Source organism: Phyllobates terribilis, unplaced genomic scaffold (genome assembly GCF_046119375.1).
Source record: "Phyllobates terribilis strain yellow unplaced genomic scaffold, ASM4611937v1 Scaffold_85__1_contigs__length_6476398, whole genome shotgun sequence".
Lineage (NCBI taxonomy): Eukaryota > Metazoa > Chordata > Amphibia > Anura > Dendrobatidae > Phyllobates > Phyllobates terribilis.
Genome location: NW_027362845.1, coordinates 5,604,062 through 5,727,507, shown reverse-complemented (window position 1 = coordinate 5,727,507; position 123,446 = coordinate 5,604,062). Strand labels below are relative to the sequence as shown.

Sequence of the window (123,446 nt, the reverse complement as noted above, 5' to 3'; positions counted from 1 at the left end):
AGAGCCGCGTGTGTACGAGGTGTACCGAGCAGAGCCGCGTGTGTACGAGGTGTACCGAGCAGAGCCGCGTGTGTACGAGGTGTACCGAGCAGAGCCGCGTGTGTACGAGGTGTACCGAGCAGAGCCGCGTGTGTACGAGGTGTACAGAGCGGAGCCGCGTGTGTACGAGGTGTACAGAGCGGAGCCGCGTGTGTACGAGGTGTACAGAGCGGAGCCGCGTGTGTACGAGGCGTACGGAGCAGAGCCGCGCGTGTACGAGGCGTACGGAGCAGAGCCGCGTGTGTACGAGGTGTAAGGAGCAGAGCCGTGTGTACGAGGTGTGCAGAGCGGAGCCGCGCATGTACGAGGTGTACGGAGCAGAGCCGCTTGTGTACGAGGTGTACGGAGCAGAGCCGCATGTGTACGAGGTGTACGGAGCGGAGCCGTGCGTGTACGAGGTGTACGGAGCAGAGCCGCGCGTGTACGAGGTGTACGAAGCGGAGCCGAGCCTGTACGAGGTGTACGGAGCGGAGCCGAGCGTGTACGAGGTGTACGGACCGGAGCCGCGCGTGTACGAGGTGTAGGGAGCGGAGCCGCGTGTGTACGAGGTGTACGGAGAGGAGCCGCGTGTGTACGAGGTGTACGGAGCGGAGCCGCGTGTGTACGAGGTGTAGGGAGCGGAGCCGCACGTGTACGAGATGTAGGGAGCGGAGCCGCGCGTGTACGAGGTGTTCGGAGCCGCGCGTGTACGAGGTGTACAGAGTGGAGCCGCGTGTGTACGAGGTGTAGGGAGCGGAGCCGCGCGTGTACGAGGTGTAGGGAGCGGAGCCGTGTGTGTACGAGGTGTACAGAGCAGAGCCACACGTGTGCGAGGTGTACGGAGAGGAGCCGCGTGTGTACGAGGTGTACGGAGCGGAGCCGCGTGTGTACGAGGTGTGCAGAGCGGAGCCGCGTGTGTAAGAGGTGTGCAGAGCGGAGCCGCGCGTGTACGAGGTGTACGGAGCGGAGTCGCTGTGTACGAGGTGTACGGAGCAGAGCCGCATTTGTACGAGGTGTACGGAGCAGAGCCGCATGTGTACGAGGTGTACGGAGCAGAGCCGCATGTGTACGAGGTGTACGGAGCAGAGTCGCACGTTTACGAGGTGTACGGAGCGGAGCCGCGCGTGTACGAGGTGTACGAAGCGGAGCCGAGCGTGTACGAGGTGTACGGAGCGGAGCCGTGTGTGTACGAGGTGTACGGAGTGGAGCCGCGTGTGTACTAGGTGTACGGAGCGGAGCCGCGTGTGTACGAGGTGTAGGGAGCGGAGCCGCACGTGTACGAGGTGTAGGGAGCGGAGCCGCGCGTGTACGAGGTATACGGAGCCGCGCGTGTACGAGGTGTACGGAGTGGAGCCGCGCGTGTACGAAGTGTAGGGAGCGGAGCCGTGTGTGTACGAGGTGTACAGAGCAGAGCCACGCGTGTGCGAGGTCTACGGAGTGGAGCCACACGTGTACGAGGTGTACGGAGTGGAGCCACGCGTGTACGAGGTGTAGGGAGCGGAGCCATGTGTGTACGAGGTGTACAGAGCAGAGCCACACGTGTGCGAGGTGTACGGAGTGGAGCCACACGTGTACGAGGTGAACGGAGCGGAGCCGCGTGTGTACGAGGTGTACGGAGCGGAGCCGCGCGTGTACGAGGTGTACGAAGCGGAGCCGAGCGTGTACGAGGTGTACGGAGCTGAGCCGTGCGTGTACGAGGTGTAGGGAGCGGAGCCGTGTGTACGAGGTGTACGGAGCGGAGCCGCGTGTGTACGAGGTGTACGGAACGGAGCTGCGTGTGTACGAGGTGTAGGGAGTGGAGCCGCGCGTGTACGAGGTGTAGGGAGCGGAGCCGCGCGTGTACGGAGTGGAGCCGCGCGTGTACGAGGAGTAGGGAGCGGAGCCGTGTGTGTACGAGGTGTACAGAGCAGAGCCACACGTGTGCGAGGTGTACGGAGTGGAGCCACACGTGTACGAGGTGTACGGAGTGGAGCTGCGCGTGTACGAGGTGTAGGGAGCGGAGCCGCGCGTGTATGAGGTGTAGGGAGCGGAGCCGTGTGTGTACGAGGTGTACGGAGCAGAGCCACACGTGTGCGAGGTGTACGGAGTGGAGCCACACGTGTACGAGGTGTGCGGAGTGGAGCCGCATGTGTACGAGGTGTACTTTCATTTCAGCTCCCAATGCACATTTCGGCTTGGCTTTGATGAGAGAAAATTAAAATGACAATTATTTTGTTGTGTATTTAATATACAGTGGGTACGGAAAGTATTCAGACCCCTTTCAATTTTTCACTCTTTGTTTAATTGCAGCCATTTGGTAAATTCTAAAAAGTTAATTTTTTTTCTCATTAAAGTCCACTCTGCACCCCATCTTGACTGAAAAAAAACAGAAATGTAGAAATTTTTGCAAATTTATTAAAAAAGAAAAACTGAAATGTCACATGGTCACAAGTATTCAGACCTTTCGCTCAGTATTGAGTAGAAGCACCCTTTTGAGCAAGTACAGCCTTGAGTCTTCTTGGGAATGATGCAACAAGTTTTTCACACCTGCATTTTGGGATCCTCAACCATTCTTCCTTACAGATCCTCTCCAGTTCCGTTAGGTTGGATGGTGAACGTTGGTGGACAGCCATTTTCAGGTCTCTCCAGAGATGCTCAAATGGGTTTAGGTCAGGGCTCTGGCTGGGCACATCAAGAATGGTCACAGAGTTGTTCTGAAGCCACTTCTTTGTTATTTTAGCTGTGTCCTTAGGGTCATTGTCTTGTTGGAAGATGAAGCTTAGGGCCAAGTCTGAGGTCCAGAGCACTCTGCAAGAGGTTTTCATCCAGGATATCTCTGTACTTGGCCGCATTCATGTTTCCTTCAATTGCAACCAGTCATCCTGTCCCCGCATAAACACCCCCATAGCATGATGCTGCCACCACCATGTTACACTGTTGGGATTGTATTGGGCAGGTGATGAGCAGTGCCTGGTTTTCTCCACACATACCTCTTATCAAGACTTATCACCAAAAGTTCTATCTACGTCTCATCAGACCAGAGAATCTTATTTCTTATAGTCTGGGAGTACTTCATGTGTTTTTGAGCAAACTCTATGCGGACTTTCATATGTCTTGCACTGATGAGAAATGGAGTATGTAGCGCCAACCCTGTTCGTGGTATCCATCTTTTCAGCTGCCAAGTGACCATGAACACTGCCCCCAATACATTGTGTCTGTAAACTATTCCAGCAAGATCTGCATTCCTAATAGCTAAATGTTGCTCCTTCCTTTTTTAACCTGCCATGTGCCCAGACAGTAATGTACAACCGTATATAGGGTAGTGTCGGATTTAAGAGAAGTTGGAAAATAATTTGTAAGGTCCATTTGTTTCCTATTATCCTTTGTGAAGAATTACAAAGTTATCACCATATAAAGTGACACACGTCAGATTTGAAAAATGATTAGGAACAAAAAACTGGCTGCGGGAAGAGGTTAAATCAGAGGATTTTGAGCGTTAACTACTGTAGTCAAAAACTGTGAGTATAGACAATAACACATCTACTGAAATGATCAAACTCAACAGTCTCCATCAGTAAGTAGTGAGTAACTAGTGGTGAAACCTCTCTGGGGTAATTGGAGTATGGGGCTCGGTGGCTCTTGGCAATCTAAACTATCGTAAGGGCCAATATTTTCTGTCAGAAATATTAGACATTCAAAGAGAACTTTTTACAATAGTGCAGTCCCGACCAGAAGAGTAGAGAAAGTATTAGTGCCCCCATTTCAGGAGAGATTGTGCAGTAATCTGAATTCCTTAGGATTGAAAACATAATGGAATTTATGACGTGGAGTGAATCCATGAAACCAGGGCTGGAGCCAACACATCTCCTGCAGGCGTGAATAAATGTATATTACAGCCATCAGCCACGCACAGCTTAGAGATATATCATGGCACAGGTGTAATGTTTTCTGTATAGTTTATCACAATCCTGTTTGAAGTTAGTTGGTTTTAAAATAAAGTGTAAAGTCAGGATAAAGGGAAACTCTGTTGTTATTGTACAGAAATTCACACTTGGCCCTCACTGCACATTTAATGTTGTCGATCATAAAAGTGAAGTTTGGCCAGAAAGACTGGACCTGGTCTTGTAGGGACCATATGAGGATATTCAGCCGCACAGAAGGGAGAGAAGGTAGATTCATCCAATAAGATATCAGGGATCTAGGAAGCCAACAGCATAATTTTTTTAAATCAAATGTTTTTTATTCATTTTTATAACATTTTCAGAGGAAGGCAGTCCTCTACCCCTCAACAGTAACAAACATTTCACATGTAGTGTTTATGTTTCTTGGTTCTGCAAAATAAGGATATTCTTTTCCAGGTGTAGATAGCAGTATGCTGGGTCACAATAACATTTTAGCTTTTTATAGTTTATGAAAATAATATGAAAATACTTGTTTATTCGTCACATAAAACGTGGAGTCAAACAGACCTATGCGGAATCTCTGCAATTCCGTAGACCCCAAAAACGGAGCCATCAATCCATAACTTATCTAATTTAGAGATAGAGTCTCTTTTTAGGTATATACCTTTTTCCATATTTACTATCCTATTAACTTTGTCTATAAATTCTGATGTCATAGGTTCCTGATCTGTTATCCATTTTTGGCCTGTTAACTTCCTCGCCATATACAACCCCTGGCAAAAATGATGGATCACCGGCCTCGGAGGATGTTCATTCAGTTGTTTAATTTTGTTGAAAAAAAGCAGATCACAGACATGGCACAAAACTAAAGTAATTTCAAATGGCAACTTTAGGGCTTTAAGAAACACTAAAAAAAAAATCAAGATTAAAAATGTGGTACTCAGTAAGGGTAATTTTTTTCAGACCAAGCAGAGGGAAAAAATTATGGAATCACTCAATTCTGAGGAAAAAAATTATGGAATCACCCTGTAAATTTTCATTTCCAAAACTAACACCTGCATCAAATTAGATCTGCTCGTTAGTCTGCATCTAAAAAGCAGTAATCACACCTTGGAGAGCTGTTGCACCAAGTGGACTGACATGAATCATGGCTCCAACATGAGAGATGTCAATTGAAACAAAGGAGAGGATTATCAAACTCTTAAAAGAAGGTAAATCATCATGCAATGTTGCAAAAGATGTTGGTTGTTCACAGTCAGCTGTCTCTAAAATCTGGACCAAATACAAACAACATGGGAAGATTGTTAAAGGCAAACATACTGGTAGACCAAGGAAGACATCAAAGCGTCAAGACGAGGAAACTTAAAGCAATATGTCTTCAAAACAGGAAATGCACAACAAAACAAATGAGGAACAAATGGGAGGAGACTGGAGTCAATGTCTGTGAATGAAATGTAAGAAACCGCCTAAAGGAAATGGGATTTACATACAGAAAAGCTAAACATAAGCCATCATTAACACCTAAACAGAAAAAAAACAAGGTTACAATAGGCTAAGGAAAAACAATCGTGGACTGTGGATGACTGGATGAAAGTCATATTCAGTGAAGAATCGCGAATCTGCATTGGGCAAGGTGATGATGCTGGAACTTTTGTTTGGTGCCGTTCCAATGAGATTTATAAATATGACTGTATGAAGAGAACATGAAAATTTCCACAGTCATTGATGATATGGGGCTGCATGTCAGGTAAAAGCATTTACATCTTCAATAAATGCCCAAGTTTACATTGATATTTTGGACAGTTTTCTTATCCCCTCAATTGAAAGTATGTTTGGGGATGATGACATAATTTTTCAAGATAATAATGCATCCTGCCATAGAGCAAAATCTGTGAAAACATTACTTGAAAGAAGACACATAAGGTCATTGTCATGGCCTGCAAATAATCCGAATCTCAATCCAATTGAAAATCTTTGGTGGAAGTTGAAGAAAATGGTCCATGACAAGGCTCCAACCTGCAAAGCTGATCTGGCAACAGCAATCAGAGAAAGTTGGAGCCAGATTAATGAACAGTACTGTGTGTCACTCATTAACTCCATGCCTCAGAGTCTGCAAGCTGTTATTAAAGCCAGAGGTGGTGCAAGAAAATACTAGTGATGTATTGGAGTGTTCTTTTGTGTTTGTTTTTCATGATTCCATAATTTTTTCCTCAGAATTGAGTGATTCCATAATATTTTCCCTCTGCTTGGTCTGAAAAAAATTACCCTTACTGAGCACCACATTTTTAATCTTGATTTCTTTTAGTGTTTCTTAAAGCCCTAAAGTTGCCATTTCAAATTACTTTAGTTTTGTGCCATGTCTGTGATCTGCTTTTTTTCATCAACATTAAATAACTGAATAAATATCCTCCAAGCCTGGTGATTCCATAATTTTTGCCAGGGGTTGTATAACATACGTGCCACCGCTATTTTGTCGTGCTCATCAATAGTCAGATCTTCAACATATCGTAGTATACATACTAATGGTGAAAGTTCTACATTAATTGAATAAACCCTGTTAATCATTGCTACAACTCCTTTCCAAAAGGACATTAGGTTAGGACAATTCCACATTATATGAAACAACATGTCTGCTGAGTGAATTTTGCACCTAGGACAAGAATGATATAAGAATTGAGGCGTCCTATATACCTGGTGTATCACATATATATGTGACAGTCTGTGGGATTCGCTTAAAGATAATTGTGTTGCTCTTTCCAATATATCTAACCAATGGTTTTCTTCTATAGGGCGCATCACACTCTCCCATTTTTCCACTGAACGTATAGGATGATTTGTCAATATCTTTTCCAGGACAATGTTATAAATTATTGAGATCAGTCCCTGAGAGCTATGTAAATTAGCTATTCTCTGTTTTATTATATTTTGAGGAACCCCTCAAATCTAAATTAATGCCCTCCATCTCATATGCGTGCCGAAATTGTAATATTTATAGAATTCAGAATGTAATAGCCAACATTAATTTTGCAATTGTGAGAATTCCTTAATTAAATCACCTATTAACACCTGATTAAATCTATTTAAACCCCTCGAAGTCCAGGATTTGAATCCCACCAGTTGGTATAAATTGGGGAGCCACAGAGTGTTCCATAATGAAGTGAATTGTGAAACTCCTTCTGTATCCTGTAGTTTTTTCACCGTCCCCCAAAGCTTGTGAATTAGTAGTATTCTTGGCATTCTACCCCCTAGTGTCATAAATTTATTTGCCTCCAGCGCCTCATAGAGTTTGTCCGATTGGAGATAATGTTGCAGCAGCAAACGTTGAGCTCCCCCTCCCCCAGGATCGTCCATCCCCAAATATGCTGAAACTGAGATGACACATAATAAACCCATGGATTGGGGACTTCAATCCCTCCCATTGTTTTGTTTCTTTGCAGTATTTCCAGTTTAATTCTCGGAGTCTGTTTGTCCCGTATTCATTTTCTAAACTCCTGACTGACTTTAACCCCTTAATAACATCTGACGTACTAATACGCGTCTGTGCCCTGGGACTTAAGAGCCAGACCCGTATTAGTACGTCATGGCGATCGCGCGCGCACACAGGCTGTGCGGGCGCGATCGCCGCCGGGTATCAGCTGATTGTCACAGCTGACACCCGTACTATGTGCAGGGAGCGGTCCTGCACCGCTCCCATCACATTAACCCCCGCGATGCTGCGATCGAAGTCGATCGCGGCATTGCAGGGGCAAGGGGAGGTGATCGGCGATACTCACCTCCTCTTCCGGCTTCCAGCGCAGTCTGCAAAGGCTTCCCGGGTGTTGCCATGACGACCCGATGTCGTCATGACAACATCCGGGTCACCAGAGAGCAGGAAGATTGCTTGGGCATGCGCAGTGCATCTCCAAGCAATCTTCACACTGTGCACTTCTGACAGCCTTCATGGCATAGGGATGGTGCTTCATTCCTGTGCCATGCAGGCGATCAGAAAAAAAAAAGTGAAAGTCCCAGAGTGGGACAAAGTAATAAAGTGTATAAACTGTGTGAAAGTGGAAAAAAAAAAAAAAAATGTGCAAAAATATTATAAAAAAAAAAATAATAATAATACACCAAAAATAAAAATATAATGTACCCATCAATAAATATTATTATAAAAAAAAATTAAAAAAAACCAATAAAAGTACACATATTTGGTATCGCCGCGTCCGGAACAACCTGACCTATAAAACTGTCCCACTAGTTAACCCCTTCAGTGAACACGGTAAAAAAAAAGAAAAAAAAAAGAAGCAAAAAACAATGCTTTATCACCATACCGCCAAACAAAAAGTGGAATAACACGTGATCAAAAAGACGCATATAAATAAAAATGATACCGCTGAAAACGTCATCTCGTCCCGCAAAAAACAAGCCGCCATACAGCTCCATCAGCTGAAAAATAAAAAAGTTATAGCTCTCAGAATAAAGCAATGCTAAAAAATATTTTTTTCTATAAAATAGCTTTTATTGTGTATAAGCACCAAAACATAGAAAAATGATACAAATGTGGTACCGCTGTAAACGTACTGACCCGAAGAATAAAGCTACCTCATCAATTTTACCACACGCGGAACAGAATAAAAAAAAAAAAAAAAAAAAACAATTCCTGAATTGTTGGTTTTTGTTTATTCTGCCTCCCAAAAATCGGACTAGAAAGCGATCAAAAAATGTCACGTGCCTGAAAATGGCACCAATAACAACGTCAAGTCATCCCGCAAAAAACGAGCCGTCACATGACTGTCTGCCAAAATCTGGAACAATTATAGCTCTCAAAATATGGCGATGCAAAAACTAGATTTTACAAAAAATGCGTCTTTTAGTGTGTGACAGCTGTCAGTCATAAAAACCCCATATGATTCTGGCATTGCTGTAATCACACCGACCCGAAGAATAAAGTCATCTAATCACTTATACCGCACAAGGAACGGCGTCAAAAATAAACTCTTGGGTTAGGATTGGGCTAGGGTTAGGGCTGGGTTTGGGGCTAGGGTTGTGCTGGGGCTAGGGTTGTGCTGGGGCTAGGGTTGTGCTGGGGCTAGGGTTGTGCTGGGGCTAGGGTTGTGCTGGGGCTAGGGTTGTGCTGGGGCTAGGGTTGTGCTGGGGCTAGGGTTGTGCTGGGGCTAGGGTTGTGCTAGGGCTAGGGTTGTGCTAGGGTTAGGGTTGTGCTAGGGTTAGGGCTGGGGTTGGGATTTTTTTCAAAAGTAAGAAAAAAAGATGACGATATGGCGACTAGTGTTGAGAGCAAGTGCTCGCTACTTGAGTTTGCATCGGGTGCTCTGGTATGCATTGAGTATCGTGGGTATATGAGTGACATGCTCGAGTCTCTGCCCCATATGCTTCGCGGCCAAAAAATTTTACGGGGATTGCCTGCCATGCACGAGCGATCCCCGCATGTTTTTTTTTGGGTGTCTAATAACCGTGAAACATGCGGAGCAGGGACTCGAGCATGTCACTCGAGCACACGCTGTACATGGTGCATACCTGAGTACGGCTCAATTTGTTAGCGGATATCATGTTGCATTTGGAGAGTCCCTGTGTGCCCAAACATTGGAGCTCCCCCACAAGTGACCCCATTTTGGAAACTAGACCCCCCAAGGCACCTATCTAGATGCATAGTGAGCACTTGGAACCCCAGGTGTTTCACAAATTGATTCATAAAAATGAAAAAGTGTTTTTTTTTTCACTTTTTCATTTTTACGAATCAATTTGTGAAGCACCTGGGGGTTCCAAGTGCTCACTATGCATCTAGAAAGGTGCCTTGGGGGGTCTAATTTCCAAAATGGGGTCACTTGTGGGGGAGCTCCAAAGTTTGGGCACACAGGGGCTCTCCAAACACAACATGGCGTCCGCTAATTATTCAAGCAAATTTTACAATCAAAAAGTCAAATGGCGCTCCTTCCCTTCCGAGCCCTGCCGTGCGCCCAAACAGTGTTTTTTTCCCCAAATATTGGGTATCTGCGTGCCCAGGGGAAATTGCACAACAAATTTTGGGGTCCATTTTTTCTTGTTACCCCTGTGAAAATAAAAAAAATTGGGTCTAAAGTAACATTTTTGTGAAAAAAGTTAAATGTTCATTTTTTTCTTCCACATTTAAAAAATTCCTGTGAAGCACCTGAAGGGTTAATAAAGTTCTTGAATGTGGTTTTGAGCACCTTGAGGGGTGCAGTTTTTAGAATGGTGTCACTTTTGGGTATTTTCTGTCATAATGACCTCTCCAAGTGACTTCAAATGTGATGTGGTCCCTAAAAAAATGGTTTTGTAAATTTTGTTGGAAAAATGAGAAATCGCTGGTCAACTTTTAATCCTTATAGCTCCCTAACAAAAAAAAAATTTGGTTCCAAAATTGTGCTGATGTAAAGTAGACATGTGGGAAATGTTATTTATTAACTCTTTTGTGTGACATATCGCTCTGATTTCAGGGCTTAAAAATTCAAATTTTGAAAATTGCAAAATGTTCAAAATTTTCGCCAAATTTCCGTTTTTTTCACAAATAAACGCAAGTGATATCGAAGAAATTTTTCCACAATCATGAAGTACAATATGTCACGAAAAAACAATCTCAGAATCAGGGGGATCCGTTGAAGCGTTCCAGAGTAATTACCTCATAAAGTGACAGTGGTCAGAATTGTAAAAATTGGCCCGGACATTAACGTGCAAACCACCCGCGGGGCTTAAGGGGTTAAAGAAATACCTCTGATTTATCCATATTGGAGGTTGTGTAGAACATACAGCAACTGCAGCATCCGAATCATTTTGATCAGATTAGCACGACCCACAACCGCCAAAGGTAACATGGACCAAGCCCCTAATTTACTTCTAAACTTTGTTAATATTGGGTCAAGGTTCAGCTTCTCATAATCATCTATTTTAGCCGTTATATTAAAGCCTAAGTACTTAAACTCCGATACTACCTGGAGGCCCCAGTTAGTGTAGTGGGAATCATTCTCATTTGTATTATCTAACGGAAGTATAACTGATTTGCTCCAATTTATCCCTAGACTCGAATTTTTTCCAAATGTTTCAATCGTTTTCATTGCTATAGGAAGGGACTCAGAAGCTTTAGCCAAGAACAGCAAAGTGTCATCGGCATAGAGAGCAACCTTCTCATTTCTACTCCCCCTATGGAACCCAATTATAACTGGATGCTCCCTAATAATCGCTGCCAGGGGCTCAATGGCCAATGCAATGAGCAGGGGAGATGGGGAGCATCCGTGCCATGTGCCCCTACTTAACCTAAAGGTCGAGGTGAGATGTCCAGTCACTCGTATTCTGGCCACAGGCCTACCATATAGTAATTTAACCCATGATATGAAGCCAGACCCTATACCAAATGTTTCCATTCCTGCAGAAAGATATTCCCATTCAATAGAGTCAAACACCTCAGCGGCATCTAGTGAGCATACAGCCCTATCCCTATCACCATCCACCAGCAATTGAAGGTTAAGAAATAGTTGTTGAATATTGACAGCTGTGGATCTAGCAGGCATGAAGCCTGACTGGTCAGTATGGATTACTGTAGATATTACTGTATTTAATCTAGAGGCCAGAACCTTCATTATGATCTTGGTATCTGTTGACAGCAAAGATATTGGCTTGTATGAATCGGGAAGTAAAGGATCTTTACCTGGCTTAGGTATGACTATAATCACCGCCTTCTGCATTGAATGAGGCAAAGCTCCTTCCTTAATTGCATCCTGAAAGGTAGTCAGTAAGTGAGGAAGTAGGATGTTTCCAAATTTCTTATATACACTGCTCAAAAAAATAAAGGGAACACTCAAATAACACATCCTAGATCTGAATGAATGAAATATTCTCATTGAATTCTTTGTTCTGTTCAAAGTTAAATGTGCTGACAACAAAATCACAAAAATCATCAATGGAAATCAAAATTTATTAACCAATGGAGGCCTGGATTTGGAGTCACCCCCAAAATTAAAGTGTAAAAACACACTACAGGCTGATCTTGTCCTTAAAACAAGTCAAAATGAGGCTCAGTATTGTGTGTGGTCTCCACGTGCCTGTATGACCTCCCTACAACGCCTGGGCATGCTCCTGATGAAGTTGCGGATGGTCTCCTGTGGGATCTCCTCCCAGACCTGGACTAAAGCATCCGCCAACTCCTGGACAGTCTGTGGTGCAACGTGACGTTGGTGGATGGAGGGAGACATGATGTCCCAGATGTGCTCAATCGGATTCAGGTTCGGGGAACGGGCGGGCCAGTCCATAGCTTCAATGCCTTCATATTGCAGGAACTGCTGACACACTCCAGCAACATGAGGTCTGGCATTGTCCTGCATTAGGAGGAACCCAGGGCCAACCGCACCAGCATATGGTCTCACAAGGGGTCTGAGGATCTCATCTCGGTACCTAATGGCAGTCTGGCTACCTCTGGCGAGCACATGGAAGGCTGTGCGGCCCTCCAAAGAAATGCCACCCCACACCATTACTGACCCAAACCAAACTGGTCATGCTGAAGGATGTTGCAGGCAGCAGATCGCTCTCCACGACATCTCCAGACTCTGTCACATCTGTCACATGTGCTCAGTGTGAACCTGCTTTCATCTGTGAAGAGCACAGGGCGCCAGTGGCGACTTTGCCAATCCTGGTGTTCTGTGGCAAATGCCAAGTGTCCTGCACGGTGTTGGGCTGTGAGCACAACCCCCAACTGTGGATGTCGGGCCCTCATACCACTCTCATGGAGTTGGTTTCTAACCGTTTGTGCAGACACATGCACATTTGTGGCCTGCTGGAGGTTATTTTGAAGGGCTCTGGTAGTGCTCCTCCTGTTCCTCTTTGCACAAAGGCGGAGGTAGCGGTCCTGCTGCTGGGTTGTTGCACTCCTACGGCCCCCTCCACATCTCCTGGTGTACTGGCCTGTCTCCTGGTAGCTCCTCCAGCCTCTGGGCACTACGCTGACAGACACAGCCAACCTTCTTGCCATAGCTCGCATTGATGTGCCATCCTGGATGAGATGCACTACCTGAGCAACTTCTGTGGGTTGTAAAGTCTGTCCCATACTACCACGAGTGTGAAAGCACAACCAACATTCAAAAGTGACTAAAACATCAGCCAGAACGCATTGGTACTGAGATGTGGTCTGTAGAACCACTCCTTTATTGAGGGTGTCTTGATAATTGCCAATAATTTCCATCTATTGTCTATTCCATTTGCACAACAGCATGTGAAATTGATTGTCAATCGTGTTGCTTCCTAAGTGGACAGTTTGATTTCACAGAAGTTTGATTTACTTGGAGTTATATTCTGTTGTTTAAGTGTTCCCTTTATTTTTTTGAACAGTGTATTTCAGTAGGGAGCCCATCCATCCCTGGCGACTTATTATTTGCCATAGAAGCTACTGCCATTTGTAATTCCTCCAGCTGTAGAGGACTATTCAGATATTATCGATCCTTAACAGAAAATGTCAGCAGGTTAATCTCCTTCAGATAGGGTGAAATTTGTTCTCTTTTGAATTGCAATTTAGATTTGTATAGGTCTTTATAGAATTCTAATAAAGTATTTGAAATCTGGTCAGTCTGGTTTACTACCACGCCCTCCTTGGTTTTTTTAAAAAAAAAACTCCCCGTCTGGGCCCTTGTTATCACGGCCATTAAATGCTTCGCTTTTTCCCCCTCCTCAAAGAATTGTGTCTGGTAGAACATGCGTTTATTTTTAGCTTCTTCGTTGAAATGTCAGGGAAGCGCTTCCTGCGCCTCCCCCCAAATCATCAGATCCTCGCTTGTACCAGTTAATACAAATTTCTCTTCTGTAGATCTAACTCTATCCTGTAAAAACTCTCCAAATTGTTTGGTCTTAGTTCTAGATCTATTAATGGACTGTATTGAGACTCCTCTTAAACACGCCTTCATAGCGTTCCATAGTGAGTTTTGTGACATCAGTTTAATATCTATACTTTGAAGCCAGAAGGGATTCATTGCCCACAGTCAGAGATGTCTGCGGCCTGGGCAAGAGTCAGATGGTGGTCAGCAAGGGTGGGTGGTCTTATAGCACTCTGGGCAAATATTCCACCGTCTTCAGCAAGGGAGAAATATGTTCTGTACCCAAGACTAAACCAATGCATGACAATGTATTATGCGTGTTTGAATAACAAGAGAACTGTCTAGTGTTAGGGTGTTTGAGACACCACATGTATACTAATGACAATTCTGACAGTACTTCACAAAATTTAAATTTAGCTATGGGGCAGTTTTTGTAGCAGTGCCGGATTTGTATCTATCCCAATATGGATGAACAATATTGGTGAAGTCTCCCATGCATTAAGTCTGGAACTCCCGATACCTTATTCGTAAGTGAAGCAATGTTTTTCACAATGGCATTGTTATAGAGAGGAGGAACGTAAACTGCCATAAGTAGAATTTCTTTTGTAAATATTTTACAATGAATACCTAAAAATCTCCCTTCCCCATCTATCTTGGAATAAATCAGTTCAAAAGGGATAGTCCTATGTACTAGGATGCTAACCCCTCTAGGGTATGTATAAAAAGTGGAATGGAAGTTGTGGCTAATCCATTAATATTTCATGCCTGCATCACTGTTTTTCCCAAAGTGCGTTTCCTGCAGACACACCACTGCAGACAGGTGGTCCCGGATATGTTCCATGACCGCCGCTCTCTATAAGGAGTCACCCAGACCTCTAACATTCCATGAAGGGAATTTTACTTTATCAGCCATTATATCTAATCATTTAGGGGATGATTTGAAAATGATTTGTAGAGTATCACGCCCACAGCTTCCCTTTTCAAAGCAGCTTTGTAATATTTCCACTTAATCAATATGACTACTGTTAGTTGCAGAACCGAGTGGCTTATTATAGGAACAGAAACCCCACAAACACACTCAACAAATAAACATAAATCCATCCATGTAAGCTGGAGGGAGGAAGGCACCAGTCCATCCTGTAGCCGTGTACGAGGCAAGCAAACAACCTAAAATAAGAAAGGTAAACATTTCTTAGAGGCTTGCAATAGTAGAATGTAGTACAGGATTAGTGTGTCCACTGGGCGGTGGGTTAGATAGTAAAGGATATGACCTCAACAGTCAATCGGGTGGCTACCGATGGCATAAATCTTAAAATTATTCAAGTTCAACGTTGCTGACTTTGACGGATCCTCTGCTCATTTAGGTCAATCGAGTAGAGTGCATCTTTCGGATGTTCAAAGAAAAAGGTCTCTCACAGAGTCGCCACCCTAAGTTTCACAGGGTAAAGCATGGAGTATGGTGTTTGCAAAGTACACAATCGGCGTTTTACATCTAGAAACTGTGCCCTGCGTTTTGAAACTTCAATGGAGTAATCTGGAGAAAATGAAATTCTTTTGCCATTGATGGAAATGCCTGCTTTATCACGGGAAGCTTTAAGGATGGTGTCCCTTTCTTTACAATGCAGCAGCTTCATTAAAACTGGACGTGGAGAGACCCTTGGTGGCAGTGGCCAGGATGGCACTCTATGCGCCCTCTCAACAGCAAAGAGACGGGCGGTCAGTCCCAAACAGAGAGTCCAGAGATTTCTCAAAATACTCAGTAGGGTTATTGCCCTGAGTTTTTTCAGGGACACCGACCACTCTTATGTTAGTTTGCCTGAGTCTGTTCTCTAAAACAACTGTCTTAGATAATAAGGCCAAAATCTGTTGATCATGTCTATGAGTGTACCGGATAATTTGAGGTTGTTTATCCTCCAGATCAGAGGTCCCCAACCGCCGGTCCGCGGACCAGGACCGGGCCGTTGGGGTTTTTCAGCCGGTCCGCGGGGAGAGGGGGCCCCTCCAGCCTCCAGCAGGGCCGCCATCAGGGCATGACTGCCCTGACTCCAGTATGGGGCCCGGCCGGTAGGAGCCCCCTCGGAGCCCCCCTCTTGTGCGTCTCTCTCCTCATGGGGCCCCCGGCCGCATGCTAAGCGCCGGGTCCGGAACATCTTAGCGCTGCGCTGCTGCGGCAGCACCTTCATGATTCCCCTGACTTCCGGTCATGTGACGGCGCCGTCACATGGCCGGAAGTCAGGAGAACCTGGTGTCAGCGATTTGGACGAGCGCCAGGATTCTGCAGGGATCGCATGGGGGTAAGTATAACAAGTTTTATTTTTTTTTAAATACAATTAACTAGGAGTGGGGGGAATGGGAGATGCACATGGGGGGAGGGGAGAGATGAGAGATGCACATGGGGGAGGGGAGAGATGAGAGATCCACATGGGGGGGAGGGGAGAGATGAGAGATGCACATGGGGGAGGGGAGAGATGAGAGATCCACATGGGGGGGAGGGGAGAGATGAGAGATCCACATGGGGGGGAGGGGAGAGATGAGAGATGCACATGGGGGGAGGGGAGAGATGAGAGATGCACATGGGGGGGAGGGGAGAGATGAGAGATGCACATGGGGGGAGGGGAGAGATGAGAGATGCACATGGGAGGGAGGGGAGAGATGAGAGATGCACGGGGGGGTGAGAGATGCACGGGGGGGGGTGAGAGATGCACGGAGGGGGATGAGAGATGCACAGAGGGGGATGAGAGATGCACGGAGGGGGATGAGAGATGCACGGGGGTGAGCTGCACATGGGGGGGTGAGAGATGCACATGGGGGGGTTATGTTTACATAACTTTGTTGCCTTATGAAGGGCGGGGGGGGGGGCCCCAAAAATTTCTTGCACAGGGGCCCACTACAGTCTGTGTCCGCCCCTGGGATGAAGTAAATGCAGCTGAACAGCAGCTGTTAGGACAGCTGCCCTGTCCTGCTGCAGGGCGTGATGGGGCCTCAGTGATGCGGCTCCTGGCACAGCACATTATGTGGGGCTCCTGGCATAGCTCCTGGCGGGGACCTGGTCTACACTATATGATAAGTATGCACTAAACTCCAAATCCCTCCATTACCCCGCCCCCATATGACCAAAGCCCCGCCCACCCCACCCCCTCCTTGCTGGGCCATGGAAAAATGATCTTGCTTCAAGCCGGTCCCTGGTGCAAAAAAGGTTGGGGACCACTGCTCCAGATCACCAATTCTGCTGCTGTGGTGCGGTCATTAACTTTTTGTAGCCTTTGCCTCATATAGGTAAATTTCTCTTTGATCTCCCCCATCTGGCTGCTGAGTGAAGATAGCGCAGATCCATTCTGTGTTACAGCCATAAAAACATCTTTTATCATAGGCCCAGTTATGTGCTAATCTGTGTCCTGATGGAGAGTAGTGAGTTCTGACTGAGGCTGCAGGGCGCAGGAACTTTCAGAGTCATTTTCAGCAGTATTATAAAATTCCTCTGAGCGCGCAGAGAAGCGGTTAGATACCTCAGTAATTTGTATATGTGCCTCATTGCCGGTCTACGCTTCCGAGTCTGGAACTAGAGCAAAGCCAGCCTAAGTGCTGCGCCTGCAGCCACCGACTTTTCCACTCTTGTACCTGCTGAAGAAGCGCCAGCACTGTCTTGGAAGACTCCATCCACTACTTATCCCCAGAATTCTTCTGCCGCACATCCGCTCACATGTCCGGCCAAGCCATGCCCCTGAGCCACAGGGAAATTAAACCCCTTTTGGATGCGAGTCATAGACTTTTAAGGGAAAATTGAAGGGTAAATAGAGAATCTTGTGATTAAAAAAAAATACAACTTCTATTTTATATGTATGGGAAGCCATGAAGGCCAACCTTAGAGGAATATTTCCAAAATAAATCTCAGCAGCTGAATCCCGGACTAAGCAGCAGGATCAATTGGTGTTTCAGGAGTTGGGAGATGCAGAGAATGCGATAATCAGAGATCCAATGCCGGCTGCACAAAACAGGCTGAAAGCAGCTCCGGACCTGCTGAATCAGGTAACATTGCAGCTGCAGGAAGGAAGAAGCGGTTTCTAAAGCTTCCGGTCCTTTCCTTAGACTCTCAGAATTTATTAGATGAATCACTTGATATACAAGATCTAGATTGGGCACTGAGCTCAATGTCCAACGATAAAGCACTGGGAACAGATGGTCTTCCAGTGGAAGTATATAAGAGATATAAGGAAGTATTACTACCACTGCTATTCGAGATATACAATTCATGTTTTGAGGGGATCATTGCCCATGTCCATGCAGAAAGCCATAATTACGGTATGACCTAAACAAGGCTGTTCTTTTTTACAGTAGCGACCAAAATAATTAAGGCCAACTAATAGGCCGAAACGTCTTGTATTGTCGCCATCCACGATTAGTTTGATACTTTTATTTCTTAATTTCTTATGTTAATAATGAATTTTTGCATCTTCACCTCCCGAGTGTGCGATGAATCATATTTGAACTATTGCAGCCCATGCCCATTACATCAGCACCTCAGCTGTGACAGAGTGCACGCCATCATCTCCTCTCTATTATTCCATCCATAGACCATACTAAGGACTAAGGGGCACTTATTACAGGTGGAAAAATGGCCATTTCGGCAAACAGGAAAGGGTTCTTTACAGTTAGAGCAGTCAGACTGTGGAACACTCTACCATAAGAGGTAGTAATGGTAAACACTACGAAATTTAAAAAAAAGGGCTGGATGACTTCCTCAGTACATATAACATTGTGGGTTATAGATAATTTAGAGACAAAAATTTATAATTGGTGGAAAAAGGGTGAACTTGATGGACCTAGGTTTTTTTTCAACCCATGTAACATCCCCATGTTTCTATATGGCGACCTCCACCCCAGGACATTCAGAACATATCTTAGAAAATTCACCAAAATGGGGATGAAAACCAGAATAACATAAAAACCTTCCCTGGATCCATCTTAAACCCATCAGCCAATAAAATGAAACCCATGAATGAAATTTCCTGAACAGAAAAAACACATTTCATAAGTTTAGCAAAAATTTTATGAAAAATATATATCATTGTATCGTGTTAGCCAGTAGATAGAAAAATATTAAGATTTGAGAGTACTCAGTGGTTGATACCTTTTAATGGCTAACTGAAAAGATGGTAACAAATTGCAAGCTTTCAAGACTACTCAGGTATCTTCATCAGGCATACTTTAACACAATCTGAAGAGCCACATATTCATACACAGCAGGGCACAGGAATAATGCAATAGATAAGACAAGTGACATGAAGCAGAACTATCAGTATTGAAGAGGGAGAAGCAGTTGTGGCCGTAAATATTACCACAGTTCATAGATAAGGATTGTGAAAGTTTAATTGTCCTGTGATTGAGGTCTGGTCCATGATTGTGATGGTCCCAAAATGTTCTGAGGAGCACATTCCTTAGTTGATGTAGAAAGACATAAATCCATGCGATATACATACATTTATTGCTGCTCTGAGTGTGTCACGCCAGATGTGGGAAAGACTAAGTGAACACAGAGGGAAGAAGGAAAAGGAGCCCAGATACTAGGGAAAGGGGAAAGTGGAGACCTCCTAGTCTGGTCTAGGGTCACCCTGTCTCAACTACCGTCACTATATTCAACAATTGAGCTACTATATTGGCTCCTCGCCAATCACCGCACGTGTGCCTCACCCTGGCTTTCCCTGGCGTATGGCAAAGGCTAGGGAAGGGAGGAGATGAGCACTAGTCGATCTCACTAAACTCTATAGAAAACAAGGGTAGACAAACATGGGGGAGATTGCTTAGCTTTAGACGAACTCCAGACAAATGGGCACTCAGCCTCAAGCTCCAGAGATGATGCAGTACTGCTCTTGCTAAGCCTTCACAAGTAGAAATGAATATAGCCGGCACCTCCCTCTCAGACACACCAGATATTTATACACCCAGGCCAGAGAGCTAATTAGCCAGAGGGAGGTAGCCGCTAGGTCCTAGAGACAGCCTCTCCTCTAAGAAGAGGTCTGTAATGCCAAACATAGAGATCTCCTGCAACCAACTGCAGGGCGACTATCTGTCACCTCTGATACACCCGTGACAGTGTGTCAAAGATTGTCATAAGATTGTACTCCCAAATTTTTTTTGTCTCTCTGAGATTTGAAGTTACATTTTAATACAAGTAATTTCATGTCCACGATGCTGTGATCAGGGATAAAAAAATGTTTGGCCACAGGTAGATCTATTCTTTTTTCTTTTATTGTGTGGCGATGAGAATTCATCCTTGTTCTAAGTTTTTGCCCTGTCTTCCCTACACACAGACACCCAGTTGAACATTTGGTACATATAATTAAGTACACGATATTAGATGTAATGCAGCTGAAATTACCTGGGATCTTGTGGTCCTGATGCTGGTTGGGAATCTTTATCTTGTCAGTGGTCATTATAAATAGACATGTTTTACATTTTTTTCTGGCTGCAGAGAAAAGTTCCTGTAGCTGTTGGAGAGGACTGCCTAAATCACAGAAGTGGGGGGTCTGGAAATATAGATTGTAATCGGGCATCTTTTTGTAATAATGGTTGTAATTTCCATGAAGCTCCCATTAGCACCTCCAGATTTGGATTTTAGGTGACTATGAGAGGCACCCGGTTGCTTTCTTGTTTAGTTTTGAAATGTAGATGATTCCTTGATATTCTGGTGGCTCTTGCAATCTGGTTTTCAATTGTTGTTTGGTGGTAGCCCTGGTTCAAAAAGGTGTTTCTGAGGCCACCAAGGTGTTTGCCTCTGTCCATAGGGTTGGAACATATCCAACTGTATCGGATGGCCTGGCTGTAGCCAATAGAGGTTATGTGTTTTGTATGGAAACTGACCCATTTAGGGGATGTTGGACGGTCAATTGGCTTCTGGTACATGGACGTCTCTATTTCATTGTTATGTAACTTAATGATGGTGTACAAAAAGTTAATTTCAGTACAGAAGTAGTTGAGTGTTAAGTTGATGGTGGGATGAAATTGATTAAAGTGTTCAAGGAACTTCTTTAGATGTTGCTCAGAATATGTCCAGATGATTAAACTATAGTCAATTAGTAGTAGGTAGTAGGCCAGAGGCCTGATGTGACATGAGGACAAGAAGTCACATTCAAGCTTGGTCATGAAAATTTGCATACTGTTAAGCCATTACACTTCCTATTTCTGTACCAGTCTCCTGTAGATATATGTGGTTATCAAATTCAAAGTAATTGTGGGTGAGGATGAATTTTGTAAGTTTCACCAAAAAGCTGAAACTATCCTCTCCATCTGTTTGCTTTCCCTTCCAGCAGCTTTTTCCACAGTTAGGTTTCTGGGAGGTCATACTTGTTCCTTTTATTTTTGATTCTCCTTGGCTTGACTTCTTTGCCCTATATGAATGTGTTTTAGTTTCTCACCCACAGTTTTTATATCTTACTTCACACTTTCCTTTCCACTTGTTGACAGTGTGTTGCGGCCTCCCCTCTGGTTCCTCAGGAGGTACAAGAAAACCCTCAATGGCCTACTACGGAGTTAGATCTGAGGTGGTGTTTTAAGTTGTGCAGCTAGGGTCTTTTTAGTCTATACAGAAACCAGTTGGGTGTAGTTGCGGCATTTTCCTGTGTGGGTTCTCCGGTGGCTATAAAGATGGGCTTTCTGGTTAAAACATTTTCCACATTCTGAACAGGAAAAAGGCTTCTCCCCTGTGTGAGTTCTCTGATGTTTGACAAGATTTGATTTCATTGCAAAACATTTCCCACATTCTGAACATGAAAAAGGCTTATCACTTATGTGAGTTTTCTGATGTGCGACAAGACTTGATTTCTTTGCAAAATATTTCCCACATTCTGAACATGAAAATGGCTTCTCCCCTGTGTGGGTTCTTTGGTGTATTACAACATCTGATTCATGGATAAAACATTTTCCACATTCTGAACATGAAAAAGGCTTCTCCCCTGTGTGAGTTCTCTGATGTTTGATAAGATGTGATCTCTCTGTAAAACATTTCCCACATTCTGAACATGAAAATGGCTTCTCCCCTGTGTGAGTTCTCTGATGTGCAATAAGAGTTGATTTAATTGCAAAACATTTCCCACATTCTGAACATGAAAATGGCTTCTCCCCTGTGTGAGTTCTCTGATGTTTGATAAGATTTGCCTTCTTTGCAAAACATTTCCCACATTCTAAACATGAAAATGGTTTCTCTCCTGTGTGAGTTCTCTGATGTTTGTTCAGATCTGATTTCCCTGTAAAACATTTTCCACATTCTGAACAGGAAAAAGGCTTCTCCCCTGTGTGGGTTCTCTGATGTACGATAATATTTGATTTCCTTGTAAAACATTTTCCACATTCTGAACAGGAAAAAGGCTTCTCCCCTGTGTGAGTTCTCAGATGTTTGGCTAGCCTTGATTTCTCTGTAAAACATTTCCGACATTCTGAACATGAAAATAGCTTCTCCCCTGTGTGACTTCTCTGGTGACTATCAAGATCTGATTTATGGTTAAAACATTTCCCCTGCTTGAAACAAAAAAATCTATTCTCTGCTGTGTACGTTTTTTGATGTTTAAGAAAAGACTTTTTGAGAAGACTATTTCCATATTCTGAATGTAAAAATGGCTTTGTTGCTTTAGGTGCAGTTTGTTTCTTAATGCCTCTTTTGTGACTATGATTTTCCTTAGTAGTCGGTAATGAATCAGAAGACAGGACCTGTTTTAAAGAATCAGATGACAGATCTTCGCTGTGAAGGGATGATGGGATACCTGGAGTAATGGCATTCACTTCATTTGTATCCTGCGGGATCTCAAGATCATCAGATTTAAAAATTGAAGATGTCAGCTTTCCTTCTGATCTCCTGGTACAGTCATCTGCCAAGGATAAAACAAATTATTATTTTTGAATAAAATATCCTTGAGTTTTATATTTTTGAGCATTTCTACTTAAAGTGTCTGTAGAAATGGCAAGTTATGTAAAAACATTGAATGATTTACCAAGACAATGACAGTTCACAGCCCAATATAAAACCTCATAGGATGAACCAGTAGAGCGAGGTGTTCAAATGTTTGTTCATTCTGGATCCCAAATATGGAATCAAAAGCCACCAAACAATGTTATGTAGGGGAAAATAATACCAAGAAAAACTTCTACTCATCTCACAAAAAACAAGTCCCCACTCAGGCCCATCATCTGTCAGTGGAAAAACAGAAGTTTCCACATTATTAGGGTCTCAAAGGCTCTTGAAAAGCAACATGGCTTCCATAAACCAATCCAGCAATATCAGCTCTCCCAAAGTCAGATCTCCCCCTCACTTCAGAGCCTTGCAGTGTGCCCAAACCACATTTAGCATCCATGTATTCGGCATTACTATAGGGAGAAGAACCCACTTAATTTAAGGTGTGTGTCTCCTGGAGCACAATCTGGGCACTATGTGTTGGGAAATAAAATAGTATATTTGCAATTTTCACGCTCCAACATGCACTGCGTGTTAATTTCCGGAAAGTGGTTGTGCAGTCAAAATAGTCACTACTCCTATACATTAATTCACTGAGGGTTATAATATTCAAAATGGAGTCACTTTATGAGAATTTCTACTGCTCTGGTTTTCTGCCATTTTGTCATATTAGGGCTTCTGCAAATGGTGTGACCCATCTCCTCTGAGATCTGCTGCTGTGACGTCTGCTTCTTTCACCATACCTGTCCTCATTCATTCTGCAGAGAATCTGACTTTATGGTGTAGGTAATCAAATGCCCATGTTGTCTACTATTCGTAGGGGAAACTACTCAACACATCAGGGACCATATTGCCAGCCATAAATCCACGATTTGTTGTGGCAAAACCTTGTTACCACTACCCCATCATTTCTCAAGCGCCAAGTATGCAGTATCACAACTCAGGTTCCAGGTGATCGAACAAGTACCCAGACGAGGTGGTAACCATATTAAACTCCTTAAACAACGGGAGTGGTTCTGGATACACACCCTCCAGACACTGACAGAGGGTCTCAACCATGAAATAGATTGGCTAACTTGATTATCTTTTTTTCAGACACACTAGATCAGCTCTACAACCTCTCCTATTCCTCCTCTCCAGGCGAGTTCCAGAAACCCCCTTCCCCTCTCCCCTGGCTTCCCCCTCCTATCTCCCTCTCCACCCCTTCCCCTCTCCCTTCTCCTCACCCTCTTACACACAGCTCCCATATATCATTCTAGCAAACCTAATTACATACAAGGGGCATGGCCTCACACTATTTAGTTTCATACAGGACTCCATATATTCCTTACACCACCCCCCTCCATTATTCCTTTCATCCACAGCACCAATTGACCCAACCAGCACAATTTTATTCCCCCACCCAGATCAACCTCACTTTTGCCCCTCATCGATACACCATGATGACAACATAACAGAACTGAGTATGTATAATAATTCACTAGCGCAGGAATAAGGCTGGAGATATACTAATAAATTTGTATATTTTATCGGTTTAAAATGGATTACACCACGAACGTGCCATAATAAGGACTTTTCTCTCCAAGTCACCCCTGGACTCTTTCCTGAGGTAATTGATTTAATTAAAAGTTACAATTCCTAATAAAATTATATGTTCTTTATTCTAACCTATTTTACCTTACCTATATTGTTTCTTTGATTCTAAAAGTCACCGGACCAAAAAGACCACTTGGACAATAGTAACTCGCTTCTTAAAAAGCTATCTACCAACATCCTCTTTTTCTTCCCGGTAGGTGTGGTACCACCAAACCCTTACCTGTAGACATAATTTTGAAATTAACTAATTTTCAATATTTTAGCTTTCTCTACCACCGAGAAAATACACCAACACAGAGGACCACTAACCATCCTTCCTTCCTCACCAGCGGGTAAGATCGGTTACTCCTGCTATCTGCACACCACATTCTAAACCATTTGTCTTCTAACTAGGAAAGAAACTACTACCAGGACCTTAACCTCAACCTCAACCGGACAAATTATCTGAAATACAGGAGGAAAATTACTATCCCACCACTCTACCCTCCACATTTGACCGTATCTCCAACAGGCTATATTTTATCCTCTTTACACCCCGGATTTTACTTTTGTAATGTATTTTAAACCAATACTAATAAATTTGTATATTTTATCTCATTAGTATATCTCCAGCCTTATTCCAGCGCTAGTGAATCATTATGCATACTTTGTACATTCACTTTCCCTGACAGTGTGAGGATACTGTCCCACTTGCTGCAGGAATAATAAGCCTACCTGCCAGCGTTAATCCTCTCTAAAAAAATTACCATAACAGAACTATCGCATATAGCCTAACGCGCATGCGCAGTCTTCACCAGACGCCATGGATATGCTACACATGTGACACAGCCATACGGGAGGACAGGCCCGCCCCAACAGACCCACTCTCCCTGCCACATCACCTGCCTGTGACGCAACTTCCAGGGAGGGGGGGGGGGGGGGGAGAGTTTGAGCGCACGCACTTACGGTCTGGCGGTAATCACGGAAACATACATAAACCCTCCAACCGCAACAAGAGACAGATGCACAAGATGAAGGTGCGGGAGCGCCTATTCACAGCTCCATTAAAGGTACCCACCCAGCACATTTTGAGCCGTCAGGCAAGCCACCTGGCCACATGCCTCTATACTGATCTGTTTGGGGACCTGTACTCCCTATATGTCTCTGCCCTGTTACTTATTAAGCTTTATTACTTATCTGAGTGGGGACCTATATTCCTCATATGTCTCTACCCCATACCTAACATAACTTTATATGCATCTATTTGGTGACCCATTTTCCTTATGTCTCTGCCCTGATACCCAACTTCTTTACCACCTAAGCTCTATCATTCTTCTCCTTGGCCCTCCTCCGGCTCCTTTGCTCCTCCACTTAATCATTAATCTTTTTGCTTCCATTGTCCCATCTTTTTACCAATGACTTACCATGTGGCCAGAATATCAGCAATACTTACCTGCAGGACGGATGTCCTAGAAGCCGCTGAAGATTGTCGCACAATTACAAGTACATTCATGATGAGCATATGAAAGGCTCATGTATATAATTTCTGTATACATGTAAATATGTATATGTGTCTTCACATTTATGTATTGTTTCTCTTTTTTCACAGCGACATTACGAATAAGACTGACAGGGTCGAAACGTTAAAATTGATTATGTGTCGCATATCCCTGCACCTTTTTAGGTCAGCGCTTATGTCTAAATCACCATATGTGAAATAAACTGTTCGCATACCAAAAGGATGGTGTGGTGAATCACTACCTACAGATATTCATTCTGCAGACGGCGCTGGTGATGGAGGAGACGTCAGAACCAGAAGCTCTGGGCGGCGCAGGCTCTGTCCAGCCACTAAGATTAGGGTTGCTTGGACCTGTAGTACCCTCCAGTCTGGCAGTATGGGTGTGTGTGCTGTCCAGCTGGAGTAATCTGCTCCCTGCTTCAGCCAACTGGAAAGCACCGCGCCACTGGCCATTCAGTCATCTTATCCAGATCGTTCTGCAATATCATAATGTCAAGATCAGATTTTAATATTCTACATAGTTTGATGTCGTCAGCAAAAACTGACACTTTACTCTCAATCCCATCCCCAAGGTCATTAATAAAGAGGTTAAAAAGAATCGGTCCTAGTACAGATCACTGCAGCACCCCACTGCTGACTATATCCTAAAATGTAGTATATCCCTCCATGTTTGTCACACAGTCATGGCTTTCATCCAGCTAGGTTTCCGTAATACCCACAACATTGTATTCTGTGACCAATATAAGAGTCTCCAGTTCATTCATTTTGTTTGCGAGACTTCTTGCATTTGCCGGCAGACATTTAATATTATTAGCACATTTATTACTCCTACTCAGCTCCCTACTTTCCTTGCATATCCCAGCCCCTCCTAGATCCTCATTGACCCCTACTACCTCACTCCCATCTTGTCCGTGTGCCACAATACACGCTGCCGACCAATCAGAGGCCATCAGATGAAGTCAGCGTACACGCGACTAGAGGCGCATGGAAGTGACATCATGCGCTCCAGTCGCTTGCACGCTGAAGTCAGCAGCCAGCTCCATAAAAATATGCAGCGCGACAGAGTGAAGGTGAGTATAATGTGTTTTTTTTTTTTAAATCAGTGAGTACATGGTACCCTAGGCCATAGTACTACATGTACGACTGTGGGCTGTGCATTACGCTACATGCACGACTGTGGGCTGTGCATTACGCTACATGCACGACTGTGGGCTGTGCATTACGCTACATGCACGACTGTGGCCTGTGCATTACGCTACATGGAGGACTCTGGGCTGTGCATTACGCTACATGCACGACTCTGGGCTGTGCATTACGCTACATGCACGACTCTGGGCTGTGCATTACGCTACATGCACGACTCTGGGCTGTGCATTACGCTACATGCACGACTCTGGGCTGTGCATTACGCTACATGCACGACTCTGGGCTGTGCATTACGCTACATGCACGACTCTGGGCTGTGCATTACGCTACATGCACGACTCTGGGCTGTGCATTACGCTACATGCACGACTCTGGGCTGTGCATTACGCTACATGCACGACTCTGGGCTGTGCATTACGCTACATGCACGACTCTGGGCTGTGCATTACGCTACATGCACGACTCTGGGCTGTGCATTACGCTACATGCACGACTCTGGGCTGTGCATTACGCTACATGCACGACTCTGGGCTGTGCATTACGCTACATGCACGACTCTGGGCTGTGCATTACGCTACATGCACGACTCTGGGCTGTGCATTACGCTACATGCACGACTCTGGGCTGTGCATTACGCTACATGCACGACTCTGGGCTGTGCATTACGCTACATGCACGACTCTGGGCTGTGCATTACGCTACATGCACGACTCTGGGCTGTGCATTACGCTACATGCACGACTCTGGGCTGTGCATTACGCTACATGCACGACTCTGGGCTGTGCATTACGCCACATGCACGACTCTGGGCTGTGCATTACGCCACATGCACGACTCTGGGCTGTGCATTACGCCACATGCACGACTCTGGGCTGTGCATTACGCCACATGCACGACTCTGGGCTGTGCATTACGCCACATGCACGACTCTGGGCTGTGCATTACGCCACATGCACGACTCTGGGCTGTGCATTACGCCACATGCACGACTCTGGGCTGTGCATTACGCTACATGCACGACTCTGGGCTGTGCATTACGCTACATGCACGACTCTGGGCTGTGCATTACGCTACATGCACGACTCTGGGCTGTGCATTACGCTACATGCACGACTCTGGGCTGTGCATTACGCTACATGCACGACTCTGGGCTGTGCATTACGCTACATGCACGACTCTGGGCTGTGCATTACGCTACATGCACGACTCTGGGCTGTGCATTACGCTACATGCACGACTCTGGGCTGTGCATTACGCTACATGCACGACTCTGGGCTGTGCACTACGCTACATGCACGACTGTGGCCTGTGCACTACGCTACATGCACGACTGTGGCCTGTGCATTACGCTACATGCACGACTGTGGCCTGTGCATTACGCTACATGCACGACTGTGGCCTGTGCATTACGCTACATGCACGACTGTGGCCTGTGCATTACGCTACATGCACGACTGTGGCCTGTGCATTACGCTACATGCACGACTGTGGCCTGTGCATTACGCTACATGCACGACTGTGGCCTGTGCATTACGCTACATGCACGACTGTGGCCTGTGCATTACGCTACATGCACGACTGTGGCCTGTGCATTACGCTACATGCACGACTGTGGCCTGTGCATTACGCTACATGCACGACTGTGGCCTGTGCATTACGCTACATGCACGACTGTGGCCTGTGCATTACGCTACATGCACGACTGTGGCCTGTGCATTACGCTACATGCACGACTGTGGCCTGTGCATTGCGCTACATGCACGACTGTTTTCTGTGCATTGCGCTACATGCACGACTGTGGGCTGTGCATTGCGCTACATGCACGACTGTGGGCTGTGCATTGCGCTACATGCACGACTGTGGGCTGTGCATTACGCTACATGCACGACTGTGGGCTGTGCATTACGCTACATGCACGACTATGGGCTGTGCATTACACTATATGGAGGACTATGGGCTGTGCATTATACTATATGGAGGACAATGGGCTGTGCATTATACTATATGGAGGACAATGGGCTGAACATTATACTATATGGAGGACTATGGGCTGTGCATTATACTATATGGAGGACTATGGGCTGTGCATTATACTATATGGAGGACTATGGGCTGTGCATTATACTATATGGAAGACTATGGGCTGTGCATTATACTATATGGAGGACTATGGGCTGTGCATTATACTATATGGAGGACTATGGGCTGTGCATTATACTATATGGAGGACTATGGGCTGTGCATTATACTATATGGAGGACTATGGGCTGTGCATTATACTATATGGAGGACTATGGGCTGTGCATTATACTATATGGAGGACTATGGGCTGTGCATTATACTATATGGAAGACTATGGGCTGTGCATTATACTATATGGAAGACTATGGGCTGTGCATTATACTATATGGAAGACTATGGGCTGTGCATTATACTTCCGCTATGGGGTCCCATGACTTCTAAGTTCGTACCTGGTAAGTATAAGGCTATGTGCCCAAGATGCAGAAATGCTGCATATTTTTTCCGCTTCTCCCGGGCAGGAAAAAGGCATGCGGTTTTTACATGCATTTTTCCCGCCAGGTAGAAGAGTTTGTCAAGCGTTCTTCACATGCATTTCTGCATGCAGGTTATCAAGCGCTTTTCCAAGCGATTTTAGCATCACTTGGAAAAGTGCTTGACAACTTGTTCACACTATATAAATCCATGCAACCGGCATGGATAGTAGTGTGACCAAGTTAGTTAAAAAAAAAAAAAGAATAATAATGGTAAAAAATAAAAAAAAATAAAAAAAAGATTATATTTTCCTTCCGATGTACTCCGGTGTTTCGTCTGCTCCGTCCGGTGACTTGGGCGGCTCACGGTGGTGAGTAGGACCTGCGATGACGTCATTGAGTGACAGGTCACATGACTCAATAACGTCATGGCAGGTCCTTCACAACAACGCGACCCATACAGCAGACCAGACAGAGGGGAGAAAACACCGGGAGGACATCGGAAGGTAAGTAGAATCTTTTTTTTTTTTTTTTTTTAATTCCTTTTTTTTTTAACAGGTTCTATGGTTCTATGGTCTCCTCTCCTCCAGACCTGGGTACCATCCGCACATTGAACCGTGTGATATCCGCATGTGCAGATGGAGTGATGCGGATGTCACGCGGTCCAATGCAAGTCAATAGCGGCGATTACGGCACATAGCCTTATAGAACATTTTTTTACTATACATTAAACGGGGGATAGAAATACCAAGATAGGGGACATATCAGGATGAAGGGGGAAGGGATGGTCAGTCGAAATCTTTGCACCGGGGCCCATCAGACCCTAGTTACACCACTGATTATACTGTGTGGGGGGGATTATGGCACTGTGGGAACATTATACTGTGTGAGGGCATCATACATACTCCATAAGGGGCATAATGGGGGCATTACACTGTGTGGGGGCATCATACATCCTGCATAAGGGGCATAATGGGGACATTACACTTTGTGGGGGCATCATACATCCTGCATAAGGGGCATAATGGGGGCATTACACTGTGTGGGGGCATCATACATACTGCATAAGGGGCATAATAGGGACATTACACTGTGTGGGGGCATCATACATACTGCATAAGGGGCATAATGGGGACATTACACTGTGGGGGGGCATCATACATACCGCATAAGGGGCATAATGGGGGCATTACACTGTGTGGGGGCATCATACATACTGCATAAGGGGCATAATGGGGGCATTACACTGTGTGGGGGCATCATACATCATGCATAAGGAGCATAATGGGGGCATTACACTGTGTGGGGGCATCATACATACTGCATAAGGGGCATAATGGGGGCATTACACTGTGGGGCCAGTAAAGGGGTCCTGTACTATGAGAACAATATGTTTCCCCCCTTCCTGTCTCCATAGTTGGGTCGTATGTATCTATTACAGGAAACAGAACAAAAACCTTTTGATTCTTATAAAGGGGCAACACAAGACCCCAAAAGAGTCTCCGTGCTGAAGGGGTTAATGCCCCTTGCGCCCAGTAATGGGGTCTCCACATACCTCCACCTGCAGAGCCGCCACCACATATATGGCTGCTCTGTGCGCACAGGAGCTGTGATGAGGTCACAGGAGGGGAGGAGTCAGGGGTCACATGATCAGGGGCCTCAGTGGATGCAGGACTCTGCTGTGCTGGTTGTCATGGTGCTGGATGAGCTGAAGTTTATGTGTGGGGTCAGGAGGGGTTTACAGTGTGGATGTAGCAGAGCCGCGTGTGTACGAGGTGTACGGAGCAGAGCCGTGTGTGTACGAGGTGTACGGAGCAGAGCCGCGTGTGTACGAGGTGTACGGAGCAGAGCCGCGTGTGTACGAGGTGTACGGAGCGGAGCCGCGAGTGTACGAGGCGTACGGAGCAGAGCCGCGTGTGTACGAGGCGTACGGAGCGGAGTCGTGTGTGTACGAGGCGTACGGAGCGGAGCCGTGTGTGTACGAGGCGTACGGAGCGGAGCCGTGTGTGTACGAGGCGTACGGAGCGGAGCCGCGTGTGTACGAGGCGTACGGAGCGGAGCCGCGTGTGTACGAGGTGTACGGAACGGAGCTGTGTGTGTACGAGGTGTACGGAGCGGAGCCGTCTGTGTACCAGGTGTACGGAGCAGAGCCGCGTGTGTACGAGGTGTACGGAGCGGAGCCGCGTGTGTACGAGGTGTACGGAGCAGAGCCGCGTGTGTACGAGGTGTACGGAGCAGAGCCGCGTGTGTACGAGGTGTACGGAGCAGAGCCGCGTGTGTACGAGGTGTACGGAGCAGAGCCGCGTGTGTACGAGGTGTACGGAGCAGAGCCGCGTGTGTACGAGGTGTACGGAGCAGAGCCGCGTGTGTACGAGGTGTACGGAGCAGAGCCGCACGTGTACGAGGTGTACGGAGCAGAACCGTGTGTACGAGGCGTACGGAGCAGAGCCGCACGTGTACGAGGCGTACGGAGCAGAGCCGTGTGTACGAGGTGTACGGAGCAGAGCCGCGTGTGTACGAGGTGTACGGAGCAGAGCCGCGTGTGTACGAGGTGTACGGAGCAGAGCCGCGTGTGTACGAGGTGTACGGAGCAGAGCCGCATGTGTACGAGGTGTACGGAGCGGAGCCGCCTGTGTACGAGGTGTACGGAGCAGAGCCACGCGTGTACGAGGTGTACGGAGCAGAGCCACGCGTGTACGAGGTGTACGGAGCAGAGCCACGCGTGTACGAGGTGTACGGAGCAGAGCCACGCGTGTACGAGGTGTACGGAGCAGAGCCACGCGTGTACGAGGTGTACGGAGCAGAGCCACGCGTGTACGAGGTGTACGGAGCAGAGCCACGCGTGTACGAGGTGTACGGTGCAGAGCCACGGAGCAGAGCCGTGTGTGTACGAGGTGTACGTAGCGGAGCCGTGTGTGTACGAGGTGTACGGAGCGGAGCCCCGAGTGTACGAGGTGTACGGAGCAGAGCTGTGTGTGTACGAGGTGTACGGAGCGGAGCCGCGTGTGTACGAGGTGTACGGAGCAGAGCCGCGTGTGTACAAGGTGTACGGAGCAGAGCCACGCGTGTACGAGGCGTACGGAGCGGAGCCGCGCGTATACGAGGCGTACGGAGCGGAGCCGCGCGTGTACGAGGCGTACGGAGCGGAGCCGCGCGTGTACGAGGCGTACGGAGCGGAGCCGCTCGTGTACGAGGCGTACGGAGCGGAGCCGCGCGTGTACGAGGCGTACGGAGCGGAGCCGCGCGTGTACGAGGCGTACGGAGCGGAGCCGAGCCGCGCGTGTACGAGGCGTACGGAGCGGAGCCGCGCGTGTACGAAGTGTACGGAGCGGAGCCGCGCGTGTACGAAGTGTACGGAGCGGAGCCACGTGTACGAGGCGTGCGGAGCCGGGCGTGAATGAGGCGTGCGGAGCCGGGCGTATACGAGGCATACGGAGCAGATGCTGCCCCTCTCCAGGAGCGATCACAGCAGCACGGCATGAGACATTCTTGTACTACACTGACTGTCCTGACAGAACACAGCTCGTCAGGACATAGCCCCAACCTCCAGCGACAGCCAGACAGTCCCATTGGATCGGGGACGGTTGGTGGGTTTCTGTATATAAGTTGTGTGTGATAATTGTAGAATTATTAATATCTTAGCATAAAAGGATGTGCCTGAGTGTTTGTGCCGGGGTCCACATGCATGGAGGGGGTTGAGGCGGTGCTGGCTGTATTATGCAGACGGCATCTGCCTGTAACAGTAGTAACCGGAAACTACTAGAAACTCTGCACCAAAATGAAGCAAATCCTTATTCTGGGAGCTTCGCCTTGTGCGTAACACCCCCGGATCCGGTACAAGCCGGGCAGATGTTCTCATTCATGTCATTTTCTGCTTAAGGTTCTGCAGTTTTCTGGCCAACTATAAAAAAGAAAAAGCGTAAAACAATATTTGTTACTGCTGCATTGACATAAGTACAATCTTTCATTATATATAACTATATTACACGTCGGGTCAATGCTGTAAAGGACAGTAAAGTGCCAGGGTTGTGGTTGTGGTTTTTGGGTCTCTCTACTTCCCTCCAAAAAATGCAATCAGAAACTTGCAACTACTGATCTCTCCACAAGAAAAAGCCGACAACTCCATTAATGGGATAATTTTATAAAATTAGGTCTTCGCAAGATGAAAATGGTCTCACAAACCACATTTTTTTTAAATGTTCATAAAAAAAACCCAAACAAAAATAATAACCTTACTTTGATTTTTTTCCCCCATTTTTCAATACTTTATGTGCTAAATTGAATGTTGTCATTCCAAACAACAACTAGTCCCACAAAACACCAGCCCTCCGTCTATGTTATTGAAAAAGGGGAGGAAAAAAACAAAAAATTGGTCTTGTGAGAATAATATAATTGCTATATATATTTTTTTTAAATTGATAATTTTACCCCAAAATTGTGATCTCTTATAATATTATGATTCTTCATGTGAGATTAATCATTAGTCTGTAGATAAATCCAAATATCTGGAAGATGTAGAACAATATATCTGTGATCCTCTTCTGCCAGGATAAGCGCCTCCTTTCTGTCCTTTCTGTGATTGAGAAAACGCTTGAAAGATTCAGAAAGTCCGATGAGTTTTTGGAGCTTATTGTAAAGGGCCTTAATGACGACCTGGGAAAGAAACCACCAGAAACAAAGGATCCAACCAAGTAAGTTCTAATTATCCCATCTGATAAAATGATCAGCTTTATTTCCATGGGATTGTTCTGTAGAAGAGATGGGACCTGCAGCATTTTGATCCTGAACTTCACTATGTATAGATGTAGCAAAGCTTAATGTGACAATTCACACACCGCAGTGATAAATTGTCTCAGAGGGTTAGCTCTCATAAGAGAATTAACATCACTTATAGTGGAACTAAACTTACAATTTTTTTTCAGAATTGTGAAAATTATGGCACTTTGCAAAGCACTTCATTAGTTTCTTTGGTGTCATATCCGTAAAATGATCATATTAAAGTGTCCTCCAGACCCTGCTTTTCCCCAGTGCAGGAGCGTTGCTGGGGTCCTAAGAGATCAGGGACCCCAGCCCCGAAGTACATGTTTCCCCATATAACCTCCCTGCCACTTAAAAGAGGATTTATACATATATAATTACAGTATACCACTGCTGCTAATCTAAAATACACTATACAAAGACCAATATTCCCAAAATTACTACTATACAAGGCCAAAATGATCCTGCTACACAATGTCCTCTACCATCACCACCACACAGTGAGTCCATATATGAAAGAAAACCCCGCAGGGTAAAAGACCATCAAAGGAGTCCAGGGAGTATAAAATCTATCATATTTATTCAGCAATAGAAAAATAGGATGATAGGGGAAGGGACACAGCACATATGTGATTGTTAGACATGTAAGCGAAAAAAAAAGCAAGGCACGCAAGGAAGAGGCCATTCCAGGTATAATGGCTGTCTATAGTATCATCATGGGTATACTAAAATATCCCAAAATAGACACCGCATATATTCCACTGGGGGCAACAGTCATCATATGCAGGTGAATCTCACTAAATTAGAATATCCTCAAAAAGTTAATTTATTTGAGTTCTTCAATACAAAAAGTGAAATTCATATATTATATAGAGTCATTACAAACAGAGAGATCTATTTCAAGTGTTTATTTCTGTTAATGTTGACGATTATGGCTTACAGCCAATGAAAACACTAAAGTCATTATCACAGTAAATTAGAATAATTAACAAAAAACACCTGCAACGGCCTCCTAAGTGTTTAAAAATGTCCCATAGTCTGTTTCAGTAGGCTCCACAATCATGGGGAAGACTGCTGACTTGACAAATGCCAAGAAGGCAGTCATTGACACCATCCACAAGGTCCCAGAGTTCCAATTTTCCTTTGGAAATCAAGGTCCCAGAGTCTGGAGGAAGAGTGGAGAGGCCACAATCCAAGCTGCTGGAGGTCTAGTGTGAAATCTCCACAATCAGTGATGGTTTGGGGAGCCATGTCATCAGCTGGTGTAGGTCCACTGTGTTTTATCAACACCAAAGTCAGCGCAGCCGTCTACCAGGACATTTTACAGCACTTCATGCTTCCCTCTGCCGACAAGCTTTTTGGAGATGGAAATTTCATTCTCCAGCAGGACTTGGCTCCTGTCCACACTGCCAAAAGTACCAATACCTGGTTTAAAGACAACAGTATAACTGTGCTTGATTGGCAGCAAACTCACATGACCTTAACCCCATAGAGAATCTATTATAGAGAATCTATGGGGTATTGTCAAGTGGAAGATAAGAGACACCAAACCCAACAAAGCAGACGAGCTGAAGGCTGCTATCAAAGCCACCTGTGCTTCCATAACACCTCAGCAGTGCCACAGGCTGATCGCCTCCATGCCACGCCACATTGATGCAGTAATTGATGCAAAAGGAGCCCTGACCAAGTACTGAGGGCATTTACTGAACATACATTTCAGTAGGACAACATTTCAGATTTTAAAAACATTTTTCAAGCTTATGTTATAAAGTATTTTAATTTACTGAGATAATGACTTTTGTGATTTCATTGGCTGTAAGCCATAATCAGTGGCGTACCGCCAATAGTGGCAGGCCACACCACTGCTATGGGGCCCGTGAGCCTCAGGGGAGCGAGGAGGATAGGTGAGTATTGGGGGTGGGAGGTTGCGGCGGCGGAGGAGCGGGCACATGCAGTAGCGGCTGCTGTAGCTACCACGTGTGCCTGCTTGCTAAAGGGACATGAATATTCCCTCTTCTCCACTTCCATGGGCGTGGAGAAGAGGGAATATTCATTCTCTTTAGTAGCGGGCACGGAGGAGCGCTGAGCCATGGCTCCTGCTTACAGTGCCCGCTACTAAAGAGAATGCATATTGACGCTTGTCAACGCTCATAGTCACGGCGTGGAGAGGAGTGAATATGCCGGCAGCAGCTCACCTCAGCAACTGAGAGCGCACGCTGCTCAGATACCAACATGAGCTGCTGGCAGACAGAACACAGCAGCTCTGGAGCAGAGGTGAGGAAGGAAGGTGAGTATAAGTGTTTATTTTTTGTGTGTGCAGTGATGGGGCCACACATACCAGGATTGGGGGGTGAGGAGGCCATACATACCAGGATTGAGGGATGAGGGGGCCATGCATACCAAGATTGGGAGATGAGGGGGCCACACATACCAGGATTGGGGGGTGAGGAGGGGGGTGAGGAGGCCACACATACCAGGATTGGGGCATGAGGTGGCCATGCATACCAGGATAATAATAATAATAATAATTTTTATTTATATAGCGCCAACATATTCCGCAGCACTTTACAGGATTGGGAGATGATGGGGCTACACATACCAGGATTGGGGGATGAGGGGGCTATGCATACCAGGATTGGGGGATGAGAAGGCCACACATACCATTCCTGACCCTTGATATTTCCCTTGATCTCGTGTATCCTGCTGCATATTGCTGTATATAACATAGGCTTACGTCATGTGAACAATGGCCAAATAGCTGTTGGCTGAGAACTCGTCCTGTATGATAAAATCTGCGATGGAGGTTCCTAATACGGCTTCCAACGAAGATGGGAAATCATCCAAATGTGTATAAGAACTAGCGAGTGATAAAGGAGACAATGGCTGGTAGGTAATAAGTCATTACCTGTCTGCCAATATCTTCTTCTGGAAGACTTCAAGATATCATGTATTACATATTACATATTATTCTGAAAGAGCACCATGTAATACCACATGTGTCCTGGAGAGGCCACTACGTCCAGCAAAACACAGCTGATTGCTGAGGGGGTTCACTGACAGACCCCCGACTATCAACTGATCGCCTGCAAGTCCTCATTTGGGGACAGGAGTTGTTCACACTTGGCATATTTTGTGATTCATGAGGGGAGGACAGTAGCCGGATATAGACTTTTTCTATAAAGTCAGATTAAAGGGGTTTTCAGGAATGTTTTTATGTAATATATAGGAGGTTCCCAGTGGTAGAGAAAACACACAGAGCTTTACTTTCTCCTGCTGCTCCAGCTCTGGATCTTCAGCGCTTCCTGTGCTCTATTGTGACTGGCTGCAGGGGTGATGGCTCAACTTCAGCACACATCATTGCTGCAGCCAATCACTGAGCTTAGAAGCCCTGTCAGCATGGCCCACTGAGCCAAGTGATTGGCTGCAGAGCTGCAGTCATGATGTCTCCCTTGAAGCCAGTGACTAAAGATCAGCGGCAGCGGTGAAGTGCTGGAACTGGAGCAGGAGGTAATAAAGCTTCATCTCTTCTACTTAAGTGACGATTTATAGGATTTATATTTAAGTGATGAAAAAAATTCAGAAATTTGTAAAAAAAATAATAAAAATAATTTGCTTGTGTCGCCACTTTCCGAGAACCGAAAGCCGTGGCGTTTTCATGTTTCGGGAATGGGGCTGCGTGAGGGCTAGTTTTTTGCACCACAAACTGATGGTTATATTGATATCATTTTGGGGTATATACAATGTTTTGATTGTCTGTTATTATATATTTTTTTCTTGTTGCAACAAATGAAAATCTGTAATTCTGGCATTTTATTTTACGCCGTTTACTAAATTGATTAATTTATTTTATATTTTGATGGATCTAACTTTTACAAACGCAGCGATACCAAATATGTGTATTTTTTAAATGTTTTATATTTCTTAATTTTTAATGGTGTGAAAACTGGGATGATTTGAACTTTTATACTTTTTTAATTTTTTTTTTACTTTTCACTGTATTTGTTAGTCTCTTTAGGGGGCTTGAACCTGCAATCATCTGATTGCTTGTGCTATATACAGCATTGCTATATATAGCAGAAATCACGGTCTCCTATGAACACTAGCAACAGGCTGGCTGTCACAGGAATACAGTGATGACAGACAGTGTGCACTGATGGGGCCACACATACCAGGATTGGGGGGTGAGGAGGCCCCACATACCAGGATTGGGGGATGAGGGGGCCATGCATACCAGGATTGGGGGTTGAGGGGGCCACACATACCAGGATTGGGGGATGAGGGGGCCACACATACCAGGATTGGGGGATGAGGAGGCCACACATACCAGGATTGGGGGATGAGAAGGCCACACATACCAGGATTGGGGGATGAGGAGGCCACACATACCAGGATTGGGGGATGAGGAGGCCACACATACCAGGATTGGGGATGAGGAGGCCACACATACCAGGATTGGGGGATGAGGAGGCCACACATACCAGGATTGGGGGATGAGGAGGCCACACATACCAGGATTGGGGGATGAGGAGGCCACACATACCAGGATTGGGGGATGAGGAGGCCACACATACCAAGATTGGGGTTTGAGGATGCCACAGATACCAGGATTGGGGGATGAGGAGGCCACACATACCAAGATTGGGGGATGAGGAGGCCACAGATACCAAGATTGGGGGATGAGGAGGCCATACATACCAGGATTGGGGGATGAGGAGGCCACACATACCAGGATTGGGGCATGAGGGGGCTACGCATACCAAGATTGGGGGATGAAGGGGCCACGCATACCTGGATTGGGGGATGAGGGGGGGAACGCATACCAGGATTGGGGGATGAGGGGTGCCATGCATAACAGGATTGGGGAGGAGGGTGGCCATATATACCAGGAATGGGGGATGAAGAGGCCATGCATACCAGGATTGGGGGATGAAGAGGCCATAAATATTAGGATTGGGGGATGAGGAGACCATGCATACCAGGATTGTGGGATGAGGGGGGCCATTCATGCCAGGATTGGGGGATGAGGGGTACCATGCATACCAGGATTGGTGGATGAGGGGTGGCCATGCATACCAGGATTGGGGGATGAGGGGGGGGTCATGCATACCAGGATTGGGGGATGAGGGGTGCCATATGTACCAGGATTGGTGGATGAGGGGTGGCATACATACCAGGATTGGTGATGAGGGAGCCATACATACCAGAATGGTGAAATTTTCCAGTAGCTGCTGCATTTCCCACCCTAGGCTTATACTCAACTCAATACGTTTTCCCAGTTTTTTTGTGGTAAAATTAGGGGACTCGGCTTATACTCGGGTCGTCTTATTTAAAACATACGGTATTTTAAAATCAGTGAGTACGTGGTGCCCATAATACTGCTGGACTGTGTGGTGCATTATACTATATGGGGGCTGCATTTTACCCTTTGGGGTGTGAAATATACTGTATGGAGGACTATGGGGAGTGCATTACATTCTATCGAGGACCATGGGAAGTTCATTATACTATATGGAGGATTATGGGGGGTGCATTATACTATATGGAGGATTATGGGGGGTGCATTATACTATATGGAGGATTTTTGAGGGTGCATTATACTATATGGAGGACTATGGGTGGCATATTATACTATATGGAAGTCTATGTGGGGCGATTATGATATTTTGAGGGCTATGTGGGGGGCCGTTATACTGTATGAAAGCAATTATACGGTGTGAAGGTTTGTGTGGGGTCCATCATACTGTTTGGAGGGCTGTGTGGGGCCATTATACTGTTTGGAGGGCTAGTGTGGGCCATTATACTGTATGTAGGCCCATTATACTGTATGGAGGGCTGTGTGGGAGTCACAGTTGGGGGAATCATACTGTGTTAGGGTCACCATACTTTGCCTTGGGAGTTGAAGTGGGGTACAATGAGGTCATTATACTGTTCATGTAGAGGCTAATGTGGAGGAATGCACCATGGGGGTATCATACTGTGTTTGGTGGGCACTTTTATTGGCATCATACTTCATGGGGGCAATGAAAGAGGGATCTAGGACTTCAGTAGGAGAAAAATTAGAAAAACGAAGTAAAGGCTGGAAAGTTGTGAGATCGGCTCTTCTGTGACACAGACAAATATTTATTTATTTTTTTGGTGGGGGGGTCCAATTAGAGCTTCTGCTATGGGGGCTCATGATTTCTATGTGCGCCCCTGGCCATAATAATCAACATTAACAGAAATAAACACTTGAAATAGATCACTTTGATTGTAATGACTCTATATAATATATGAGTTTCATTTTCAGCATTGAAGAATTAAAATAAATAAACTTTTTGATGATATTCTAATTTAGTGAGATGCACCTGTATATATAAGGGGTGTGGGTGCCATCATACTATAAGGGGCTATGGGAGTCATCATGCTATATATAAGGGGCAGTGGGGCCATCATATTATATAAAATGGGGAGTGGGTGCCAGAATACAGTTTATAAGGGGCCGTGGGGCCATTATACAGTATAAAGGGAGCTGTAGGGGCCATAATATAGTGTACAAGTGGGTGTGGGGGCCATCATACAGTATAAAGGGAGTTGTAGGGACCATCATGCCAGTTATAAGGAGTTGTAGAGACCATCATACAGTGCATAGGGAGATGTGAGGACCATCATACAGTGCCTAAGGAGCTGTGGGGACCATCATACAGTGCATAGGGAGATGTGGGGACCATCATACAGTGCATAGGGAGCTGTGGGGACCATTATGCAGTGCATAGGGAGCTGTGGGGACCATCATACAGTGTACAAGGAGCCGTGGGGACAATCATACAGTGTATAAGGAGCCGTGGGGACCATCATACAGTGCATAAGGAGCTGCAGGGACCATCATACAGTGCGTATACAGCTGTGGGGACCATCAGACAATGCATAGGGAGCTGTGGAGACCATCATCCATCATACAGTGCCTAAGGAGCTGTGGGGACCATCATACAGTGCATAGGGATATGTGGGGACCATCATGCAGGGCATAGCAAGCTGTGGGGACCATTATGCAGTGCATAGGGAGCTGTGGGGACCATCATACCGAGCGTAGGGAGCTGCGGGGACCATCATACAGTACATAAGGAGCCGTGGGGACCATCATACAGTGTATAAGGAGCCGTGGGGACCATCATTCAGTGCATAAGGAGCTGCGGGGACCATCATACAGTGCGTAGAGAGCTATGAGGACCATCATACAATGCATAGGGAGCTGTGGAGACCATCATACAATGCATAGGGAGCTGTGAAGACCATCATACAGTGCATAGGGCACTGTGGGGACCATCATACAGAGCGTAGGGAGCTGTGGGGACCAGCATACAGAGGATAGGGAGCTGTGGGGACCATCATACAGTGTCTAGGGAGCTGTGGGGACCCTCATACAGTATCTAAGCAGCTGTGGGGACCATCATACAGTGTGTAGGGAGCTGTGGGGACCATCATACAGTGTATAGGGAAGTATGAGGACCATCATACAGTATCTAAGGAGCTGTGGGGACCATCATACAGTGCATAGTGAGCTGTGGGGACCATCATACAGAGCGTAGATAGCTGTGGGCACCATCATACAGTGCATAGGGAGCTGTGGGTTCCATCATGCAGAGCGTAGATAGCTGTGGGGACCAGCATACTGTGCATAGGGAGCTGTGGGTTCCATCATACAGGGCATAGGGAGCTGTGGGGACCATCATACAGAGGATAGAGAGCTGTAGGGACCATTATGCAATGCATAGGAAGCTGTGGGGACCATCATACAGTGCATGGGGGAGCTGTGGGGATCATCATATAGTGTCTAGGGAGCTGTGGGGCCCCTCATACAGTATCTAAGGAGCTGTGGGGACAATCATACAGTGTGTAGGAAGCTGTGGGGACCATCATACAGTGTTTAGGGAGCTGTGGGGACCATCGTACAGTATCTAAGGAGCTGTGGGGACCATCATACAGTGTGTAGGGAGCTGTGGGGACCATCATACAGTGTATAGGGAGCTGTGGGGACCATCATACAGAGCATAGGGAGCTGTGGGGACCATGATACCAGTGCATATGGAGCTGTGGGTACCATCATACAGTGAATAGGAAGCTGTGGGGACCATCATACAGTGCATAGGCAGCTGTGGGGACCATCATACAGTGTCTAGGGAGCTGTGGGGACCATCATACAGTGTATAGGAATCTGTGTGGACCATCATACAGTGCATAGGGAGCTGTGGGGACCATCATACAGTGCATAGGCAGCTATGTGGATCATCATACAGTGCATAGAGAGCTGTGGGGACCATCATACAATGTCTAGGGAGCTGTGGGGGCCATCATACAGTGTATATGAATCTGTGTAGACCATCATACAGTGCATAGGGAGCTGTGGGGACCATCATACAGTGTATAGGGATCTGTGGGGACCATCATACAATGCATAGGGAGCTGTGGGGACCATCATACAGTGTGTAGTGAGCTGTGGGACTATCATACAATATACAGGGTGCTATGGGGGCACTCAGGACATTATTTGTTTTAAATGGGTGCATCATCAGAAATTTCTTCTTTCACCACCCCGAAATCATCGTCCATAGACTTGAAGAAGAACTTTGTAGTTGGGTGTAGTTTGATTGTGGCTTTAAGGGGGCATTATTACTTAAAGGGGATACTCAACGGTATTTGTTGCTTGGAGGGAACACTTCAGATATTGAAACTTTCATAAGCGCATATCTGGCATTATTACTTGCTAGGTAGCACAGTGGGGTCTTTACTACTTTCTATGGGACGCTATTATTTTTCTAGGTCCCCTCTATCTGGCACACAGTCTTTGTAGCATTAATTGGTGGAGGGTAATCATAGTAATGACATAATTTTTGAAGTATTGAGGTTCCTATTCCACGTCGGAGGAGCAGGCAGCATGGGGAGGTTGTGCAGGGTGGGAATAGATGGGGACGGTGCTGGAAATGTGAGAAGTCAGATGGTCTTTGTACAGTGTGTTTTTTATGTAGAGGCAATGGTCATATCATAATACTATGTACTCACTGTGTAGTGTTGATGGTAGAGGGCATTGTGTAGCGGGATTATTATTGCCTTGTATAGAAGTAATTTTGGGAATATTGGTCTTTCAGTTGTGTATTTTAGTTTAGTAACAATGGTGTACTGTAATTATATATGTATAGGTCCTCTTTTAAGTGGCGGGGAGGTTGTATGGGGAAACACCTACTTTGGGGCTTTGGCCCCTGATCTTTTAGGACCCTAGGAACGTCCCGGCATACAAGGGATATCGGGCACAAAGTGTTCTGGACGTTTCCTTTACAGTATGAAGCATTTTCCACACAGTATCCTTCCTCTGTAATATACTCCAGGACTGGTGAGGCGCACTGTCGCTCCCTATTTCGCCATAACTCGGCCTCAGCACTGCAGTGCTGATCAGCAGGTCTGCTTACTTGTTCTTCGGTTTCGCGCACTATGTCTTCCACTACTGGATCCCTTGAACCCTTGCACTCGTGACTCCCACTAGTACATCATATTCAGTGCTGCTTTTGGGTCTGTAACTCGGCGTCCAATCCAAGGACCCTTCTCTGTAAGGCCACTCTGTCTCATCGGTTCAAAAAAGTCGGGCGCACTTCATGGCCGCCTCATATAGAATGAATGGAGCAGCATTTTAGCATGCGGACCACCGTTCCAATCTAAAGGGGATGAAGGTTCCTGTAGATTGGAGCTTGTTTTCATTGGACAACCCCTTTAATTTTTCACACCCTGTTTCTGCATTTCAGTCTATTTTTTGGTAAATATTCGATGACCTGGTGTAATTTGTGATGTGTTGTTCTTCACCTGAGGTTGTATTGACCTCATTTTATAACTTCTAAGGACCGGACTTTTTTTTAATATATCCTGAATAGAGCACAATAGAATTGTATGGAAAACATTATTGTGTTCTTCACAATTCAAGGCGACGTGTCCTTATGAGATCTTTTTCTTGAAGGTATATGGCCCTCAGGTTCTTTATCACCATGCAATCTGAAGAGCCATCTTAGACTAAGAGTGGCCACCACTGGGCATACACCATGGTGCAGCAAGGACGAGCAATTTGTCCCTCCAATTGTGTGGGTACTTATTGCTTAGGGAATGTCAGTCCAATTCTTCTTTTTAAGAGGGTTCACTGTCTGTGCATCTCTGTGCCTGAAGAATATTAACCTGGTGTTACTGTATTACTGCTGTTCCAAGTGGCAAGCACATGGTTCTCTTAGAGACAGGACCCTTGTTTAAACCCAAGTAGACTTGAATTGGAAAGGCCACTGGTCTGGACCAGGACTCTGGTTGTGTCCGGTGATGGCGGCATGCACGGTTTCTATGTACGTGTCTGTGTGTAGTCAGAAAAGCATTTCAGTGGTGGCCTAAAAACTGCAAGGACCGACGGAGGTGTTGGACAAAGGTAAACGAGTGGCTGCAGAACGGTTGGTAAATGTGGGCCAGTTCATGCGAATATTGGCCACTGATGACTGAGGCCTCCCTCCTGGTTTGGTCCTGGAGCCCCCCGGCCACTTGTTGAACATCTTTACTGTTTTTTACTGTTACACAAGCCCCTGTGTGTCCTGTATTCTGCGGCTGCGTCCCGTTCTTCAGTCTTCTTTCTGTAGCATGGTGTGTACGACGTCCTGGATACAATGTTACTGCTCCATCACAGACTGAACCCCAGAACAATTGTCATGGAATTTGGAACCAGAGTTCTCTCTGTGTATGGAGCCCCCATATTTTGTGATTACTCTTATCATTCTCACTGTGGAAGGTGAAATCCAGGAAAAAAAACACACAAAACAATATATATATATAATTAATTTTTTTATTGAAATTGCAATAAGCAACATTGTAATGAAAATATTACTGGTCCTTTAAGAAATTAAACTATGGTCACAGTCACTCTCAGATTGGCCCCGGTGGAGACCACAAAACGAGCTGCGGTCATTGGGGACCACCTGAGAGTCATTGGGACCCAAAGATCCAGAAGAAGGCAAAGAAACCCCCCAAAAGAATTCTTATTCAGGGGGGAAAAAAATTCCTTCCTGACCCCATTTCTGGCGATCGGATATTTCCCTGGATCTCGTGTATCCTGCTGCATATTGCTGTATATAACATAGGCTTACGTCATGTGAACAATGGCCAAATAGCTGTTGGCTGAGAACTCGTCCTGTATGATAAAATCTGCGATGGAGGTTCCTAATACGGCTTCCAACGAAGATGTGACATCATCCAAATGTGTATAAGAACTAGCGAGTGATAAACGAGACAATGGCTGGTATGTAATAAGTCATTACCTGTCTGCCAATATCTTCTTCTGGAAGACTTCAAGATATCATGTATTACATATTACATATTATTCTGAAACCCAACCATGTAATACCACATGTGTCCTGGAGAGGCCACTACGTCCAGCAAAACACAGCTGATTGCTCAGGGTGTTCACTGCCGGACCCCCGACTATCAACTGATCGCCTGCAAGTCCTCATTTGGGGACAGGAGTTGTTCACACTTGGCATATTTTGTGATTCATGAGGGGAGGACAGTAGTCGGATATAGACTTTTTCTATAAAGTCAGATTAAAGGGGTTTTCAGGAATGTTGTTATGTAATATATAGGAGGTTCCCAGTGGTAGAGAAAACACACAGAGCTTTACTTTCTCCTGCTGCTCCAGCTCTGGATCTTCAGCGCTTCCTGTGCTCTATTGTGACAGGCTGCAGGGGTGATGGCTCAACTTCAGCACACATCATTGCTGCAGCCAATCACTGAGCTTAGATGCTCTGTCAGCGTGGCCCACTGAGCCAAGTGATTAGCTGCAGAGCTGCAATCATGATGTCACCCTTGAAGCCAGTGACTAAAGATCAGCGGCAGCGGTGAAGTGCTGGAACTGGACCAGGAGGTAGTAAAGCTTCATCTCTTCTACTTAAGTGACGATTTATAGGATTTATATTTAAGTGATGAAAAATAATTTTCTTGTGTCTCCACTTTCCGAGATCCGAAAGCCGCGGCGTTTCCATGTTTCGGGAATGGGGCTGCGTGAGGGCTAGTTTTTTGCACCACAAACTGATGGTTATAGTGATATCATTTTGGGGTATATACGATGCTTTGAATTGCCTGTTATTATATATTTTTTTCTTGTTGCAACGACTGAAAATCTGTAATTCTGGCATTTTATGTAATTTTCTAGTTACGCCGTTTACTAAATAGATTAATTTATTTTATATTTTGATGGATCTGACTTTTACAAACGCAGCGATACCAAATATGTGTATTTTTTAAATGTTTTATATTTCTTAATTTTTAATGGGGGGGAAAACTGGGATGATTTGAACTTTTATACTTTTTTCATTTTTTTGTTACTTTTCACTGTATTTGTTCGTCTCTTTAGGGGACTTGAACCTGCGATCATCTGATTGCTTGTGCTATATACAGCATTGCTATATATAGCAGAAATCACGGTCTCCTATGAACACTAGCAACAGGCTGGCTGTCACAGGAATCCAGTGATGACAGACACAGGGATCTTCAGTGATCAAGTCACGGGTGCGCCAATGAAGAGATGGAATGGTGCACCCCCTGCTGGGCACATTAAATGCCGCTGTCACACACTGATAGCAAGATTTAATAGGCTAACTGTCGTGGGCAGAGCTCCGCTCAACCTGCGACTGTTAGAGGCATATGATTGCTGAATAACACAGCCATCATCTGCCGAGAAAGATGCAGACTCGGCATGTGAGCCTGCAAGAAATGCGGGGAGCAGAATTATGACGGATATAGTCCTTCATAAGTTAAGATGCATTTCTTAGTTAAAGAGTGACCGTCATTAACTGTATTTTCTAGACTATATGATGCACTTTTTAACAACAAAAAATCTTGCTCAGTATTGTGTGCGTCCTATAGACCAGAAGCAGCGTCCTATCAAGTATGCTTATCATGTGTCTGGCACCTGCCGGAGCAGATTTCAGCTGATCGTGGGGGTGCCAGGTGTCAGACCCTCCGATCTCATACTGATGAGCTATCTTACAGATAGGTCATCAATTCTTAAGTCCCAAATAACCCTTTAAGGGGACTGGGAATGAAATCACCACCAAGGCACCAGCAGAATAATAAATATGTCCTTGTATAAACTGTTGGTTCATTATAAGCTCATTTTCTACACAATGCAGAAATGAATGATTTTTACAGGGGCATCTTCATAAACTCATTACACAGTGGTATTTCACAATGGTGGTGGTTTAGGGGCCTGAAATGAAGTGATGGGTTACCTTTAATACATACATGAACATTCACACACATACACACTCACCTCAACACACATATACATACACACACAGACACAAATACACACTCACCTCTATACACATACAATAAACACACGTGCACACACCCCTTCAGATCTGCAGTGCTCGGTACACAAACACACAGACCAGAGACACACAAACCATCACACAGCCACCCCTTTATTGATAGGGTCACAGAGACACCCCTTCATTTCTGGGGTCACAGACACACATCCCTTTGGTGCTGATGTCACACAAACAGACACAGACACACACCTTCAGTTCTGGAGCCACACACATAGCCCTTCGGTGCTGCATTTCAGGGGACATATACACGTGTGCCAAACACACGTGCACACACCCCTTCAGTGTTGCATTGATAAGGAAACAAGCACACACTCCATTAGTGCAGGGACACGCAAACCATCACACAGCCTCCACGTTATTGATGGGGCCATAGAGACACACATCTTTATTGCTGGGGTCACATACACACATCCCTTTGGTGCTGAGGTCACACAAACAGACACAGACACACACCTTCAGTGCTGGGGCCACACACACAGCCCTTCAGTGCTGCATTTCATGGGACATGTACACTTGTGCCAAACACACGTGCACACACCCCTTCAGTTCTGCAGTGTTGAGGACACAAACACCCACCCCATTAGTGCAGGGACACACAAACCATCACACAACCACCCCTTTATTGATGGTGCCATAGAGACACACCCGTTCATTGCTGGGGTCACAGACACACATCCCTTTGGTGCTGAGGTCACACAAACAGACACAGACACACACCTTCAGTGCTGGGGCCACACACACAGCCCTTCAGTGCTGCATTTCAGGGGACATGTACACGTGTGCCAAACACACGTGCACACACCCCTTCAATGCTGCAGTATTGAGGACACAAGCACACACCCCATTGGTGCAGGGACACGCAAACCATCACACATCCACCCCTTTATTGATGTGGTCACATAGACACCCCTTCATTTCTGGGGTCACAGACACACATCCCTTTGGTGCTGAGGTCACACAAACAGACACACACCTTCAGTGCTGGGGCCACCCACACAGCCCTTCAGTGCTGCATTTCAGGGGACATGTACACGTGTGCCAAACACACGTGCACACACCCCTTCCGTGCTGCAGTGTTGAGGAAACAAGCACACACCCCATTAGTGCAGGGACACACAAACCATCACACAGCCACCCCTTTATTGATGGGGCCATAGAGACACACCCCTTCATTTCTGGGGTCACAGACACACATCCCTTTGGTGCTGAGGTCACACAAACAGACACACACCTTCAGTGCTGGGGCCACACACAGCCCTTCAGTGCTGCATTTCATGGGACATGAACACAAGTGCCAAACACACGTGCACACACCCCTTCAGTGCTACAGTGTTAAAGACACAAACACACACCCCATTAGTGCAGGGACACACAAACCATCACACATCCTCCCCTTTATTGATGGGGTCACAGAGACACCCCTTCATTACTGGGGTCACAGACACACATCCCTTTGGTGCTGAGGTCACACAAACCGACACAGACACACACCTTCAGTGCTGGAGCTACACACACAGCCCTTCAGTGCTGCATTTCAGGGGACATGTACACGTGTGTCAAACACACGTGCACACACCCCTTCAGTGTTGCAGTATTGAGGACACAAGCACACACCCCATTGGTGCAGGGACACGCAAACCATCACACATCCACCCCTTTATTGATGGGGTCACATAGACACCCCTTCATTTCTGGGGTCACAGACACACATCCCTTTGGTGCTGAGGTCACGCAAACAGACACACACTTTCAGTGCTGGGGCCACACACACAGCCCTTCAGTCCTGCATTTCTGGAGACATGTACATGTGTGCCAAACATACGTGCACACACCCCTCTGTGCTGCAGTGTTGAGGAAACAAGCACACACCCCATTAGTGCAGGGACACGCAAACCATCACACAGCCACCCCATTATTGATGGGGCCATAGAGACACAACCCCTTCATTGCTGGGGTCACAGACACACATCCCTTTGGTGCTGAGGTCACACAAACAGACACAGACACACACCGTCATTGCTGGAGCCACACACACAGCCCTTCAGTGCTGCATTTCAGGGGACATGTACACGTGTGCCAAACACACGTGCACACACCCCTTCAGTGTTGCAGTGTTGAGGAAACAAGCACACACCCCATTAGTGCAGGGACACAGCAAACCATCACACAGCCTCCCCTTTATTGATGGTGCCATAGAGACACACATCTTTATTGCTGGGGTCACAGACACACATCCCTTTGGTGCTGAGGTCACACAAACAGACACACACCTTCAGTACTGGGGCCACCCACACCTCCCTTCAGTGCTGCATTTCAGGGGACATGTACACGTGTGCCAAACACACGTGCACACACCCCTTCCGTGCTGCAGTGTTGAGGAAACAAGCACACACCCCATTAGTGCAGGGACATGCAAACCATCACACAGCCTCCCCGTTATTGATGGGGCCATAGAGACACACATCTTTATTGCTGGGGTCACAGACACACATCCCTTTGGTGCTGAGGTCACACAAACAGACACAGACACACACCTTCAGTGCTGGGGCCACACACACAGCCCTTCAGTGCTGCATTTCAGGGAACATGTACACGTGTGTCAAACACACGTGCACACACCCCTCTGTGCTGCAGTGTTGAGGAAACAAGCACACACCCCATTAGTGCAGGGACACACAAACCATCACACAGCCTCCCCGTTATTGATGGGGCCATAGAGACGCACATCTTTATTGCTGGGGTCACAGACACACATCCCTTTGGTGCTGAGGTCACACAAACAGACACAGAAACACACCTTCAGTGCTGGAGCCACACACACAGCCCTTCAGTGCTGCATTTCAGGGGATATGTACACATGTGCCAAACACACGTGCACACACCTCTTCAGTGCTGCAGTGTTGAGGACACAAACACACACCCCATTAGTGCAGGGACACACAAACCATCACACAGCCACCCCTTTATTGATGGGGCCATAGAGACACACCCCTTCATTTCTTGGGTCATAGACACATCCCTTTGGTGCTGAGGTCACACAAACAGACACACACCTTCAGTGTTGCATTTCAGGGGACATGTACACGTGTGCCAAACACACGTGCACACACCCCTTCCGTGCTGCAGTGTTGAGGAAACAAGCACACACCCCATTAGTGCAGGGACACGCAAACCATCACACAGCCTCCCCGTTATTGATGGGGCCATAGAGACACACACCTTTATTGCTGGGGTCACAGACACACATCCCTTTGGTGCTGAGGTCACACAAACAGACACAGACACACACCTTCAGTGCTGGGGCCACACACACAGCCCTTCAGTGCTGCATTTCATGGGACATGTACACATGTGCAAAACACACGTGCATACACCCCTTCAGTGCTGCAGTGTTAAAGACACAAACACACACCCCATTAGTGCAGGGACACACAAACCATCTCACATCCACCCCTTTATTGATGGGGTCACAGAGACACCCCTTCATTTCTGGGGTCACAGACACACATCCCTTTGGTGCTGAGGTCACACAAACCGACACAGACACACACCTTCAGTGCTGGAGCCACACACACAGCCCTTCAGTGCTGTATTTCAGGGGACATGTACACGTGTGCCAAACACACGTGCACACACCCCTTCAGAGTTGCAGTGATGATGAAACAAGCACACACCCCATTAGTGCAGGGACACGCAAACCATCACACAGCCTCCCCGTTATTGATGGGGCCATAGAGACACACATCTTTATTGCTGGGGTCACAGACACACATCCCTTTGATGCTGAGGTCACACAAACAGACACACACCTTCAGTGCTGGGGCCACACACATAGCCCTTCAGTGCTGCATTTCAGGGGAAATATACACTTGTGCCAAACACACGTGCACACACCCTTTCAGTGCTGCAGTGTTGAGGACACAAACACACACCCCATTAGTGCAGGGACACACAAACCATCACACAACCACCCCTTTATTGATGAGGCCATAGAGACACACCCCTTCATTGCTGGGGTCACAGACACACATCCCTTTGGTGCTGAGGTCACACAAACAGACACACACCTTGAGTGCTGGGGCCACACACACAGCCCTTCAGTACTGCATTTCAGGGGACATGTACACATGTGCCAAACACACATTCACATACCTCTTCAGTGCTGAAGTGTTGAGGACACAGACACACACCCCATTAGTGCAGGGACACACAAACCATCACTCAGCCACCCCTTTATTGATGGGGCCATAAAGACACACCGCTTCTTTTCTGGGGTCACAGACCCACATCCCTTTGGTGCTGAGGTCACACAAACAGACACACACCTTCAGTGCTGGGGCCCCCCACACAGCCCTTCAGTGCTGCATTTCAGGGGACATGTACACGTGTGCCAAACACACGTGCACACACCCCTTCAGTGTTTCAGTGTTGAGGAAACAAGCACACACCCCATTAGTGCAGGGACACGCAAACCATTACACAGCCACCCCATTATTGATGGGGCCATAGAGACACAACCCCTTCATTGCTGGGGTCACAGACACACATCCCTTTGGTGCTGAAGTCACACAAACAGACACAGACACACACCTTCATTGCTGGAGCCACACACACAGCCCTTCAGTGCTGCATTTCAGGGGACATGTACACGTGTGCCAAACACACGTGCACACACCCCTTCAGTGTTGCAGTGTTGACGAAACAAGCACACACCCCATTAGTGCAGGGACACGCAAACCATCACACAGCCTCCCCTTTATTGATGGGGCCATAGAGACACACATCTTTATTGCTGGGGTCACAGACACACATACCTTTGGTGCTGAGGTCACACAAACAGACACAGACGCACACCTTCAGTGCTGGGGCCACACACGCAGCCCTTCAGTGCTGCATTTCAGGGGATATGTACACATGTGCCAAACACACGTGCACACACCTCTTCAGTGCTGCAGTGTTGAGGACACAAACACACACCCCATTAGTGCAGGGACACACAAACCATCACACAGCCACCCCTTTATTGATGGGGCCATAGAGAAACACCCCTTCATTTCTGGGGTCACAGACACACATCCCTTTGGTGCTGAGGTCACACAAACAGACACACACCTTCAGTGCTGGGGCCACCCGCACAGCCCTTCAGTGCTGCATTTCAGGGGACATGTACATATGTGTCAAACACACATGCACACACCCCTTCCGTGCTGCAGTGTTGCGGAAAAAAGCACACACCCCATTGGTGCAGGGACATGCAAACCATCACACATCCACCCCTTTATTGATGGGGTCACATAGACACCCCTTCATTTCTGGGGTCACAGACACACATCCCTTTGGTGCTGAGGTCACGCAAACAGACACAGACACACACTTTCAGTGCTGGGGCCACACACACAGCCCTTCAGTGCTGCATTTCTGGAGACATATACATGTGTGCCAAACATACGTGCACACACCCCTCTGTGCTGCAGTGTTGAGGAAACAAGCACACACCTCATTAGTGCAGGGACACGCAAACCATCACACAGCCTCCCCATTATTGATGGGGCCATAGAGACACACATCTTTATTGCTGGGGTCACAGACACACATACCTTTGGTGCTGAGGTCACACAAACAGACACAGACACACACCTTCAGTGCTGGGGCCACACACACAGCCCTTCAGTGCTGCATTTCAGGGGACATGTACACGTGTGTCAAACACACGTGCACACACCCCTCTGTGCTGCAGTGTTGAGGAAACAAGCACACACCCCATTAGTGCAGGGACACGCAAACCATCACACAGCCTCCCCGTTATTGATGGAGCCATAGAGACACACATCTTTATTGCTGGGGTCACAGACACACATCCCTTTGGTGCTTAGGTCACACAAACAGACACACACCTTCAGTGCTTGGGCCACACACAGCCCTTCAGTGCTGCATTTCATGGGACATGTACACAAGTGCCAAACACACGTGCACACACCCCTTCAGTGCTGCAGTGTTAAAGACACAAACACACACCCCATTAGTGCAGGGACACACAAACCATCACACATCCTCCCCTTTATTGATGGGGTCACAGAGACACCCCTTCATTTCTGGGGTCACAGACACACATCCCTTTGGTGCTGAGGTCACACAAACCGACACAGACACACACCTTCAGTGCTGGAGCCACACACACAGCCCTTCAGTGCTGCATTTCAGGGGACATGTACACGTGTGCCAAACACACGTGCACACACCCCTTCAGTGTTGCAGTATTGAGGACACAAGCACACACCCCATTGGTGCAGGGACACGCAAACCATCACACATCCACCCCTTTATTGATGGGGTCACATAGACACCCCTTCATTTCTGGGGTCACAGACCCACATCCCTTTGGTGCTGAGGTCACGCAAACAGACACAGACACACACTTTCAGTGCTGGGGCCACACACACAGCCCTTCAGTGCTGCATTTCTGGAGACATGTACATGTGTGCCAAACATACGTGCACACACCCCTCTGTGCTGCAGTGTTGAGGAAACAAGCACACACCCCATTAGTGCAGGGACACGCAAACCATCACACAGCCACCCCATTATTAATGGGGCCATAGAGACACAACCCCTTCATTGCTGGGGTCACAGACACACATCCCTTTGGTGCTTAGGTCACACAAACAGACACAGACACACACCTTCATTGCTGGAGCCACACACACAGCCTTTCAGTGCTGCATTTCAGGGGACATGTACACGTGTGCCAAGCACACGTGCACACACCCCTTCCGTGCTGCAGTGTTGAGGAAACAAGCACACACCCCATTAGTGCAGGGACATGCAAACCATCACACAGCCTCCCCGTTATTGATGGGGCCATAGAGACACACATCTTTATTGCTGGGGTCACAGACACACATCCTTTTGGTGCTGAGGTCACACAAACAGACACAGACACACACCTTCAGTGCTGGGGCCACACACACAGCCCTTCAGTGCTGCATTTCAGGGGACATGTACACGTGTGCCAAACACACGTGCACACACCCCTCTGTGCTGCAGTGTTGAGGAAACAAGCACACACCCCATTAGTGCAGGGACACGCAAACCATCACACAGCCTCCCCGTTATTGATGGGGCCATAGAGACGCACATCTTTATTGCTGGGGTCACAGACACACATCCCTTTGGTGCTGAGGTCACACAAACAGACACAGACACACACCTTCAGTGCTGGAGCCACACACACAGCCCTTCAGTGCTGCATTTCAGGGGATATGTACACATGTGCCAAACACACGTGCACACACCTCTTCAGTGCTGCAGTGTTGAGGACACAAACACACACCCCATTAGTGCAGGGACACACAAACCATCACACAGCCACCCCTTTATTGATGGGGCCATAGAGACACACCCCTTCATTTCTGGGGTCACAGACACACATCCCTTTGGTGCTGAGGTCACACAAACAGACACACACCTTCAGTGCTGCATTTCAGGGGACATGTACACGTGTGCCAAACACACGTGCACACACCCCTTCCGTGCTGCAGTGTTGAGGAAACAAGCACACACCCCATTAGTGCAGGGACACGCAAACCATCACACAGCCTCTCCGTTATTGATGGGGCCATAGAGACACACATCTTTATTGCTGGGGTCACAGACACACATCCCTTTGGTGCTGAGGTCACACAAACAGACACAGACACACACCTTCAGTGCTGGGGCCACACACACAGCCCTTCAGTGCTGCATTTCATGGGACATGTACACATGTGCCAAACACACGTGCACACAACCCTTCAGTGCTGCAGTGTTAAAGACACAAACACACACCCCATTAGTGCAGGGACACACAAACCATCACACATCCACCCCTTTATTGATGGGGTCACAGAGACACCCCTTCATTTCTGGGGTCACAGACACACATCCCTTTGGTGCTGAGGTCACACAAACCGACACAGACACACACCTTCAGTGCTGGAGCCACACACACAGCCCTTCAGTGCTGCATTTCAGGGGACATGTACACGTGTGCCAAACACACGTGCACACACCCCTTCATTGTTGCAGTGATGATGAAACAAGCACACACCCCATTAGTGCAGGGACACGCAAACCATCACACAGCCTCCCCGTTATTGATGGGGCCATAGAGACACACATCTTTATTGCTGGGGTCACAGACACACATCCCTTTGGTGCTGAGGTCACACAAACAGACACACACCTTCAGTGCTGGGGCCACACACATAGCCCTTCAGTGCTGCATTTCAGGGGAAATGTACACTTGTGCCAAACACACGTGCACACACCCTTTCAGTGCTGCAGTGTTGAGGACACAAACACACACCCCATTAGTGCAGGGACACACAAACCATCACACAACCACCCCTTTATTGATGAGGCCATAGAGACACACCCCTTCATTGCTGGGGTCACAGACACACATCCCTTTTATGCTGAGGTCACACAAACAGACACACACCTTGAGTGCTGGGGCCACACACACAGCCCTTCAGTGCTGCATTTCAGGGGACATGTACACATGTGCCAAACACACATTCACATACCTCTTCAGTGCTGCAGTGTTGAGGACACAAACACACACCCCATTAGTGCAGGGACACACAAACCATCACTCAGCCACCCCTTTATTGATGGGGCCATAAAGACACACCCCTTCTTTTCTGGGGTCACAGACCCACATCCCTTTGGTGCTGAGGTCACACAAACAGACACACACCTTCAGTGCTGGGGCCACCCACACAGCCCTTCAGTGCTGCATTTCAGGGGACATGTACACGTGTGCCAAACACACGTGCACACACCCCCTCAGTGCTGCAGTGTTGAGGAAACAAGCACACACCCCATTAGTGCAGGGACACGCAAACCATCACACAGCCTCCCCGTTATTGATGGGCCCATAGAGACACACATCTTTATTGCTGGGGTCACAGACACACATCCCTTTGGTGCTGAGGTCACACAAACAGACACAGACACACACCTTCAGTGCTGGGGCCACACACACAGCCCTTCAGTGCTGCATTTCAGGGGACATGTACACGTGTGTCAAACACGTGCACACACCCCTCTGTGCTGCAGTGTTGAGGATACAAGCACACACCCCATTAGTGCAGGGACACGCAAACCATCACACAGCCACCCCATTATTGATGGGGCCATAGAGACACAACCCCTTCATTGCTGGGGTCACAGACACACATCCCTTTGGTGCTGAGGTCACACAAACAGACACAGACACACACCTTCATTGCTGGAGCCACACACACAGCCCTTCAGTGCTGCATTTCAGGGGACATGTACACGTGTGTCAAACACACGTGCACACACCCCTCTGTGCTGCAGTGTTGAGGATACAAGCACACACCCCATTAGTGCAGGGACACGCAAACCATCACACAGCCTCCCCGTTATTGATGGGGCCATAGAGACACACATCTTTATTGCTGGGGTCACAGACACACATCCTTTTGGTGCTGAGGTCACAGAAACAGACACAGACACACACCTTCAGTGCTGGGGCCACACACACAGCCCTTCAGTGCTGCATTTCAGGGAACATATACACATGTGTCAAACACACGTGCACACACCCCTCTGTGCTGCAGTGTTGAGGAAACAAGCACACACCCCATTAGTGCAGGGACACGCAAACCATCACACAGCCACCCCATTATTGATGGGGCCATGGAGACACAACCCCTTCATTGCTGGGGTCCCAGACACACATCCCTTTGGTGCTGAGGTCACACAAACAGACACACACCTTCAGTGCTGGAGCCACACACACAGCCCTTCAGTGCTGCATTTCAGGGGACATGACACGTGTGCCAAACACACGTGCACACACCCCTTCAGTGTTGCAGTGTTGAGGAAACAAGCACACAAACCCCATTAGTGCAGGGACACGCAAACCATCACACAGCCTCCCCTTTTTTGATGGGGCCATAGAGACACACATCTTTATTGCTGGGGTCACAGACACACATCCCTTTGGTGCTGAGGTCACACAAACAGACACAGACACACACCTTCAGTGCTGGGGCAACACACACAGCCCTTCAGTGCTGCATTTTATGGGACATGTACACTTGTGCCAAACACACGTGCACACACCCTTTCAGTGCTGCAGTGTTGAGGACACAAACACACACCCCATTAGTGCAGGGACACACAAACCATCATACAACCACCCCTTTATTGATGAGGCCATAGAGACACACCCCTTCATTGCTGGGTTCACAGACACACATCCCTTTGGTGCTGAGGTCACACAAACAGACACAGACACACACCTTGAGTGCTGGGGCCACACACACAGCCCTTCAGTGCTGCATTTCAGGGAACATGTACACATGTGCCAAACACACGTGCACACACCCCTTCAGTGCTGCAGTGTTGAGGAAACAAGCACACACCCCATTAGTGCAGGGACACGCAAACCATCACACAGCCACCCCTTTATTGATGGGGCCATAGAAACACACCCCTTCATTGCTGGGGTCACAGACACACATCCCTTTGGTGCTGGGGTCACACAAACAGACACACACTTTCAGTGCTGGGGCCACACACACAGCCCTTCAGTGCTGCATTTCAGGGGACAGGTACATGTGTGCCAAACACACGTGCACACACCCCTTCAGTGCTGCAGTGTTGTGGAAACAAGCACACACCCCATTAGTACAGGGACACGCAAACCATCACACAGCCTCCCCGTTATTGCTAGGGTCACAGACACACATCCCTTTGGTGCTGAGGTCACACAAACAGACACAGACACACACTTTCAGTGCTGGGGCCACACACACAGCCCTTCAGTGCTGCATTTCTGGAGACATGTACATGTGTGCCAAACACACGTGCACACACCCCTTCAGTGCTGCAGTGTTGAGGAAACAAGCACACACCCCATTAGTGCAGGGACGCACAAACCATCACACAGCCACCCCTTTATTGGTGGGGTCACAGGCACACATCCCTTTATTTGTGGGGTCACAGACACACATCCCTTTATTGGTGGGGTCACAGTCACACATCTTTTTAGTGCTGGGGTCACAGACACACTTCCCTTTTGATCTGGGGTCACACAAACCTTCAATGCTGTGCCTACACATACAGTCACATGCACGAACACCTACCTTCTTGCTGAATCCCAAAAAGTCTTCTCACTTGATAATTGCGGGACGTATGATAGTTACTCCACAGATCTCAGAACAGCCTTGAGGAAGGTCAGGAAGAAAGAAAACAATGCAGCTAATAATCATCTGGAAATATCATGGGGATGAGGACACAGTCCATACAGCACACACTGCAGATCTCTTCCTGATCCTACTCTGCTGTTTGTGCTGTGACACAATGCTGTGCAGCCAGTCCTCCTCCCTTTCCGATGTGACCCGATCCCCAGCGTTCAGTGATGAGCTACTTACCTGGACTGGTCCTCTTCAAGCTGTGACACAAGATGGCTCAAGAATAGAACTTTGTACATTCTGTAGCAGTTATGATGTCATGTGAGGTCTATGATGTCATGTTCTCGTTGCTGTCATGTGCTTTGTGATGTCATCATAACGGACACTGCTGTTTTTTGTATCAAGTTTACACTTCAGGAAATAAATTACTAAACAAAAAAGTCACAGACTGCAAATATCCCACAGCCCCATGTTATAATTCATGACAGCTATTTAAATGAACCTTTATTTTAATCCATATAACCTACTGCTATATGAAAAAAACCTTGAGACCTGAACTGGAATTTAAATTGTCGTGCATGCAGCATGTAAGAGCATGTTCACACATGGCCACTAACCAGAAAAAAACTAAGACAGAAATACAATACACAAACACCCTGCAGTAAATGAATAAATCACAATAGTGCATGAAAATAATAAAGCGTACTTAGTTAACAGAATTTTGATGGAAATAATGCGAAAGCCATTCCGCCTCGTCACGGCGACCCTTATGGGACAGTCCTAACTCTAATATTTAAAACTTTACCGTTTGTGAAGTGACGTACATGTGGATAAGGGAAGAGACTGAACCAAAACAGTGGACACGGAGATATGGGGCGCAAGAGGAATAAGCTTTCCGGCTCACAGAAAGCATCTTGCGCCCCATGTCTCTGTGTCCACTGTTTTGGTTCAGTCTCTTCCCTTAGCCACATGTACGTCACTTCACAAACGGTAAAGTTTTAAATATTAGAGTTATGACTGTCCCATAAGGGTAGCAGTGACGAGGCGAGATGGCTTTTGCATTAGTTTGATCACAATTCTGTTAACTAAGTCCCCTTTGTTATTTTCATGCACTATTGCGGTTTATTTCCTGCAGGGGATTTGTGTATTGTGTTTCTGTCTTTGTCTTCTACTGCTATGTGAGATACAGGAAAACACTGGACTAAAATCACTGACTGCGGTGGAATCCCCAATAAAATGTACATTTTATTTCCTTAAATAACATTTTCCTATACACACCTTACCTAATAATCGTGACATTTTGTGGAGCGTGCCAAATATTACCCTCCATTTAAAGTCTGCCAGCTGTGTTTTGTTGAACCTATTCACACTTGGTCGCAGACCAATACCACGCTGCAAGGCCAGTGCCTAAAACCGTGGTCATCAGACGTGATCCCATATCACTGCCGTAAAAATCCTGACATTTTTGGGAGCTGTCAAATATTATACTCCATTTAACCCCTTTAAAGCATGGGGCGTAATAGTGCGCACTAGGCTATCACCCCCGGTTCAGTGAGGGCTCCGGCGCTGAGCCCGCACTGAACCGGGCACATGTCAGCTGATTTATACAGCTGACATGTGCCCCCAACAGCCACGGGTGGAATCGCGATCCACCCGTGGCTGTTAACATGTTAAATGCTGCTATCAATCTCTGACTGCTGCATTTAACAGCGCCGCGCCGGAAGCGCGTCACTTACCCCGCCCATCGGTGACCCCGTCACGTAATCGCGGATCACTGATGGGTGGGCATGACAACCCTGGGTCTGCAGCAGACCCCAGTGATTGTCATGTACTGATGCTATGAGCGCCACCTAGTGGTCGGCGCTCATAGCACAGGAGCATTTCTGCTACATAGAGCTGATCTGCTCATGCCCTCTATGTAGCTGAGGTGATTGGACAGTTGCTGCTTCTAGCCTCCTAATGAGACTATAGAAGCAAGCAAAAAGTGTAAGAAAAAAATATGTTTTTAAAAATATAAAAAAACATAAAAAATATGTAAAAGTTTAAATCACCCCCCTTTCGCTCCATTCAAAATAAACTTCTAAAAATACCACCCAGATACACATATTTGGTATTGCCGTGTTCAGAATCGCCCGATCTATCAATATAAAAAAAGAATTAATCCAATCGGTAAACGGCGTAATGAGAAAAAAAATTCTAAACGCCAGAATTACGTTTTTTGGTCGCCGCAACATTAGACCCCGCATATATTCCACTGGGGGCAACAGTCATCATATGCAGGTGCATCTCACTAAATTAGAATATCATCAAAAAGTTAATTTATTTGAGTTCTTCAATACAAAAAGTGAAACTCCTATATTATATAGAGTCATTACAAACAGAGAGATCTATTTCAAGTGTTTATTTCTGTTAATGTTGACGATTATGGCTTACAGCCAATGAGAACACAAAAGTCATTATCTCAGTAAATTAGAATAATTAACAAAAAACACCTGCAACGGCTTCCTAAGTGTTTAAAAATGTCCCATAGTCTGTTTCAGTAGGCTCCACAATCATGGGGAAGACTGCTGACTTGACAAATGCCAAGAAGGCAGTCATTGACACCATCCACAAGGTCCCAGAGTTCCAATTTTCCTTTGGAAATCAAGGTCCCAGAGTCTGGAGGAAGAGTGAAGAGGCCACAATCCAATCTGCTTGAGGTCTAGTGTGAAGTGTCCACAATCAGTGATAGTTTGGGGAGCCATGTCATCTGCTGGTGTAGGTCCACTGTGTTTTATCAAGACCAAAGTCAGCGCAGCCGTCTAGCAGAACATTTTACAGCACTTCATGCTTCCCTCTGCCCACAAGCTTTTTGGAGATGGAAATTTAATTCTCCAGCAGGCCTTGGCACCTGTCCACACTGCCAAAAGTACCAATACCTGGTTTACACACAACACTATCACTCTGCTTAATTGGTCAGCAAACTCGCCTGACCTTAACCCCATAGAGAATCTATTATAGAGAATCTATGGGGTATTGTCAAGAGGAAGATAAGAGACACCAAACCCAACAAAGCAGACGAGCTGAAGGCTGCTATCAAAGCAACCTGGGCTTCATAACACATCAGCAGTGCCACAGACTGATCGCCTCCATGCCACGCCGCATTGATGCAGTAATTGATGCAAAAGGAGCCCTGACCAAGTACTGAGGGCATTTACTGAACATACATTTCAGTAGGCCAACATTTAGGATTTTAAAAACATTTTTCAGGCTGCAGTTATAAAGTATTTTAATTTACTGAGATAATGACTTTTGTGATTTCATTGGCTGTAAGCCATAATCAGTGCCGTACCGCCAATGGTGGCAGGCCACACCACTGGTATGGGGCCCGTGAGCCTCGGGGGAGCGAGGAGGATAGGTGAGTATTGGGGGGGGGGGGGTGGGAGGTTGCGGCGGCGGAGGAGCGGGCAAACGCATTAGCGGCTGCTGTAGCTACCACGTGTGCCCACTGCTAAAGGGACATGAATATTCCCTCTTCTCCACTTCCATGGGCGTGGAGAAGAGGGAATATTCATTCTCTTTAGTAGCGGGCACGGAGGAGCGCTGAGCCATGGCTCCTGCTTACAGTGCCCGCTACAACAAGAGCTGCTGGCAGACTGAACACAGCAGCTCTGGAGCAGAGGTGAGGAAGGAAGGTGAGTATAAGTGTTTATTTTGTGTGTGTGCAGTGATGAGGCCAAACATACCAGGATTGGAGGTGAGGAGGCCATACATACCAGGATTGGGGGATGAGGGGGCCATGCATACCAGGATTGGGGCATGAGGGGGCCACACATACCAGGATTGGGGGGTGAGGAGGCCATACATACCAGGATTGGGGGATGAGGGGGCCACACATACTAGGATTGGGGGATGAGAAGGCCACACATGCCATTCCTGACCCCATTTCTGGCGATTGGATATTTCCCTGGATCTGGTGTATCCTGCTGCATATTGCTGTATATAACATAGGCTTAGGTCATGTGCTTAATGGTCAAATAGCTGTTGGCTGAGAACTCGTCCTGTATGATAAAATCTGCGATGGAGGTTCCTAATACGGCTTCCAACGAAGATGTGACATCATCCAAATGTGTATAAGAACTAGCGAGTGATAAAGGAGACAATGGCTGGTAGGTAATAAGTCATTACCTGTCTGCCAATATCTTCTTCTGGAAGACTTCAAGATATCATGTATTACATATTACATATTATTCTGAAAGAGCACCATGTAATACCACATGTGTCCTGGAGAGGCCACTACGTCCAGCAAAACACAGCTGATTGCTGAGGGTGTTCACTGCCGGACCCCCGACTATCAACTGATCGCCTGCAAGTCCTCATTTGGGCACAGGAGTTGTTCACACTTGGCATATGTTGTGATCCTATAAAGTCAGATTAAAGGGGTTTTCAGGAATGTTTTTATGTAATATATAGGAGGTTCCCAGTGGTAGAGAAAACACACCGAGCTTTACTTTCTCCTGCTGCTCCAGCTCTGGATCTTCAGCGCTTCCTGTGCTCTATTGTGACCGGCTGCAGGGGTGATGGCTCAACTTCAGCACACATCATTCCTGCAGCCAATCACTGAGCTTACAAGCTCTGTCAGCATGGCCCACTGAGCCAAGTGATTGGCTGCAGAACTGCAGTCATGGTGTCACCCTTGAAGCCAGTGACTAAAGATCAGCGGCAGCGGTGAAGTGCTGGAGCTGGAGCAGGAGGTAGTAAAGCTTCATCTGTTCTACTTAAGTGACGATTTATAGGATTTATATTTAAGTGATGAAAAAAAATTCAGAAATTTGTAAAAAAAATAATAAAAATAATTTTCTTGTGTCGCCACTTTCCGAGATCCGAAAGCCGCGGCGTTTTCATGTTTCGGGAATGGGGCTGCGTGAGGGCTAGTTTTTTGCACCACAAACTGATGGTTATATTGATATCATTTTGGGGTATATACAATGTTTTGATCGTCTGTTATTATATATTTTTTTCTTGTTGCAACGACTGAAAATCTGTAATTCTGGCATTTTATGTAATGTTCTAGTTACGCCGTTTACTAAATGGATTAATTTATTTTATATTTTGATGGATCTGACTTTCACAAATGCAGCGATACCAAATATGTGTATTTCTTAAAATATTTTATATTTCTTAATTTTTAATGGGGGGAAAACTGGGATGATTTGAACTTTTATAATTTTTTCATTTTTTTTTTACTTTTCACTGTATTTGTTAGTCTCTTTAGGGGGCTTGAACCTGCGATCATCTGATTGCTTGTGCTATATACAGCATTGCTATATATAGCAGAAATCACGGTCTCCTATGAACACTAGCAACAGGCTGGCTGTCACAGGAATACAGTGATGACAGACAGTGTGCAGTGATGAGGCCACACATACCAGGATTGGGGGGTGAGGAGGCCCCACATACCAGGATTGGGGGATGAGGGGGCCATGCATCCCAGGATTGGAGGTTGAGGAGGCCACACATACCAGGATTGGGGGATGAGGAGGCCACACATACCAGGATTGGGGGATGAGGAGGCCACATATACCAAGATTGGGGGATGAGGAGGCCACAGATACCAAGATTGGGGGATGAGGAGGCCATACATAACAGGATTGGGGAATGAGGAGGCCACACATACCAGGATTGGGGGGTGAGGAGGCCACACATACCAGGATTGGGGGATGAGGGGGCCACGCATACCAGGATTGGGGGATGAGGGCGTCACGCATACCAGGTTTGGTGATGAGGGCGGCACACATACCAGGATTGGGGGATGAGGGGTGGCCATGCATACCAGGATTGGGGGATGAGGGGTGCCATACATACCAGGATTGGTGATGAGGGAGCCATACATACCAGGATGGTGAAATTTTCCAGTAGCTGCTGCATTTCCCACCCTAGGCTTATACTCAACTCAATACGTTTTCCCAGTTTTTTGTGGTAAAATTAGGGGCCTCGGCTTATACTCGGGTCGTCTTATTTAAAACATACAGTATTTTAAAATCAGTGAGTACGTGGTGCATTATACTATATGGGGGCTGCATTTTACCCTTTGGGTGTGAAATATACTGTATGGAGGACTATGGGGAGTGCATTATATTCTATCGAGGACCATGGGAAGTTCATTATACTATATGGAGCATTATGGGGGGTGCATTATACTATATGGAGGATTTTGGAAGGTGCATTATACTATATGGAGGATTATGGGTGGCATATTATACTATATGGAAGTCTATGTGGGGCCATTATGATATTTTGAGGGCTATGTGGGGGGCCTTTATACTGTATGAAAGCAATTATACGGTGTGAAGGTTTGTGTAGGGTCCATCATACTGTTTGGAGGGCTGTGTGGGGCCGTTATACTGTATGAAAGCAATTATACGGTGTGAAGGTTTGTGTGGGGTCCATCATACTGTTTGGAGGGCTGTGTGGGGCCATTATACTGTTTGGAGGGCTAGTGTGGGCCATTATACTGTATGTAGGCCCATTATACTGTATGGAGGGCTGTGTGGGAGCCACAGTTGGGGGAATCATACTGTGTTAGGGTCACCATACTTTGCCTTGGGAGTTGAAGTGGGGTACAATAAGGTCATTATACTGTTCATGTAGAGGCTAATGTGGAGGAATGCACCATGGGGGTATCATACTGTGTTTGGGGGGCACTTTTATTGGCATCATACTTCATGGGGGCAATGAAAGTGGGATCTAGGACTTCAGTAGGAGGAAAATTAGAAAAACGAAGTAAAGGCTGGAAAGTTGTGAGATCGGCTCTTCTGTGACACAGACAAACATTTTTTTATTTTTTTGGTGGGGGGGGTCCAATTAGAGCTTCTGCTATGGGGCCTCATGATTTCTATGTGCGCCCCTGGCCATAATCATCAACATTAACAGAAATAAACACTTGAAATAGATCACTTTGATTGTAATGACTTTATATAATATATGAGTTTCATTTTCAGCATTGAAGAACTAAAATAAATAAACTTTTTGATGATATTCTAATTTAGTGAGATGCACCTGTATATATAAGGGGTGTGGGTGCCATCATACTATAAGGGGCTATGGGAGTCATCATGCTATATATAAGGGGCAGTGGGGCCATCATATCATATAAAATGGGGAGTGGGTGCCAGAATAGAGTTTATAAGGGGCTGTGGGGCCATCATACAGTATAAAGGGAGCTGTAGGGGCCATAATATAGTGTACAAGTGGGTGTGGTGGCAATCATACAGTATATATTGGGCTGCTTGGGTCATCATGCAGTACTGTATACAGTATATTAGGGAGATGTGGGGACCATCATACAGGGCATAGGGAGCTGTGGGGACCATTATGCAGTGCATAGGGAGCTGTGGGGACCATCATACCGAGCGTAGGGAGCTGCGGCAACCATCATGCAGTACATAAGGAGCCGTGGGGACCATCATACAGTGTATAAGGAGCCGTGGGGACCATCATTCAGTGCATAAGGAGCTGCGAGGACCATCATGCAGAGCGTAGAGAGCTATGAGGACCATCATACAATGCATAGGGAGCTGTGGAGACCATCATAGAATGCATAGGGAGCTGTGAAGACCATCATACAGTGCATAGGGCACTGTGGGGACCATCATACAGAGCGTAGGGAGCTGTGCGGACCATCATACAGAGCGTAGGGAGCTGTGGGGATCATCATACAGAGAATAGGGAGCTGTGGGGACCATCATACAGTGTCTACGGAGCTGTGGGGACCATCATACAGTGTGTAGTGAGCTGTGGGACTATCATACAATATACAGGGTGCTATGGGGGCACTCAGGACATTATTTTTTTTAAATGGGTGCATCATCAGAAATTTCTTCTTTCACCACCCCGAAATCATCGTCCATAGACTTGAAGAAGAACTTTGTAGTTGGGTGTAGTTTGATTGTGGCTTTAAGGGGGCATTATTACTTAAAGGGGATACTCAACGGTATTTGTTGCTTGGAGGGAACACTTCAGATATTGAAACTTTCATAAGAGCATATCTGGCATTATTACTTGCTAGGTAGCACAGTGGGGTCTTTACTACTTTCTATGGGACGCTATTATTTTGATAGGTCCCCTCTATCTGGCACACAGTCTTTGTAGCATTAATTGGTGGAGGGTAATCATAGTAATGACATAATTTTTGAAGTATTGAGGTTCCTATTCCACGTCGGAGGAGCAGGCAGCATGGGGAGGTTGTGCAGGGTGGGAATAGATGGGGACGGTGCTGGAAATGTGAGAAGTCAGATGGTCTTTGTACAGTGTGTTTTTTATGTAGAGGCAATGGTCATATCATAATACTATGTACTCACTGTGTAGTGTTGATGGTAGAGGGCATTGTGTAGCGGGATTATTATTGCCTTGTATAGAAGTAATTTTGGGAATATTGGTCTTTCAGTTGTGTATTTTAGGTTAGCAACAATGGTGTACTGTAATTATATATGTATAGGTCCTCTTTTAAGTGGCGGGGAGGTTGTATGGGGAAACACCTACTTTGGGGCTTTGGCCCCTGATCTTTTAGGACCCTAGCAACGTCCCGGCATACAAGGGATATCGGGCACAAAGTGTTCTGGACGTTTCCTTTACAGTATGCAGCATTTTCCACACAGTATCCTTCCTGTGTAATATACTCCAGGACTGGTGAGGCGCACTGTCGCTCCCTATTTCACCATATCTCGGCCTCAGCACTGCAGTGCTGATCAGCAGGTCTGCTTACTTGTTCTTCGGTTTCGCGCACTATGTCTTCCACTACTGGATCCCTTGAACCCTTGCACTCGTGACTCCCACTAGTACATCATATTCAGTGCTGCTTTGGGGTCCGTAACTCGGCTTCCAATCCAAGGACCCTTCTCTGTAAGGCCACTCTGTCTCATCGGTCCAAAAAAGTCGGGCACACTTCATGGCCGCTTCATATAGAATGAATGGAGCAGCATTTTAGCATGCGGACCACCGTTCCAATCTAAAGGGGATGAAGGTTCCTGTAGATTGGAGCTTGTTTTCATTGGACAACCTCTTTAATTTTTCACACACTGTTTCTGCATTTAAGTCTATTTTTTGGTAAATATTCGATGACCTGGTGTAATTTGTGATGTGTTGTTGTTCACCTGAGGTTGTATTGACCTCATTTTATAACTTCTAAGGACCAGACTTTTTTTTAATATATCCTGAATAGAACACAATAGAATTGTATGGAAAACATTATTGTGTTCTTCACTATTCAAGGCGACGTGTCCTTATGAGATCTTTTTCTTGAAGGTATATGACTCTCAGGTTCTTTATCACCATGCAATCTGAAGAGCCAACTTAGACTAAGAGTGGCCACCACTGGGCATACACCATGGTGCCGCAAGGGCTAGCAATCTGTCCCTCCAATTGTGTGGGTACTTATTGCTTAGGGAATGTCAGTCCAATTCTTCTTTTTAAGAGGGTTCACTGTCTGTGCATCTCTGTGCCCGAAGAATATTAACCTGGTGTTACTGTATTACTGCTGTTCCAAGTGGCAAGCACATGGTTCTCTTAGAGACAGGACCCTTGTTTAAACCCAAGTAGACTTGAATTGGAAAGGCCACTGGTCTGGACCAGGACTCTGGTTGTGGACGGTGATGGCGGCATGCACGGTTTCTATGTACGTGTCTGTGTGTAGTCAGAAGAGAATTTCAGTGGAGGCCTAATAACTGCAAGGAGCGACGGAGGTGTTGGAGAAAGGTAAACGAGTGGCTGCAGAACGGTTGGTAAATGTGGCCACTTCATGCGAATATTGGCCACTGATGACTGAGGCCTCCCTCCTGGTTTGGTCCTGGAGCCCCCCGGCCACTTGTTGAACATCTTTCTTGTTTTTCACTGTTGCACAAGACCCTGTGTCTCCTGTATTCTGCGGCTGCGTCCCGTTCTTCAGTCTTCTTTCTGTAGCATGGTGTGTACGACGTCCTGGATACAATGTTACTGCTCCATCACAGACTGAACCCCGGAACAATTGTCATGGGATTTGGTACCAGAGTTCTCTCTGTGTATGGAGCCCCCATATTTTGTGATTACTCTTATCATTCTCACTGTGGAAGGTGAAATCCAGGAAAAAAAAACACACAAAACAATATATATATAATTAATTTTTTTATTGAAATAGCAATAAGCAACATTGTAATGAAAATATTACTGGTCCTTTAAGAAATTAAACTATGGTCACAGTCACTCTCAGATTGGCCCCGATGGAGACCACAAAACGAGCTGCGGTCATTGGGGACCACCTGAGAGACATTGGGACCCAAAGATCCAGAAGAAGGCAAAGAAACCCCCCCAAAAGAATTCTGATTCAGGGGGGAAAAAAATTCCTTCCTGACCCCATGTCTGGCGATCGGATATTTCCCTGGATCTCGTGTATCCTGCTGCATATTGCTGTATATAACATAGGCTTACGTCATGTGAACAATGGCCAAATAGCTGTTGGCTGAGAACTCGTCCTGTATGATAAAATCTGCGATGGAGGTTCCTAATACGGCTTCCAACGAAGATGTGACATCATCCAAATGTGTATAAGAACTAGCGAGTGATAAAGGAGACAATGGCTGGTAGGTAATAAGTCATTACCTGTCTGCCAATATCTTCTTCTGGAAGACTTCAAGATATCATGTATTACATATTACATATTATTCTGAAAGAGCACCATGTAATACCACATGTGTCCTGGAGAGGCCGCTACGTCCAGCAAAACACAGCTGATTGCTGAGGGTGTTCACCCCCGACTATCAACTGATCGCCTGCAAGTCCTCATTTGGGGGCAGGAGTTGTTCACACTTGGCATATTTTGTGATTCATGAGGGGAGGACAGTAGCCGGATATAGACTTTTTCTATAAAGTCAGATTAAAGGGGTTTTCAGGAATATTTTTATGTAATATATAGGAGGGTCCCAGTGGTAGAGAAAACACACAGAGCTTTACTTTCTCCTGCTGCTCCAGCTCTGGATCTTCAGCGCTTCCTGTGGTCTATTGTGACAGGCTGCAGGGGTGATGGCTCAACTTCAGCACACATCATTGCTGCAGACAATCACTGAGCTTAGAAGCTCTGTCAGCGTGGCCCACTGAGCCAAGTGATTGGCTGCAGAGCTGCAGTCATGATGTCACCCTTGAAGCCTGTTACTAAAGATCAGCGGCAGCGGTGAAGTGCTGGAGCTGGAGCAGGAGGTAGTAAAGCTTCATCTCTTCTACTTAAGTGACGATTTATAGGATTTATATTTAAGTGATGAAAAATAATTTGCTTGTGTCGCCACTTTCCGAGATCTGAAAGCCGCGGCATTTTCATGTTTCGGGAATGGGGCTGCTTGAGGGCTCGTTTTTTGCACCACAAACTGATGGTTATATTGATATCATTTTGGGGTATATACAATGTTTTGATTGTCTGTTATTATATATTTTTTTCTTGTTGCAAAGACTGAAAATCTGTAATTCTGGCATTTTATTTAATGTTCTAGTTACGCCCTTTACTAAATGGATTAATTTATTTTAGATTTTGATGGATCTGACTTTTACAAACGCAGCGATACCAAATATGTGTATTTTTTAAATGTTTTATATTTCTTAATTTTTAATGGAGGGAAAACTGGGATGATTTGAACTTTTATACTTTTTTCATTTTTTGTTACTTTTCATTGTATTTGTTCGTCTCTTTAGGGGGCTTGAACCTGCAATCATCTGATTGCTTGTGCTATATACAGCATTGCTATATATAGCAGAGATCACGGTCTCCTATGAACACTAGCAACAGGCTGGCTGTCACAGGAATCCAGTGATGACAGACACAGGGATCTTCAGTGATCAAGTCACGGGTGCGCCAATGAAGAGATGGAATGGTGCACCCCCTGCTGGCGCACATTAAATGCCGCTGTCACACACTGATAGCAAGATTTAATAGGCTAACTGTCGTGGGCAGAGCTCCGCTCAACCTGCGACTGTTAGAGGCATATGATTGCTGAATAACACAGCCATCATCTGCCGAGAAAGTTGCAGACTCGGCGTGTGAGCCTGCAAGAAATGCGGGGAGCAGAATTATGACGGATATAGTCCTTCATAAGTTAAGATGCATTTCTTAGTTAAAGAGTGACCGTCATTAACTGTATTTTCTAGACTATATGACGCACTTTTTAACAACAAAAAATCGTGCTCAGTATTGTGTGCGTCCTATAGACCAGAAGCAGCGTCCTATCAAGTATGCTTATCATGTGTCTGGCACCTGCCGGAGCAGATTTCAGCTGATCGAGGGGGCGCCAGGTGTCAGACCCTCCGATCTCATACTGATAAGCTATCTTACAGATAGGTCATCAATTCTTAAGTCCCAAATAACCCTTTAAGGGGACTGGGAATGAAATCACCACCAAGGCACCAACAGAATAATAAATATGTCCTTGTATAAACTGTTGGTTCATTATAAGCTCGTTTTCTGCACAATGTAGAAATGAATGATTTATACAGGGGCATCTTTATAAACTCATTACACAGTGGTATTTCACAATGGTGGTGGTTTAGGGGCCTGAAATGAAGTGATGGGTTACCTTTAATACATACATGAACATTCACACACATACACACTCACTTCAACACACACATACATACACACACAAACACACAGACACAAATACACACTCACCTCTATACACATACAATAAAAACACGTTCACACACCCCTTCAGTGCTGCAGTGCTCAGTACACAAACACACAGACCGTTAGTCCAGGGACACACAAACCATCACACAGCCACCCCTTTATTGAAGGGGTCACAGATACACACCCCTTCAGTGCTGGGGTCACAGACACACATCCCTTTGGTACTGAGGTCACACAAACAGACACCAACACACACCTTCAGTGCTGGAGCCACACACACAGCCCTTCAGTGCTGCATTTCAGGGGACATGTACACATGTGCCAAACACACGTGCACACACACCTTCAGTGCTGCAGTGTTGAAGACAGAAACACACTCCCCATTAGAGGAGGGACACACAAACCATCACACAGCCACCCCTTTATTAATGGGGCCATAGAGACACAGCCCTTCATTGCTGGGGTCACAGACACACATCCCTTTGGTGCTGAGGTCACACAAACAGACACACACCTTCAGTGCTGGGGCCACCCACACAGTCCTTCAGTGCTGCATTTCAGGGGACATGTACACGTGTGCCAAACACACGTGCACACACCCCTTTAGTGCTGCGGTGTTGAGGAAACAAGCACACACCTCATTAGTGCAGGGACACGCAAACCATCACACAGCCTCCCCGTTATTGATGGGGCCATAGAGACACACATCTTTATTGCTGGGGTCACAGACACACATCCCTTTGGTGCTGAGGTGACACAAACAGACACAGACACACACCTTCAGTGCTGGGGCCACATAAACAGCCCTTCAGTGCTGCATTTCAGGGGACATGTACACGTGTGCCAAACACACGTGCACACACCCCTTCAGTGCTGCAGTGTTGAGGAAACAAGCACACACCCCATTAGTGCAGGGACACGCAAACCATCACACAGCCTCCCGGTTATTGATGGGGCCATAGAGACACACATCTTTATTGCTGGGGTCACAGACACACATCCCTTTGGTGCTGAGGTCACACAAACAGACACAGACACACACTTTCAGTGCTGGGGCCACACACACAGCCCTTCAGTGCTACATTTCTGGAGACATGTACATGTGTGCCAAACACACGTGCACACTCCCCTTCAGTGCTGCAGTGTTGAGGACACAAACACACACCCCATTAGTGCAGGGACACACAAACCATCACACAGCCACCCCTTTATTAATGGGGCCATAGAGACACAGCCCTTCATTGCTGGGGTCACAGACACACATCCCTTTGGTGCTGAGGTCACACAAACAGACACACACCTTCAGTGCTGGGGCCACCCACACAGTCCTTCAGTGCTGCATTTCAGGGGACATGTACACGTGTGCCAAACACACGTGCACACACCCCTTTAGTGCTGCGGTGTTGAGGAAACAAGCACACACCTCATTAGTGCAGGGACACGCAAACCATCACACAGCCTCCCCGTTATTGATGGGGCCATAGAGACACACATCTTTATTGCTGGGGTCACAGACACACATCCCTTTGGTGCTGAGGTCACACAAACAGACACAGACACACACCTTCAGTGCTGGGGCCACATACACAGCCCTTCAGTGCTGCATTTCAGGGGACATGTACACGTGTGCCAAACACACGTGCACACACCCCTTCAGTGCTGCAGTGTTGAGGACACAAGCACACACCCCATTAGTGCAGGGACACACAAACCATCACACATCCACCCCTTTATTGATGGGGTCACAGAGACACCCCTTCATTTCTGGGGTCACAGACACACATCTCTTTGGTGCTGAGGTCACACAAACAGACACAGACACACACCTTCAGTGCTGGGGCCACACACACAGCCCTTCAGTGCTACATTTCTGGAGACATGTACATGTGTGCCAAACACACGTGCACACTCCCCTTCAGTGCTGCAGTGTTGAGGGCACAAACACACACCCCATTAGTGCAGGGACACACAAACCATCACACAGCCACCCCTTTATTAATGGGGCCATAGAGACACAGCCCTTCATTGCTGGGGTCACAGACACACATCCCTTTGGTGCTGAGGTCACACAAACAGACACAGACACACACCTTCAGTGCTGGGGCCACACACACAGCCCTTCAGTGCTGCATTTCTGGAGACATGTACATGTGTGCCAAACACACGTGCACACACCCCTTCAGTGCTGCAGTGTTGAGGACACAAACACACACCCCATTAGTGCAGGGACACACAAACCATCACACAGCCACCCCTTTATTGATGGGGCCATAGAGACACAACCCCTTCATTGCTGGGGTCACAGACACACATCCCTTTGGTGCTGAGGTCACACAAACAGACACAGACACACACCTTCAGTGCTGGGGCCACACACACAGCCCTTCAGTGCTGAATTTCAGGGAACATGTACACGTGTGCCAAAGACACGTGCACACACCCCTTCAGTGTTGCAGTGATGAGGAAACAAGCACACACCCCATTAGTGCAGGGACACACAAACCATCGCACAGCCACCCCGTTATTGATGGGGTCATAGAGACACACATCTTTATTGCTGGGGTCACAGACACACATCCCTTTGGTGCTGAGGTCACACAAACAGACACAGACACGCACTTTCAGTGCTGGGGCCACACACACAGCCCTTAAGTGCCGCATTTCTGGAGACATGTACATGTGTGCCAAACACACATGCACACACCCCTTCAGTGCTGCAGTGTTGAGGACACAAACACACACCCCATTAGTGCAGGGACACACAAACCATCACACAGCCACCCCTTTATTGATGGGGCCATAGAGACACAACCCCTTCATTGCTGGGGTCACAGACACACATCCCTTTGGTGCTGAGGTCACACAAACAGACACACACCTTCAGTGCTGGGGCCACCCACACAGTCCTTCAGTGCTGCATTTCAGGGGAGATGTACACGTGTGCCAAACACACGTGCACACACCCCTTTAGTGCTGCGGTGTTGAGGAAACAAGCACACACCTCCTTAGTGCAGGGACACGCAAACCATCACACAGCCTCCCCGTTATTGATGGGGCTATAGAGACACACATCTTTATTGCTGGGGTCACAGACACACATCCCTTTGGTGCTGAGGTCACACAAACAGACACAAACACACACCTTCAGTGCTGGGGCCACATGCACAGCCCTTCAGTGCTGCATTTCAGGGAACATGTACACGTGTGCCAAACACACGTGCACACACCCCTTCAGTGCTGCAGTGTTGAGGACACAAACACACACCCCATTAGTGCAGGGACACACAAACCATCACACATCCACCCCTTTATTGATGGGGTCACAGAGACACCCCTTCATTTCTGGGGTCACAGACACACATCCCTTTGGTGCTGAGGTCACACAAACAGACACAAACACACACCTTCAGTGCTGGGGCCACACACACAGCCCTTCAGTGCTGCATTTCAGGTAACATGTACACGTGTGCCAAACACATGTGCACACACCCCTTGTTGCAGTGATGAGGAAACAAGCACACACCGCATTAGTGCAGGGACACACAAACCATCACACAGCCACCCCGTTATTGATGGGGCCATAGAGACACACATCTTTATTGCTGGGGTCACAGACACACATCCCTTTGGTGCTGAGGTCACACAAACAGACACACACCTTCAGTGCTGGGGCCACACACACAGTCCTTCAGTGCTGCATTTCAGGGGATATGTACACGTGTTCCAAACACACGTGCACACACCCCTTTAGTGCTGCAGTGTTGAGGACACAAACACGCACCCCATTAGTGCAGGGACACACAAACCATCACACATGCACCCCTTTATTGATGGGGTCACAGAGACACCCCTTCATTTCTGGGGTCACAGACACACATCCCTTTGGTGCTGAGATCACACAAACAGACACAGACACACACCTTCAGTGCTGGGGCCACACACACAGCCCTTCAGTGCTACATTTCTGGAGACATGTACATGTGTGCCAAACACACGTGCACACTCCCCTTCAGTGCTGCAGTGTTGAGGACACAAACACACACCCCATTAGTGCAGGGACACACAAACCATCACACAGCCACCCCTTTATTAATGGGGCCATAGAGACACAGCCCTTCATTGCTGGGGTCACAGACACACATCCCTTTGGTGCTGAGGTCACACAAACAGACACAGACACACACCTTCAGTGCTGGAGCCACACACACAGCCTTTCAGTGCTGCATTTCAGGGGAGATGTACACGTGTGCCAAACACTCGTGCACACACCCCTTCAGTGTTGCAGTGTTGAGGACACAAACACACACCCCATTAGTGCAGAGACACACAAACCATCACATATGCACCCCTTTATTGATGGGGTCACAGAGACACCCCTTCATTTCTGGGGTCACAGACACACATCCCTTTGGTGCTGAGGTCACACAAACAGACACAGACACACACCTTCAGTGCTGGGGCCACACACACAGCCCTTCAGTGCTACATTTCTGGAGACATGTACATGTGTGCCAAACACACGTGCACATTCCCCTTCAGTGCTGCAGTGTTGAGGACACAAACACACACCCCATTAGTGCAGGGACACACAAACCATCACACAGCCACCCCTTTATTAATGGGGCCATAGAGACACAGCCCTTCATTGCTGGGGTCACAGACACACATCCCTTTGGTGCTGTGGTCACACAAACAGACACAAACACACACCTTCAGTGCTGGAGCCACACACACAGCCCTTCAGTGCTGTATTTCAGGGGAGATGTACACGTGTGCCAAACATACGTGCACACACCCCTTCAGTGTTGCAGTGTTGAGGAAACAACCACACACCCCATTAGTGCAGGGACACGCAAACCATCACACAGCCTCCCCGTTATTGATGGGGCCATAGAGACGCACATCTTTATTGCTGGGGTCACAGACACACATCCCTTTAGTGCTGAGGTCAAACAAACAGACACAGACACACACCTTCAGTGCTGGGCCACACACACAGCCCTTCAGTGCTGCATTTCAGGGGACATGTACACATGTGCCAAACACACGTGCACACACCCCTTCAGTGTTGCAGTGATGAGGAAACAAGCACACACCCCATTAGTGCAGGGACACACAAACCATCGCACAGCCACCCCGTTATTGATGGGGTCATAGAGACACACATCTTTATTGCTGGGGTCACAGACACACATCCCTTTGGTGCTGAGGTCACACAGACAGACACACACCTTCAGTGCTGGGGCCACCCACACAGCCCTTCAGTGCTGCATTTCAGGGGAAATATACACGTGTGCCAAATACACGTGCACACACCCCTTCAGTGCTGCAGTGTTGAGGAAACAAGCACACACCCCATTAGTGCAGGGACACGCAAACCATCACACAGCCTCCCCGTTATTGATGGGGCCATAGAGACACACATCTTTATTGCTGGGGTCACAGACACACATCTCTTTGGTGCTGAGGTCACACAAACAGACACAGACACACACCTTCAGTGCTGGGGCCACATACACAGCCCTTCAGTGCTGCATTTCAGGGGAAATGTACACGTGTGCCAAACACACGTGCACACACCCCTTCAGTGCTGCAGTGTTGAGGACACAAACACACACCCCATTAGTGCAGGGACACACAAACCATCACACAGCCACCCCTTTATTGATGGGGCCATAGAGACACAACCCCTTCATTGCTGGGGTCACAGACACACATCCCTTTGGTGCTGAGGTCACACAAACAGACACACACCTTCAGTGCTGGGGCCACCCACACAGCCCTTCAGTGCTGCATTTCAGGGGAAATATACACGTGTGCCAAACACTCGTGCACACACCCCTTCAGTGCTGCAGTGTTGAGGAAACAAGCACACACCCCATTAGTGCAGGGACATGCAAACCATCACACAGCCTCCCCGTTATTGATGGGGCCATAGAGACACACATCTTTATTGCTGGGGTCACAGACACACATCCCTTTGGTGCTGAGGTCACACAAACAGACACAGACACACACCTTCAGTGCTGGGGCCACACACACAGCCCTTCAGTGCTACATTTCTGGAGACATGTACATGTGTGCCAAACACACGTGCACACTCCCCTTCAGTGCTGCAGTGTTGAGGACACAAACACACACCCCATTAGTGCAGGGACACACAAACCATCACACAGCCACCCCTTTATTAATGGGGCCATAGAGACACAGCCCTTCATTGCTGGGGTCACAGACACACATCCCTTTGGTGCTGAGGTCACACAAACAGACACAGACACACACCTTCAGTGCTGGAGCCACACACACAGCCCTTCAGTGCTGCATTTCAGGGGAGATGTACACGTGTGCCAAACACACTTGCACACACCCCTTCAGTGTTGCAGTGTTGAGGACACAAACACACACCCCATTAGTGCAGGGACACACAAACCATCACACATGCACCCCTTTATTGATGGGGTCACAGAGACACCCCTTCATTTCTGGGGTCACAGACACACATCCCTTTGGTGCTGAGGTCACACAAACAGACACAGACACACACCTTCAGTGCTTTGGCCACACACACAGCCCTTCAGTGCTACATTTCTGGAGACATGTACATGTGTGCCAAACACACGTGCACACTCCCCTTCAGTGCTGCAGTGTTGAGGACACAAACACACACCCCATTAGTGCAGGGACACACAAACCATCACACAGCCACCCCTTTATTAATGGGACCATAGAGACACAGCCCTTCATTGCTGGGGTCACAGACACACATCCCTTTGGTGCTGAGGTCACACAAACAGACACAGACACACACCTTCAGTGCTGGAGCCACACACACAGCCCTTCAGTGCTGCATTTCAGGGGAGATGTACACGTGTGCCAAACACACGTGCACACACCCCTTCAGTGTTGCAGTGTTGAGGAAACAAGCACACACCCCATTAGTGCAGGGACACGCAAACCATCACACAGCCTCCCCGTTATTGATGGGGCCATAGAGACACACATCTTTATTGCTGGGGTCACAGACACACATCCCTTTGGTGCTGAGGTCACACAAACAGACACAGACACACACCTTCAGTGCTGGAGCCACACACACAGCCCTTCAGTGCTGCATTTCAGGGGAGATGTACACGTGTGCCAAACACACGTGCACACACCCCTTCAGTGTTGCAGTGTTGAGGACACAAACACACACCCCATTAGTGCAGGGACACACAAGCCATCACATATGCACCCCTTTATTGATGCGGTCACAGAGACACCCCTTCATTTCTGGGGTCACAGACACACATCCCTTTGGTGCTGAGGTCACACAAACAGACACAGACACACACCTTCAGTGCTGGGGCCACACACACAGCCCTTCAGTGCTACATTTCTGGAGACATGTACATGTGTGCCAAACACACGTGCACACTCCCCTTCAGTGCTGCAGTGTTGAGGACACAAACACACACCCCATTAGTGCAGGGACACACAAACCATCACACAGCCACCCCTTTATTAATGGGGCCATAGAGACACAGCCCTTCATTGCTGGGGTCACAGACACACATCCCTTTGGTGCTGAGGTCACACAAACAGACACAGACACACACCTTCAGTGCTGGAGCCACACACACAGCCCTTCAGTGCTGCATTTCAGGGGAGATGTACACGTGTGCCAAACACACTTGCACACACCCCTTCAGTGTTGCAGTGTTGAGGACACAAACACACACCCCATTAGTGCAGGGACACACAAACCATCACACATGCACCCCTTTATTGATGGGGTCACAGAGACACCCCTTCATTTCTGGGGTCACAGACACACATCCCTTTGGTGCTGAGGTCACACAAACAGACACAGACACACACCTTCAGTGCTGGGGCCACACACACAGCCCTTCAGTGCTACATTTCTGGAGACATGGACATGTGTGCCAAACCTACGTGCACACTCCCCTTCAGTGCTGCAGTGTTGAGGACACAAACACACACCCCATTAGTGCAGGGAGACACAAACCATCACACAGCCACCCCTTTATTAATGGGGCCATAGAGACACAGCCCTTCATTGCTGGGGTCACAGACACACATCCCTTTGGTGCTGAGGTCACACAAACAGACACAGACACACACCTTCAGTGCTGGAGCCACACACACAGCCGTTCAGTACTGCATTTCAGGGGAGATGTACACGTGTGCCAAACACACGTGCACACACCCCTTCAGTGTTGAGGAAACAAGCACACACCCCATTAGTGCAGGGACACGCAAACCATCACACAGCCTCCCCGTTATTGATGGGGCCCTAGAGACGCACATCTTTATTGCTGGGGTCACAGACACACATCCCTTTAGTGCTGAGGTCAAACAAACAGACACACACCTTCAGTGCTGGGCCACACACACAGCCCTTCAGTGCTGCATTTCAGGGGACATGTACACGTGTGCCAAACACACGTGCACACACCCCTTCAGTGCTGCAGTGTTGAGGTCACAAACACACACCCCATTAGTGCAGGGACACACAAACCATTTCACAGCCACCCCTTTATTAATGGGGCCATAGAGACACAACCCCTTCATTGCTGGGGTCACAGACACACATCCCTTTGGTGCTGAGGTAACACAAACAGACACACACCTTCAGTGCTGGGGCCACCCACACAGCCCTTCAGTGCTGCATTTCAGGGGAAATATACACGTGTGCCAAACACACATGCACACACCCCTTCAGTGCTGCAGTGTTGAGGATACAAGCACACACCCCATTAGTGCAGGGACACGCAAACCATCACACAGCCTCCCCGTTATTGATGGGGCCATAGAGACACACATCTTTATTGCTGGGGTCACAGACACACATCCCTTTGGTGCTGAGGTCACACAAACAGACACAGTCACACACCTTCAGTGCTGGGGCCACACACACATCCCTTCAGTGCTGCATTTCAGGGACATGTACACATGTGCCAAACACACGTGCACACACCCCTTTAGTGCTGCGGTGTTGAGAAAACAAGCACACACCCCATTAGTGCAGGGACACACAAACGATCACACATGCACCCCTTTATTGATGGGGTCACAGAGACACCCCTTCATTTCTGGGGTCACAGACACACATCCCTTTGGTGCTGAGGTCACACAAACAGACACAGGCACTCACCTTCAGTGCTGGGGCCACACACACAGCCCTTCAGTGCTACATTTCTGGAGACATGTACATGTGTGCCAAACACACGTGCACACTCCCCTTCAGTGCTGCAGTGTTGAGGACACAAACACACACCCCATTAGTGCAGGGACACACAAACCATCACACAGCCACCCCTTTATTAATGGGGCCATAGAGACACAGCCCTTCATTGCTGGGGTCACAGACACACATCCCTTTGGTGCTGAGGTCACACAAACAGACACAGACACACACCTTCAGTGCTGGAGCCACACACACAGCCCTTCAGTGCTGCATTTCAGGGGAGATGTACACGTGTGCCAAACACACGTGCACACACCCCTTCAGTGCTGCAGTGTTGAGGAAACAAGCACACACCCCATTAGTGCAGGGACACGCAAACCATCACACAGCCTCCCCGTTATTGATGGGCCATAGAGACACACATCTTTATTGCTGGGGTCACAGACACACATCCCTTTGGTGCTGAGGTCACACAAACAGACACAGTCACACACCTTCAGTGCTGGGGCCACACACACATCCCTTCAGTGCTGCATTTCAGGGACATGTACACATGTGCCAAACACACGTGCACACACCCCTTCAGTGCTGCAGTGTTGAGGACACAAACACACACCCCATTAGTGCAGGGACACACAAACCATCACACAGCCACCCCTTTATTGGTGGGGTCATAGGCACACATCCCTTTATTGGTGGGGTCAGAGACACACATCCCTTTATTGGTGGGATCACAGACACCCATCCTTTTAGTGCTGGGGTCACAGACACACATGCCTTTATTGGTGGGGTCACAGACACACATCCTTTTAGTGCTGGGGTCACAGACACACTTCCCTTTAGATCTGGGGTCACACAAACCTTCAATGCTGTGCCTACACACACAGTCACATGCACGCACACCTACCTTCTTGCTGAATCCCAAAAAGTCTACTCACTTGATAATTGCCAGACGTATGATAGTTACTCCACAGATCTCAGAACAGCCTTGAGGAAGGTCAGGAAGAAAGAAAACAATGCAGCTAATAATCATCTGGAAATATCATGGGGATGAGGACACAGTCCATACAGCACACACTGCAGATCTCTTCCTGATCCTACTCTGCTGTTTGTGTTGTGACACAATGCTGTGCAGCCAGTCCTCCTCCCTTTCCGATGTGACCCGATCCCCAGCGTTCAGTGATGAGCTACTTACCTGGACTGGTCCTCTTCAAGCTGTGACACAAGATGGCTCAGGAATAGAACTTTGTACATTCTGTAGCAGTTATGATGTCATGTGAGGTCTATGATGTCATGTTCTCGGTGCTGTCATGTGCTTTGTGATGTCATCATAACAGACACTGCTGTTTTATGTATCAAGTTTACACTTCAGGAAATAAATTACTTAATAAAAAAGTCACAGACTGCAAATATCCCACAGCCCCATGTTATAATTCATGACAGCTATTTAAATGAACCTTTATTTTAATCCATATAATCTACTGCTATATGAAAAACACTCGAGACCTGAACTGGAATTTTAATTGTCGTGCATGCAGCATGTAAGAGCATGTTCACACATGGCCACTAGCCAGAAAAAAAACGAAGACAGAAATACAATACACAAACACCCTGCAGTAAATAAATAAATCGCAATAGTGCATGAAAATAATAAAGCGTACTTAGTTAACATAATTTTGATTGAAATAATGCGAAAGCCATCCCGCCTCGTCACGGCGACCCTTATGGGACAGTCCTAACTCTAATATTTAAAACTTTACCGATGGCTTTCACATTATTTTGATCACAATTCTGTTAACTAAGTCCCCTTTGTTATTTTCATGCACTATTGCGGTTTATTTTACTGCAGGGGATTTGTGTATTGTGTTTCTGTCTTTGTCTTCTACTGCTATGTGAGTTACAGGAAAACACTGGACTAAAATCACTGACTGCGGTGGAATCCCCAATAAAATGTACATTTTATTTCCTTAAATAACATTTTCCTATACACACCTTACCTAATAACCGTGACATTTTGTGGAGCGTGCCAAATACTACTCTCCATTTAAAGTCTGCCAGCTGTGTTTTCTTGAACCTATTCACACTTGGTCGCAGACCAATACCACACTACAAGGCCAGTGCCTAAAACCGTGGTCATCAGACGTGATCCCATATTACTGCCGTAAACATCCTGAAATTTTTGGGAACTGTCAAATATTATACTCCATTTAACCCCTTTAAAGCATGGGGCGTAATAGTATGCACTAGGCTATCACCCCCGGTTCAGTGAGGGCTCCGGCGCTGAGCCCCCACTGAATCGGGCACATGTCGGCTGATTTATACAGCTGACATGTGCCCCCAACAGCCGCGGGTGGAATCGCAATCCACCCGCGGCTGTTAACATGTTAAATGCCGCTGTCAATCTCTGACAGCGGCATTTAACAGCGCTGCGCCGGAAGCGCATCACTTACCCCGCCCATCGGTGACCCCGTCACGTAATCGCGGGTCACTGATGGGTGGGCATGACAACTCTGGGTCTGCAGCAGACCCCAGTGATTGTCATGTACTGACTCTATGAGCGCCACCTAGTGGTCGGCGCTCATAGCACAGGAGCATTTCTGCTACATAGAGCTGACCTGCTCATCCCCTCTATGTAGCAGAGGTGATTGGACAGTTGCTGCTTCTAGTCTCCTAATGAGACTATAGAAGCAAGCAAAAAGTGTACAAAAAAAATGTTTTTGAAAATATTAAAAAAAAATAAAAAATATATATAAGTTTAAATCACCCCCCTTTCCTCCCATTCAAAATAAAATTCTAAAAATACCACCCACATACACATATTTGGTATCGCCGTGTTCAGAATCGCCCGATCTATCAATATAAAAAAGAATTAATCCGATCGGTAAACGGCATAACGAGAAAAAAATTCTAAACGCCAGAATTATGTTTTTTGGTCGCCGCAACATTGCAATAAAATGCAATAACGGGTGATCAAAACATCGGATCTACCCCAAAATGGTATCAATAAAAACTTCAGCTCGGTGTGCAAAAAATAAACCCGGTCCCAGATCCCGAAAAATGGAGACGCTACGGGTCTTGTAAAATTGCGCCATTTTATTTTTTTAATTATGGCACTTTGCAAAGCACTTCATTAGTTTCTTTGGCGTCATATTCATAAAATGATGATATTAAAGTGGCCTCCAGACCCTGCTTTTCCCCAGTGCAGGAGCGTTGCTGGGGTCCTAAGAGATCAGGGACCCCAGCCCCAAAGTACATGTTTCCCCATATAACCTCCCTGCCACTTAAAAGAGGATTTATACCTATATAATTACAGTATACCACTGTTACTAATCTAAAATACACTATACAAAGACCAATATTACCAAAATTACTACTATACAAGGCCAAAATGATCCTGCTACACAATGTCCTCTACCATCACCACCACACAGCGAGTCCATATATGAAAGAAAACCCCGCAGGGTAAAAGACCATCAAAGGAGTCCAGGGAGTATAAAATCTATCATATTTATTCAGCAATAGAACAATAAGATGATGGGGGAAGAGACGCAACACATATGTGATTGTTAGACATGTAAGCCAAAAAAGCAAGGCACGCAAGGAAGGGGCCATTCCAGGTATAATGGCTGTCTATAGTATCATCATGGGTATACTAAAATATCCCAAAATAGACACCGCACATATTCCACTGGGGGCAACAGTCATCATATGCAGGTGCATCTCACTAAATTAGAATATCATCAAAAAGTTAATTTATTTGAGTTCTTCAATACAAAAAGTGAAACTCCTATATTATATAGAGTCATTACAGACAGAGAGATCTATTTCTAGTGTTTATTTCTTTTAATGTTGACGATTATGGCTTACAGCCAATGAAAACACAAAAGTCATTATCTCAGTAAATTAGAATAATTAACATAAAACACCTGCAACGGCTTCCTAAGTGTTTAAAAATGTCCCATAGTCTGTTTCAGTAGGCTCCACAATCATGGGGAAAACTGCTGACTTGACAAATGCCAAGAAGGCAGTCATTGACACCATCCACAAGGTCCCAGAGTTCCAATTTTCCTTTGGAAATCAAGGTCCCAGAGTCTGGAGGAAGAGTGGAGAGGCCACAATCCAAGCTGCTTGAGGTCTAGTGTGAAGTCTCCACAATCAGTGATGGTTTGGGGAGCCATGTCATCTGCTGGTGGAGGTCCACTGTGTTTTATCAACACCAAAGTCAGCGCAGCCGTCTACCAGGACATTTTACAGCACTTCATGCTTCCCTCTGCTGACAAGCTTTTTGTACATGGAAATTTCATTCTCCAGCAGGACTTGGCACCTGTCCACACTGCCAAAAGTACCAATACCTGGTTTACACAACAGTATCACTGTGCTTGATTGGTCAGCAAACTCACATGACCTTAACCCCATAGAGAATCTATTATAGAGAATCTATGGGGTATTGTCAAGAGGAAGATAAGAGACACCAAACCAACAAAGCAGACGAGCTGAAGGCTGCTATCAAAGCCACCTGGGCTTCCATAACACCTCAGCAGTGCCACAGGCTGATCTACTCCATGCCACGCCGCATTGATGCAGTAATTGATGCAAAAGGAGCCTGACCAAGTATTGAGTGCATTTACTGAACACACATTTCAGTAGGCCAACATTTCGGATTTTAAAAACATTTTTCAAGCTGATGTTATAAAGTATTTTAATTTACTGAGATAATGACTTTTGTGATTTCATTGGCTATAAGCCATAATGAGTGGCGTACCGCCAATGATGGCAGGCCACACCACTGCTATGGGGCCCGTGAGCCTCGGGGGAGCGAGGAGGATAGGTGAGTATTGGGGGGTGGGAGGTTCCGGCGGCGGAGGAGCAGGCACACTCAGTAGCGGCTGCTGTAGCTACCACGTGTGCCCGCTGCTAAAGGGACATGAATATTACCTCTTCTCCACTTCCATGGGCGTGGAGAAGAGGGAATATTCATTCTCTTTAGTAGCGGGCACGGAGGAGCGCTGAGCCGTTCACCTGTTGGCATATTCACTCCTCTCCACGCCGGGACTATGAGCATTGACAAGCGTGAATATGCATTCTCTTTAGTAGCAGGCACTGTAAGCAGGAGCCACGGCTCAGCGCTCCTCCGTGCCCGCTACTAAAGAGAATGAATATTCCCTCTTCTCCACGCCCATGGAAGTGGAGAAGAGGTAATATTCATGTCCCTTTAGCAGCGGGCACACGTGGTAGCTACAGCAGCCGCTACTGAGTGTGCCCGCTCCTCCGCCGCCGCAACCTCCCACCCCCCAATACTCACCTATCCTCCTCGCTCCCCCGAGGCTCACGTGCTACATAGCAGTGGTGTGGCCTGAGGGTGTTCACTGCCAGATCCCCGACTATCAACTGATCGCCTGCAAGTCCTCATTTGGGGACAGAAGTTGTTCACACTTGGCATATTTTGTGATTCATGAGGGGAGGACAGTAGCCGGATATAGACTTTTTCTATAAAGTCAGATTAAAGGGGTTTTCAGGAATGAGGGGTGCCATATGTACCAGGATTGGGGGATGAGGGGTGCCATACACACCAGGATTGGTGATGAGGGAGCCATACATACCAGGATTGGGAGATGAGGGGGCCACACATAACAGGATTGGGGGATGAGGGGTACCATATGTACCAGGATTGAGGGATGAGGGGTGCCATACATACCAGGATTGGTGATGATGGAGCCATACATACCAGGATGGTGACATTTTACAGTAGCTGCTGCATTTCCTACCCTTGGCTTATACTCAACTCAATACGTTTTCCCAGTTTATTTGTGGTAAAATTAGGGGCCTCAGCTTATACTCGGGTCGTCTTATTTAAAACATATGGTATTTTAAAATCAGTGAGTATGTGGTGCCCATAATACTGCAGGACTGTGTGGTGCATTATACTATATGAGGGCTGCATTTTACCCTTTGGGGTGTGAAATATACTGTATGGAGGACTATGGGGAGTGCATTATACTATATGGAGGATTATGGGGGGTGCATTATACTATATGGAGGATTTTGGAGGGTGCATTATACTATATGGAGGATTATGGGTGGCATATTATACTATATGGAAGTCTATGTGGGGTCATTATGATATTTTGAGGGCTATGTGGGGGGCCGTTATACTGTATGAAAGCAATTATACGGTGTGAAGGTTTGTGTGGGGTCCATCATACTGTTTGGAGGGCTGTGTGGGGCCATTATACTGTTTGGAGGGCTAGTGTGGGCCATTATACTGTATGTAGGCCCATTATACTGTATGGAGGGCTGTGTGGGGTCCATTATACTGTATGGAGGGCTGTGTGGGGCCATTATACTGTTTGGAGGGCTAGTGTGGGCCATTATACTGTATGTAGGCCCATTATACTGTATGGAGGGCTGTGTGGGAGTCACAGTTGGGGGAATCATACAGTGTTAGGGTCACCATACTTTGCCTTGGGAGTTGAAGTGGGGTACAATAAGGTCATTATACTGTTCATGTAGAGGCTAATGTGGAGGAATGCACCATGGGGTATCATACTGTGTTTGGGGGGCACTTTTATTGGCATCATACTTGATGGGGGCAATGAAAGAGGGATCTAGGACTTCAGTAGGAGGAAAATTAGAAAAACGAAGTAAAGGCTGGAAAGTTGTGAGATCGGCTCTTCTGTGACACAGACAAATATTTCTTTATTTTTTTGGTGGGGAAGGGGGTCCAATTAGAGCTTCTGCTATGGGGCCTCATGATTTCTATGTGCGCCCCTGCCATAATCATCAACATTAACAGAAATAAACACTTGAAATAGATCACTTTGATTGTAATGACTTTATATAATATATGAGTTTCATTTTCACCATTGAAGAACTAAAATAAATAAACTTTTTAATGATATTCTAATTTAGTGAGATGCACCTGTATATATAAGGGGTGTGAGTGTCATCATACTATAAGGGGCTATGAGAGTCATCATGCTATATATAAGGGGCAGTGGGGCCATCATATTATATAAAATGGGGAGTGGGTGCCAGAATACAGTTTATAAGGGGCCGTGGGGCCATCATACAGTATAAAGGGAGCTGTAAGGGCCATAATATAGTGTACAAGTGGGTGTGGGGGCCATCATACAGTATATATTGGGCTGCGGGGGCCATCATACAGTACTGTATATATGGGGCTGTGAGGGCCATTATACAGGATATAGGTAGTTGTAGGGACAATCATGCCAGTTATAAGGAGTTATAGAGACCATCATACAGTGCATAGGGAGCTGTGGAGACCATCATACAGTGCATAGGGAGCTGTGGAGACCATCGTACAGGGTATAGGGAGCTGTGGGGACCATCATACAGTGCATAGGGAGCTGTGGGGACCATCAGACAATGCATAGGGAGCTGTGGAGACCATCATACAGTGCATAGGGAGCTTTGGGGACCATTATGCAGTGCATAGGGAGCGTGGGGACCATTATGCAGTGCATAGGGAGATGTGGGGACCTTTATACAGGGCAAAGGGAGCTGTGGGGACCATTATGCAGTGCATAGGGAGCTGTGGGGACCATTATGCAGTGCATAGGGAGCTGTGGGGACCATTATGCAGTGCATAGGGAGCTGTGGGGACCATTATGCAGTGCGTAGGCAGCTGTGGGGACCATTATGCAGTGCATATGGAGCTGTGGGGACCATTATGCAGTGCATAGGGAGTTGTAGGGACCATCATACAGAGCGTAGGGAGCTGTGGGGAGTATCATACAGTACTTAAGGAGCCGTGGGGACCATCATACAGTGTATAAGGAGCCGTGGGGACCATCATACAGTGTATAAGGAGCCGTGGGGACCATCATACAGTGTATAAGGAGCCGTGAGGACCATCATACAGTGCATAAGGAGCTGCAGGGACCATCATACAATGCGTAAAGAGCTGTGGGGACCATCAGAAAATGCATAGGGAGCTGTGGAAACCATCATACAGTGCCTGAGGAGCTGTGGGGACCATCATACAGTGCATAGGGAGATGTGGGGACCATCATACCGAGCGTAGGGAGCTGCGGGGACCATCATACAGTACATAAGGAGCCATGGGGACCATCATACAGTGTATAAGGAGCCATGGGGACCATCATTCAGTGCACGAGGAGCTGCGGGGACCATCATACAGTGCGTAGAGAGCTATGAGGACAATCATACAATGCATAGCGAGCTGTGGAGACCATCATACAATGCATAGGGAGCTGTGAAGACCATCATACAGTGCATAGGGCACTGTGGGGACCATCATACAGAGCATAGGGAGCTGTGGGGACCATCATACAGAGCATAGGGAGCTGTGGGGACCATCATACAGTGTCTAGGGAGCTGTGGGGACACTCATACAGTATCTAAGGAGCTGTGGGGACCATCATACAGTGTGTAGGGAGCTGTGGGGACCATCATACAGTGTATAGGGAAGTATGAGGACCATCATACAGTATCTAAGGAGCAAGGAGCTGTGGGGACCATCATACAGTGCATAGTGAGCTGTGGGGACCATCATACAGAGCGTAGATAGCTGTGGGGACCATCATACAGTGCATAGGGAGCTGTGGGTTCCATAATACAGAGCTTAGATAGCTGTGGGGACCATCATACAGTGCATAGGGAGCTGTGGGTTCCATCATACAGAGCATAGGGAGCTGTGGGGACCCTTATACAGAGCATAGAGAGCTGTGGGGACCATTATGCAATGCATAGGGAGCTGTGGGGACCATCATACAGTGCATGGGGGAGCTGTGGGGATCATCGTACAGTGTCTAGGGAGCTGTGGGGACCATCGTACAGTGTCTAAGGAGCTGTGGGGACCATCATACAGTGTCTAGGGAGCTGTGGGGACCATCATACAGTGTATAGGGAGCTGTGGGGACCATCATACAGAGCGTAGGGAGCTGTGGGGACCATGATACCAGTGCAAATGGAGCTGTGGGTACCATCATACAGTGCATAGGGAGCTGTGGGGACCATCATACAGTGTATAGGGAGCTGTGGGGACCATCATACAGAGCGTAGGGAGCTGTGGGGACCATGATACAGTGCATATGGAACTGTGGGTACCATCATACAGGGCATAGGGAGCTGTGGGGACCATTATGCAGTGCATACGGAGCTGTGGGGACCATCATACAGGGTATAGGGAGCTGTGGGGACCATGATACAGTGCATATGGAACTGTGGGTACCATCATACAGGGCATAGGGAGCTGTGGGGACCATTATGCAGTGCATACGGAGCTGTGGGGACCATTGTGCAGTGCATACGGAGCTGTGGGGACCATCATACAGTGCATACGGAGCTGTTGGGACCATCATACAGTGCGTAGGGAGCTGTGGGGACCATCATACAGTGCATAGGGAGCTGTGGGGACCATCATACAGTGTGTAGTGAGCTGTTGGACTATCATACAATATACAGGGTGCTATGGGGGCACTAAGGACATTATTTATTTTAAATGGGTGCATCATCAGAAATTTCTTCTTTCACCTCCCAGAAATCATCGTCCATAGACTTGAAGAAGAACTTTGTAGTTGGGTGTAGTTTGATTGTGGATTTAAGGGGGCATTATTACTTAAAGGGGATACTCAATGGTATTTGTTGCTTGGAGGGAACACTTCAGATATTGAAACTTTCATAAGAGCATATCTGGCATTATTACTTGCTAGGCAGCACAGTGGGGTCTTTACTACTTTCTATGGGATGCTATTATTTTTATAGGTCCCCTCTATCTGGCACACAGTCTTTGTAGCATTAATTGGTGGAGGGTAATCATAGTAATGACATAATTTTTGAAGTATTGAGGTTCCTATTCCACGTCGGAAGAGCAGGCAGCATGGGGAGGTTGTGCAGGGTGGGAATAGAAATGTGAGAAGTCAGATGGTCTCTGTACAGTGTGTTTTTTATGTAGAGGCAATGGTCATATCATAATACTATGTACTCACTGTGTAGTGTTGATGGTAGAGGGCATTGTGTAGCGGGATTATTATTGCATTGTGTAGAAGTAATTTTGGGAATATTGGTCTTTCAGTTGTGTATTTTAGGTTAGCAACAATGGTGTACTGTAATTATATATGTATAGGTCGTCTTTTAAGTGGCGGGGAGGTTGTATGGGGAAACACCTACTTTGGGGCTTTGGCCCCTGATCTTTTAGGACCCTAGCAACGTCCCGGCATACAAGGGATATCGGGGGGCACAAAGTGTTCTGGACGTTTCCTTTACAGTATAAAGCATTTTCCACACAGTATCCTTCCTCTGTAATATACTCCAGGACTGGTGTGGCGCACTGTCGCTCCCTATTTCGCCATAACTCGGCCTCAGCACTGCAGTGCTGATCAGCAGGTCTGCTTACTTGTTCTTCGGTTTCGCGCACTATGTCTTCCACTACTGGCGCCCATGAACCCTTGCACTCGTGACTTCCACTAGTACATGGGTCTCAAACTCGATAGAGTAAATGGGCCGCACTTAAAAAAAATTGTAAGCTGGCGGGCCGCATTCCTTTCAAATTTAATACAGTACAAAATTATTGTTAAACAATTATCTATTTGATCTACTATAACAATTCTCCATTACTCTACTATAATACTGCTAGGTTTAAACTTAACGGAAATTTGCCGGCTTACTCCACATGCTTATTTTAACAATCCAGTTTTCCACTTCAAGTGTCGCAGAATTCAATCTGGCTGCTCAGTTGGCAGCATTTGCCAGATACGAGAATGTCAAGATTGGGCTTGAAATCATGAGTGTCGGCCAATCGCAATGTTGCACGAAGATGTTCATCTGTAAGTCTTGACCATAATGCTGATTTGTTCAGCTTCATTGAAGAGAAAAACTGTTCTTATACAGTACAGACCAAAAGTTTGGACACACCTTCTCATTTAAAGATTTTTCTATATTTTCATGACTATGAAAATTGTACATTCACACTGAAGGCATCAAAACTATGAATTAACACATGTGGAATTATATACTTAACAAAAAAGTGTGAAACAACTGAAAATATGTCTTATATTCTAGGTTCTTCTAAGTAGCCACCTTTTGCTTTGATGACTGCTTTGCACACTCTTGGCATTCTCTTGATGAGCTTCAAGAGGTAGTCACCGGAAATGGTTTTCACTTCACAGGTGTGCCCTGTCAGGTTTAATAAGTGGGATTTCTTGCCTTATAAATGGGGTTGGGACCATCAGTTGTGCTGTGCAGAAGTCTGGTGGATACACAGCTGATAGTCCTACTGAATAAACTGTTAGAATTTGTATTATGGCAAGAAAAAAGCAGCTAAGTAAAGAAAAACGAGTGGCCATCATTACTTTAAGAAATGAAGATCAGACAGTCCGAAAAATTGGGAAAACTTTGAAAGTGTCCCCGAGTGCAGTTGCTAAAACCATCAAGCGCTACAAAGAAACTGGCTCACATGAGGACCGCCCCAGGAAAGGAAGACCAAGAGTTACCTCTGCTTCTGAGGATAAGTTTATCCGAGTCACCAGCCTCAGAAATCGCAGGTTAACAGCAGCTCAGATTAGAGACCAGGTCAATGCCACACAGAGTTCTAGCAGCAGACACATCTCTACAACAACTGTTAAGAGCAGACTTTGTGCAGTAGGCCTTCATGGTAAAATAGCTGCTAGGAACCCACTGCTAAGGACAGGCAACAAGCAGAAGAGACTTGTTTGGGCTAAAGTACACAAGGAATGGACATTAGACCAGTAGAAATCTGTGCTTTGGTCTGATGAGTCCAAATTTGAGATCTTTGGTTCCAACCACCGTGTCTTTGTGCGACTCAGAAAAGGTGAACGGATGGACTCTACATGCTTGGTTCCCACCGTGAAGCATGGAGGAGGAGGTGTGATGGTGTGGGGGTGCTTTGCAGGTGAGACTGTTGGGGATTTATTCAAAATTGAAGGCATACTGAACCAGCATGGCTACGACAGCATCTTGCAGCGGCATGCTATTCCATGCAGTTTGCGTTTAGTTGGACCATCATTTATTTTTCAACAGGACAATGACCCCAAACACACCTCCAGGCTGTGTAAGGGCTATTTGACCAAGAAGGAGAGTGATGGGGTGCTACGTCAGATCACCTGGCCTCCACAGTCACCAGACCTGAACCCAATTGAGATGGTTTGGGGTGAGCTGGACCACAGAGTGAAGGCAAAAGGGCCAACAAGTGCTAAGCATCTCTGGGAACTCCTTCAAGATTGTTGGAAGACCATTTCCGGTGACTACCTCTTGAAGCTCATCAAGAGAATGCCAAGAGTGTGCAAAGCAGTCATCAAAGCAAAAGGTGGCTACTTTGAAGAACCTAGAATATAAGACATATTTTCAGTTGTTTCACACTTTTTTGTTAAGTATATAATTCCACATGTGTTAATTCATAGTTTTGATGCCTTCAGAGTGAATGTACAATTTTCAAAGTCATGAAAATACAGAAAAATCTTTAAATGAGAAGGTGTGTCCAAACTTTTCGTCTGTACTGTACGTATGTACTTCCGAACATGGCCATGATCCTGGCAGCGGCTTTAAGAAGATTTGGAAATTTTTCTCGTGCGACAAACCTATAGAGATCTGGAACAGCAATGTCCATATACTTCTGTTTAAGAACAGCGTCGCATTGCAAGTCCACAATCTCCATCTGCAGATCTTCTGAAACACAAGCAATGTCTACCGCAAACGGAGTGGCAAAGAGTGTAAATTCAGCTTCAAGATCCTGAAACCCATGAAAACGTCTATCAAACTCTTGTAGTAACTGAGAAATTATATTGGAAGAGTAGTTCAAGCGTTCGGGTTCCGCTCGTACCAGCGACTGCACAGCTGAGAAATGAGCCAAATTGCCAGACTGCAGCCGCTGGGCCACAAAGACAGCTACATCTGATTGCTTTTATACCAGCAAACATCATTGTAATCATCTGGCTTGGGCCCCGGAGCTTCAAGTTGAGTGCGTTGAGGTGTTCTGTGACATCTGTTAGAAACACTAAGTCAGATAGAAAAGCTGGGAAGGAAAGTTGGAAAGCGTCTTTATCTTTCAGCGCCATAAAAATCTATCTCCTGTCTCAAAGCAAAAAATCTTTCCAACCCTCTTCACCGACTCAACCATCTGACCTCGGTATGCTACAGCAAGTCTCCATATTCACTGTCCATATCAGACAGGAATGAAGTGAACGGCCTATGGTTAAGACCTCTTGCCCGTATAAAGTTACCAGTCTTAAGCACAAAGTCCATAACTTCTTTCATTTGTACACTTTTTCCGCACAGCGCCCCCTGATGCAGAATGCAGTGTATAGCACTGAAAGGACCTGACAATGAACGCTGGCTTCGTTTTGCTTTCAATAATCCCACAACACCAATGTTTTCAGGACACATTGCTGGTGCCCCATCCGCTACCACAGACACCAGTTTATCCCATGGCAGTCCTGCTGGGTTAATACAACCTTCAAGCTCTTTAAAAATGTCCCGACCGGTCGTTGTGCCTTTCATTGGTAATAAATCCAATAATTCCTCGGTTATGTTTAGGTTTTCATCAACCCCACGAATGAACACAGCACAGTATGGAGTATCTGTTACCCTCAGTAAATGGTCGTGAATGATTTGCTCTCATGTTACTGAGTACAAAACTCGCTTTTCCAGAAGCTTCACTTGACCCGTTAATACTTGAGAAGAAGTTTCGCTGTTTTTGAAGAGACGCTTTCAGCTGCTGAAGCTTTTCCTCTCTGTTTGCCAGACATTGCTCCATGCTGTCCTCCATGCTACGTCATGTAATGTCCACGCACATTGTAGTCCTTAAGCTGCGACAAATGAAGACAAATCAGACTCTGGGCTCTCTCCGACCTCTGTGACAAAATATAAGTTTTCCCACTTTTCCTGAAATATTCGTTTTTCATCAGCAATCTTGCGCTTTTTTGATGACGATGCCATTTATGATGTTAAACAGGTGCTTTGTGTATTGAAAAATATGTCTGTTAGCAACTCCGTCCTGCTCCCATAGAAATGCATCATAGTCTGCGGGCGTGGTGGTGGTGGGAGACTCACTACTGAGAGGAACAGAAGCAGCTATCTGCAGACCGGATATAACCGCAAGAGAAGTATGCTGCCTCCCAGGGGCGAAGATCAAGGATGTTACCGATAGGATACCAAAGCTCATCAGTCCCAAGGATGTCCACCCATTTCTTCTGATACATGTTGGCACCAATGACACGGCAAAGAAGGACCTACCGACAATCTGCAAGGACTTTGAAGCATTGGGGAAGAAAGTAAAAGAACTGGATGCGCAGGTAGTTTTTTCTTCTATCCTTCCAGTAGACGGGCATGGCGTCAGGAGATGGAACAGGATCCTTGATGTGAACAGCTGGCTGAGACGATGGTGCAGACAACAAGGATTTGGATTCCTGGACCACGGTGTGAATTACCTCTATGACGGACTCCTTGCCAGAGACGGACTACACCTCAACAAACCCGGGAAACACACATTCGCCAGGAGACTCGCAACACTCATCAGGAGAGCGTTAAACTAGAAGAAGAGGGGATGGGAAGAAAAACGCCGGACACGAACATGCAACCAGAGGACATACTAATGAAAGATATGAAGTGCGACAAAGAAGGTTCAAGACAAGATACTTGGAAGGAAGGTAAGAAAATTTCTAATACAATCCACAGGGAGAAGATTGGAACAAAACAAAATCGTGTAAACTGCGTGCTAGCAAATGCCAGGAGCCTGACAAACAAGATGGATGAACTGGAAGCAGAAATATCTACAGGTAACTATGACATAGTGGGAATAACCGAGACATGGTTGGATGAAAGCTATGACTGGGCAGTTAACTTACAGGGTTACAGTCTGTTTAGAAGGGATCGAAGAAATCGGAAAGGGGGTGGAGTCTGTCTATATGTAAAGACGTGTCTAAAGCCTACAATACGGGAGGATGTATGGGAGGGAAATGAGGAGGTCGAGTCCTTATGGGTGGAGACACATGGGGCAAAAAACAATAATAAAATTATCATAGGAGTCTGTTATAAACCACCAAATATAGCAGAAGCCACGGAAAGTCTATTAATGAGACAAATAGACGAAGTAGCAAAAAATAACGAGGTGATTATTATGGGGGACTTCAACTACCCCGATATAGACTGGGAAACCGAAAGCTGTAGATCTCAGAAAGGAAACAGGTTTCTGTCAATTATCAAAGACAATTATTTGTCACAACTTGTGCAGGAACCAACTAGAGGGACGGCCCTTTTAGACTTAATATTAACTAACAGGCCAGACAGAATAACTGAGGTGCAGGTTGGGGGGCACCTGGGAAATAGTGACCACAACATTATACAATTCCACATGTGCTTCAGTAGGGTGCCCAGCAAGGGAGTCACAAAAACACTGAACTTCAGGAGGGCAAAGTTTGATCAGCTAAGAGATGCCCTTCACCTTATAGACTGGGATAGTATCTTCAGTAATAGGAGCACGGATAGAAAATGGGAAATTTTCAAAACAGTCCTACATAGTCACTGTAGAAGGTACATACCTTATGGGAATAAAAGGGCTAGGAATAGGAGGAAGCCAATGTGGCTAAATAAGGAAGTCAAGAGGGCAATGAAAAACAAAAAAAGGGCTTTCGGTAAACTTAAACAAGAAGGCAGCGAGGAAGCGCTAATAACTTATAGGGAAAAAAACAAAATCTGTAAGAAACAAATAAGAATAGCAAAAGAGGAGACAGAGAGACTAATTGCCAAAGAAAGTAAAACGAATCCCAAACTGTTCTTTAACTATATAAACAGTAAAAGGATTAAAACTGATGGAGTTGGCCCATTGAAAAATAACCTGGGTAAAATCATAGAGGGCGATGAGGGTAAAGCAAACCTACTCAATAGCTTCTTCTCCACTGTTTTCACAAAAGAAAACAATTTATCGGAGGAAATGCAAAGTGATAAAGTAAACCCTCCGCTAAATATCACCCACCTAACCCAGGAGGAAGTTCAGAAACGCCTAAATAATATCAAAATAGACAAGTCACCAGGCCCAGATGACATACACCCCCGGGTACTAAAAGAATTAAGTAATTTGATAGACAGACCGCTGTATCTTATATTCAAGCACTCTTTATGGACAGGGACTGCCCCACTAGACTGGCGCCAAGCAAATGTGGTACCAATATTCAAAAAGGGGTCTAAAAGTGACCCTGGGAACTATAGACCAGTCAGCTTAACGTCTGTTGTGGGTAAATTGTTTGAAGGATTTCTTAGAGATGCTATTGTAGAATATCTTAATGATAATAACTGTCTAACTCCATATCAACATGGATTCATGAGGGATCGCTCCTGCCAAACAAACCTGATTGCCTTCTACGAGGAGGTGAGCTCACAGCTGGACCGGGGAGAGTCAGTGGATGTTGTATACCTTGACTTCTCCAAAGCGTTTGATACCGTGCCACACAAAAGGTTGGTATATAAAATGAGAATGCTTGGTCTGGGGGATAATGTGTGCAAGTGGTTAAATAGCTGGCTAAGTGATAGAAAGCAGAGGGTGGTTATCAATGGAGTAAGCTCAGGGGGTGTCAGGGTTACTAGCGGGGTGCCTCAAGGGTCTGTCTTGGGCCCTATATTATTTAATATATTTATTAATGATCTAGTGGAAGGGTTGCATAGTAAAATAGCAATATTTTCAGATGATACTAAACTTTGTAAAGTAGTTAATACAGATGAGGATAGGGCACAGCTCCAGGAGGATTTAGATAAATTGGGGAGTTGGGCCAAAAAATGGCAAATGGGGTTCAATGCCGATAAATGTAAGGTCATGCACATGGGAAAAAAAAACAGCAGTCACCCATACATATTAAATGGGAAACCGTTGGGGAAATCTGACATGGAGAAGGACCTGGGCGTCTTGGTTAACAGTAAATTAAATTGGAGTGCCCAGTGTCAGGCAGCAGCTGCGAAGGCAAATAGAGTCATGGCATGCATCAGAAGAGGAATAGGGGCATATGATGAGAACATTGTTCTTCCTCTGTATAAAGCGCTGGTAAGGCCGCACTTAGAATATTGTGCACAGTTCTGGGCTCCTGTGCTCAGGAAAGATATATTGGAGCTAGAGAGGGTACAAAGGAGGGCGACTAAGGTAATAAAGGGAATGGAGGGACTAGAATACCCAGAGAGGTTGTCAAAATTAGGCCTATTTACGTTGGAAAAGAGAAGGCTTAGGGGGGACCTCATAAACATGTATAAATACATCAGGGGGCAGTACAGAGATCTCTCCCATGACCTGTTTATACCAAGGATGGTGACAAAGACGAGGGGGCACACTATGCGTCTGGAGGAAAGGAGGTTCCTGCACCAGCATAGAAGGGGATTCTTTACGGTCAGAGTCGTGAGACTCTGGAACTCTCTGGGAGAGGAAGTGGTGATGTCCAACTCACTTAATGAGTTCAAGAGAGGCCTGGACGCCTTTATTGAGAACAATAAAATTACATCTTATGCTTAGTTAATTAATCCAGGGATTTAATCTGACTGCCAGATTGGTGTCGGGAAGTGAATTTTTCCTCAATGATGTAAATTGGCCTATACCGCATGTTTTTTTTTTGCCTTCCCCTGGATCAACGCTGCGGAATAGCTGCAGTGCACAAGAAATAGCCTGAACTGGATGGACGCTTATCTTTTTTCGGCCTTATAACCTATGTAACTATGTAACCTACTAGCTATTCAACCCGTTCTACGCCCGGGTGGCAAGCATTTTTATTGGTATATGGTCTCCCATGCTCGTATGTGCTGTCCCCCTCCTGGTATTTGTGCTGCCCCCATCCTGTCCCCACCATCCCATCCTGGTATGCATGACACCTCTCACCCCCAATCCTGGTATGCAAGGCACCTCCTCACCCCCAATCCTGGTATGCATGGCACCCCTCACCCCCAATCCTGGTATGCATGGCACCCCTCACCCCCAATCCTGGTATGCATGGCACCCGTCACCCCCAATCTTGGTATGCATGGCACCCCTCACCCCCAATCCTGGTATGTGTGGTACCCCATCCCTCATCCCTATCCTGGTATGTATGGTATCCCAGATCCTGGTATGCATGCGCCGCTCACCCTCATCCTGGTATGCATGACACCCCTCATCCCCATCCTGGTATGCATGGCACTCCTCATCCCTATCCTGGTATGCATGGGCCCCTCATCCCCAATCCTGGCATACATGGTACCCCTCATCCCTATCATTGTATGTATGGTACCCCTCATCCTGGTATGCATGGTACCCCGCATTCCTATCCTGGTATGTATGATACCCCTCATTCCTATTCTGGTATGCATGGCACCCCTCACATCCCTATTCTGTTATACATGGCACCCCTCACACCCCAATCCTGGTATGCATGGTCCCCTCACCCCCCAATCCTGGTATGCATGGTCCCCTCACCCCCCAATCCTGGTATGCATGGTCCCCTCACCCCCCAATCCTGGTATGCATGGTCCCCTCACCCCTTAACCCTGGTATGCATGGTCCCCTCACCCCCCAATCCTGGCATGTGTGGTACCCCTCACCCCCCAATCCTGTTATGTGTGGTACCCCTCACCCCCCAATCCTGGTATGCATGGTCCCCTCACCCCCCAATCCTAGTATGACTGACTGGTACCCCTCATCCTGGTATGCTTGATCCCCTCACCCCACAATCCTGGTATGCATGGTCCCCTCACCCCACAATTCTGGTATGTGTGGCCCCCTCATCCCTTTCACACTGTATACACATACAAAAAAATAAACAGTTATATTCACCTTTCTTCTCTGTGCTCCAGCGCTGCTGCGTCCTGTTCTGTCGGAGGCCGGGGGAGGAGTGTGGTGACGGAGCACCGCGCTGTCCGGCGCCATTTTGCTGAAGACACACTGCAAATGTGTCTTCAGTAAAATGGCGCAAGATAGCGCTATGTGCATGCGCCGATCCGGCTCCCCACTCCTGCCCCGGTCTCCGGCGAAGAGAGGCGCTGCGGCAACGCTCCTCCCGGTCAGGTAAGTATGTAAGTATGGCGTTGGAGATCGCGGTATGCGTTCAGTACCTGTAACGGCTGGATGGGTGATTCTGTCTGGAGCGAGACTGCGCGTCGCGCATTCGCAGTCTATCGAGGCTTCAGACAGAGACACGCTTGCAGTGTTATATTATAGATGGTGTTTTTACGGTAACGGTTTTATATGAATTTATGAAGGTGCCTAAGGCTTTTAATTAATGCTGGATCCTACCTGCCCTTTAAATTTTTACGCTTATAGCCCGGGAGAGGCATGACTGATAAAGATTAGGATTAGGATCCCATCAAAGAAAGTTCACCTTGTCACGGCTAGTGGGCTCTCCTGAATTTGACAATTTATGTGCTAAATACTGTAATTTTTATAAGTAAATTCTATATAGCAGTAATGCGGTTCAAATGTCATATATTCAATGTTTGCAGCACTTACAGGGGCGGCTGTATTCTCCTGTATCTATCTATACTGAGGAGAGGGTGGACATGCCTTGGTGTTTGGGACCTGATCTTTTAAGACCCTAACAACGCCCCCGCTGCTATCCGTCCTTGGTGACACTGTTTACCTCTTGGTATCACTTTGCAGCAGCCAACAGAATGTCTCCGCACTGTGACCCTAAACTACATTCTCACTTATCTTTTTGCAAAGGACCAGAAAAAGAGGGGAGGAGACATCACACCATGTGAGCACATCCCGCCCACTTTTACTGCAGTCTTAATGCAATCTAACACTACACTAGATTCATGGGAAATGTCTGCAGCTGCTCCCCCTAGTGTTTAAAAGTTGAAAATATCAAAACTTTTACCATTTTTATATTTTTTTACCATTAAAAGATTTTTTTTTTTTTAAATTAAAACTTTAGTGCTTTACATTTTTTCAATTGTTGCTGCGAGACCTCTGAAGATGATGAGTATTATACTATCCATTTCTGAGCTTTATGTTGCTTTACTCCCTACTTCACAGTACACTGACGTTGAGTATGGTCTCATCCATATGGGGTCACAAAGGTTCAGCTAATGTTATCGCCTTTTGCAGGGCTTTTCATACTGGATACATCACCGTCCATCATATGAAAGTCCAACCATAAACAATATTCCATGGACCCTCAAGGTAAATCCCAAACTTCTCCCTGATCTTCTCTATGGGATATTCATGAAGCTGCTTTATATTTTATCCATGACTGTATAATAACAAGGGCTCTCTGGTTGATTAGATTATGTATAAGAGAATTTCTAAATGTTTTTTTTTTTATTACAGGATGACCCACTACGTGTGGTTCCCTGGAAAAATTCCTCTGAAGATTCCATCAAGCTTCCTCTTTGGATCTTCCGTGCCACAGTTTTTGTTGCGCTGATGACACTTGTGACAATACTAGAGAACTTGGCTTTAAAGCGCACCTGTCAGCAGGATTGTGCTTAGTAAACCACATACACTGACCGGTGGGCGCCATGACACTGAGTAAAATGATAGCTTTGTTGATGAAATCCGTCCAGAGGTTCTTTTATAATCTTTAGTTTCAGTTTTGCCATAATGAGATACTCGTGCTCTGGGGCGGGACTTTAGGGAGGTGCTGTAGCTGGTGCTCTCATTATGTATGCCTATCTCTGACAGGTCACTGTGCTTTCAGTCGCCGGCCTAATAATTTAAGATGCTACTGCGCATGCGCGGGCCCCGGCGGCCATTTTGGGGGATGTAAATTTCAAATTGACAGAGAAATTACAAAGGCAATATTTAAAATAGAAGCAGAAGCACAGTGACCTGTCAGAGGCCAGAGATAGGAATACATAATGAGAGCACCACTTACAGCCCCTCCCTAAAGTCCCACCCCAGAGCAAGAGCATATCATTATGGCAGAACTGAAAATAAAGATTACAAAAGAACCTCTGGACGGATTTCATCAACAAAGGTATCATTTTACTCAGTGTAATAGCGCCCACCGGTCAGTGTATGTAGTTTACTAAGCACAGTCCTGCTCACATGTGCGCTTTAAGGCTTGTCCTGAGCAAGAAGGCAAAGTCTAAACCTGGTGAAACAACTATAAAACCCACTCCGAAGAACAAAAACATTCTGGAAGAACAAAGTACTTGTAAGGAACCAATTTGTATCCCTCAGATTCAGGAGCAAGTTTCCAGGAGAATAACTGTTCTGCCAAATGGCAAATGTTCTGGTCCATCCATGGTTCCTGCACCATAGGATGCGAATAAAGTTCCTAGACGCAGCTATAAAGAGGGTTTCAGTGATATTGTCTGGGTGCATACTGTACCATATTACAGCAGAAGAAGAGCTCGAAGTTCTACAGAGCAAAAAGAGGTTTCTGATCTTTGAATGAAACCAATAACCAATAACCTAGAATTTCAGAGCCGAGAACGCCAGAGTTGAGCACACCAGTACCAAGAATACCAGAGCCTAGAGATTCAGAACCTTAAATGCTGGAGCCTAGAAAGCCCACAATACTGCAACACAGAATCGAGAGGAGAAGATTTTTCTGTAGATGTCTAAGAGGCAAAAAAGATTGAGAAAACAGCTGCCTGTAGTTTCCATCGCTTGCATCTCACCTATTCCCGATCCATCACAGATTTGAGGGATACCTCCTGATGTCATCAGCATCGTAACCATCTGTGGTTCACATCCTACAGATGACGATAAACTTGAAGTTCAGATTTCTGGGTGGCTAAATGCTGGATGGTGATGACCTATTGATGGCCCACAGCCAGAGGTTCATTACCTGTTGATGGTACAGAGCTGGACAGTGGGTCAATAACTTTTGATGGGACACATCCAGGTTCCTCCCTGATTACAAGGGACCCTAGTGAATACTGATCATTCTGAACCCCCACTGACTATATACTTGCTCCACCTCAGCCTACACCATCATGGAGGACACTTCCACCTGTGTCCACTGTAAGGTTGGACTTTATTTTATAATTACAGCAGATTAATAAATATCATAAAGCTGAAAAAGTGTCGAGTAATTTTATTATTAATAAATATAAAGTATAATATATATCTGTAGAGGGCACATAAGATGACTAACTATAGAAAGCATTGTATCGCCTGATATATACTGTATATTCTAGATGGCGCTATTACACTAAATACATCACAACCTCCAGGGTGATATTACCGTACAATGCGAGATCACTAATAATGGCCACAGATTATGAGAAAATGACCAGCTCCATAGTCCTGGAGTTATTAGAAATGTCTCTAGTGTGAGGCAGGGACTGGACGAGTGTTGGAGGGAGGTATATTCCCCCAGGACGTCCTTTATGTATCCATGCTGTAGAATCTGCCGTATACTTCTGTTCTAGCAGTCAGACATTTCACTCTGCAGATCACAGGCTCAACATTGTGTAAAACTACCACCGTATATAAGAGCACTCAGAATAAAAACTAGCGGCATGCCGTGCACTGCCCACGTCATGTGTACGGGATACAGGACCTGCAGGACCTGGTACGGCCATTATAGTTGATAGATTAATGATACCTGTGCAGATGAAGGGAAAAAAATATGTGCAACAACAGGAGGAGAAAGTCTCAAAATGTAATTTGAAGAGTATGAGATGCAGATATGTGGTACCAGGGAGAAACGTAAGTGTAGTCAGACAACACAATGACCTGGAAACGGGTCAAGCAGAGCCGGGTATGTGGTAATAATAAATGGGCAGGGAAATGAGTCGAAGTTTTGATAATCATGGTGTAACAGACCGGGCAGACTGACTGGGCAGGAGAGAATTTTATGTTCTTTTGATTATAGAATCATTCGGAGAATTCCTGCTCCTTAATATTTAAAGGGGTTGTCCGGGACTATTTTTTTTTTTACCGTGGACCTAAGAACTTACAGGCCGATCTTTGCCTGCTAACAGTGGTCACAGCCCGCTCCTGCTGGTGATTCTCCAGCTCCCGCTCTGCTCTGTTGATGGGGCATCACTGCTGGTGTCATGCTGACTGACAGCTGGCTCCCCGCTGCCTAATAGCAGGGAGCCGGCTGCCAATCAGCATGAAGTTGGCAGTCATGCCTCCATGACAGAGCAGATAGGAAAAGGAAGAGCTGTCCTGTTGACGTGAAACACCAGAATTGCTTTTAGGAGCAGTTCAGGAGCGATCTGAGTCGCCACCGGCTAAAACAGGCAGGTAGTTAGCAATTACCTGCCTGTTAGTTCTTAGTAATAACTCATAGGAAATAGTAGCATGTTAAACCCAGTATAAAAAAATCAAAGGTTATATACAGTGGTGGCCAAAAGTATTGGCACCCCTGCAATTCTGTCAGATAATACTCAGTTTCTTCCTGAAAATGATTGCAATCACAAATTCTTTGGTATTATTCTCTTCATTTAATTTGTCTTCAATGAAAAAAACACAAAAAGAATTGTCCTAAAGCCAAATTGGATATAATTCCACACCAAACCTAAAAAAGGGGGTGGACAAAAGTATTGGCACCCTTTGAAAAATCATGTGATGCTTCTCTAATTTGTGTAATTAACAGCACCTGTAACTTACCTGTGGCACCTAACAGGTGTTGCCAATAACTAAATCACACTTGCAGCCAGTTAACATGGATTAAAGTTGACTCAACCTCTGTCTTGTGTCCTTGTATGTACCACATTGAGCATGGAGAAAAGAAAGAAGACCAAAGAACTGTCTGAGGACTTAAGAAACCAAATTGTGAGGAAGCATGAGCAATCTCAAGGCTACAAGTCCATCTCCAAAGACCTGAATGTTCCTGTGTCTTCCGTGCGCAGTGTCATCAAGAAGTTTAAAGCCCATGGCACTGTGACTAACCTCCCTAGATGTGGACGGAAAAGAAAAATTGATGAGAGATTTCAACGCAAGATTGTGCGGATGGTGGATAAAGAACCTCGACTAACATCCAAACAAGTTCAAGCTGCACTGCAGTCCGAGGGTACAACAGTGTCAACCCGTACTATCGGTCGACGTCTGAATGAAAAGGGACTGTATGGTAGGATACCCAGGAAGACCCCACTTCTTACCCCGAGACATAAAAAAGCCAGGCTGGAGTTTGCCAAAACTTACCTGAGAAAGCCTAAAACGTTTTGGAAGAATGTTCTCTGGTCAGATGAGAGAAAAGTAGAGCTTTTTGGGAAAAAGCATCAACATAGAGTGTACAGGAAAAAAAAAGAGGCATTCAAAGAAAAGAACACGGTCCCTACAGTCAAACATGGCGGAGGTTACCTGATGTTTTGGGGTTGCTTTGCTGCCTCTGGCACTGGACTGCTTGACCGTGTGCATGGCATTATGAAGTCTGAAGACTACCAACTAATTTTGCAGCATAATGTAGGGCCCAGTGTGAGAAAGCTGGGTCTCCCTCAGAGGTCATGGGTCTTCCAGCAGGACAATGACCCAAAACACACTTCCAAAAGCACTATAAAATGGTTTTAGAGAAAGCACTGGAGACTTCTAAGGTGGCCAGCAATGAGTCCAGACCTGAATCCCATAGAACACCTGTGGAGAGATCTCAAAATGGCAGTTTGGAGAAGGCACCCTTCACATATCAGGGACCTGGAGCAGTTTGCCAAAGAAGAATGGTCTACAATTCCAGCAGAGCATTGTAAGAAACTCATTGATGATTACCGGAAGCAGTTGTTCGCAGTTATTTTGGCTAAAGGTTGTGCAACCAAGTATTAGGCTGAGGGTGCCAATACTTTTGTCTGGCCCTTTTTTGGAGTTTTATGTGAAATGATCAATGATTTGATTTTTGCTTCATTCTCTTTTGTGTTTTTTCCTTGCAAGCAAATTAAATGAAGAGAATAATACCAAAGAATTTGTGATTGCAATCATTTTCAGAAAGAAACAGAGTATTATCTGACAGAACTGCAGGGGTGCCAATACTTTTGGCCACCACTGTAATGGCATAATACACATGCAGGTATTGAAGGACTCAGGTGGACAACTCGTCATGAAATACATATATACGGAGACAAAAAATGACGAGCAATAGTCCAGGGTGATGTACAAAAGTAGGAAAAAACAAGGAGTGATCCAGCATCCAAAAGTCTTCTTTAAAATCAATAATCCTATATTGGAAAACTATTTTAAAAATCATATGCAGAAAAGTCACATCATACAATGATTAAGGACCATAAGGTCTGAAACTCGTCTGTACATCACCTCCTCCTGTGGGGGCTGTGACTTCTCTGCATATGATTTTTAAAATAGTTTTCTAATATAGGATTATTGATTTTAAAGAAGACTTTTGGATGCCGGATCATTCCTTGTTTTTTCCTGCTAATCTCCCGGGGCACTGCCGGCTGTTCCATGCACCTGATGTCTGAGTAAGTTGAGCTGACTTTTTTTTCCTCTTTTGTTTCAATGTTCAAAAGTAGAAAATTTATTGATGGATAAAAATATACATGAACAGGGCAGGGGGGAATAGGACACACAACCACGTGTGAAGACAAACTGTGGAAAAAAGGGGCACGCAATATAGGAACATTAATAATAGTATATATCAAATATCATATACATTATCATATGTACTATCATAACAGATATAAAGGAATACTAAGTCATAAAAAAGAAATCCTGCCGTTATACCAATAAATAGCGTTATCAAGGTATATGTGACAAATTATCCCACTAGAACTATGCTAATGCACCAAACAAGAAGCATTATGAAATACTTTGGACACCAATGATGCAGGAGCTCTAACTATTAGTGCGTCCACCCCTGACGCGCATTTCGAACCAGCCTTCATCAGGTGGCACGGTCTCCACTTATTCCCTGACTTATACACTACGCCAGATGAAGAAAAAAGGCGATGTAGTGCAGCCCTGCACAGTAACAGGACCTCCCTTTTGTTTCCCCCATGGAACACCAATACATTTCAATTGAATGTGTGTCCTCGGATGTACATTCAGTTGAAACCAGTGGGCCCACTCTATGTCCTGCTCGGGGACACGCCAAAGATCTGGGCCCACCGAAGAGTTGTCCGATGTCCCATTCAAGGGTGAATTAAGAGTAGCAAGGGCCCCGGGCAGTTTAGAAGGCGCGGGTCTTCCCCCCCACACACACATACCTGATTTATTTATCACGTGACATGTCACATGATCTCCTGTGATAGATCATGTGATAGTTCACGTGAAATTAATTTGGCACAATATTAATTATAATATATTTTTTTTAGGCTGTGTGCCCACTATGCGTTTTCTAAGCGTTTCCGCAGCGGCAATTCCGCTGCAGAAACGCTTAAAAAACGCTTGGTAGAAGGTCTGCCATGTTCCCCAATGATAATCCGCATGTGCTGTGCACATGCTGCGGAAATTTCTGCTGCGGATTATCTTTGCGGAAAAATATGCTGCATTACCAATTATTTTGTGGAAGCGCTTCGTTTTCGCCACCATTGACTTGCATTAGAGCGCATGGAATCCGTATCACTGCATCTGTACATGCGGATTCCATGCGTTTCAATGTGCGGATGGTACCCGGGTGTGGAGGACAGGAGACTCTCCTCCGGACCCGGGTACCGTAGAACCTGTAAAAAAGGAATAAAATAAAAAATAAATATTATACTTACCTTCTGATGGCCCCCGGTGTCTTTATCCGATGCGTCCTGGCTTGCCGGCAGCTCGCGATGGTCTGAAAAGGACCTGCCATGACGTCATTTAGTCATGTGACTGGTCACGCGACCGCTGACGTCGGCAGGCCATCAGAAGGTAAGTATATATGTTTTTATTTTTTACCATTCTTTTACGGGCACACTATATAAATCCATGCCGGTTGCATGGATTTATATAGTGTGACCAAGTTGTCAAGCACTTTCCAAGTGATGCTAAAATCGCTTTGAAAGCGCTTGTCAACACGCACGCGGAGATGCATGTGAAGAACGCTTCACATCCGCTTGTCCCTGGCAGGAAAAACGAATGTACAATCCGCATGTAAAATCCGCATGTACAATCCGCATGCGTTTTTTCTGCCAGGGAGATGCAGAAACGCTCAAAAAAAATCCGGAACATTTCTGTATCGTGGGCACATAGCCTTACATTAATTATATGACTCAATATTGAGCACACGTAGCCATCTATACACAGCGGGAGGCAGCACGGTGCCATCTATACACAGCGGGAGGCAGCACGGTGCCATCTATACACAGCGGGAGGCAGCATCTATACACAGCGGGAAGCAGCACGGTGCCATCTATACACAGCGGGAGGCAGCACGGTGCCATCTATACACAGCGGGAGGCCGCACGTAGCCATCTATACCCAGCGGGAGGTCGCACGGCGCCCCCCCAGAGACAGCAGGAGGCCGCACGTAGCCATCTATACACAGCAGGAGGCCGCACGTAGCCCCCCCCAAAGACAGCTGGAGGCCGCACGTAGCCATCTATACACAGCAGGAGGCCGCACGTAGCCATCTATACCCAGCGGGAGGCCGCACGGCGCCCCCCCCAGAGACAGCAGGAGACCGCACGTAGCCATCCATACACAGCAGGAGGCCACACGGCGCCATCTATACACAGCATGGGGCCGCACGATGCCATCTATCCACAGCATGGGGCCGCACGGCGCTATCTATACACAGCAGGGGGCCGCACGGCGCCATCTATACACAGCAGGGGGCCGCACGGCGCCATCTATACACAGCAGGGGGCCGCACGGCGCCATCTATACACAGCAGGGGGCCGCACGGCGCCATCTATATACAGTGAGAGGCCGCACGGCGCCCCCCTGCCCCCCCAGAGATAGCAGGAGGCCGCACGGCGCCATCTATACTCAGCAGGAGGCCGCACGCAGTCAGTCACGCACACACACACAAACATATACAGATATACATACACGCATAAACACATTTGAAACACAAAAATACATATAAACAGACATCACACAATGATATCTGCCTGCACACACACACACACACACACATACATACATACATACATGCACGCAGGCACACACACACACACACAGACAGACAGACAGACAGACTCACCATCCCCCGGCTCCATTCCTCCTGCCTGCTCTGACTTCTCCGGGGCAGCAGTGCAGGCCGGGCGCGCACCACGTGACGTCACAGCTAGGAGACACGGCCGCGCACAGGGCCGTGTCTCCTAGCAGTGACACGGCCGGGCCTGCACAGGGAAGTTAGCTGCTGCAGTGCTGGCCCAACCGATGAAGAAGTAGCGGCCGTGCGCCGCTCGCTGCTGGGGGAACGGTCCGGGCCCCCCCCTCCCACCACTGCTGCCGGTATGTGCCGCGGCGGCCCGCACATATAATAAGGGCAATCCGGCCATAGACTCCCCGCCCGGAGCCTCGGGCCCCCTGAAGGCTCGGGGCCCCGGGCGGTCGCCCGGATTGCCCTCATTATAATCCGCCTATGGTCCCATTGCTCCAGTCCGGCCCTGGTTACAGTTCATGCTAGTCCAGACAACAGATATCACGTCCATCGCACATGTATCCAGTCAGCAACTACAGTCCTCACATACATAGTTCATCACATACAGACGATGGATACCATGACCGTAGAACATCTATCTAACTCCAGCAACATATAGTACAGTCTCAACTGGGGTTCTCCAAACTTATTTGTGGGTTCAGTGTTGGGCAGAGGAGCAGACCTGTATTCCACCAGATGGAGCCATGGTGTTTTGGACTGTCACTGAAGAGACCCTCTGGAGTGGGAGTCAGAGACTTTATACCCACAGTTCCCATTCAGGACATTCCTCCACAGGATTGGAGAAGTTGGGGGGAGGTGATACTTCACTGTTCAACTAACCAGCATATTTTTCCTAAATTGTGTAATTAGTAAACTGCAGTGGGCTGATGCAATATATACTCAGCAGGCATTTACAAATGAACATACCACAAGAGTGAACGTACAGTCTCATATGAAACAATGACAACAAAGGCCTCTGAGAGACTAACAAGAGTAATGGAACGATTGATTTACCTGATTACCAATTTTGTGTCTGGCCTTATGGATACATAAGATCCAGCTTGCATGTCTTTCTCTGCTTACTATTACTGAATGGAAACAGTGATTCCCGATGCTGAACGCTCTCCAGGAGAGACCCGTGCACCTCAATCTCATGAGCAAGCAAATCTCCAATAAAACACAACAATAAGACCGTCATAACCAGTGCTCCGTGCTGGAAAAAGTCTGTATCCCTTAGAGACGTGCACTCTGCTCTACGTCCATTGGTCCAATAGTCTTTAGTCCGTGGCCAGCTCCTCACACTGATGAAACTGGTTTAACGCCTGTACAAGAGATAGCAGCCACAACACTTATTACTCACATCTTCATCTGTTTTACATAGATGCAGAATCATTTTATATCCTGGTGGTGGTGCTTCACTTGTAAATGACTTTAAAGCAGTACAGTTGCTGGGCCTGAAAACTCCATTCCTTTTTTTCTGCCCTTCACTGACCACTGCTCTTCCAGTAATTCCCTTGCCCCAGCCTGGAAAGTCCAGTATTTACTCACTATGACTCCCAGGTGTAGCCTACCTGTTACCTTCTCTTCAGTCGTACTGTCCATTGACAATATGGAAAGGAGTCTGCTGCTCACTGAGCAGCTGCTCACTGGGGTAGATGTGGGGGAGGGTGGTAGTAGGGAGCTGCAGGACAGTGAGGGGGGGTAGAGGAAAGAGTACCAGGGAGGCTAGTCCTGATCTGGCACACCCCAATAAGTTTGCAAAGTTGGCATATGAGGGGGGTGACGGTACAGGGGTAGCACTGCTGCAGCAAGACATGTCCCCTGAAAGCCAGAGGAGTGTCAGCTCCAGTAATGAGGGAAGATAGGAGAGCAGGGCAGGCCAGGCAGGTGCTGGTAGTGGGGAACTCAATTATTAGGGAAACAAATAGGGCAATCTGTCACAAAGACAGGGATCGTCGAACAGTGTGCTGCCTACCTGGCGCTCGAGTCCGGCACATCGCTGATCGGGTTGACAGATTACTGGGAGGGGCTGGTGAGGACCCAGCGGTCATGGTGCACATTGGAACAAATGACAAAGTTAGAGGTAGGTGGAAGGTCCTTGAAGATGATTTCAGGGAATTAGGCTGCAAGCTGAAAGCAAGGACCTCCAAGGTGGTATTCTCTGAAATACTACCGGTACCACGTGCCACGCCAGAGAGGCAACTGGAGATTAGGAAGATAAATAAGTGGCTCAAGAACTGGTGTAGGAAGAAGGGATTTGGGTTCCTGGAGAACTGGGCTGACTTCTCAGTTGGCTACAGACTCTACGCTAGGGACCGGCGTCACCTCAATGGGTGCTGGGGGAGAAAATGGCTAGTAGGTTGGAGGAGTATTTAAACTAGGGATTGGGGGGAGGGTATTCATTTTATAGGTGGGGAAGATAGTGCAGATAGTGACCTGGGCACAAATAAAGAAATTGGGGGTGGGGTTAGAACAGTCAATAAAGTAAGAAGGAATAGAGGTACAGAGAGATACATAAAATGCATGTACACTAATGCCAGAAGCCTCACCAACAAAATGGAGGAATTAGAATTAATTTTGTTGGAAAATAATTATGATATGATGGGGATATCTGAGACGTGGCTGGACAAGAACCATGACTGGGCAGTTAATTTACAGGGCTATAGTCTGTTCAGAAATAACCGTACAAACAATCGAGGGGGGTGTTTATATATAAAATCATCCTTAAAACCCATCTTGCGGGAGGATATACGTGAATCTAATGGAAATGTAGAGTCCCTGTGGGTGGAGATAAGGGGAGGGGGAAAAAATAATAAATTACTGATAGGGGTTTGTTATAAGTCTCCAAAAATAATGGAAGCAGCGGAGAATATCCTCGTAAAGCAAATAGATGAAGCAGCGACTCAAGGAGAAGTCATTATTATGGGGGACTTCAACTACCCTGAAATACATTGGGAGACAGAAACCTGTAGTTCAAGCAAAGGTAATAGGTTTTTGACAACTATGAGAGACAATTACCTTTCACAACTGGTTCAGGACCCAACAAGAAGGGGGGCACTGCAAGACCTAATATTAACCGACAGGCCAGACCGCATATCAAATATACGAGTTGGGGGTCACTTGGGTAATAGTGATCACAAAATAATACATTTTCATGTAACCTTTAATAAGATGTGTAGTAGAGAGGTTTCAAGGACACTAAACTTCAGGAAGGCAAACTTCCAACGGTTGAGAGATGATCTTAGTGCAATAAACTGGGACGATATCCTGAGACATAAAGCTATACAAAGCAAATGGGAGACATTTATTAGCATCCTGAATAGGACCTGTGCACAATATATACCCTATGGGAATAAAAATGCTAGAAATAGGAGGAAACCATTATGGCTAAATAGAGCTGTAAGGGGCGCAATATGTGACAAAAAGAAAGCATTTAGAGAACTAAAGCAAGTAGGTAGTGATGAGGCATTAAATAAATATAGAAAATTAAATAAATTCTGTAAAAACCAAATCAAGGCAGCAAAGATTGAGGCAGAGAGAATTATTGCCAGAGAAAGTAAAAATAACCCCAAAATATTCTTTAGCTACATAAATAGTAAAAAACTAAAAAATGATAGTGTTGGCCCCCTTAAAAATAGTCTGGGGGAAATGATGGATGAGGATTAGGAAAAAGCCAATATGCTAAATGATTTTTTCAACCGTATTTACACAAGAAAATCGCATGACAGAAAACATGATCAGTGATAACAAAAATTCTCCATTAAATGTCACTTGCTTAACCCAGCAGGAAGTACGGCGGTGTCTAAAAATCACTAAAGTTGACAAATCCCCGGGCCCCAATGGGATACACCCGCGAGTACTGCAGGAATTAAGTAATGTCATAGATAGACCATTATTTTTAATCTTTAAAGATTCCATAATAACAGGGTCTGTACCACAGGACTGGCGTATAGCAAATGTGCTGCCAATATTCAAAGAGGGGACAAAAACTGAACTTGGAAATTATAGGCCAGTAAGCTTAACCTCTACTGTGGGTAAAATCCTGGAGGGTTTCCTAAGAGATGCTATACTAGAGTATCTGAAGAAGAATAACCTCATGACCCAATATCAACATGGGTTTACAAGGGACCGTTTCTGTCAAACTAATCTGATCAGCTTTTATGAGGAGGCAAGTTCCGGACTAGACCGAGGAAATGTAGTGGATGTTGTGTATATGGACTTTTCAAAAGCTTTTGATACGGTTCCACACAAAAGGTTGATACATAAAATGAGAACAATGGGGTAGGGGAAAATATATGTATGTGGGTTAAGAATTGGCTCAGTGATAGGAAACAAAGGATGGTTATTAATGGAAAACACTCAGACTGGGTCTCAGTTAACAGTGGGGTACCACAGGGGTCAGTATTGGGCCCCCTTCTTTTTAACATATTTATTAATGACCTTGTAGGGGGCATACAGAGTAATATTTCAATATTTGCAGATGACACTAAACTCTGCAGGGTAATCAATACAGAGGAGGACAATTTTATATTACAGGAGGATCTATGTAAACTAGAAGCTTGGGCTGATAAATGGCAAATGAACTTTAATGGGGATAAATGTAAGGTAATGCACTTGGGCAGAGGAAATAAAATGTATAATTATATGCTTAATTGTAAAACACTGGGCAAAACTGTAACTGAAAAAGACCTGGGTGTATTGGTGGACGACAAGCTCACGTTTAGTGGCCAGTGTCAGGCAGCTGCTGCAAAGGCAAATAAAATAATGGGATGCATTAAAAGAAGCATAGATGCTTAGGAGGAGAACATAATTTTACCTCTATACAAGTCACTAGTGCAACCACACTTAGAATACTGTGTTCAGTTCTGGTCTCCGGTGTATAAGAAAGACATAGCTGAACTAGAGAGGGTGCAGAGAAGAGCGACAAAGCTTATTAGAGGACTGGGGGGTCTGCAATACCAAGACAGGTTATTACACTTGGGGTTATTTACTGTGGAAAAACGAAGGCTTAGGGGTGATCTTATTACTATGTACAAGTATATGAGGGGACAGTACAAAGACCTGTCTACTGATCTTTTTACTCTGAGGCCACAGACGGGGATAAAGGGGCATCTTCTACGTCTGGAGGAAAGAAGGTTTAATCATAATCACAGACGGGGATTCTTTACTGTAAGAGCAGTGAGACTATGGAGCTCTCTGCCGCATGATGTTGTAATGAGCGATTCACTAATAAAATTTAAGAAGGGCATGGATTCCTTTCTTGAAAAGTATAATATTACAGATTATATATACTAGATTCCTTGATAGGGCGTTGATCCAGGGAACTAGTCTGATTGTCGTATGGAGTCGTGAAGGAATTTTTTTCCCCAATGTGGAGCTTAGTATTTGCCACATGTTTTTTTTTTGCCTTCCTCTGGATCAACATGTTAGGCTATGGGTTGAACTAGATGGACTTAGTCTTCCTTCAACCTTAAAAACTATGTTACTATGTTACTTTGCCTGTGCTGTCTCAGGGTTACCTGCTAACCCACAGCTCTACCTCCTTAAGCTCCTGGCCGCAAGCAGTGCAGCTGACCTCTTTCTGTCTATAGTCCACTTCACCACACAGGGTACAGGCTGCTCTGGCCATATTACTCTGCCACTGGATCCAGTTACAGAATCTTGCTATCTCTGTTCTGCTTCCTTCCAGTCTCACACTCCTCACTATGCGGCCTTATCTGTCACACTCTCTGTATTTGGCGTCACCTCACTACTTATTCCAGTGCTGACTTCTCTAAGCAGGAAGAAACTCTCTTCTTACTTCATAGAATCATAGAATGGTAGAGTTGGAAGGGACCTCCTGGGTCATCTGGTCCAACCCCCTGCTCAAAGCAGGATTCACTAAATCATCTCAGACAGATGTCTGTCCAGCTTCTGTTTGAAGACGTCCATTGAAGGGGAACTCACCACCTCTCGTGGCAGCCTGTTCCACTCATTAATCACCCTAACTGTCAAAAAGTTTTTTCTAATATCTAATCTGTGTCTCCTCCCATTTAGTTTCATCCCGTTGCTTCTAGTCTTTCCCTGTGCAAATGAGAATAAAGATGATCCTTCTACAATGTGACAGCCCTTGACATATTTGTAGACAGCTATTAAGTCTCCTCTCAGTCTTCTTTTTTGCAAGCTAAACATTCCCAAATCCTGCAACCGTTCCTCATAGGACATGGTTTGCAGACCAGTCACCATTCTGGTCGCTCTTCTCTGAACTTGTTCCAGTTTGTCTATGTCTTTTTTAAAATGTTTTGCCCAAAACTGTACACAGTATTCCAGATGAGGTCTGACCAAAGAGGAGTAAAGACCGATAATGACTTCACGTGATCTAGACTGTATGCTTCTGTTAATACATCCCAGAATTGTATTTGCCTTTTTTGCTGCTGCATCACACTGTTGACTCATGTTCAGTCTATGATCTATTAGTATACCTAAGTCTTTTTCACATGTACTGTTGCTTAGCTCTATTCCTCCCATTCTGTATATGCTTTTTTCATTTTTATTGCCCAGATGTAGTACTTTGCATTTTTCCCTGTTAAAAACCATTCTGTTGGTTGCTGCCCACTGCTCCAGTTTATTTAGGTCTTTTTGAATCCTCTCTCTCTCTTCTCTAGTATTAGCTATCCCTCCTAGCTTTGTGTCATCAGCAAATTTAATCAGTTTACCCTCAATTCCTTCATCTAAATCATTGATGAAGATGTTGAACAATACAGGTCCCAGGACAGAGCCCTGTGGTATCCCACTTGAGACATTCATCCAGCTGGATGTGAAGCCATTTACAACCACCCTTTGAGTCCAATCACTAAGCCAGTTATGAATCCACCTAACAGTTGCCTGGTCCATTGCATACTTGGTCATTTTTTCAATAAGGATGGTGTGAGATACTTTGTCAAATGCTTTGCTGAAGTCAAGATATACTATATCTACAGCATTTCCCTGATCCACCCAGTCAGTGATTCTGTCATAGAAGGAAATTAAGTTAGTCTGACATGACTTGTTAGTTACAAACCCATGCTGACTCTGGTTAATCACTTCATTCTTATCCAGGTACTTACATACATGATGTTTAATAATTTGTTCAAAGATCTTTCCTGGTATAGAAGTCAGACTCACCGGCCTATAGTTCCCTGGGTCCACCTTCTTCCCCTTTTTGAAGATAGGAACAACATTTGCTCTTCTCCAGTCTTCTGGGACTTCTCCTGTTCTCCAAGAATTTTCAAAGATTATGGAGAGTGGTTCTAAAATTTCTTCTACGATCTCCTTCAGTACTCTGGGGTGTAATTCATCTGGACCTGGAGACTTGAACTCATTTATGTTAGCTAAATATTCCCTCACAATCTTTCTGTTTACAGATAACTTGGATTCTTCTATTCCTTTAAAAGGACAGTGAAAATCAGTTGATGTTACATTTTCTTTCTGAGAGAAAACAGATGCAAAATAGGAATTAAAAAGTTCGGCCTTCTCAACATCCTCTCTTACCATTTCTCCATTTTCATCCTGTAAAAATCCTATAGCATCTTTGACTTTTCTTTTACTTTTGACATACCCCCAAAATCCTTTTTTATTGCTTTTGACATCTCTTGCAAGCCTTAATTCATTGTCAGCTTTAGCTAACCTGATACGTGCCCTACAGGATCTGCAGACTGCATTATAATCTTCTTTAGATATGCCTCCCTCTTTCCATTTAATAAACATTTCTTTCTTTCTTTTTAGCATGTGTTTAAGTTCTGTGTTCATCCATCCTGGTTTCCTTAAATGCTTCCCATTCTTCCTACTTTTCGGGATTGTTAACGATTGTGCTTTGAGAATCTCATTTTTAAAAATTTCCCATCCTTCCTGGACATTTTTGTCCTTAAGGACATCCAGCCATTGGATCCCTCCTATTCTCTTTCTGAGTCTCTTAAAATCTGCCTTTCTAAAATCTAACCTTGAAGTTTGAGTCTTCACATGTCTTCCTCCTCTAGTTATCCAAAATTCTATAATAGCATGATCGCTGCCTCCTAGGGTCCCAGCCACCTTTACCTCCTCAACCATTTCCTCCCTGTTTATAAGGATTAGATCCAAAGTAGCAGATCCCCTTGTTTTCTCCTCTACCTTTTGGAAGATAAAGTTGTCAGCAAGAGAGGATAAGAATTTGCTTGACCTGTTAGTTTTACTTGAGAGAGATTCCCAACAAATGTCTGGATAGTTGAAATCTCCCATGACCACTACGTCATATTTTTTGGAGAACTTGGTCATTTGATACATAAAGAGTTCATCCATATCTTCAGCTTGCCCAGGTGGCCTGTAGTAAATGCCTACAATGGTGTCCTTTCCGTTGTTCTCTCCTTGTATTCTTACCCAAACAGTTTCCACAGAACTCCCAGTCTCTGAAGCTTCAATCTCTGTGCAGATATACGCTTTTCTAACATACAATGCGACACCTCCTCCTCGTTTATCAATTCTGTTTCTTGCAAATAAGTTGTATCCTTTTAGCCTTTTATTCCAATCATGTGTATCGTCCCACCAAGTTTCAGTGATTCCAATGACATCATATTTCTTTTCCTGCATTAGTAGTTCCAATTCTCCTTGTTTGTTGCCCATGCTTTGTGCATTTGTATAAAAACATTTTAGTTTGTGATTGATTTCTCTTCCTCCCATATTTTTATTTAGATTTTTTTGTCTTTGTTCTTTCTTTCCACTTCCAGTAGCAGAGATCTCAATAGTATTTGTCAGCTGTATGGCTTTTTCTGGCCTTTTGCTTCCCTTCCCACATTGTTCTAGTTTAAAGCTCTCCTGATGAGTGTAGCAAGGCGACTTCCAAATACATGTTTTCCAGTCTTCGTAAGGTGCACCCCATCTCTAGCAAGTAGTCCATCGTATAGGTAATTCATTCCGTGATCCGGAAATCCAAATCCTTGTTGACGGCACCATCGACGTAGCCAGTTGTTCACCTGTAGAATCTTATTCCACCTCATTGTTCCATGGCCATCCACTGGGAGGATGGATGAGAAGACCACCTGCGCTCCCAATTCTTTCACTTTCTTGCCTAAGTCTTCAAAGTCACTGCAGATGGTTTCCAGGTCCTTTCTTGTGGTGTCATTTGTCCCCACATGTATTAGCAGGAATGGGTAGTGATCTGTAGGTCTGAAGAGTCTTGATATCCTGTCAGACACATCTTTAATTTTTGCTCCAGGAAGACAGCACATTTCTCTTGAGGTTATGTCTGGTCTGCAGATAGCGGCCTCTGTTCCTCTTAACAGGGAATCCCCCATGACCACCACTCTTCGTTTTTTCTTCACAACATTCTTCTTTCTCCATCCAGGAGGATTCTGAGGACTTACAAGGTTATTCATTGCTGGCAAAGTCTTATCTTGCTGTATTTCTTCAAGGTTCTCCTGCGTGAGAGCCTGGTACTGGTTCCTGAGCAGTATGGGTGCTGACTGCCTCTCGATCCTCCTGCTTCTGTGGGTCACATGCTTCCATTCCTCTGTTTCGTCAGGTGCAGTTCGAATTTCTTCTCTTTCTGAATCATGAAGAGATAATTCTGCTCTGTCTAAGAACTCTTCACTAGTGTTGAGCCACCCCCGTAGTGTTCGAGTTCGGTTCGGTTCGTCGAACACCCGTGTGTTCGCCGAACTGTTCATCGAACTGTTCGTCGAACACCTTCGAACACCGTTAAAACCAATGGCAGGCAAACAAAAACACATAGAAACACATAGAAAACACCTTCAAAGGTGTCCAAAAGCTGACAAACTGCTCAGAAGACATAACTAACACATGGAAAAGTGACAAGTACATATAGTCATGCGAAAATAAAAGAGGTGGAGGAGTAAAAGGAGGGGGAGACACAGATATAGGCATGTCATGCCCTTCTAAAATCCAAAAAGTGAGAAGCCGACACGGCCAGTCCGCTCCTGCCCGTGCCACCTCCGTGTCGCCGGGTTTGTGCCAGAGCCGCGGTGAACCCTGACGGCCAGCCCCCCTCTCCCAATACTGGTGCCTGTCCGCTGGTGGGTCGAGCGAGCCCCCCTGTGGTGGAGGCAGCTCTAAGCTTTTTAATTTAAATTGTCTCTCTAATTTGAATGAATACACTTTAAATCCATTTACAAGGATCTATTGGAGGGCAAGTCTCATGCCAGCAGCCGCGGTAATTCCAGCTCCAGTAGCGTCCACTAAAGCTGCTGCAGTTAAAAAGCTTTTATAAGGATCGAGCTCGGCTGTCCACCGCAAGGCATCCTACTGCCAGTCCCAGCCCCTATGCCTTGGGGTGCCTCCTGATGCTCTTCACTAAGTATCCCATGGTCCCGAAGCATTTCCTTTGAAAAAATTAAGTGTCTAAACTACAGGTGGTGTAGCTTGCTTAACAGCCGGGATAATCCGCTGACTAGCAGACACTGCTACTAGGCACAAAGTATTTCCTGGGCTAGATGCAGTTAAAAATTTGTAATTAGATACTCTCGTTGGATGCTGAGAAAGCATTCCATAGAGTCTCCTGGCACGCCATATATGATTCTCTTAAAGAGCTTGGGGTAGGGGTCTAGGGGACCCTTTTATAGCCAAAATCACGGCCCTGTATCGCAATACGTCACCTAGGCTGAAGATAAATGGAACTGTAGCACCCTGAGGGCTCGGTTGCTACAGACGTATTGCACCTCACCCAGAGGTGTCATATCTCACTCTCAGGTAAGGATGGAGTGTGGATCAGGACCCGACACCTGCATGCATTACACCACATTGCCGTGGGGCAGGGCGACCAATATGCCCCTGAGATGGGCACGACAGTCCCTGTCCCTGGCTGGAGTGGGGGGAGGGAACACTGAGGAAGGGGAACCCTGTAGTGCAGGAGCAGGGAGGAAGCAGTTCCTGGGTGCATTGAGAAGGGAGTATAAAAGGTGGGCACCATCTTAGTTCAGTGCAGAGAAGTCTGAGCAGAAGTGGCAGGGAGCAGGGGCTCTGCATGAGCTCTGCTCCGGAGGCGGGCCTAGTAACAGAGGCCCAGGCCTGCAAGAGGGAGAAGGAAGGAAGAGGAGCGGAGAAGGCTCCAGGAACGAGGAATGAAGGGATCCCAGGGGTGCGGACGGGCGAGTCGCCACCGCACGCCCGAATCCACCTGCGTGGAGGGGTCAGGCCAAAGGGGGAGACCGGTCCCCGAACTAGTGGAGGCAGGAAACGACCCTCAGCTAGAAACCGGAGGCTCTGACATTTTATGTGGCGCAGCCCCTTGCTCCACCCGCTAGGAAGGCACCACATAGGGTCAGGGAAACTGGCGCCAAGTTTACCAAGAGGAGGCCCGAGGCAGCCGGACAGAAGTGTTGGTAAGAAAGGCCAGACAAAGGACACACAAAGGGGGTCCTGTGAAGCGCTCCAAAGTTATCTGGGAGTTGTCTGAGCCCCTCACCTGGTGAGCACAGTACGACGTGGGCAGCCGTTACCTGCAGACGTGGTCTGGATAATAAGAACTGTGAGTAAAGGCCCTGAACTGCATCACTGACTCCGTGTCGTTACTGCTGCTGCCCTGCACCATCACCCCCATCCTCCGCATACACTGCCCTGAGGCTATACTCCTCCCGTGGGGAGTTATGCTACGCTCTGCTGCACCCACAACACCAGCCTTAGCGGTCTGCCCTGTAGCGGCGGTTCACTCTGACCGCAATCCACGGGTGGCGTAGTCGGACATTTAAACATCAAAACCACATAAATAGTTCCGCCACTGGTTTGACCGCCCTGAGCCACGGAACCGGATCGCCGCCACGAAGACTACAACCACCAGCATCCACCAAAAAGGGTCCGGCTCCGGGTGTCCCAAGGCCCAGGGGGTGCGTCAGAACATTTTCATCACCTTTCACAATCACCAATGGGACAAGGCAGGGATGTCCTCTGTCCCCTCTCTTATACATCCTAGTGACGGAGCACCTGCTCTCATCAATTCGCCATAACCCCAATATTAGGTGGATTGAGGTGGGAGGCACCGAGTACAAGTGCTCTCTATTTGCTGATGATGTCCTAGTATATATCACTCAATCACATATATCCATCCCTGCTGTTATGGCTGAAATAGATCACTTTGTTACATGGTAAAATTTTAAAATCAATGCAGCGAAGTCTGAGGCCCTCGATGTCTCCCTCCCTAAATCCATATAGGATTCCATCCAGTCCAACTTTCCCTTTGCCTGGCCCTCACAGGGTATCAAATACTTAGGAATTCCTATTCATAGAGACCTCTCCCATCTATGTTATCTTAATTTTGGGCCCTTTATTGAACAATTCCATACAGACCACGGTTGGCAAGTTAGAACTGTAAGATTCACTACGTGTACCACTGGTGTTTTGTGGAAAAGCACATGTACACCGCGTTCCAAATTATTATGCAAAAAGTGTTTAGGAGTGATAAGGGAAGAATTTGTTTGTTTGTCAGTTAAACTCATTGATGGTGATGTGTGTCAGGGCTCTTTATATCACTGTAAGCAATTGCAGACACCTGTGCTAATTAGTTTGGCAGGTGTGTCCAATGAAAGGCAAGACTACTTAAGAAGGCTCTCTCACATTATTAAGCAGCCTACATTTTCTGCCAAAATGGGAAAGAAAAAGGATGTGTCGGCTGCTGAGAAGCAACAAATTGTGGAGTGTTTAGGTCAAGGCATGACTACAATCAACATTGTGCGATGATCAGGATGAAGTGTCTTGGCAATCAAGAAGTATGTAGCTGATTCACAGTACACACGTGTGCGTGCTGATAAGGGCAAATTGAGGACTCTTTCCTACAGGCAATTACGTCAGGTTGAAAGAGCAGCGGCAAAAAAGCCTTGTCATAGCAGCAGACAAGTTTTTGAAGCTGCTTGTGCCTCCAACGTCCCCCGAACAACAAGATGCAGGGTCCTTCAGAGGTTTGCAGCTGTGCATAAGCCATCCTGTCGACCTCCTCTATCCACTTCACACAAGCAGAAACGGCTCCAGTGGGCCAAACATTACATGAAGACTGATTTCAAAACTGTTTTGTTCACGGATGAGTGCCGTGCAGCGCTCGATGGTCCAGATGAATGGAGTGGAGGATGGCTGGTTGATGGACACCCCACGCAAACACGGCTACAGCGCCAACAAGGAGGAGGTGGAGTAATGTTTTGGGCTGGAATCATGGGGAGAGAGATTGTCGGCCCCTTTAGGATCCTTGAAGGCGCTAAAGATGAACTCCATAATGTATGTGGATTTTCTCAAACAGCACTTCCTGCCATGGTTCAAGAAGAAGAACCGTGTATTTCACAGCAAGATCATTTTTCTGCATGATAATGCACCATCTCATGCTGCACATAAAACATCTGCATCTCTGGCTGATATGGGCATAAAAGGGGACAAACTTATGGTGTGACCCCCATGCTCCCCTGACCTCTACCCCATTCAGAACCTTTGAAGCATCATTAAAAGGAGTGTCTATGATGGCGGGAGGCAGTTCACATCTAAGCAACAGCTCTGGGAGGGTATTCTGTCCTCATGCAAAACAATTGAAGCAGAAACCATCCAAAACCTGACAAATTCAATGGACGAGAGAGTTCAGAAGCTCCTTTCGAACAAGGGGTCCTATGTGAAAATGTAACATCACCTAGAATAAAGTTTTGAGTTGAAAACTGTTTGATTTCAGTTTCTAACAACCTGCTAATGCTTATAATTTCAAAAATGACCATTTTTTTGGTCTTTATTAAAATGAAAAGGTTGATCGAAAAGTTTGGGGGATCTAAGAGTGTGGCAACCCAGTAGTCATGATTACTTCGAATTCTGACAATATGAGGGTCATGCTGCAGGTAGTGCAGCAAGAAGGCACTTATGTGTCTTGCGCATCTCGGAGCCCCAAAATTATTTTCCGGGCTAGATGCAGCTAAAAATTATTTTTAATTTTAAATCTGGTGAAGCTTATTATAGATGGCCTAATAGGATCAGTGCTGCACACTGCTACAAAGCCCAAATTATTTTCCAGTCAAGATACAGATAAACATGATTAGTAATTTGAAAGCTTAAAACGGTTGGTAGGGTGATTTTAACCAATCATCAAGCTTTTACTCTCCCCAGGATGACACAGGGGTAGAAAAGTCGTTTCGGATCCATGATTTGTTCATCTTTATGAACGTGAGTCTGTCTACATTATCAGTGGAGAGCCGCGTGCGCTTATCTGTCAGCACACCACCAGCAGCGCTGAACACACGTTCAGACAGAACGCTGGCTGCGGGGCATGACAAGATCTCCAAGGCGTAAGTGGCTAGCTCCGGCCATTTATCCAGATTGGAAGCCCAAAAAGAGCAAGGGTCCAGTGACACAGTCGTGGCTTCAATGTTTACTTGGAGATACTCCTGTACCATCGTCTCTAGGCGTTGACTATGTGTCAGACTTCTTGTCTCCTGTGGCCTTGCAAAGGATGGGCTAAAAAAGTGGTGAAATGATTCCGCAAAATTGATGTTACCAGCAGATACTGTGGTTCTGTTACGGTTTGAGTGCTGAACACTTGACGGTCCCACGGTTGGCAAGTTGGAACTGTGAGATTCACTACGTGCACCACTGGTATTTTGTGGAAAAGCACATGTAAGATTCTGCAACAGTCTCTGCTGATACTCCTGCATGCGTGCATCCCTTTCTATGGCAGGAATAATTTCTGCAAATTTACTTTTGTACCGGGGATCTAACAGTGTGGCAACCCAGTAGTCAGGATTATTTCTAATTCTCACAATTCGAGGATCATGTTGCAGGTAGTGCAGCAAGAAGGCACTCATGTGTGTTGCGCATCCAGGAGCACCAAGTCCCTGTTGTGTTGGTGGCGAGGTAACAATCATGCTTCCTTCCTCTGTCCTCTCCCCCCAACCTCGCACAACAGAAATGTGATCAAGGTCTCCCTCATCTGATGAGTCTTCCATCAGTTCGTCCTCCACTTCTTCCTGGGCTCCTGCACCTTCCTCACTAGTTTGGCTGCTACCATGCGCCCTGGTAAAATCATCTCCCCCACCCTCAC

General features: G+C 46.3%; 1 protein-coding gene across 1 annotated transcript; it reads right to left on the bottom strand.

The window, feature by feature from the left end:
- Positions 1–18,826: 18,826 nt before the first annotated feature.
- Positions 18,827–94,302, bottom strand: LOC141197639 (uncharacterized). The gene is made up of 4 exons (XM_073662722.1): positions 94,122–94,302; positions 93,048–93,371; positions 30,937–31,065; positions 18,827–22,566 (listed from the first exon to the last, which is right to left on the bottom strand). The coding sequence occupies exons 1-4, from the start codon at positions 94,300–94,302 to the stop codon at positions 21,284–21,286; spliced, it is 1,917 nt and encodes a 638-aa protein (XP_073518823.1). The 3' UTR covers positions 18,827–21,283.
- Positions 94,303–123,446: the final 29,144 nt, after the last annotated feature.

Bases quoted from the DNA above. Each gene is read 5' to 3' on its own strand.
- LOC141197639 (XM_073662722.1), bottom strand. From the start codon at position 94,302: ATGGAGGACAGCATGGAGCAATGTCTGGCAAACAGAGAGGAAAAGCTT. The intron at 31,066-93,047 runs GTACATACGTAC...CATGACAACCAG, and splicing joins GATCATGGCCATGTTCGGAA to CACAGCAGAGTCCTGCATCC. The intron at 22,567-30,936 runs GTATGTGGAGAC...TATCCTTGGCAG, and splicing joins TGGCGGCTCTGCAGGTGGAG to ATGACTGTACCAGGAGATCA.